This window comes from Rana temporaria, chromosome 13 (genome assembly GCF_905171775.1).
Source record: "Rana temporaria chromosome 13, aRanTem1.1, whole genome shotgun sequence".
NCBI classification, from domain to species: domain Eukaryota; kingdom Metazoa; phylum Chordata; class Amphibia; order Anura; family Ranidae; genus Rana; species Rana temporaria.
Genome location: NC_053501.1, coordinates 68398350 through 68542528, shown reverse-complemented (window position 1 = coordinate 68542528; position 144179 = coordinate 68398350). Strand labels below are relative to the sequence as shown.

General features: G+C 45.6%; 1 protein-coding gene across 1 annotated transcript; it reads left to right on the top strand.

Annotated features, from left to right (window-relative positions):
* The first annotated feature begins 47490 nt into the window (after positions 1 to 47490).
* Positions 47491 to 141586, top strand: LOC120920799 (cytosolic phospholipase A2 zeta-like). Its single transcript, XM_040333111.1, has 20 exons — positions 47491 to 47649; positions 64690 to 64762; positions 74178 to 74314; positions 77875 to 78003; positions 80216 to 80256; positions 85469 to 85511; positions 95643 to 95700; positions 101292 to 101461; positions 106641 to 106754; positions 106841 to 106878; positions 110379 to 110511; positions 113347 to 113483; positions 113609 to 113831; positions 123051 to 123165; positions 124049 to 124186; positions 129157 to 129264; positions 129550 to 129741; positions 136889 to 137055; positions 137943 to 138129; positions 141154 to 141586. Exons 1-20 carry the CDS (start codon positions 47533 to 47535, stop codon positions 141360 to 141362), a joined length of 2529 nt encoding a protein of 842 aa, XP_040189045.1. The 5' UTR covers positions 47491 to 47532; the 3' UTR covers positions 141363 to 141586.
* Positions 141587 to 144179: the final 2593 nt, after the last annotated feature.

The following is a 144179-nucleotide window of genomic DNA, read 5'->3' as shown; positions in this document are numbered from 1 at the left end:
AATTACAATAACTGAGCTAGATAGATAAATGGAGCGAATCCTCCCAGTAGATTTCTGCATCGGTCACCAGGTGACAGCAAACATACCTGTCAGTACTCTGGTCACCAGATCCCCAATTGGTTTGTTCAGGCTCTGTTGGACGACCTGCCTCCAGGTCCCCCTCAAACCGACTCCCCAATCGAACGGCACCCAGCCTGGGATCCTTTCAATAGAATCGTGAACCCAGCCAAAGTTGACTGGGGTCCCCTTGTACCTCCGGATGAGGTTCCAAATAGTCTGCAACTATGGCCAGGTGGGCCACGTTGGCGGGGTCCATGGATGCGCGCACCCTGAAGGTGGATGCCGCACCTGGAACGGGGACCCCGCAAAGATTTTAGAACACATGACACCTGTCACAGATATACTCCTCTCCAGCATGCGAGGGAAAAGCTCCTCTGATTGACTGCTGGAGAAACTTACTTACTTACTTACCATGAACTGGATATAGGAAAACCAAGGATCTTCAATGGAGGACCATAGATGAACGATATCCTGGAATGGTGAACCAGATCTCCCAAAATGTCCACCCCAAATCCAACGGTTGGAGGAGATGGTAATGTGGCCCCTTAAGGGGATAAGGCACAACGGAACTGAAAAGCTCCAAAAAACATGTGGTGGAAAAAGAAAAAACAGAGCCCCAATGGTGCAGGTCAAAAGTATAAAGGTTTTATTGTAATAAAACCACAAAATGAAACATTAAATGTGATCACAAATGATAAAAAAGGCAATATGGGGAGTGGCAAAAACCAATCCCTATGCGTTTCGTTCTAAAGGACTTCAACTGATGCCCCAACGCGTATGGCTGTCCAGCGCCAGAGTTCAGAGGTAAACCTGTGCCATTTTCCCTCACAAAATCACTATAGTGAGTCTTAAATGACCCCAATTTCCTGGGTCCTCCACGGTCTTTCCTTTTCCCCATTTTGATAAACTATTACTCCAGATATTACAGTATCTTTTTGTGCCCTCAATACCTCTTTTAGTTGCTGTGTGCCGCTTCAGGGAAAGTCAGTGCTGCAGAGCTCAGCTAGATAGCAGCCATCTTCCTCCACTGCCAGGCCTCGCCCCCTCGCTGTTTTTTCTTTTCAACCTTTTCTAATTGTTGGCTTTTTTTTTACATTCAGCTGTCAGAGGGGAACAGCTAATAAGTCATCGGTTGTTAAAGACGCAGCGCCGGCTTCCCAGCCCGCTCCTTAGCAACCAGCTATTTGTCAAAAAACTGCGTGGGGGGGGGGGGGGGTCCCCAGCAAAACCCTGATGGTAAATATTGCATGCTTTTTTTATTCTCTGGTCCATTTGTGAAAGGGTTACTAAACCCACAACAGTAAAATCAGTCTGTATGTGCAGTAAAGCATAAATGTTATACTCACCATGGAACCTAAGGTGCTAATCCTCTACATTGTGTAAAAAGGCTGTTAGATCCTGGCTGCTCTGATCCACTGTCCCCTGATAATTCCCTGATAACACAAAGCCTATGGAGTCAGCTGCACATTCTGTTTGGTATGCATTGCTAGAGAGTTTTTTTTTCTTGGGAGGGTGCATGTGATCAGCACAGGGCCAATCAGCACTGTCCAGACAGAAGGTCTGGAGTCTTGCAGTTTAATAGGACATTCAGAAAACTCCTCCTATAAGCTTTAACCAGTGCTTGGCTGGACACTGATAGAAGTAACAAGACTGTTCTAACTGCCGATGAGAAAAGGTTTTTATTTACTAAAATAATTGCATTTCCATGTTCTGTGTACTGTGGGAGACCAGATATAATGAATGCAGGGTCCTGGGTTTAGTAACACTTTAAGAGATCTGTATGCAATATTTTCCATTTTTATTTCCACAGGAAATACTGCATTATTGTTTTTTTTTTTTATTGTTTTTTAAGAATTGGGCTTTATTTACCTCAAGCAATAATGTATGCAAATGAGTCATATGATACCCTTATCGCATGCGGTAAAGCTTAGTGAATTTACCCGATAGGGCCTAAAGTAGCCCATAATAACCTACGTGGGGTAGGCCTTCCATGTGAACCAGTACTTGGTGTCCAAACTAATTCATGGGAAAACATGGAGGATGTGACAAACCACACCAACCACCTACAAGCTTAATAGATTACCCCAGCTACATCAAACTGTAAATGGATAGATTTAACTTATGTCAGATATCCTTCTCTGTATGAAAAGAAGTGTTGAGTGTGTTAAGACTGTCTGTTATTACCCTTATAATGGAGAGGCCCTGCAAAGACAGTGTGTGAGTGTGAGAGAAAGCCTTTAAGCTACGTTTGTATAATCCACACCTGCTTGTTGCTCAATTTCTGGTAATGATTTTTGTGTCGGTCAATTTATATTTGCTTTCATCTTTGTGTTTGTGACTCCAGAGTCCAAACGATCAAGGGCAAAATTAATTTCATTGCCTTGTTGTACATGGTCATTACGAAAATATCTTGTAAAATATTAATGTTCAGTTTGTTTCAGAAATATAAAAATGTGTCTAGTTCATCAACTGATAAAAATGCAAATCAGTATCTATTGTTTTATGAGGCTGCATTGCAGAACTGTTTGATTGTTTGCATATAATCACAGAAAATAATTGCAAGAACTTCCTTGTGGAAAATTGGATTATCATGTGGCTATAAACTGATAGAGCTTCAAAGTTTCCTTTTAAAATGTCAGTTCTACTTCTTTAGCGTGAATGACATGGGTGTTACTAGGGACCTAAAGACCCGAGGCAACCCTTAGCTTTAAGTCTTCTGAGGCCTGTAGCATGCATGATGAACATTGAGGGAGTCTGTTTCTTGCCCCCCCCTCCCCCTATGAAATTATTTCTCTCTTCTATGTTTTCTGTTCGTCTCTCACCACTACTCTCTAAAGCCTCGTACACACGTACAGGTTTCCCGTCGGGAAAACTGCCATGAGAGCTTTTGGCTGGGAATCCCGGGCTGTGTGTAACCACCGGGAAAAAAAGAGAACCAGCTCTCTTTTTTCCCGCCGGGATTCCAGACGGTTTTTAGGCCGGCAGTTTTCCTATGGGAAAAGACTGTGGTGGAGTATACACACGACCGGGTTTCCAGACCAAAGCTCTCATGGCAGTTTTCCTGTCGGGAAACGCGGTCGTGTGTAGGGGGAGAAAGTAACCGAGCAGATTCGCAGTTTTCCCCTTCGGTTTCCCGGCGGTAAAAAGTCTGCCGGGAAACCCGTATGTGTGTACGAGGCTTCAGAATTAATCCATTAAATCTCAACTTTTTGCTAAGAGCAAGTCTGAAAACCCTGGCACTCAGTAGGATAAAAGTACAACTCCACTGTTTCTACTACAACTTATGTTGCATATCCCTAACTAAAGTGTATCTCTAGGCAAAATCTCGTTATCTCTAGTTTTGGATAGATTGTGGAAAGGACCTATTTTATTTTGTACCGATGACCATTGTCCCCGGGAAATAAAATAAGGAAAAAATTAGGTGAGGGGAAATTTGGAAATTTTCCAATGAAGACATTTGTTCCAGACATTTGATTCTTCCTAATTTGGAAGATTTCCTGTAGCTTCCTTTTGCATCACTGGACAGGAAGTGAAGGAACATGTCCCGAGTGGAATACAAACAGCAAAAGAACCTGCCATGGATTTTAAATTGTATTTTGCACTTTTGCAGGCAAAGAGAACCCCTCCACTATATTACACTGCATAACTAAAAAAACAAATATATATTGTAGGGGGTTAGCTCAATGGGGATCACCTTCCCTTGGAAAAAGGTAGCCCAGACAGCAGATTTTCTTAAAAGCTAGCCAGTTACAGTTAAAAGGTTGCAAGAAAATCAAACAAACGAAACATAACATAAATCCTCGCCATCTAGGCAGTAACTAAACATTTCAGGTTCCTAACTCACAGGTAAAAGGCTTCTCCCAGTCACCCACAAAACAAAGATAATGCAAACATTTAAAAAAAAAATTACGTGGGGTTCCCCCCAAATATCCATACCAGGCCCTCCGAGCACGCAACCTGGCTGGCCACAGAAAAGAGGGGGGGACGAGAGAGCGCCCCCCCTCTCCTGAACCGTACCAGGCCACATGCCCTCAAAATGGGGAGGATGCTTTGGGGTCCCCCCCAAAGCACCTTGTCCCCATGTTGATGGGGACAAGGGCCTCATCCCCACAACCCTGGCCGGTGGTTGTGGGGGTCTGCGGGCGGGGGGTTTATCGGAATCTGGAAGACCCCTTTAACAAAGGGGACCCCCAGATCCCGCCCCCCGTGCGAAATGGTAATGGGGTACATTGTACCTCTACCATTTCACAAAAAAAAAGTGTTAAAAAAGTAAAAAAAGACAATAGCAGGTTTTTGACAATTCCTTTATTAATGTCTTCTTTCCGCACTTCTTCTTCTCCCATCTTCTTCTTTTCTGCATTCATTCGGGTTTCTTCCTCCATCTTCTTCCTCTGCTTCTTTCTTGGGTCTTCTCATCCGCATCTTGCACCGACTTCTCCCTCCATCTTCTTCTCCTTCCTTCGGTCTTCTCGTCCGCATCTTGCACCGCCTTCTTCCTCCATCTTCTTCTCCTTCCTTCGGTCTTCTCGTCTGCATCTTGCACAGCTTCTTCTTCCCCGGACAATCCGCTTCCAATTGAAGTTCCCACCGTGTGACGCTCCCATTCTTCTGACAGTTCTTTTATTAATGAGGATGCGGCGTCATCCGGTGACCCCACTCCCCTCTGACGCGGGGGGCGGGGTCACAGGAGTGTCACACAGCGGGAACTTCAATTGGAAGCGGATCGTCAGGGGAAGAAGAAGCCGGTACAAGATGCAGATTAGAAGACCGAAGGAAGGAGAAGAAGATGGAGGAAGAAGTCGGTGCAAGATGTGGACGAGAAGACCCAAGAAAGAAGGAGAGGAAGAAGATGTAGGAAGAAACCTGAATGAATGCACAAAAGAAGAAGATGGGGGGAAGAAGAAGCGTGGAAAGAAGACATTAATAAAGGAATTGTCAAAAACCGGCTATTGTCTTTTTTTACATGGGGCCGCTCTCTCGCCCCCCTCTTTTCTGTGGCCGGCCAGGTTGCGTGCTCGGATAAGGGGTCTGGTGTGGATTTTTGGGGGAACTCCACGCCATTATTTTTTCAAAATTTCAGGTGGAGTTCCCCTAAAATCCATACCAGACCTGAAGGGCCTGGTATAGATATTTTGGGGGAACCCCACGTCAATTTTTTTTTATTTGGCCGCGGGGTTCCCCTTAATATCCATACCAGACCTGAAGGGCCTGGTAATTGAATTGGGGGGACCCCCACGTTTTTGTTTATGAGCAATGACTGTTCTCTGTATTCTTTATAGCCATGAGTTCTGGAAAATTACTCAGGACCCCCAAACATTATATATATATTTTTTAGCAGACACCCTAGGGAATAAAGTGGCGGTCATTAACATTTTTTATTTTCAACGGTATTTGCGCAATCATTTTTCAAACGCCTTTTTTTTTGCCCAAAAAAAACAGTTTCATGGATTAAAACGTAACAAAACAGTAAAGTTAGCCCAATTTTTAGGGATAATGTGAAAGACGATGTTACACCGAGTAAATAGATACCTAACTTGTCACGCTTCAATATTGCACACACTCATGGAATGGCGCCAAACTTCGGGACTTAAAAATCTCCATAGGCGACGCTTGAATTTTTTTTACAGGTCACCAGTTTAGAGTTACAGAGGAGGTCTAGTGCTAAAATTATTGCTCTTGCTCTAATGCAACCTCACATGTGTGGTTTGAACGGCGTTTACATATGTGGGCGGGACTTACATTCGCAAATCGCTTCTGAGTGCGAGCTACTAGGGACAGGGTCGTTTTATTTCATTTATTTATTTTGCACTTTTTTTTCTTTTATTTTTTATCACTTTTATTCCTATTACAAGGAACGTAAACATCCCTTGTAATAGGAATAGTGTGTGACAGGTCCTCTTTATGGAGAGAGGCGGGGTCAATAAGACCCCAAATCTGTCCCCCAGGCTGGAAAGCATGAGATCGGAAAAAAAAAACACTGATCTCACGCTTTCAGCCGCAATCATGTTCGTACAGCACAGTGGTGTAGTGGATAGCACTTTCACCTAGCAGCAAAAAGGGTCGCTGATTCGAATCCCGCCTGTGACATCATCTGCCTGGAGTTTGCATGTTGTCCCTGTGCCTGTGTGGGTTTCTTCCCACAATATAAAAACATGCTGTATATCGGATCCTGTCTAAATAAGCCCTAATATGCAGTAGTATATTTAGGTTTTGTGCTGCCCTAGGCCTGACTAAACTTCTGCACCTCCTAATAGAAAAATGACCCACCCCTTCCTGTCAAAGCCACACCCTGTTTTTTTATGACTCGCACAGAAATGTTCAGGGGGGGGGGCACACACTAGTTCTGGGGGGGGGGGGGGGGCATTGGATTCCCTTAATTTGCATAGTTTTTCTCTCACTTCCTGTTTTGCTATGGGGCAGGAAGTGAAGGAAAATCTCCGCAATTGGACAGGGATGGTATAAACTAAAAGGACAGGGGCTCTAACCCTCCCTTACTCTATCCAAAATGAAAAAAAAAAAAAAAAGTGTTGATTATAGTTCTACTTTAAGCACACATTTCTGATAATTTTATTGAGAGGACTAAGAAAATATAACCATGCGAATAGGCCAGGATACAGCGTTGCTAATATGTATGAATGTGTGTTAGGGACCCCCACAAACACCACCCAATGTTAAATAAACAATTTTCTTGATTTGCAAATAAGTATCATCCCTTCCTCAGTGACCTTAGCAGCAGTACAAGCAACTTCCTGTAGGGGCGTAATGTCCTGTGTGCTGGCCACCTCTTTCCGAGAACCACATATGCGCATATCCAATACACGGTGGTTACGCATCTACGTGCAGGAACCCAATTTTTTGCGAAAGTGATAGTAAAGCAGATGCAGATCTCCAGGATCGGAATAACAAATGTTTCTAGTGAAAGGCAACTGGTGTTTTCTATTAAACAATGGCTAAATGGGCCATTGACATGCATCACAGTTGATCTGAGGAATGTGTCTTAGAAAATTTAAACTAAATTAAATCCTTTCCTATTTTTACTTAGGGCTAGAGTGCAGACGGATTAAAAGTCTGCTCATTTTTTGGGATGTCTGCACCCCTGATAGGGTGAAGACACCTCCCAAATGTTGTCACTTTCTACTTCAAATTCATTCACTTCCTGTCATAGCCAAACAGGAAGTGAGGGTAAAACCTTACCAATATCTTTTCTTGGGGACACAGAGATGAATCTAAATAGTTTCCCATTATGTAAATTGCACTCTAGCATTTTGCTGTGTACACCACAAATTATTAGGGATCTTGGACTTTGGGGTCCATTCACTAAAGGCAAATCCAATTTGCACTACAAGTGAACAAGCAGGGAAGAAAAGAAAAAAAAAATCTTTGCTTCTGAATGATTGGATGTTAAAATCATCAGTGCTTCCCCTCAGATTTTCAGCGACTACACTTGTACCTCAGAGTGGCTTTGCCTTTACTAAACCCAAAACTACCTAATCATTTGAGGTGTACACAGCAGTGCTGGAGTGCAATATGCTTAATGGGGACACTAGTTAGATTGACCTGTGTGTCGCCAAGAAAAGACATTGGTAGGGTTTTAACCTCACTTCCTGTTCAGCTGTGTGAGAGGAAGTGAAGCCAATTTTAAGAAAAGGGACACAAAGCCCAAAAAACACAAGCAGGGGTTCTAACACTCACATGGTTTCCCTCAAACACCCACACTTGGAATAGGATTGCCTTGCACTAGATTTAAGCACAGTGCTGAAAATCAGCCCTTCAAGCCTGTCCGCCAATACCCCCCCCCCCCCCAAACAGGCCATGTTTGCAGGTTTTCCTTCATCTTACACATGTGCTTTAAAAGACAGTCTGGACAGCAATTCTTGATAAGATAAATCCACAAAACATGTCCTGTCGGGGGTACTTGAGGACTGAGGCTGAGAATCACTGCAGTACAAAGGAAAACATTAAATACTTACCGCTCTGTATTTTTCCTTTCCTGGTGACCATCCATGGCAGCATAAGATCCATGCATATGCCATCATGAAGGCACCAGGAAAGGAGCTTTGAAACAATCACACCTGTTTTGTTTTGTTTGGCCAATCAGCCCATTTCAGCTGCAGCTGTCAAAATCTGTAGCATGAAAAAGTAACAAAAAACAAACTTCAAAATTTGAAAGTAATTTTATTGGTCAACAAAACAAACAGCAAAAACAAACAAAAATCAAACAAAAATAAATAAATAATATAAAAAATAAAAATAAACATAGGTTCATTTGAGACAGTAAACAGAATATGGTTTATGTTTGGAAATTAACAGAAGATTAAAAAGGCCCACATACATCTATTGAGGATTGAAACATTAATTAGTCACAACATCTTGAGAAAGATTTAGCAAAATAATGCAGCACAGACAATTACATCAAAGTGAACACCCTAAAAACAACATACATTGACAACCTCACAAATATTTCAGGCGAAGATAGCCCCCATCCAAAATAAATAAATAAACCAGTCAAAAAACCCTTGATCAAAAACATATCTGTTTTGCAAAGACAAAAATAAAATAGGCATTCAATAATGACACACAAATATAATCTTACCAGCCAGCCTCCCCACACACACTCTTGGCTCTTTTCAGGGCAAGGTAACAAATGCTCTCTGCAAGCTTTATATAACATAGGCTTGTGTGCTAATGAGGCAATTGAAAACACATGCACAGCCCATGAAACACACAAAACCCAAGTTCACGCAACTTAGAGACTGAATTTTAAAGTGGGTACACCTGTTAAGGATGTCCTTAAATTACTAACCCAAAAAACACGCTCTATGAGCATGCCCAGAAACATCCAAGTGCTGTTCACACACAAAAAGCAACATCAAAAAATCTAAGTCCCTGGGCATGCTCAGATCAACAGAAATACAGCTAGCACAAAATAAGGCAAAGCCCTGTCCAAAATGAATCACATCATCCAGCATGCTACAAAATTAGAGATGGGACAAACACCCCTTGGTCCGGGTGGGCAAACAAAGAGTCTAACAGGGGCAAAAGTTATACCATTGCAGTGTATGGGAATTGACTTGTTAATTTTGCTAGACCCCACTTGGCTGGCTTATCTTCTATTAATTGGCCTTAAAATGGGTATGGGGGCCCATACAGTACCTGCCCCTGTTATTGTACTTTCAGCGTGATTAATCACTCTGGTTCTCGGCGACAGGGTACTGTAAATCTTGCGCTGGCTGCCACAATAGGAAAAACACAGGCGAGAGAGTGGCCTCCATGATGGAGGGGGGGGGGGGGGGGGCGACGTATAGGCACAGGCAGCACTGGGCAGAAAGGCAGAGGCTCAGAGGCAGAGCTGGCTGGCTGGCTGGAGCGGTGGCGGAGCGGTACATCAGAGGCAGACTGGTGGTGGACGGTAACGATGTGACCGCAGGTACACAGACAGGTCACACTCACTGCCAGTGGCACTGTGATGATCAGGGGCGTGCAGGGGATGTTTTCCTTCCTTCCTCCATTCCTCCACCGCTGCTGTGCCAGCGCCTCTAACACTGTACGGAGGGACTCTATAGTGGAGCGGCTGCCTGTTAAGTTAGTTGCTGGGAGGGAGTAGGATCACCAGTGGCCGGGCGCCCTGGGTGGTAGTGCCACCGCCTCTCTCCAGTGCGCCCTAGGCGGCTGCCTAGTGGTAGCACCGGCCCTGACTCCAAGGCAAATTTTAACCACTTCCGTACCGTAGGATGTCATATGATGTCAGTGGGGGATATCTGAATGATGGGTGCAGCTACAGGCATCATTCAGATACCCTTTTTTACAGGCGGTGATTGTTCGCACCATAAGAACGATCATAGCGGCAGTTCCACCACTTGATCGTTCTTACAGGCGGCAGGAGGGGACATCCCCCCTCCCACCGCCATCCGGTGCTTCTCCGGGCTCTTCCGTGTCATCGGAGGCCTGGGGAACGAAGTTTCCACCGCCGAATGAGGAGCATAGAGATTTAAAAACATAAACAAAGCTGCAATCGCGGCTGAAAGCATGAGATCAGTGTTTTTTTTCTCTCGATCTCATGCTTTCCAGCCTGGAGGACAGATGTGGGGTCTTATTGACCCCGCCTTTCTCCATAAAGAGTACTTGTCACCAGTGCCGATCCTGACCTCCCTGGGGCCCTAAGCAAATTGACCTGGCACATTAAAAATGAGAAGCGGGGGGCGCTGACGACAGTGACATGTCACATTAAAGAAAGTTGAGAAGCGGGGGGAGGGGGTGTTCTGTGGAAATGACTCGCCAGCGAGTTTAGAAGTGGGGTGAGGGTGCGAAAATTACTTCTCACCAGGGGGGCCCTTCGGCTTGCATAGTGAGCCTATAGGGAGGATCGGCCCTGCTTGTCACACACCATTCCTATTACAAGGGATGTTTAAGATTTTTAAGTCCCGAAGTTTGGCGCCATTCCATGAGTGTGTGCAATATTAAAGCGTGACAAGTTGGGTATCTATTTACTCAGTGTAACATCATCTTTCACATTATCCAAACAAATTGTGCCAAATCCCTCCCTCGCACCCTCCTACCAAAAAGGGCCAGGAAGAGCCACAACCTGGATGACTTCCTTACTCGGGCAACATCAGCCATCATAACAGCACCCCGATAGTGCTGAAGGGTTTGGCTGTTTCACAGCTAATAAGCTCCGGGAGGTGGAGGAGGATCTAAGGGAGCTATGTGAGGGCCTAAACGTCGTCATCAGCAAAGCTAGAAAACGTGAGCTAACCCTAAAAACGCATGTGTGTGATTTGGAGCACACACCTCCACCATCTACACAACAAGCCTACGCACCCCTGAAACCCTACCTACCTCAGCAAACCTACCAACCTCAGCAACCCCACCCACCCCAGCAGCATGTTGGTCAGTGGCAAAATCAGCCCCAGGATCCCCACTGGTCTGGGGAGATTTGGGGCTACTAATGTATATATTTTCTTTTTGATTTTAAGAATGATTTTCTTGGTTATACTTTAGCTGCTTTTCTGTGTATCTCTTGCTCTTTTGTTTTCAGTTTGTTAATTTTGATGACAGAGAATATGTCTACTATTTTTTTCTTTTATTTTTGTTCTGAATGCACAAGAAACTAAATGGCCTCAGCTGATGTGGAAAGAAGTGTGGAGAACGATGGGCGTGGTTCGGTCTGGTCTGTCACAAATCACAGCCTGTTGTAGTACCACTGGGGACATATATGTAATCTGCTGCTGCTCCCGATCTCTCAGAGTCCAGAACCTTCTTGTGCTCCCTATTGTATGTACTCCTCAGGTTCCCAATTTTGCACCTCACATTATTGATGTCTGCCCTGGGGTACAGAGGCTTCACCAATTACACCAGTTGATCCATTGCTGCCTTCCTTTTGATTTTGATATGCCCTTCTTGTGCTTACTATTCAAAATAAAAAAGCTTTGAGCTTCAAAAATACTAGGGGATAATGAGGTTGTGCTAACTTGACACACAAAAAAATATATATCTTCTTACTATCACTAGATTTTTTTTTTTTAAATCAAAAGGTGTTTATTGAACATAAACAAAAAGAACAAACAGAAAAACTTTCCAATGCACAGACAGATAATGGATCTATTGAAATGTACAGCATACACGTATAAACAATTGCCGCTTATGTCACACACATCCAGCACCCTTCCCCCTTCACCAAGTACTCATGCCAACCCACCACAGTACATGTCAATGCAACTCACATTCCATCACGGCATCAATTCTACACCCACCTACAAACATCTTAAAAGTCTAGTCATGTCAAGTTCCCTGGGGCTCAAACCCGGCGTATCCAGCCACATCGACCAAATCCGCTCAAACCTGCCCGGACACCCCCTATGTTGGTAAATATATTTTTCCATAACAAGAGTGTTTCCCACATGAGTAATCCAGGAGGAATGGGCGGGCGGAGAGGCGGACTTCCATCCCAGTAAAATTAATTTTCTAGCCTGGAACAGCACTCTAGAGATTGCTACCCTAGTCAGTTCCTCAGGAACCACATCTTCCAGCACCCCCAATAGACAGCACATCAACAGGAATCTTGGTCTGGAATCCAGTTAATTGTCCCCACCACCCCATTCCAATATCTGTGTAGCTTTGGGCATCGCCTCAGAAGATGTATAAGGTTCCCATCGTGCTGTTGACATCGGCAGCACAACGGATCCGCCAGCCTACCCATCCTATGCAGTCTCACCGGAAGTGTAGTGCACTCTCAATAATATATATAATTGTGAAACTTTTTGTGCCACATTCAGGGAGCAAGTAGTTAGGGACTGAAGAGCCTCCTCCCATTGGTCACCTGTACTGCAGGGTAACTTGAATGAGAGAAAGTAGAAGGGAGAATGTTCAAAAATAGTCAATCAGTCTCCACTCTCAACTATTGAGTGGGTATTGCTCATCCGTATAGTCCTCTCTCACATGACCTAGCAGCCGGGATAGAGAGAGAGAGAGACTTGTAAAGAGCAACACATGCGAACTGAATCGCCTCTGGGCGCTGTATCCATTTCATGGGTAAGGAACCCCTTAACCTCAGAAGAGATGGGTTTTAATCTTTCTCCTGAAGGCCAAGTGGTCCGACTCCAGTCGGATGGTGGTTGGTACTGCATTCCACAGGCGAGGTCCCTGGACTGCAAATCTTAGATCTCCTTTGGACTTGTATCTGGCTTTGGGTATCTGGAGGAGGTTTTGATTGGTGGATCGCAGAATGCGATTGGGGTTATGGGCTTTTATTTTTTCCGCAGAGATATTGGGGGGGCGTTGCCTTGAATACACTTATGTATTAGGCAGAGTGCCTTGAAAGTGATTCTGTCTTTTACTGGCAACCAATGAAGGGATCTCAGTGAAGGTGAGATTGATTCCCATGTTTTTTTCCCAGTCACTAGTCGAGCGGCCGTATTTTGAACGACTTGCAGAAGAGTGATTTGGTATTTGGGGAGTCCTAGATAGAGGGCATTTGCGTAGTCGAGTCTGGAATTGATGATTGTTCCCACTGCAATGTCCTCTTTCGGAATAAAGGGCCTGAGTTTGCGTAGTAGGCACAGCAGATGGTGGGATCCGCTGACTACTGACCCTATTTGTGCATCCATTGTCATGTAGGTATCGAAAATGACTCGGAGACTTTCGACTTTGGTGCTAGGAGTGATAGTTTTACCCAAAATGGGTGGGGGAGTCCATGTTGACGCGGGGTGATTTTTCCGGTTAGCGTGAAACAGGAGTTCTGTTTTCGAACCATTGAGTTTAAGATAACTGTTTGTCATCCAGTTGTCTATAAGAGTGAGGCATTTCTCTAGTCCAAGAGAATGATCCTTTTTGTTGCAGATGCGGAAATACAGTTGTGTGTCGTCTGCATAGGAGTGGTAAAGTAACTTCTGGTTACTGATGATTTCAAAGAGAGGGTGAAGATAGATATTAAACAATACGGGCGATAAGGGAGATCTCTGAGGGACTCCGCATGACACCGTACGTTTTTCAGAAGTGAAAGACCCCAGTTTCACTATTTGTGAACGGTTTTCCAAGAAGGAGGAGAACCAGGGTAAAACACCTTCAGCGACTCCGGCTACTTCAGCTAGCCAGTAGTAGTCCGTGGTCTACAGTGTCAAAAGCCGCGCTTAGGTCCAGCAGTATCAGGAGACAAGATTCTCCTTCGTCTGCGGCCTCTAGAGCGTCATCCCATATTTTGAGCAGCGCCGTTTCTGTTCCGTGGCCTGGACGGAAGCCTGATTGAAACGGATCGAGTAATTTATGGGTGTCTAAATGCAGATGCAGCTGTTGTACAACTACTTTCTCCATTACCTTCGAGAAGACATTTAGAGCTGTTATGGGCCTCCGGTTGTTTGGGTCTTTGGGGTCGAGGGTAGTTTTTTTTAGAATTGGTTTTATTGTACCTTGTTTTAGCAAGGTGGGCACCATGCCCTCCTTGAATGATTTGGTTAATGAGCTGCGTGATAGCTGGTGCCAGTATATCGGCACTTTCTTTCAGCAGTTTAGTGGGAATGATATCATTGGGTGCTGTGCTATTACGCAGAGTCCCGATGATGTTTTTAGTGGCATCGATGGAAATGGGTTTTAGAGTGAATTTTGGTGATTGCGGCGAATTTATGTGGGTATTAGGTTTGTGATTTGGGGGGGAGTTGGTGACGGTTCCATTTTCTGAATACTTTCACGGGTTTTTTCAATTTTATTAATGAAATAATCCGATAATTTGTTGCAAAATTCTTGTGAATCAGAATTGGGGGCCTCTAAACAAGCTGGATTCATAGTCTGAGTGACCAGCTTGAAGAGTTCTCGGGGGCGGTTAGGGGCATTTGCGATGATGTTGGAGAAATTATTTTTTTTGGCCGTGAAGATTTCTTTGTGATATTTCTTTGTTATTATCTTGTAAATGGTGTGGTTTTTATCTGAAGAGCACCTTTTCCACGCAGCTTCTGCTCTTCTACGCTCTTGCTTTAGCAACGTCAGCTGGTCATGCAAGTTTTGCCGGATGCAAGTTTTGCGTTTTGGTGCTACTAAGTCAGCTGACTGTAGTAGCGCCTTGTTGATGGCGTCAAGTGTTTCTGTGGCTATTTGTTTTTGTTGGGTTGTTTTTATTTTGTTCCCTAGTGTTGTTTTGAAGAGTTCCGAGTGGAGCTTCTTCTGAGATCTAGTCCAGTGAGTTGTCACCGGTTTTGTCGTTTTTTTTGGGCTGGCATTTTTGGTGATTGTGAATTTGATGGCATGGTTGCGGCTCATTTCCCAGGCCGTCAATTTCCAAATCTTGTTTGAAAATGAGATCGAGCGTATGGCCTGAGGCATGAGTGGGGCCTTGTATTAGTTGCTGCAGACCTAATCCTTCCAGATGGTCGATGCAGGCGTCGGCTACGGGGTCCAGCAAGGAGTTGGCCCAGAGGTTGAAATCCCCAAGCACCAAAAGGTGTTTGATGTTTAGGGTATATGTGGAGATGAATTCCGTCAATGACGTGAGAAGGTGCGTTTTTGGGCCTGGTGGTCTATAGCAAAGTAGCATATGGACCGTATCTTGGGGATTTGTTTGCAGCTGCAGAGTGAGGGTTTCCATGAATGGAAGCGAGTTTTGAAGGACTGGTTTGGTGATCGAGAGGTGAGTCTTGTGGATCACCGCCAGGCCCCCCCCCCCCCTCTTTGCCCCTCTCTGTTTTGCATTTAAATGCGATAATTTGCTGGCACCAATTCTGTTAGAATGGTGTTGCAGTTGGCTGTCAGCCAGCTTTCTGTGATGAAGAGGCAGTCTAGATCGTGTTGAAGGATGAAATCATAGATTTCTTGTCGGTGTTTTACTGCCGATCTTGTGTTGACCAAAGCGCATATTATGCGCTTGGGCTGGGGTACCTGCGCGTAGTTTTTGACTGTTGATCGTCGATTGATTCTCAACAGTCGCTCATTCCTTAGAGCTTTTTTGGTGACAACGGGGGGAGTATAGAGGCAAATGGTTTTAGTTCCCGGATGGTTTCTGCAGAGTATTTTAGGTAACCCATGGTCGCAGAAAAAAACGCAGGGAAGTAATGTTGATTGGGGGGGTCTTATATGGTGATGGGCGGAAGACTGTCCAAGTGAGCCGTCACTCGTTGAGTCTTCTCTCCCCGATTGGTCCAGAGGAAGGCGAAAAACCCCAGGCGTGCTGTGCCAATCTGCAGCGACCGGGGAAAAAAATTCCTTCCTGACCCCTCAACGGCCGATCGGTGCAACCCTGGATCAATTGCCTAGGGGGGATGTGGGGGGGGGGATATGTACCCCTGTGTTAAACTATGGGAGTCCTGTTTTTTTGTGCTGTGTCTGCAGCAGCCGAGAGCTGGGAGAACCCTGCCTGGCTGCACTATACCTGGGGAGAGCCGACTCTTGAGAGCGTCCTGCTCTCACTATCCCTGGGGTGAGCAGACTAAGGTGAGAGCGTCTGCTGCACCGCTGAATCTATATATCAAGAGTTCCAACTTTATTAGCTGCAAGCTTGTTCTGGATCAGTGATTGAAAACAATAATGAAGACTCCTGTCTTACCTCCTGTTTTAAACTCCTGTTTTTTAACTCAGGCACTTTTGTTCAAAGAATGCACTTCTGGTCAGAGAGTCCACATGTGAAGCCACCATCAACTGGGAGCCAGCTCCTATGGGAGTTTGTCCAGCCACTTTATGATGCACGATCTTATGTCCAGACGGTCTCTGCCAGACTGTTTTGGAATAAACTTGGTCTCTGCCACAGACCTTTTGGATGAACTTGGATGCGTCCAGCAATCCTCTGCCAAAGGATTTTAAAGTCCCAAACCTCCAGCTGTGCAGTAGAAGAGCCTTTAAGCCAAACCGGCAAAATGCAGGGCTTTCAATGTAGTGGGGTCTCCTCTGGGACAGGTCCTCCCCTGGTCTCCTTCATTAAGACTTGACAAGACAGCTTGGGATCCTCTTTTAGAATTGTAGGCCCAGCATAGCTGGGCCTACTCGACAGCGAATTGACCCCGGGCCAACGTGGCCCCAAAGTCGGGTTCACACACACGCACCTCGCGCCAGGAGGGCCACGAGGCGAAGGACAGGCCCCGATAAATGGCGTCTGCCCTTAAGTACCCCTCCCCAGCATGCACAGCGGGGTCACCACTCCCACAGCACCGCTCCCGAGAAGGGACACCCAACACACCATGGTACACCTGCGTTACAACATAAGCCCAAGATGGTGACACCGCCTGCAGGCAACAAGGTGATAATGATTGAGGCCCTGATATAACCTCAGGGCTTACCCATTCTGCCGTTTGATTCAAAATAATAAGGTGAAATATGTGGACCAGACAAAAATATTCACATCTCACCTCTCTCAGCTTCTCGGCCCAACAGGAAGTGACTAGAGCCTGCTGGCTTTTTATTAAAACCACAGAATCACAAATACATGCATTTGATTGGTTCACATCATACATCCCAGCCCCGTTACCCTCCTCCCCTGTGTGGCTTGCCCTTGGCATGAAGCTTCTCAGTGGTCAGTCCATATAAGGGTCTTTTCCTGTTCTATGTTCTCTTCGTCCTCGTGACATAAAAGTTCTCTCAGTAAAGCAGACAAGTTTCCTTCCAAGCGTCGCACAAGCTTTCAGGAGATCAGTGAAAAGAAGGGGGAGAGAAGGTTAAAGTCCACTTTAGGAATGTAGTAGGGGGATGGGTCGGAGCACACATTCGAAAGATGAGAAGCAGAAATAGAAAATGGAAGATGAACTTTTCCTTTATCCCTTTTGTATATCCATCCAAGTTGAAATATACTTAAAAAAACATATCTGACAAATCTTATCAAGGAAAACAAGCAGTATTGATCATTCCCATACATACATATGCATAATGCGTATAAAAACAAATAAACAGTATAAGGAATATAGAAAGAGAAACATTTCAGTGATTCTAATAATAAAAATAATTAGCCTAATTTGAAAATAGGGATTTTATAGAATCATCCACCACAAAGGGAAAATTACCAGATAGTACCACAGCCAGAGCAGAGGCAAACTTGTATTAATTAAACAGGTCTGGGTCCAAGTATTGACCCAGACATCCCTTAAATTAAAAATAGTGCCCCATAATTTGGGGTGGGCGCTACATACACCCCCTCTCAAAAAGACACTCTCCTCAGTGTCTGAGGGGAAAAAAACAATCCTCCAAGCCTGGAGGTTTGGTGCCTGAACCAGAAAACCAAAAAACTGGGAGGGGAAGGGAAAAAAGAGAGGAACAAAGTGCAATAAACGGAATGGCATACATCTCCAGATAAAACATTTGTATACATCACACATCAAAAATATTACACTATCACCCATCACTGACTGTCTGATCCCACCCCATTCTCCGGTGGTCTTGATAGCAGATCTGGTACCTAAAAGAAAACACACAAAGATATGCATAGCGAACACATTATTTTAAAGTATCAAAGATATGTACACATAGAAGCAGAACTGCATCCCCGAGAGGATGGAACTTTCCTTCTGTTAAAGCTGTTCAAGTTCACCCGAAAAAAGTTTTAACATTAGATTGAGGCTAATTAGGCGAAGCAGAATCGGGTGTTTTTTTTTAAATCAATGTAGTACTGTCATGAATATGCAACAAGTCTGTCTGCTTACCTGATCTCCATGTGTTCATTAGAGGCTGACCCTGTTCTGGTTCCCCTTTTTATCACTTCCTCTTCCTGTATGGCTCCAGCCTAGTCCATCCCAGGAAGCCTATATTAACCGTTGCTCTACAGGTCTGCAGTGCTGTTCAACAGTGTTCCTATGCTTAGTTCCTGCCTGCAGTGTAGTTTACTAGTTCCTGTTTTCAGAGTGCTACGATCATCTTCCGTGTACCGTTTTGGCTTGTTCCCGACTTCCTTGTCTGCCTGTGCCCCTGACTATTTGCATGTCCCACGGTTATCCTTGTCTGCCTGTTGCCCTGACCTCAGCCTGCCCATCACCGCTGTTTGTCCTGCTGGCTGCTTCCCCTTTCTCCCTGCGGAGTGTGACTTAAGGAATCCCGGGAACGCGACCTGGACCCAGTTGCGGCCAAGACCATCCTTACCATCAAAGGCTCTGGTGAATACAAAACTGGGTCTTAGACTCCGCGCCCTGGGTGATCTTGGGTTACGCTTCCTCCCTGCTAGCAGTAGTCGGCTATAGGGTTCACTTCCCTGTGGTGCATCCCTGACCCCTACGGGGTGCACTTGTCACCTGGCCACGGGTGACCTGACAAGTACTTACCGTTTTAGAGATAGTTTTGTTCAAAATTATTCAACCCCCCAATGCTGTAAAGGGTTTTAGGGAATTTAGTGTACATTTGTAATTGTATTCAGAATGAAATCCTACAAGGACTTCTTAAAGAACCATATGCAACTAAAATGACATCAATTGGTTTTGTAATACAGTAGTAAATGTTTATTTTGTGAATTCTTCATTTACACAATTATTCAACCCCTTAAAGACTACCACTCTGAAGAACAGAGGTTCATTGAAGTGTTTTCAATTAGGTATTGAAAACACCTGTGGATGTCAGGGAGCAGCAATAAAGCCTAATAAGCACCACTTAGGCAGCTTTAAAATGACTGTGATACTCAGCTCCTTCTAGACAATTACTGGTGTGGTTACAAACATGGTGAAGTCAAGAGAATGGTCCAGGAAGACAAGAGAAGAGGTGATTACTCTTCACAGGAAGGGCAATGGCTATAAGAAGATTGCAAAGATGTTAAACATACCAAGAGACACCATAGGAAGCATCATTCGCAAATTCAAGGCAAAGGGCACTGTTAAAACGCTACCTGGTCGTGGCAGAAAGAAGATGCTGACTTCGACTGCTGTGCGCTACCTGAAGCGTAGAGTGGAGAAAAGTCCCGTGTGACTGCTGAGGAACTGAGAAAAGATTTGTCAGATGTGGGTACTGAAGTTTCTGCTCAGACAATACGGCGCACACTGCGTAATGAAGGCCTCCATGTCAGAACTCCCAGGCGCACCCCCTTGCTGTCTCCAAAGAATAAGAAGAGTCGACTGCAGTATACCAAAAGTCATGTGGACAAACCACAGAAGTTTTCGGATTGTGTTCTGTGGACTGATGAAACAAAATTAGAACTTTTTGGGCCCATGGATCAACGCTATGTTTGGAGGAGGAAGAACAAGGCCTATGATGAAAAGAACACCTTGCCAACTGTGAAGCATGGCGGGGGGTCAATCATGCTTTGGGGCTGTTTTGCTTCTGCAGGTACAGGGAAGCTTCAGCGTGTGCAAGGTACCATGAATTCTCTTCAGTACCAGGAGATATTGGATGACAATGTGATGCAGTCCGTCACAAACCTGAGGCTTGGGAGAGGACCTTTCAACAGGACAATGATCCCAAGCATACCTCCAAGTCCACTAGAGCATGGTTGCAGATTAAAGGCTGGAACATTTTGGAGTGGACATCGCAGTCACCAGACTTAAATCCGATTGAGAACCTCTGGTGGGACTTAAAGAAAACAGTTGCAGTGCGCAAGCCTAAGAATGTGACTGAACTGGAGGCTTTTGCCCATGACGAATGGGCGAAGATACCCGTAGATCGCTGCAAGACACTTGTGTCAAGCTATGCTTCACGTTTAAAAGCTGTTATAACTGTAAAAGGATGTTGTACTAAGTACTAAGATTGAATGTCACTTGGGGGTTGAATAAAACTGATAATGATGTGAGCACAGAAAATACATTTGTGGTTATTTCATTATAAATGTTATGTTATATTTGTCTGACCTACACGTGCCTCTTTGATTTAATTGTAAGCAGGATGACTGAATGATCAAAATCAATGTCAAACTGGCCAAAACAATCAATTTCAGTGGGGGTTGAATAATTTTGAATACAACTGTAGATGTTCTCCGTGGCTTCCGGGTATGATCTTCGGGACTGGGCGTTCCTATTTGATTGACAGCCTTCCGACGGTCGCATACAGCGCATCACGAGTTGCCGAACGTCGGTGCGGCTCTATACGGCGCCTGCGCACCGACGTTCGGCTACTTTCGGGAACTCGTGACACGCTGTATGCGACCGTCGGAAGGCTGTCAATCAAATAGGAACGCCCAGTCCCGCAGCCCATACCCGGAAGCGGCAGAGAACATCTATCTCTAAAACGGTAAGTACTGCATTGATTTAAAAAAAAAACATCCGATTCTGCTTCGCCTAATTTTGCTCAATCTAATGTTAAAAATAGATTTTTCGGGTGAACCTCCACTTTAAGTTTAAATCAGTTTGAAATTTAGTGTTTTCCTAAGAGTCTTTCCCTAATTTAGCAAACCACTGCCACCTAGTGTCAGAGGCATCACATAATGTCCTTTAAACAGGGGTTGGAATAAACACAAAAAGAACATGGTTGAACACAGCGTTCTCAATAACCCTACTCTCTCTGACTAACCCCCAGAGTTCAGCAGTAAGAAGAAAACTTTCCATCAGAGATAAAAAAAACGTTCTCTGTCCTGTTTTGTTTTTTTCAAGGCAAACAAATCTTGATGGTAGAAACAAAGTCATTCTGATCCAGAATACTCTCCACTATCGGAAAGAATCAGAGTGCAAAAACAAGCAAAATCAGTTCGACTGATTCAAAAGTTACAGGTAGAACCTAGCATCTGGCAGGGTCAGATGGTTTCCTTCTTTGTCTAATGTGGTGATAAAATATATCACATCATCATTGCCCGGCCTTCGGAGAACAACCCGGTCAGCGTGGATATGCCGGCCGTAACTCCAGTCAAGTTTGCACCCCTGGAATCAATCAGCCATTATAAAAGAGTGATCCAGGTTCCTAAATGGCTTGGGCACTTTCAACTAATCCCAAATAGCCTCCCCGTACCATTGCTCACGTCGAGCTTCAATTTCCATCATGAGTTCCTTAGGTACATAGGGGTACTCCAAGCCTTACTCGGTAGCCACCCTCCTCATCAGTATTCGCTGTAAGCGGGCGAGTTTCGGCAAAGACCGGGAACTTCTCATCCCAGGCATTACACAGGAGTCCAGTGACTTCCGAACCAAAGGCTGAGCAAGTGAGGGTGGGATCCCTTCATTAGGTACAGTTTCCCTAGTTGTATCCAGGGTTTCCACCTGAGGTGTGGTGTCCCCAGTGTTCATGGGAAATATCTCCGGAAGGCTACGTATCGGGGTGACACATTTTCGGTTGCTCGATCTAAGTTCCTAAGGCATTGTCTCAAACATATCGTCATCCCCGACATCGAACGAAGAGTCTATGTTTGAGGAATCCCACTCCTCAGCAGGTAGATAAATGTGGGTAGCTACAGTCAAGTTGTCCACAGCCTCCTTACCGGTTCCTGGCGTGGACTTCCCAGAGACATCACCGCTCATCACCGCTCATGAGGTCCGGTTCCGGCAGGGGCTGAGGTAGGCCTCGACTGCTGATCGATTCACTCACTTGATCTGGCAACTTCCGGTCCTTGGCGCGAAACACACTCACGCGGTTCACGCTGGTGGCAGGAACTCCTCCCAGTTTTGCTCGTTTGGCATGTAGTTCACAAGCTTTCTCCTCTGTGACTCCGCCCATGACCCACGCAGTTGGCAAAGTAGTGATCTGTACCAGGGCTCAAGTCCTGGGGAAAAAAGTGTGGGAACTCCCACCCAAAATCCACTCCCCCACCAAAAAAATAAAAAAATACGCTCATATGCATAATTACTAAACCGCATGTTTTTTTTTCCGATCCACCGTACCTTAGTAATCCTTTATGTTACTAGCCGCTTCCTGTATATGAATTCATCGGGTAGCGGGATTTAGAAAGAACTTACTTCTTTCTAAATAACTCACACGATAACTCATGGCAGACCTCTGCAATGTCTCCTGGGAACAATGACAAAAGCTCCCGGGAGACATTGCGGCATTGAGGAAGTGACGGAATAACCGCACACTACCTGATGAATCCATATACAGGAAGCGGCCAGTAACATATAGGATTACTAAGGTTTGCCTGCCCCTGACAGTGAATCGAGCTGGGCATCGCTGCTTAGTGAAAGATTGGCTCGGGCGGCTCGGCTGCTCTCGACTGCTCTAGTCCTGCAAAGGGGACTGCGTTCCTGCTGTGAAAAAAGTGCAGGAACACCGTTCCCACGCGTTCCCGCAGGACTTGAGCCCTGATCTGTACCCCATAACCCCTTCTTCTCTCGTTCAAAGCACAGTCCAACACTTTCTCAATGGCAGATTTCCCAAAAAGCAAGCTCCAGTTGTAGCACTATCTCCGAAGGAGCTGCTGGTTAAATTTTGCGTTTGCACATTACCTCTTAACCACTTAAGGACCGCCTCCTGCACATATATACGTCGGCAGAATGGCACGGCTGGGCACATGTACGTGGCGGCTGCATCGATCGTGTCATCCCTTTTATAGGGGGACACAATCGATGACGTCAGACCTACAGCCACACCCCCCTACAGTTGTAAACACACTTCAGGGAACACATAAATCCATCAGAGCCCCCTGTGGTTAACTCCCAAACTGCAACTGTCATTTTCACAATAAACAATGCATTTTAAATGCATGTTTTACTGTGAAAATGACAATGGTCCAAAAAATTTGTCAAAATTGTCCGCCATAATGTCGCAGTCACGAAAAAAATCGCTGATCGCTGCCATTAGTAGTAAAAAAAAAATATTAATAAAAATGCAATAAAACTATCCCCTATTTTGTAAACGTTATACATTTTGCGCAAACCAACCGATAAACGCTTATTGCGATTTTTTGGGGGGGATATTTATTATAGCAAAAAGTAAAAGATATTGCATTTTTTTCAAAATTGTCGCTCTATTTTTGTTTATAGCGCAAAAAAATAAAAACCGCAGAGGTGATCAAATACCACCAAAAGAAAGCTGTATTTGTGGGGAAAAAAGGACGCCAATTTTGTTTGGGAGCCATGCTGCACGACCGCGCAATTGTCTGGTAAAGCGACGCAGTTCCGAATCGCAAAACCTGGCCGGGTCCTTTAGCAGCATTTTGGTCCGGATCTTAAGTGGTTAAAGCGGTAGTTCACCCACAATCCCATGATGTTACCATCGAGACAGGCATTGTAGCGCGAGCTACAGTATGCCTGTCCCGATTTTTTTAACCCCGTACTCACCTCGTAGTCGTCCATCGTAGATTCCGGCTCCCGCGGGGAATGGGCGTGCCTATGGAGAGGGAGGATGATTGACGGCCGGCCCTGGCACGTCACTCTCCCCGAAGACAGCCGGAGTAGGTCTCGGCTCTTCACGGCGCGTGCGCACAGGCTATGCGCACGCGTCGTGAAGACCAAGCCTATTTCGGCTATTTCCGGAGAAGCGTGACGCGCCAGAGCCGGCCGTCAATCATCCTCCGTCTCCAGAGGCACGCCCATTCCCCGGTATCTTCGATGGACGACTACAAGGTGAGTATGGGGGGAAAAAATTCGGGACAGGCATACTGTAGCTCGCGCTACAGTGCCTGATTTAAAGGTAAAAGAAAAATTTTTTTTTTTTTTTACTGTCGATAGGGTGAACCCCCGCTTTAAGCTTCGTTGTCAGGGTGGGAATGTCCATAATAAATGTCCAGACAGATATAAAACCTTCAACAGTTGGTTTTATTTTCACTGCAGGGTAACTTGAATGAGAGAAAGTAGAAGGGAGGAGAAGAGTAGGGGAAGGTTCAGGCACACGGTACACAATGTTCAAAAACAGTCAATCAGTCTCCACTTTTTTACCCGGATAGTCCTCTCTCACATGGCATAGCAGCTGGGATGATGCACAAACTTACTGTATGTCCAGACGGTCTCTGCCACAGACTGTCGTGGAATGAACTTGGTCTCTGCCATAGACTTTTTGATGCGTCCAGGAATCCTCTGCCACAGGTTTTTTAAGTCCCGAACCGAAGTAGTGACCCAGACATCCCTTAAATTTGAAATAGTGCCCCATCATTTGGGGTGGGCGCTACACATATACCCCAACACAGGAGGTATGCTACTGGCTGGGTCCCTTGTGAAATAAAAGGAAAAAAAAATAATTCAGTCACCCCATCTAACGATGAAAAAGATGCAATATATTACATTTTGTTTTTGGGTTTTATGCCACTTTAAGTGCAATGAGCTCTGGTTTTTAATCTCTTGCCTTATAGTGAATCCTAATTTTTGAGATTCTCATCCTGACAATAAACAATATTGGGGGGATCAAAGCTACTTCTATGTATAGTGTCATTTGTGTATAAAAGAGTAGCATGTACAAAGTAAAAGATCCACACATCCTAATATAACATATAAAGAGAAATCTGTGGGGGATTTCCGAGAATACTCAATATTGTATGCAGCCAGTGAAACCAGTGCTGCTGATCTGCATATTTCCAGGTGTAAACTGTCAGGTAACTAGATTTTCTTTTAAATAAGGAGAGGCCGACAATGGCAGATACGTATTTCTGTCAGCCCAGATTTCCTTTGGAGTATATAAGTAATGCATCAAAGAAAGAAAAATTACTTTCGCAAACTTAGATTCAACAATAGAAATGCATTAAAGCGGAGTTCCACCCAAAAGTGAAACTTCCGTTCATCGGATTCCCCCCCCCCCCCCCTCCAGTGCCACAATTGGCTTAAAGCGGTTGTAAACCGCATAAACTTTTTTTTTTTTTTAAACCTGCAAGGCAAAAGGCATAATCGGCTAGTATGCACCGCATTCTAGCCGATTATGAAATACTTACCTCTGAACGAGGTGACCACCACTTACCTGGTCCACGCCGAGCAGGATGTCATCTTGCTCTGGCATGTCTTCCGGGTATCGCCGCTCCAGCGCTGTCATTGGCTGGAGCGGCGATGACGTCACTCCAGCGCGGGAGATTTAAAATCGTCAGGGTCCGGCGGATGCCGGTCCTTTCGCCGTGGATTTCCCCCTGCGCATGCGCCGCCCGCATTGCGAGGGGAATATCTCCTAAACCGTGCAGGTTTAGGAGATATTCTCCTTACCTACAGGTAAGCCTTGTTATAGGCTTACCTGTAGGTAAAAGTCAAAATAGTGTAAAAAGTGAAAGGCGCAACAAGATATGAGTAAAGTGCATACAGTGCCAATATTTACATATATACATATATTATATTTTAAACCATTATTTGTGCAGATAAATAAAACATTTATAATAAATATGAAAAACTGGTAGATCCGGGTCTTCTAATATTCCCACACCGTGCCTCCTAAAAGTGCAACGTGCATCAAACAAAGTGACCCGTAGTGCCACACAATTGCGCTCACCAGAATTCCTCGGCCACAAATGGCAACCAGGCATATAAGAAAAATACTATTTCCTCAAGATGCTTCCTTGATCGGACCTCTCTCTCAGGTGCAATCCCAGATGCAATCAATATTTTCCAAGAGAAATAATTTGTTGCAATATACCATCTCAGTCCAACAAACATGAGAAACTATTCTTCATAAGTTTAGGCAGAAACACTTGCACGCCCTCGTAATCCTCTTCAATCTGCCAAACGATTTTGCTCCAACAAAAAGAGCCACAAGGAGGCAGAGATAGTGTAATAGACAGGTATCCTTTCCCACTTCTGGGAGTCCGGGCCGTGGCCCGTGACATCAGCGCAGGGAATCCCTCCTCCTCCCCTGGCCGTCGGGCCAGTAGGAGAGAGGAGTGGACCTCACGCATTTGCGCAGTAGTGTTCCCGGCGTGAAGCCGAAAGGCTACGCTGCTGGGTACCCTTACCCGCAATGGCGGCGGCAGCACCCGACAGATGATGGAAACATCAGCTGCAGGTGCTGACATCGCTGGACTCCAGGACAGGTAAGTGTCCATTTATTAAAAGCCAGTAGCTGCAGTATGTGTAGTTGCTGGATTTAAATTAAATTTATTTTTATTTTTTGCCCGGAACACCGCTTTAACTTGATAAACAGGTACAGGTAATTCATTGTTTCCTTGTGTCAGCTAATGAACTGGGTAGGTACAGGGCTGTAGGCAATGTGTGTACAGGAGTTCCTGCACCTCCCAAACTCCACCTGATTCTGAATATATTCAACTCAACCCAAACAGAAGCCATCCTGTCCCATCTACCAACCACGTTTAGGTTTCATTGAACCCTGAGAGCAGTGCTCTTGTTATGTACAGCTGAGTATTGCGGCTTTGCTTAGCTCAATCAAAAGCATGTATGTAGGCAATTAGTAGGCAATTAAAGAAAGTATACAATTGTTTGAGAATATGTACAAGATAAGCAAAGTTATTTTTGCAGAATTGTTTTATGCATAAGGGCTCCTTTTCCATAATAAAATGAATTACTTTACTAAACTGACACTAGAGGGCAGTGATGGACCTTAATAGAAAAAAAAATGCATCAATACAGGCTTATTCAAAAAGGCTTCATGCACATGGGCATATTAAAATACTTTTATCTACACTGGATCCATCTGTCAGGAGCTGGCAAAAAAATCCAGCATAAAAAAATGCTTGTTTTTGTGGGTAATTATGTGCGTTTATGCCAATGCAGGCCTATGGCATTTAGAAGCATATGCGTGAGAACTCATTCTGTTGGCTAGAATATTCATTGTCATATGTTCTAGCCACTAGAATGAATTTGCACACATTTATTTGCTCATGTTTAAAGTGATATTAAAGTTTTGCTTTTTTTTATTTATTTTTTAAATAACAAACCTGTCATACTTACCTCCACCAGGACCAGATGGCTTGCACCCGAGGGTACTTGGGGAACTCAGTCAAGTAATTGCCAGACCATTGGGCCAGATTCACAAATGAGATACGACGGCGTTTCTCCTGATACGCCGTTGTATCTCTGTTTCTATCTATGCGACTGATTCATAGAATCAGTTACGCATAGATAGCCAGAAGATCCGACAGGTGTAATTGTTTTACACTGTCGGATCTTAGGATGCAGTACCGCGGCCGCCGCTGGGGGGAGTTTGTTTTGCGTCGTAAACCAGCGTCGGGTATGCAAATTAGGAGTTACGGCCGATCCACAACGGTTTTTCGCGTTCGCTACGTCGCCGCTAGTATAGTTTCCCGTCGCTAAGTTACACTTTTTTTTTGGTGCCTTAACTTTAGTCAGCAAGTGTATTGCTGTCTAAAGTATGGCCGTCGTTCCCGCGTCGAAATTTAAAAATTAACGTCGTTTGCGTAAGCCGTCCGGGAATACGGAAGTACGCTATGCACGTCGCCGTTCAAAAAAATGACGTCACGGCACGCAAAGCACGGCGGGAGTTAGGAAACGAAGCATGCTCAGTAGGTCCGGCGCCGGAGCGCGCCTAATTTAAATGGCACATGCCCATTTGAATTGGCCCGCCTTGTGCCGGAGGCCGCGGGCGTAGGTTTTCATCGCAAGTGCTTGGTGAATCAGGCACTTGCGATGTAAAATTGCGGCGGTGTAACTTATCTAGGATAAGTTACGCCGCCGCGATTCTACGTGAATCTGGCCCATTGTTCCTAATTTTTACTGACAGAAAAGGGCTTGATACGAGCAAATCATGAGGTTTATGCACTTCAACGTCAATGAACTCTGTCGTCCTAGGAGTGACCCTTGATATGATCGGCTCCACATAATTCGGACCCTTGTAAATCGCTTGAAATAAAAATTTGCAGCCTTATATACGCCCCAACAAGCTGTCTGCGTAGATGTGTCCCTGATTAAGTTATTCTGCTTTAACCAGTTGGTAACCGCCCTATAGCCAAAATACGGCTACAGAGCGGTTACTGTACTCTAGGAGGGCGTCAATGTACGTCCTCCCAGAGACTGCGTTGTGCGCGCCCGAGCGGGCGCGCACACGCGATCGCCGGTGCTCGCCGGGTCTACGGGACCCGCAGCAACAGCACTCGCGGTAAGGAGCCAATGGACGCGGCTCCTTACCACGTGATCGCGCCGTCCAATGACGGCGCGATCACATTTGTAAACAAACCCTGCGGCTGGGTCAGATGCAGGTCATCTCTCTCCTCTCCTCACACCGTTGCAGCGTGAGAGGAGAGGAGAGAGATTTTTTCAAATCAATAGTAAGTGCCAGCAGTCCCCAGCAGTGCCCAGCAGTGCCCAGCAGTGCCCCATCTTTACCCCAGCAGTGCCATCTGTCCCCTAGGAAGTGCCATCTGTCCCCCAGGAAGTGCCATCTGTGCCCCAGGCAGTGCCATCTGTGCCCCACTAGTGCCATCTGTGCCCCACTAGTGCCATCTGTGCCACCTGTGCCCCACAAGTGCCCCAACAGTGCCACCTGTCCTACACCAGTGAACACCAGTGCCACAAAAGTAAAAAGTAAAAGTAAAAACACTGCCACATCAGTGCCACAACACTGCCACCTGTGCCCATAAGTGCCACCTGTGCCCATAAGTGCCACCTGTGCCCATAAGTGCCCACGAGTGCCGCCTGTGCCCACGAGTGCCGCCTGTGCCCACGAGTGCCGCCTGTGCCCACGAGTGCCGCCTGTGCCACACCAGTGCCGCCTGTGCCACACCAGTGCCGCCTGTGCCACACCAGTGCCGCCTGTGCCACACCAGTGCCGCCTGTACCAAACCAGTGCCGCACCAGTGTCATCTGAGCCACACCAGTGTCATCTGAACCACATCAGTGCCGCCTGTGCCCATCAGTGCCACCTGTGCCCATCAGTGCCGCCTGTGCCCATCAGTGCCACCTGTGCCACACCAGTGCCGCCTGTACCAAACCAGTGCCGCCTGTACCAAACCAGTGCCGCACCAGTGTCATCTGAGCCACACCAGTGCCACACCAGTGTCATCTTTGCCACATCAGTGCCGCCTGTTCCCATCAGTGCCACCTGTGCCCATCAGTGCCGCCTGTGCCACACCAGTGCCGCCTGTACCAAACCAGTGCCGCCTGTACCAAACCAGTGCCGCACCAGTGTCATCTGAGCCACACCAGTGCCACACCAGTGTCATCTGAGCCACATCAGTGCCGCCTGTGCCCATCAGTGCCACCTGTGCCCATCAGTGCCACCTGTGCCCATCAGTGCTCATCTGCACCCCACCAGTGCTCATCTGCACCCCACCAGTGCTCATCGAGTGCCGCCTGTGCCCACGAGTGCCGCCTGTGCCACACCAGTGCCGCCTGTGCCACACCAGTGCCGCCTGTGCCACACCAGTGCCGCCTGTGCCACACCAGTGCCGCCTGTACCAAACCAGTGCCGCACCAGTGTCATCTGAGCCACACCAGTGTCATCTGAACCACATCAGTGCCGCCTGTGCCCATCAGTGCCACCTGTGCCCATCAGTGCCGCCTGTGCCCATCAGTGCCACCTGTGCCACACCAGTGCCGCCTGTACCAAACCAGTGCCGCCTGTACCAAACCAGTGCCGCACCAGTGTCATCTGAGCCACACCAGTGCCACACCAGTGTCATCTTTGCCACATCAGTGCCGCCTGTTCCCATCAGTGCCACCTGTGCCCATCAGTGCCGCCTGTGCCCATCAGTGCCACCTGTGCCACACCAGTGCCGCCTGTACCAAACCAGTGCCGCCTGTACCAAACCAGTGCCGCACCAGTGTCATCTGAGCCACACCAGTGCCACACCAGTGTCATCTGAGCCACATCAGTGCCGCCTGTGCCCATCAGTGCCACCTGTGCCCATCAGTGCCACCTGTGCCCATCAGTGCTCATCTGCACCCCACCAGTGCTCATCTGCACCCCACCAGTGCTCATCTGCACCCCACCAGTGCTCATCTGCGCCCCACCAGTGCTCATCTGCACCCCACCAGTGCTCATCTGCGCCCCACCAGTGCCATCTGTGCCCCACCAGTGCCATCTGTGCCCCACCAGTGCCACACCAGTTCCACCTGCACCACTGCAGTGACGCCTGTGCCCACCAGTGCCGCCTGCTAATCAGTGACCCCAGAGCCACAGCAGTGCAACCAGAGCCACACCAGTGCCACATTTGCCCATCAGTTACACCTGCGCCACTGCAGTGCCACTAGTGCCCACCAGTGTTCTGCAGTCCAGCCTCACTAGCCACCAGTATGGCAAAAAAATTTTTTGCCACCGAGCAGGCCTTCCAGAAACTATGGGCGTCTGATGACAGCTGTGAGGAGTCTCTGTCCGATTCCGATTCGGCCTATGAGCCCGTAACAGGAAGCGGGTCTGATACTGATTCAGAGGAGGAACCTGTGCCCGTTAAAAGAAGGCGTTCTGGCGTGGAGCAGCCTACTACTAGTGCAGTGCCGTCCACCTCGCAAGCAGTGCCGTCCACCTCGCGAGCAGTGCCGTCCACCTCGCAAGCAGTGCCGTCCACCCCGCAAGCAGTGCCGTCCACCCCGCAAGCAGTGCCGTCCACCCCGCAAGCAGTGCCGTCCACCCCGCAAGCAGTGCAACAAAGGTCAGGCACCAGTAGGGTGTCCTCTCTGCCCCAAAGGGATAGGGGCCATGCCAGCCTTCCCTATGGCCTTCAAAACCCCCTGTGGCTGCCTTCGAATTCTGGAGCATCAAGTATCCCCCCTTTCACCGCCCAACCAGGTGTACAGGTGAACACCGATAATTTTGACACGATTGATTTTTTTCATTTAGTTTTTACAGACGAATTATTGTCATCTATTGTGGCCCAGTGCAATCTCTACGCTCAGCAATTTATTCTAAGCAACCCCGATTCCAGCTATGCCCGCCCCTTTCATTGGAGAGACCTGACCGTAGAGGAGTTTAAAATATTCTTAGGCCTGACCTTCAATATGGGTCTCTCAAAAAAAAACAAAGGGTACGCCTATTGGTCTACCAAAGCCATCCACCACATGCCCGTCTTCTCATCCCGTATGCCCAGATCCCGATACTTCATGATTCTACGGTTCCTCCACTATAATGACAACACCCAGTGCCCTCCCCGAAATGACCCTGCTTTTGACAAATTATTTAAAATTCGGCCACTTCTAAAAAAAATTTCTGAAAAATTCCCCCAGTTATATACCCCTCAACAAAATATATCAATAGATGAGTCCCTTGTAAAATTCCACGGCAGGCTGGGCTTTAAACAATTCATCCCAAGCAAAAGGGCCCGATATGGGGTGAAGATGTACAAACTGTGTGACCGAGACACGGGGTACATCTACTCCTTCATTGTTTACGAAGGGAAGGACTCCCAACTACATCCCCCCGAATGCCCCGAATACATCGGAACAAGTGGAAAAGTCGTCTGGGAGCTCATCTATCCACTACTTGGAAAAGGATACCACCTTTACGTGGACAATTTTTATACTAGCTTGCCCCTGTTTAGAAATCTTTACCGGAGAGACACCCCAGCATGTGGCACAGTGAGAATAAACAGAAAGGGCTTCCCCCAAAAATTGGTGAATCAGAAGCTGAGACGAGGAGAGACGACGTCTTTACGGAACCAGGAGCTATTGGCTGTCAAGTGGAGGGACAGACGAGATGTCCACATGCTCACCACCATCCACAATGACACCTACGTGGAAGTCCCCAAAAGAAGCGGCCCAGTGCAGAAACCATCTTGTGTCTACGACTACAATTTATTTATGGGTGGCGTAGACTTCAATGACCAGATGATTGAACCCTATCTTCCCTCCCGAAAATCCCGTCACTGGTATAAAAAAGTGTCCATTTACTTTTTCAGTTTGGCCTTCTATAACTCTTATGTTATCTACAAAAAAGCAACACAGAATCCCGTTCCATATCTACTCTACCAAGAAGACGTTATCACCGCCCTTTTGTTCCCTGAAATGCCACCAGACATTCTTCGCACTGATTGCGTGAGCAGACTTCACGAACGGCACTTTCCTGACAAAATCCCCCCCCCGTCGAACAGGTGCAGCCCGTCAGAAGAAATGTCGGGTGTGCGCCAGAGGAGGAGTCAGAAGAGACACAACAGTTTATTGTCCCGATTGTCCCTCCCAACCAGGCCTCTGTTTAGGTGCATGTTTCCGCCGTTACCACACTATTGAAAATTATTAGGTAAACAAAATTCAAATTCCCTGTCATTTTCCTCCACACCCCTTATGCCACTGCACTGTACCTACCTCTGCCTTCTCCGTTACCGACCCTGGACTGTTTTATACGACCACGATTTTGCCTAATGCTAAAAATACCTCTGCTTTCTCTGGAACTGACCCTGGCTTGTTATACGACCACTCTTTTGCCTAACCCTAAACTGTACCTACATCTGCCTGCTCTGGAATTGACCCTGGACTGTTTGACCACGTTTTTTGCCTGCCCCTTGGATTGATCTTTTACCCTGCTATGCTAGTGGGAACACAGGAGTCTCACACATGTGAGGGGCTCCAGAATTGTTTTTCTGGATGAAAAAACTAATTTTTTAGTTTTCTCATTCCCAGATTAGGGTCTGGTTGCCCGGAGGCTTCAAAGAGATTTGGGTGGGAGAAGCCTCTACCCCTGTCCCCATTCTTTCCTGGCCTTACTACCAGGACCAATATTTTGGCACTGCTGGCTATGTACCGACTATGAACAATATTGCTGCCTGGACAATTCCATTCATTGTCGCTGACCACGTCCCTGCCTGCTGCCTGGATCAGGGCTCTCCTCCTGTGGACAATTGCACTACTAAAAACACAGGTAATCCTTTTTTTTTGTACCCATTACTCAGCAGAATGTATTTTAGGGTGTAATTCTTGGTATGTACATGCTGTGTTAGAAATATGAAGGGCCTTCAAAAATGTGATAGATTGTAAGGAAATTGGATGTGTAATTTGTGTCCCTACAACACCTGATGGTGCTTCTTGGATGTTGGGTCTCTATGTGGCCAGGCTGTGTAAAAGTCTCACACATGTGGTATCGCCATACTCAGGAGGAGCAGCAGAATATATTTTGGGGTGTAATTTTTGCTATGTACATGCTATGTGTTGGAAATATCCTATAAATGGACAACTTTGTGTAAAAAAAATGCGTTTTCATTTTTTTTCCACATTTTCCAAAAACATCTGCAAAAAAATGAACTGTTCAAAAGACTCATTATGCCTCATAGATTATACGTTGGGGTGTTAGCTTTCCAAAATGGGGTCACTTTGTGGGCGTTTCCATTGTCCTGGTGCTCCAGGGCCTTCAAAAGTGTAATAGGTGGTTGAGAGATTAGATGTGTAATTTATGCTCCTAGAATGCTTGAAGTTGCTACTTCGGTGTTGGGCCTCTGTATGTGGCCACGCTGTGTAAAAGTCTCACACATGTGGTATCGCCATACTCAGGAGGAGCAGCAGAATATATTTTGGGGTGTAATTTTTGCTATGTACATGCTATGTGTTGGAAATATCCTATAAATGGACAACTTTGTGTAAAAAAAATGCGTTTTCATTTTTTTTCCACATTTTCCAAAAACATCTGCAAAAAAATGAACTGTTCAAAAGACTCATTATGCCTCATAGATTATACGTTGGGGTGTTAGCTTTCCAAAATGGGGTCACTTTGTGGGCGTTTCCATTGTCCTGGTGCTCCAGGGCCTTCAAAAGTGTAATAGGTGGTTGAGAGATTAGATGTGTAATTTATGCTCCTAGAATGCTTGAAGTTGCTACTTCGGTGTTGGGCCTCTGTATGTGGCCACGCTGTGTAAAAGTCTCACACATGTGGTATCGCCATACTCAGGAGGAGCAGCAGAATATATTTTGGGGTGTCATTTGTGGAATATACATGCCATGTGAGAGAAATAACCTGTTATAATGACAATATTGGTATGAAAAAAAAAAAAAAAAAAAAATCTTAATTTTGCAAAGAATTGTGGGAAAAAATGGCAACTTCAAAAAACTAACTATGACTCTTACTAACTACCTTGGAATGTCTACTTTCCAAAAAGGGGTCATTTGGGGGGTATTTGTACTTTATTGGCTTGTTAGGGTCTCAAGAAATGAGAGAAGCTGTCAGTACTTCAGGTGTGATCAAATTGTTCAATTTTCAGAAATTGGTACCAAAGCTTGTAGACCCTATAACTTTCACCCAGACTAAATAATATCCAAATTTTTTTTTTTTTTTTACCAAAAATATGTAGCAGTATGCATTTTAGGCCAAATGTATGAGGAAAATTACTTTTTTACAAAATGATATGATAGAAATGAAGAAAAATTCATTTTTTTACAAAATTTTCGTTCTTTTTTCATTAATAGCGGGAAAAAAAAAAACGCAGAGGTGATCAAATACCACCAAAAGAAAGCTCTATTTGTGGGAAAAAAAGGACAAAAATTTCATTTGGTTACAGTGTTGTATGACTGAGTTATTGTCATTCAAAACGTGAGAGCACCAAAAGCTGAAAATTGGTCTGGTTATTAAGGGTGTTTAAGTGCCCAGTTGTCAAGTGGTTAAGGCACGTCCATAGACCGTCTCTACGTCCTGATGAAGCATACATAGCAGTATATGAAATGCATTGACATAACCAGCGCAACAGAATGCCAAGCTTCACTATGCATTCAATAGGAGCGGCGTTATTTGACACGCGGTCCTAGCATACCATAACTGCTGCTTGCGGTCACCGGGCGGGACTGTACACATCATACAGTGTCAACTAAGAGGCAGTCAGCATTTGGATAGCCCTCTCTGGAGAAATCCCAGTTGTTGAAACAACACCACCACCAGTCGGCGGGGAATGATAGGAGGACTAGTTGTCTAAAGGACACCAGCATCGCAGAGTGGTGAGAGCCCCCTGGGAAGTTGGTTTGTTTCCTTCCCTATCCATCTTCCACCGGGGCGGCATGTGCAGTACAAACTGACACAGAATAAACTTTGCTTTCAATGTGACGTCAGTGCTGGGTATGAGAAAGTGGTTCACACTTGAATGTGTCAGTCCATCTCCTTAAAGTTAGTATCAATCTAGCTATCCATCGGTTGGTTCCTAATCGGCATGGAGTTATATAGATGTGTTGCTATTATCACTTTGTTACAAGAAATGGCTGTTAGGGACAAGTATTGCTTATCATCCAATGACCCCCTACCTAGACCTCTAAAGGCTTGGATACTAGGAAGTCTATGTAGGTTAATTGTGGTATAATTGCATATGTGAGCGGTGTCCTGTTGTGCTCAGTATGAGTGACAACGTTGTCTTTTTAACATTTTTACCTGGTGTTTGGAGGGGCAGGCCACTGTGCCTGCCAATTTTTGGGTAATTTTTGGGTAATAAAGTTTACACTATCAAATGTAATTCCGTTGTTGGTTTGCTATTTGCAACTCTTGACCTGTGGGTGGCCTTTGTGGTCCCCCCCTTCCCCCTTGTCCTCTCCTTTTGGTTTCATGAATAGCCCATAGTTGTGGAGTAGGGATGAGCCGAACACCCCCCCCCCCAGTTCGGTTCACACCAGAACCTTCGAACGGACCGAACGTTCGCGCGAACATTTAGAACCCTATTGACGTCTATGGGAATCGAACGTTCGAATTCAAAAGTGCTCATTTTAAAGCCTAATATGCAAGTTATTAAACGACCGTTTTTAAAACTTTTTTTCCATTGATACATGTTCCCTCGGGCAAGACCCGGGTTCTCAAAGATGTTTTCACAGGCATACTATAGACACCCAGCAGGTACAATATTTAAAGGAATTTTTATTTTTATTTTATTTTTTATTTAAGCATCATTAAAATCACTGCTCCTGAATCTTTAGGTGCAAACTACAGAGCACACGGCCAGTACACACCAAGTAGCTTTAGGTGCAAACTACAGAGGACACAGGCAATAAACCATGTAAGAATACTGCAGCTAGCACAATCACCTGCATGCCAGTAAATTAGGAAGAACTGATCTAGCTAAACTATACAGTATATAAATATATGTACAACACCTGGGATGTATATATACCCTCTACACACTGTAACATTAACTGACTAGCCTGCCTGCCTGCTCTATCTACCTGCAAAAAATGACACTATCTCTGTCCTCTCTTAACCACCGCAACACACTACACAAGGCCGACCTGCAGGCGGCCTTTTATAGTGTGGGGCGTGTACTAAACCCCCTGAGCAATAATTGGCCAAAGCCACCCTGGCTTTGGCGAATTATGGCTCTCCGTTTTTTGCAAGCTGTGATTGGCCAAGCATGCAGGTCATAGTGCATGCTTGGCCAATCATCCACCAGCGATGCCGCAGTGAATTATGGTCTGTGAAACGTAACTCAAATTTGGCGTGAACGACCCATTTTGTTCGTATTTCGCCGAACGATCGAACATACGATGTTCGAGTCGAACATGAGTTTGACTCGGATACGAAGCTCATCCCTATTGTAGAGGTACCCTGTCCACTGGGACAAATCGGTTAAACTATGATAGTGACTTATACTTTAGTATGAGATCCATCTTTTATGCCTATATTAAGTTTTCTGGGCCACCTTGTGTTCGAACTGTTTCTCCCCAGCAAGCGTGCCATATATGGGGTCAAAATGTATAAGCTCTGTGACAGGGCAACAGGCTATATATGGACTTTCCTAATTTACGAGGGAAAAGATAGCAGCCCGGGGGCCCCCCAACTGCCCAGACCACATAGGGAACAGCGGCAAGATTGTTTGGGAATTGGTGTAACCCATATTCAGAAAGGGGTACCACTTGTACGTGGACCATTATTACACAAGCGTGCCACTTTTTAGGCACCTTTTTGAATTTGGAATTGGTGCATGTGGCACTACGATACCTAATCGCTGGGGCTTCCCCTAACGGATTGTAAATGCCCAACTTAGACAGGGGAGAGAGCCTGCCGGAAATTTTATGAATTGGTTGCAGTAAAATGAAAGGACAAACGGGATGTTTTCGTTCTCCATTCACGCAGTCGTGTTGTTGAGAAGCCCATCTCTGTCCAAGACTACAACCTTAACATGGGAGGGGTGGACTTCAACGACCAGATGATGGGGCCATATTTAATTTTCTGTAAGGCAAGATGCTGGTACAAGAAAATGTCTGTATATTTATTCCATTTGGCTCTGTTCAATGCTTATGTACTATACAAAGGGCCAGATTCACATAGAATTGCCCAGGCGCAGCGTATCAGAGATACGCTACACCGCCGTATCTTACCTGGCTCTAAGTCGAATCCAGGAAGATTTCGCGCCGTAAGTTACGGCGGCGTAGTGTATTTCTCTGCGTGTATTTCAAATTGGGCGGGTAGGGGGCGTGATTCATTTAAATGAAGCGTGTCCCCGCGCCGATTGAACTGCGCATGCTCCGTTTTGAAATTTCCCGCCGTGCTTTGCGCGAAATGACGTCGCACCGACGTAATTTTTTGAACTTAGACGTGAGTTACGTCTTTTCCTATTCACGGACGACTTACGCAAAAAAAAAAAAATTCAAAATTCGACGCGGGAACCACGGCCATACTTTAACATGGCAAGTCTATTTATACGCCGCAAAATAGCAGCTTTAACTATACGCCGGGAAAAGCCGACTAGCGACGACGTAAGAGAATGTGACGGCCGCGAGTACCTTCATGGATCGCCGGAAAAAGCAAATTAGCATACCCGACGCGGAAAAAACGATGCAAACTCCACCCAGCGGGCGCCAAAGTATTGCACCTACGATCCGAAGGCGTACGAAGCCGTACGCCTGTCGGATCGAAGCCAGAAGCTGTCGTATCTTGGTTTGAGTATTCAAACTAAAGATACGACGCAGCAAATTTGAAAGTACGCCGGTGTATCAGTAGATACGCCGGCGTCCTTGCACTGTGAATCTGGCCCAAAGTGTCAGAAAGAAGTGCATCCCTCTTAAAATTTCAGGAAGAGATCATCACAGCCCTTCTATTTCCAGAAAGTGCTGTGGCCCAATTTCCCAATCCAGATGCAGTGAGCCGGCTGCATGAGAGGTATTTTCTGAATGTCCCCCCTGGCAGGGCCGTTCGAAGACATTTGGGGGCCCCAAGCAAAAAAAAAAGAAAAATGACACCCGTGTACCATAACCGCGCGGTACAGGAGATTTAGTTTGCTGTTCCTGGGGCCGGACTGAAAGGAAGTGCAGGAGGACGCAGCGGTGCGGCAAGGGCCCTCGTTGCTGGGGCCCCTGGCCAGCTCGGGGGCCCCAGGCAAATGCTTGCTTTGCCTGTCGGGTTCCGACGGGCCTGCTCCCTGGTACCCCTACCCAAAGAGCACCACAAAGAAGATGTGGTGACTGTAATAAACGTGATACCCACTATTTTTGTCCCTCCTGTCCTGGCCAACCTGGTCTCGGCATCCAGGACTGTTTAGTATAGGATAGCATGGCACCGTTTAGGTCACACATTCACACGGGGTCTCAAACGATTTTAGATGGTTAGGAAACCAACTGACTATCGCATTTTGAGAGATGCTAGCCTGGAACATGTAAAGTTTTATAGTAACTGAAAATTTTATTTTTTATTTTTAAATGAATAACCAAAAAAAAAAAAAAATAGTTGTCGTTTTATTGAGTTAATATTCTGTTCTTACTGTTTTACTGTACTGTATACTATACTGCTATACTGTAATTGTAAAGAAGTGCCATAGGTATAGAAAGGATTATTTATGGTACCTTCGTCCCATCAATGTATAAATAAAATGAGGGAGAGGCTATGTTTGGACTGGTACTGTATATTAATTGATATTCAACAATCAAGATTAAAATAGTTACAAAAATGTATTACAAAAAGTATAAATAATCTTAATCTTGATTGTTGAATATCAATTAATATACGGTACCAATAAAGTCCAAACATAGCCTCTCCCTCCTTTTTATTTGCTATACTGTAATGTTTTATTGTTACTGTGTTTTATTTTTAACCATTGCTTGTGTAGCACACTGGTGTTTAGGCAAGGTTGCTAACAAATTTAGTTTGGCAGGTAGTAATTATCCTGGCTAATTGCTAGAAGATCCATTGATTTTCCTCTAATTCTGGAATTGCTGCACCCTTTCTCTTCTGTCACTAGGTGGCACTGTGACTGGTGACATTAGATCAACAAGGGCAGAGCAAGGTCAGATCATGAATGGATGAGGTGTCTCAGCCAATTGGCAGAGGTTTCTTTAGTCCCTTGGCCTGCTGGGAGAGCCTATCGGGGTTCTGTGCCACCTGGACGGCTGTCTAGGTGGACGTGTGTTATATCACTCTGGGTTTATAGGCTGGAAGTCAGAGGCCTATCTTGGGGACACCTGGCTGCTAGGCTACCTGAGGCCTATCCAGGAGCAGGAGAAGTAGCGTAAGGTTGGGACTGCAGGATTGAAGTCCAACCGAGTTGCAAAGGTTCAGCCGGACGGGGAAACAGTTGTAGTCGGAGGTAAAGGGGAAGCAGTTGCCACTACGGGACCATCCACCTTATTACCGGAGACTACTGTGAGTGATAGCTTGAGCAAGTACGGTGAGGATGATGAAGAAGTGGGAAAGCTCCAGCGAGTGCCAAGGCAGGGACCCATGGGTGACGCTTGAGGAGTATACAGCAGGTTAGCTATGGAAGAGCTTAGGAGATCTGGTGACGACTGGGATCTGGAAATCTAGTGAGAGACTGGGAACTCAGTGATTAAAGACCTACAGTGGAATACTGTGAGATAAGAGAAGAACTATTCTGTGCTACCAAGAGTTATATACAACTACCGTTAGCGACTGTTACAAGTTCAGTTGTCATAGGAGACAGCGGTCCTACCTATACAGATGTGCCATCTGGCTGGAGGCCTTTCCCTGTATAACTGTCTACCTATAGTGTCTCAGAGTCTGCCAATTAACATTGCATCTACCCAAATGTGTCTTGGCCATAACCCCCTCACCCACAGTTCTTGTTTAGAGACAATAAATCTATTGTTCGCATTCAAAAAGTGACTGGCACCCATCAATTTATCTTGCATTACACCCACCATGCCTGTTAACCCACTCTTCAAGGAAGGATGTCAGCTCTCCCCAACTCTTGAGGTCACCCTTAGGCCCCTAGAGGACCGGGAGGTCGCTAAACTTGCTTTGCAGGTACGCCATTCAGCTGCAGCACTGATCTGTTTATTTTGTCAGTGACTACAGCGCTGTAGGGGGTGATTTCACCACCACAGTTGAAAAAAGAGCATATATGCTCAAGCATGGGGGCTGGGGTGGTCAGAGGGCAGGTTTCGCCCCTATGTTTCGGCATCTATTTTTTTTTTTTTGTTCACTGTTCTTGGCAGAGATTTCTTCATCCACATCATTAGAAGTGTGTGGATGCAGGGCGGTATATTCTAATGGTCTTCATTCACATCGATCAATGTGAATGAAGGAATCTGTCGTTCAGCCCACAGGCTGCATGAAAAAAAGAACATTACAATATATGCCCGACAAGGACCAGCGACGTACTGGTATGTTGCTGGACTTTGGACCCGAAATATGCCTGCAGATTTAGCATCATCTTGGTATGTTTTTTTTCAGCCAGCGGTCGGCTTTCATGTAAAAGCAATCCAAGCAGCTGATTAGCCGCCAGACTGTTTTTAGAAGCAGTGGGAGGGGATGTCCCCCCTCTTCCACCACCTTCCCAGGTTTTCACGGACTCTCCTGTCCCACCAGGGAATCCAAGAATGCACCCGTAGTTCCGCTTCTAAAAATGTACATAGTTTGTCTCCGCTGTACAGTCATGTGCAATTGTAAGCATGTCATGTTTGGTATCTGTGTACTAGGCTTAGGATCATCTTTTATTTGTTACCAAACAATTGCGCAATATATTTTGTTTTTGTGCATTTTGTCTGCTACAAAACATATTCCGAAAAAAAATATTTCTTCATAAATTTTGGCCAAAATGTATTCTGCTACAATAAAGTTAAGTGTATATTGAGCCTACCGACTATGGTGTATATGTGAATGTGTATATATATATAAATATATATATATATATATATATATATATATATATATATATATATATATTAGAATTTTTTTACTTTTTTTTATTACTACTAATGGTGTTGATCAGTGACTTATATTGGGACTGTGATAGTGCGGAGAACAATCTGACACTAACTGACGCTGGGGGGAACTAACTAAGGTCTTTTTCACACTTGTGCGATCTGAAAGTCACACGATATTGCTGTGATTTGACTTGAAGCAATGCTTGTGTAATCTTGAAGTCTATGGACCTCAAGTTGCATCAAAGTCAGAATAAAGTGGTGCAGGGACCAGGCCTGGACTGGGACAAAAAATAGGCCCGGGCATTTTAGACTGAGCAGCCAGGGGTGGGGGTGGGGGGGGCCGCGGCGGTGGCGCTTCGCAGCGGCGGTTAATGATGGGATGTGGGGTTCCAGAACCTTGTACCTCTGGACCCCTTTACATTACACAGCATCCTGCACCTCTGGACCACTTTACATTACACAGCACCTTGCACCTCTGGACCCCTTTACATTACACAGCACCCTGGACCCCTTTACATTACACAGCACCCTGGACCCCTTTACATTACATAGCACTGCACCTCTGGACCCTTTTACATTACACAGCACCCTGCACCTCTGAGCCCCTTTACATTACACAGCACCCTGCACCTCTGGGCCCCTTTACATTACACAGCACCCTGCACCTCTGGACCCCTTTACATTACACAGCACCCTGCACCTCTGGAACCCTTTACATTACACAGCACCTTGCACCTCTGGACGACCCTTTTACATTACACAGCACCCTGCACCTCTGGACTCCTTTACATTACACAGCCCCCCGCAGTTTGTTACACAGACACCCCCCCTAACAGTTCTGGACCCCCTGCATGTTACACGGACCTCCCTACAGTACAGACCCCCTCCCTACTGTACAGACCCCCTCCCCACAGTACAGACCCCCCTACATTACAGACCCCCTCTACAATACAGACCCCCCCTACATTACAGACCCCCTCTTCAATACAGACCCCCTCCCTACAGTACAGACCCCCCCCTACATTACAGACCCCTCTCTACATTACAGACCCCCCTACAATACAGAACCCCCCTACATTACAGACCCCCCCTACAATACAGACCCCCTACAATACAGACCCCCCTACAATACAGAACCCCCCTACATTTCAAACCCCCCTACAATACAGAACCCCCCCTACATTACAGACCCCCCCCACATTTCAGACCCCCCTACAATTCAGACCCTCCATACATTTCAGACCACCCCTACAACTGCATGTCGGGTCCCCTCTCCCTGTGTAGACATAAAGGAGGAGGGGGAGGCGGCTTCACTCTGCTCGGCTGTGTGAGACAGCCGAGACTGATCCAATCATCAGAGCCGCGGCCACCGTGCCAGAGAGAAGGGGATCGTTGCGGGTCCCGGCCCCCTGATGTGCCGACGGGTGTCACTGTCACTCGAGTGCGGCTCTGTCTCGCAGCACTGGGGGGAGATGTGACACGCAGCCCGCGGGCATATGCCCGTTATGCCCTATGGCTACTCCGGGCCTGGCAGGGACTACTTTGAGCCTGGGTTCACACTATAGCGATGCAGGAACCAGCACGATTCCAGTACCGGTTCCCACATCACATCTCCCTTGCAGGCAGTTCACACTCCCCTCTGCGAACCGCTGCGGGTGTCAAAACAATGTTAATGACACCCCCAGATCGGTTCACAGATCGCAGTGCGAACTGTGAATTCGGACAGGAATTCGATCGCATTGGTGTGAACACCCATGTGATTCGATTCCAGTGCAGAAAAAAAAAGGTCCCTGCACCTTTTTTGTGCGAATCCAATGCAAGTTCAGTCATACAAACTGTATGGCTGAACTTGCATTGCACAGACATTGCATGTGATTGTCACAGCAATGCGGGTGCGAATCACATGCGATGTCTGTGATCACTATAGTGTGAACCCATGGGCATCCGCTCCATAGGGCAAGGGAGGGCGTTTGCCCCCCCCCCCTAGAAATCAGTGCTGTGATTCTCAGGGAGGAAAACAGCGGGCAGGAAGCAAGGCGGCGGCGCAGCGAATTCAATTAGAGCCGCTCTCTCTCTCCTAGCTTCAGCTGACAGAAAGGGGGATGGGGGCGATCGGGGGAGATATACAGACACAGCCCGCGGCTCTCCTCTCCCTGTCACAGCGCCGCTGCTGATTTCTCTGGTAAATGGAGCGGAGAGCTGCGGGCTATGTCTGTATATCTCCCCCGATCGCCCCCATCCCCTTTTCTGTCAGCTGAAGCTAGGAGAGAGAGAGCGAGTGCGGCTCTAATTGAATTTGCCGCGCCGCCACCTTGCTTCCTGCCCGCTGTTTTCCTCCCCATGATTGGCCACAGCAGAGGGCCAATTAGAAGACTCTGGGGACTGGGGGCATCATGGGAAATGTAGTCCCTTAAGAATGGCGGCCCCAGCGTGTCCACAGACACCATGCTACAGCCCCCAGCATGCAAGCACTCTGCTGGAGGGGTTACAAGAAGAGAAAATAAAATTCTGTGCTCATGCTGGCGGAGGACAGAGAGAGCCACGCTGTACCCACACCAACCAGAGAGCTACGCTGTACCCACACCAACCAGAGAGCCACACCGTACCCGCACCAACCAGAGAGCCACGCTGTACCCGCACCAACCAGAGAGCCACGCTGTACCCGCACCAACCGGAGAGCCACGCTGTACCTGCACCAACCAGAGAGCCACACTGTACCCGCACCACCAGAGAGGGAGTCACGCTGTACCCGCACTACCAGAGAGAGAGCCCTGCTGTACCTGCACGACCAGAGATGGAGCCACGCTGTACCCGCACCACCAGAGAGGGAACCTCCACTGTACCCGCACCACCAGAGAGGGAGCCCCGCTATACCCGCACCACCAGAGAGGGAGCCCCGCTGTACCCGCACCACCAGAGAGGGAGCCCCGCTGTACCCGCACGACCAGAGAGGGAGCCCCGCTGTACCCGCACGACCAGAGAGGGAGCCACGCTGTACCCGCACGACCAGAGAGGGAGCCACGCTGTACCCGCACGACCAGAGAGGGAGCCACGCTGTACCCGCACGACCAGAGAGGGAGCCACGCTGTACCCGCACGACCAGAGAGGGAGCCACGCTGTACCCGCACGACCAGAGAGGGAGAAATACCAAGCCACTGCCAGGGTACAGGCATGCTACACTACTGACTAGAGTCACCCCAGGCAACCCAGAGTGAGTGAACGTCCAGCCAGAAGGATCACTGTTGCGGTTTCACCAGGTCTGGTAAGAGGGCCTGTTGGCCATTATCCATTACTTATCCTAGGGACTGAGCCATTAGGAAGTGTCTAACCTGATTTCCTCCCATCTATGCTGGGGGCAATTATTGCAGAAAATGACACCAAATGCTGAGAGTTTTTAGTACGGAAACTGCTGAGGGTCATTATTATGTACACTGGTACAGATGCTGAAGTTTTTATTCTAGAAATCTGCACCGATGTGGGGGGTTATTATTGTTGCTACTGACACCAATGCTGGCGATTTTTTATTGCGGAAACTGACAGCAAAGCTGGGGATTGTTATTGCAGAAACTGGCACTGATCCTGGGGGTTGTCATTTCCTTGGGGGGGGACTCTGTTTTTTATAATATTGTTATTCAAAGTTGCTAGATAGTTGCATCAGGTTTCTCAAACCTTTGCATGCCTGCGCTTTGTTATGACTAAGCCCCTCCCCTTCATGGCATTGTTAAAAATGGACGGAGCATGGATGACCTTAAAATGATGCCCCCCCCTGAAAAAAGTTCAGCGGACGCCCATGTGTGAACCCAGGCTGAAGTTGCCGCAACTTGAAGTTGCAGATATGAAGGGTACTCATTGGAAATGATGGGGTACGACTTGTCATGTGACTTTGCAGTCCCACAAGTGTGAAAGGGGCCTAACTGCCACTGACACGAATACAATGATCAGTGATACTATACACTGTCACTGTAATAATGACACTGGCTGGGAAGGGGTTAAAATCTAGGGCAATCTAAGGCCATCAAGATGTTTATTGTAAGGGCTTATGTACTCTTTAAGCTGTAGGGAACATTTTTGGATAGTATGTTAAATGTGTGCCTAACTATATGTGTGTAAAGCGTGCTACTGTGCAGGGATTGAGAGACAGAGATTGTTCTCTATGTACCTGTACAGAGCTCTGTGTTGATTGTCAACAAGGAGCTGTGGGCTGTGATTGGACACAGCTAATCAGCAGGTCCAAGCTGCGAATAGTTGGCTGGGATCTGCTGATTGTACACAGCGGGAGCCTATAACAGCAGGTGCTGGTCTGGCGGGGAGGGGCACGCATGCCCAAAACCCAGAAGCAGGCAGCGACATATGGCCTGCCTGTCCGTAGTAAGTGGTTAATACATTTAACCAACCAAAAGGGACTAAATAAAAGGGGGCAGATCCACGTAGCGTGGCGCATTGTTGCGTCCGGCGTAGCGTATCTCTGATACACTACGCCGCCGTAACTTACAACGTATTTTCCTTATCCTGAAAGAATTTGCGCCGTAAGTTACGGCGGCGTAGTGTAACTTTGGCGGCGTAAGGGCGCGCAATTCAAATGGAATGTGATGTTTTATGTTAATACGTCTTGACCCGACGTAAATTAAGTTTTTTTTTAACGGCGCATGCACCGTCCGTGGGGGTATACCAGTGCGCATGCTCGAAATTAACCTGCAACAAGCCAATGCTTATGACGTGAACGTCATTCTACGCAAAGCCCTATTCGCGAACGACTTACGCAAACAACTTTAAAAAATCAAAATTCGACGCGGGAACGACGGCCATACTTAACATTGAGTACGCCTCATATAGCAGGGGTAACTATACGCCAGAAAAAGCCTTACAGAAACAACGTAAAAAAAAGCGCCGGCCGGACGTACGTTTGTGGATTGGCGTATCTAGCTAATTTGCATACTCGACGCGGAATTCGACGGAAGCGCCACCTAGCGGCCAGCGTAAATATGCACCTTAGATCCGACGGCGTACTAAGATGTACGCCAGTCGGATCTAGCCCAGCTTCAGGCGTATCTTGTTTTGTGGATACAAAACAAAGATACGCCGGAGAGAAATAGAAGTTACGCGGCGTATCAATAGATACGCCAGCGTAACTGATTCGTGGATCTGCCCCAAGGTGTTTATTGTAAGGGTTTATGTACGCATTAAAGAGGAGTTCCACCCAAATTTGGAACTTCCTCTTAACCCACTCCTCTCCCCCTTACATGCCACATTTGGCATGTAATTTTTTTGGGGGGGGAGTGGGGGCTTCAGCACGAGTGGGACTTCCTGTCCCACTTCCTCCTTCCTGTAGGCGACTAAGCTTAATCGCCTTCAGGAAGTGGCTGCTGTAGGCGATCGCCTAGGACACGTCACAGGTCCTAGGCGATCTCCTGGCCAATTACACGGCGCGGCGCCGGGCCGCGCCGCTCGCGCATGCGCAGTGCCGCTCGCGCATGCGCAGTGGGTGCCCGGCCGTGAAGCCGAAAGCTGTCACGGCCGGGTGCCCACACTGAAAATTAAGACGCCGGCCGGGGAGGGGGGGAGAGGAGCGGAGCCCCGCCGGCGCGTCGCTGGAGCGCTGGAGCAGGTAAGTGCCTGTTTATTAAAAGCCAGCAGCTACACTTTTTGTTGCTGCTGACTTTTAATAAACATACAAATGGCTGGAACTCCCCTTTAAGCTGAAGGTCACATTTTTGTATAGTATACAGTATGTTAAAATCACTTTAAAATGTATTTGTATTTTAGCTGAAAACACGACTGATGTGGTCCAAATTTATATCGTGTGCGATCCAATAAAGTATGAAAACGTGCGCAAACTGGCGACCCTCCAGCTGTTACAGAACTACAAGTCCCATAAGGCATTGCAAGGCTGACAGTTGCAAACGCGACTCCCACAGGCAGAGGCATGATGGGACTTGTAGTTCCACAACAGCTGGAGGGCTGCCACTGCTCTATTTAAAGAACGTTACAGCTGTTTCTTCATAACTTTGCTGTCTCACCGCTTTAACAACAAGTTTTATGGGTTTAGCATGAGCAAGTGACTATGTAGTTTTTATTGAGAAACAACACAATGATAAAAACAGCCCAACCATAGAGTAATAGAGAGAAGCTGACGTCAAAAGAGTTAAATCGTGTACACTTTGTACAGCAAATGAGCAGGGAAACGCCCCTGTCAGGCATCTGCTCCATTCCTTTACCTGTACATGGAGGTGTCAGTCATGTCCAAGCTCCTCCCATTCCCCGCCCCTCCCGCACAGGAGACATACACTCAGTGCACAGCCCACTAGAAGGAAGCATGTTCCGAGCGGCTGTCGGCTGCTTACCTGGCTGTTCCCTGCCGGCGCTGGCTGCTGTATTCTGGTGGAAGAAAGAGAAAAAGGACAGGCTTGGCCCGAGGCCAAAAAGATGGAGGGTGAGTGCCGAGGAGAGAACACCATTCATACTAATCAGGGAAGGACACTGACTGGAAAGGTTATTCTTGTGTAGTGACAGCATTCTATGGAGATCCATAGATCTATGGAATATTACCATTCCCTGCTCATGGCTCTGCTAGGTTCTCATTAACCTCTTACCCCCCGGACCATATTGCTGGTCAAAGACCAGAGCACTTTTTGCGATTCGGCACTGCGTCGCTTTAACTGACAATTGCGTGGTCGTGCGACGAGGATCCCAAACAAAATTGGCGTCCTTTTTTTCCCACAAATAGAGCTTTATTTTGGTGGTATTTGATCACCTCTGCGGTTTTTATTTTTTTGCGCTATAAACAAAAATAAAGCGACAATTTTGAAAAAAAATGAATATTTTTTACTTTTTGCCATAATAAATATCATAAATATAATAATTATTTTTCCTCAGTTTAGGCCGATACGTATTCTTCTACATATTTTTCGTAAAAAAAACATAGAATGCTGTCACTACACAATAATAACCTTTCCAGTGTCCTTCCCTGAATCGCAATAAACATTTATTGATTGGTTTGCGCAAAAGTTATAGGGCTAGATTCAGATAGCCCGGCGTAATTTTCTGCGGACGTAACGTATCTCAGATACGTTACGCCGCCGTAACTTAGGGCGCAAGTTCCGTATTCATAAAGAACTTGCGCACTAAGTTACGGCGGAGTAGCGTATGTGGTACGGCGTAAGCCCGCCTAGTTTTTTTCCCCCAAATAGAGCTTTATTTTGGTGGTATTTGATCACCTCTGCGGTTTTTATTTTTTTGCGCTATGAACAAAAATAAAGCGACAATTTTGAAAAAAAATGAATATTTTTTACTTTTTGCCATAATAAATATCATAAATATAATAATTATTTTTCCTCAGTTTAGGCCGATACGTATTCTTCTACATATTTTTTGTAAAAAAAAGCATAGAATGCTGTCACTACACAATAATAACCTTTCCAGTGTCCTTCCCTGAATCGCAATAAACGTTTATTGATTGGTTTGCGCAAAAGTTATAGGGCTAGATTCAGATAGCCCGGCGTAATTTTCTGCGGGCGTAACGTATCTCAGATACGTTACGCCGCCGTAACTTAGGGCGCAAGTTCCGTATTCATAAAGAACTTGCGCCCTAAGTTACGGCGGAGTAGCGTATGTGGTACAGCGTAAGCCCGCCTAGTTCAAATGTGGATGATGTGGGCATGCGCCGTCCGTGAAAGAATCCCAGTGCGCATGCTCGAAATTCCGCCGCAAATCGTCAATGCTTTAGACGTGAACGTAACTTACGTACAGCCCTATTCGCGAACGACCTACGCAAATGATGTAATCGACTGAAAATTCGACGCTGGCCCGACGTCCATACTTAACATAGGATACGCCTCATATAGCAGGGGTAACTTTACGCCGGAAAAAGACGTAAACGACGTAAAAAAATGCGCCGGGCGGACTTACGTTTCTGAATCGGCGTATCTACCTAATTGGCATATTCCTCGCATAAATCGACGGAAGCGCCACCTAGCGGCCAGCGTAAATATGCAACTAAGATACGACGACGTAAGAGACTTACGCCAGTCGGATCTTAGCCTAATTTTGGCGTATCTTGCTTTCTGAATACAGAAAGAAGATACGCCGGCGCAGCTTTGAATTTACGCGGCGTATCAATAGATACGCCGACGTAAATTCTTTCTGAATCTAGCCCATAGTGTTTACAAAATAGGGGGTAGTTTTATGGCATTTTTATTAATATTATTTTTTTTTTTTACCAGTAATGGTGGCGGTCAGCGTTTTTTTTTTTTTTTTTTTTTTTTTTATCGGTACTACGACATTATGGCGGACACTTTTTACACATTTTTGGGACCATTGGTATTTTTAGAGCGATCAGTGCTATAAAAATGCATTGATTACTATAAAAATGCCACTGGCAGGGAAGGGATTAACACTAGGGGGCGGGGAAGGGGTTAAGTATGTCCCTGGGTGTTTTCTAACTGTAGGGGGGGTGGACTGACATGGGGAAATCACTGATCTTCTGTTCATACATTGTATGAACAGAAGATCAGGCATTTCTCTCCGTGACAGGACTGGGAGCTGTGTGTTTACATACACAGCTCCCGGTCCTCGCTCTGTAACGAGCGATCGCGTGTGCCCGGCGGCGATCGCGCCCGCCGGGCACGGGAGTCAGAGGCGAGCGGGGGGCGCGCGCCCCTAGTGGCCTGCGCGAGAGCCAACGTATAGCTATGGGCTCTCGCGCAGGGGAGCCGACCTGCTGCCGTATAACTGCGGCGGCTGGTTGGCAAGCAGTTAATCGAAGTATTTTCCTATAGACTGCAATGTACAAATATATTCCATATATAAGAGATGAGATATCTGGCATCCTTGGAATCGGTGGTGGTCAACTTGTTGTTATTCAGGGTCTCAAGTGCAGAGCAGTGTAAAGGGCTGCATATAACATTTATTTTATGATGTACTACAGAAAGCGATACAATTAATGCCCTGTACACACGATCGGAATTTCCGGTAGGATAAAATCCGATGGCTGTCTTGCATACATACTGTCAGACCAAATTCCGACCATCCAAAACGCGGTGACGTAAAACACTACGACGAGCCGAGAAATATTTAATTCAATGCTTCCGAGCATGCGTCGACTTGATTCTGAGCATGCGTGTTTTTTTCTCCAGAGTTCCACACAGACGACCGGAATTTCCGATCGGAAAAAAATGAAAACATGTTCTATTTCTAAACTCAGACGGAAAAAAGTCAGATGAAAAAATTCCGTCTGACTTTTTTCATCAGAAATCCGATCGTGTGTACAAGGCATTAGAGATTGAAACAGGAAATGGTACGAGCCCACAGGCATGCCACAAGAGATGGTCAGAGCAGTGACGGCTGGTGCTCAATATTTTTTTTGGGGGGGGGGGGGAATCACCAGCATGCGTGGCGGGACAAAAATTAGGAGAAAAGTAGATGGACAGCCGCACACCAAAAAATAACCTTGAAAAGGTAGCCTTTATTTGTGCAAAAGGATAAAAGCACTACAAAGCACAGCAAGCAGTGGGATATAAATAGCTGACGCGTTTCGCACAGAGGTCTAGTGCTTAATCATAGCTAAAAAAAAAATGCGTGGCGGGGGCGTGTCCAAGATGGCGACGGGAGCGGACGTGTAACTGTCGAGCTCCCGCTCTGAGATTCCTTCCTACCTTGATCCTGTGTGGAACTCGGGCTATTTCCTCACCCTTTCTTGCCCTGCCTCCTGGGGAATGCGCCGGAACAACAAGGGGAGTCAGACTCGCCGTAAAACCACCGTTGCGGGCACTCCACCGAACACTGGGCCTAAGCCGCCCGCACCAACCAACCGCATGGCGGATCGCGCGGACTCCCCGCGGGACGGCGCGATCCAAGCTGGATCGGAGGCATTTGAGGCCCTCATGGCGGCGATCTCCACATGCCAATCCACCCTCACGGTGAAGATCGATCATGTGCAGGCGGAAACCGCGCTGATACGCCGCGATCTAGATGCATTCCGGGACCGCGTGTCGGAGGCTGAGAGGCGGGTCTCTGACCTGGAGGACATTCAAAGAGACCACCACTCCGACATCCAGGCCCTGAAGTCAAGAGTGAAGATCCTTGAGCACAGGGCGGAGGACGCCGAGAACAGGAACCGCCGCAACAATCTGCGGGTCCTGGGGCTCCCCGAGGGTGCAGAGGGCACGGATTCCGGCGTCATTCATGGAGCAGATCCTTCCAACCATCCTCCCTGGAGCCCGGTTCTCCCCCTACTTCTCCATTGAGAGGGCCCACCGCATTCCCGCGACCAGGGGCCCTGTAGGTTCGCCGCCGCGCACTTTTATATTTAAACTCCTTCACTATCGGGACCGTGACACTGTTCTCCGGGCGGCTCGTCTGCAGGGAGATCTGAAATTCCAGAACGCCAGACTTCTGATCTTCCCGGACTACTCCGTGGAGACACAACGCCAGCGCAAATCCTTTGACCACGTCCGCGCCATGCTAAGAGATCGAGGGGTTAAGTATAGCATGCTTTTCCCCGCCAGGCTTCGGGTTCAAGACGGCGAAAGGGTGCAGTTTTTCACTTCCCCGAGAGACGCCGCGGCCTGGGCTGAATCCCTCCCGAGATGAAGACCTGGACTTTTACCCTTCAATTCTTTTGTCGCCTGACTGTGAGTAAGCTACTGGGGGGGCTCCCCAAGAGGGGTTGGGGGTTTATTGCCTTTGCCTGAAAATGATTGGGGGCCACTATCTCTCATATGGCAGCCGTGGGACTCATCGCCTCATCCTCTGGGGTCAGAGACCGTGCAGATCCGCAGCATTCACAACCTGTGACACACAACCTGCCCTATTGATGATTGGGGGGATTGGAAGGGCTGCCCCCCTGCTTTCCTGATCCGTTCATTGATCGCCCCCCCCTCCGTCTCCCCCACCACTGACTATGCTGCCGAGGGTGAACCCCCACCCCTCCCCCACGTCCCCCCTCTACCCACTCCCCCAGCTGACTTTAACTGTGGGGGTGCCCCCCCCTCACTCCTTCAGGAGTTGATTCACCGCAACAAGGCCTAGTCACCCTGCTGTGACCCTAGGTGTTCTCTCCCCGTTCTTCTTTTTTTTTTCCAGGTTGTTTTTTCTCCCCCATTTTTTGCCTTTTTGTTTTTCTCCCTAAGAACTGCGCCCCCGGGGCTCCGGGTGATCCACACATTCTTATCCTAAGATGGATTCTCAGGTTCCTTGACTGTTTTACATTAACAGGAGCGGGTAGCCGCTTGTTCACTGCCCTCATGTCCGGCCTGAGGGCTGGGGTTTGTTATGGGATACAAGCCCTCCTCCGCGTTTGGGGGGGTGGCGGGGTGGGGGGGGGGTTGGGGAGCCCTGTTGGCCCCCGGTTATGTTTTAATGTGATGTGTTTTATGACAGTACTAATAGCTTTCGTTAATTCATGTGCATTGGTGGTGGGTTGGAGCCCTTCCTCCGGCAGCAATGTGGCCTGGGGGAACGGTCCGGGGTTCATACCTATGCCTTATCCTCATTTGACTTCCCCGCCAGGTCACCATGGCAACCCTTGAAGTCCTCTCCTGGAACACACGGGGCTTAAACTCGCCCATCAAGAGATCCCTGGTATTTCAATTCATTAAGAAACATGCACCTCATGTTTGTGTGTTGCAGGAGACGCATTTGGTGGGTAGCAAGACCCTCAGCCTTAAGAAACCATGGGTGGGTCATCACTACCATTCCACGTACTCCAATTATGCTAGAGGGGTCAGTGTTCTCGTCCTCAAGTCACTCCCTTTCAAGCTTCTTGATCTGGTCCTAGACCCGGAGGGCAGGTTTGTGCTGGTGCATGCGCTGATTCACAACCTCCCGTGGGTTCTGGTGGGGCTGTATCTCCCCCCTCCTGCCTCCTTGGGGGTCCTGGGGGTTCTTGCGGCCAAATTGGCGCAATTCCCCTGTGACAATGTGGTCCTGATGGGTGACTTCAACCTGGTCCCGGACACTGGTATGGACAGGTTCACCCAGTCGGGTACTACTCGCCAGGGACTGGCGGAATGGGCGGAAACATACAACCTCACGGACGTCTGGCGGTGGAGATACCCGTTGACTCGGGCCTTCACCTGTCACTCGGCCACCCATAGATCCTTTTCACGTATTGACTTGGCATACGTGGGAGCGTCGGTTTTACCTAAGGTGAGGGACATTACTATTCTTCCCCGGGGGATCTCGGACCATGCCCCTTTACTCCTTTCACTGACCTTGACGACTGAACCAAACAGCACCCTGTGGAGGCTCTCCAGATTTTGGGTCTCAGACCCGGAGGTGGATCCCAAGTTTAAGGACTCCCTACGGTCTTATTGGGCGGATAATCCGGGTACGGCTGCGGAGACCACGGTTTGGGATGCCTTCAAGGCCTCCTCCCGGGGCCACTACCAGTCCATTATTTCAGGAGTGAGGAGGGAGCGTAGGGCAGAGCTCACAAAAGTTGAAGGGGAGGCAGCTAGACAGGAGGCCCTTTATGTTAGTACCCGTGACTCTAACCACTACTCCCATCTCCAGTCCCTGACGCAACAAGCTGTCCTTCTGCGAACGGCCTTGACGCAGAAGAAGCTTCTTCATCAGTCCCAGCGCATTTTCGAGCAGGGAGAACGGACGGGGAAGCTTCTGGCCTGGCTGTCTAAGGAACACTCGGGCGCGTCTGCTATAGGCCAGATTAGGGACGGGGAGGGGGACCTCCACTCGACTCCACAGGAGATCAATAAATGCTTCACGGATTACTACCAACAATTATATAGCTCCAGAGTGGCTTATGATGTGGCCGACCTGTTGAGATACCTGGAGGAGGTGGACATCCCGGTTCTCACTCCCTCTTCCGTGCGCAAACTAGACGCCCCGATTAAAATAGAGGAGGTTCAGGCAGCTTTGAAAATGATGCAGGGGGGAAAGACCCCGGGACCGGACGGTTTCCCGGTCGAATTCTACAAACTCTACGAGGAAGATTTGGCCCCCAGACTAAGGTCGCTTTTTGCTGGTGCATCGGAGTCGGGAGCTCTCCCGGACTCGATGAGCGAGGCAATAATTGTGGTCATCCCCAAGCCTGGGAAGGATCCAACCCTGTGTTCTTCGTATCGCCCGATATCCCTCCTCAACGTCGATGCAAAAATTTTTGCGAAAATCCTGGCCAACAGGCTTAACACTGTAATTACAGCCCTGGTCCACCCTGACCAGACGGGCTTCATGCCAGGCCGCGGTACTGATATTAACCTTCGTCGATTGCATACTCACCTGGCACTGGCTGGCCCTGGCGACCCCGGGGTGGTGGCCTCGCTCGACGCCGAGAAGGCCTTCGACTCGGTCGAGTGGGGCTACCTCTGGGCAGTTTTGACCCGCTTCGGGTTCGGTCCCCGCTTCATGTCCTGGATACAAATGTTGTATGCTCACCCTAGGGCACGTATTCGTACCAACGGGTCCCTGTCTGCCTCCTTCCCCCTGGAGCGGGGGACCAGACAGGGGTGTCCGTTATCACCGGCGCTGTTTGCCTTGGCCTTGGAGCCTCTGGCCGCGCACATTCGGCGCGACCCGGAGGTTCGGGGGATCAGGGTGGGTAACCTGGAGGAGAAACTGTCCCTCTATGCTGACGACGCCCTGTTGTACCTGGCGGACGCTTCCGCCTCCCTACAGAAAACGTTGTCACATTTTGAGGTGTTCGGCCGGTTTTCGGGCGTGTGTATCAATTGGGACAAATCGGTCCTGCTCCCGCTCCACCAGTCACTGTCCCGGGCGGACTCCCACACTCCTCTCCGGTGGGTGGATGAATTCACCTATCTGGGGGTGAGGGTGGGACTCGAGTCGGGGTCTTACCTAGACAAGAATGTTCTCCCAATACTGGACCAACTGACCAAACGGTGTGCGACATGGCGTAACCTTCCCCTCTCACCGGTGGGTCGAGGGAACCTCATTAAGATGGTAATACTCCCCAAATTGCTTTATTTTTTTCGTCAGACCCCTGTTACTATCCCAAAGTCCTTTTTTCGACGGCTCGACAGTATAGTGATGGCGTTCGTCTGGGCTGGTAGCCCTCCTCGGGTTGCTAGACATACTCTTTATCTTCCCCTCTCGGGGGGTGGACTGGCCCTCCCAAATTTCTTGGCCTACTACTGGGCGGCGGTGCTAGTGACGGTCAGGTGGTGGTTTTCCCAGCCGCGACAAAATCCGGCGGTCAACCTAGAGGCGGCGGTTTTGGGATCCTATGCTGCCCTGTCCAACCTGGTGTTTCGGGGGTGCAGGGCTCATCCCTCTGTCACGAGGCCCATGGCGACGGTGGTTAGGGTGTGGGCGTCGTCCAGGGCTCGAATGCTGAAACCAAATACTGCCTCCCCACATACCCCGCTTTGGGGCAACCCACTCCTTCCCCACCTGAACACGGTCCCGGACCCGGTGGTCTGGGCCCGACGGGGGATCCTCACCCTCCGGCATGTGATGCCGGATGGTGTGGTGATGCCCTTTCAGGACTTGTGTCGGACCTATAAAGTCCCTTCCTCATTTGGCTTTAGATACACTCAGCTGCGGCATGCATTGACGGCCCAATTTCCGGACTCGGTGACGCTCGAGTCAGATTCGATAGAGCGTCTTCTGATCTCGGGGGTCATGGGGAAGCCCCTCTCATCCCTCTATTTGAGATTTACGGTGGCATACGACACGAACACGACGGGGACACTGACCAAATGGACTGCCGACATCCCGGATCTGGACGAAGAGATCTGGGAGGAATGTGTCTCCTCCTTTCTCCCGTCTATGATTGCCTCTAGAGACAGGTTCATTCAACTTAAATTTCTCCACAGGGCATACTACACCCCGCAGAAGTTGGCTAGGATTTACCCCTCAAGGTCCCCGGAGTGCACCAGGTGCCTGGGAGACACGGGCTCCTTCATCCATATGGTCTGGTCCTGCCCTAAGCTGGATCAGTACTGGAGAGAAGTGGCAGGGGTCCTCTCGGATCGTTGTGGGATAGAACTAGTCATGGACCCAAAACTGTTCCTCCTAAGCTACTTGGGTGAGATTGAGGGAGACAGGTATACCAAACTGAGCATCACCTTTGCTCTGTTTTATGCTAGAAGGGAGATCCTACTTCGATGGCGGGGCTCTGATCTTCCCACTGTGTCCTCCTGGCTGGCCACGATCAACAGAGTGCTCCCACTATATAGGCTGACGTACGAGAGCAGAAACTGCCCAGCTAAATTTGAAAAGATCTGGTCGAATTGGATTGAGTCCCCTGGCGACTTGGTTGACTCCCCCCCTGCTGTGTCCTGAATGCTGAGGGGCTGTGGGTGGCCGGGGTTCCCCGTCCCCTGCCCCCCCTCCCCGCCCGCCTCGGCGTGCGGTGCCTCCCCCTCCCCTTCCCCCCCTCGTCCCCCCCCCCTCCGGGGGGGGGCGGGGGGGTGACGGGGCGGGGGCGGCGGCCGGGGGACGCCGGCTGGCGATTCCCCCCGGGTGACGGGTTTTTGTCTGTGTTGTCTGTCCCATTGTAGATGCTGCTGAACTGATTCCCCACCAATGTAGTCCTTTGTTTATGACATCTATGTATGAACTTATGCATTCTGAGTAAGCCTTGTGATCTTTGTACTGTCATTTTCAAGTGTGTGTTATTGTCTGTTACCAAAATAAAAAACTTTGACTGTTAAAAAAAAAAAATGCGTGGCGGGACACAAGAGGGGTGATCACCAGCACTTCCTGAGGCTTCAGGAAGGTGACAATCTATGTTTAGTCTGATGGGAACTTTTATTGGCATCTAGGTGTCAACTCTGGCCTAGAACCTGGCCCTGTCCTTTCCAATGCTAATGAAAGAACATTTGTTTATGACTGATACCGAATACTATATCTTTTATAACCCAGAATTACACTACATCTAAAATTTGGAGCCAGACATGAAGGTGGTGATTGGATTAAGAGGCCGGACGCATTGGATGGGGGGTGGCACCAGTGCGCCCTGCATGAGCGGTCACCACTGGGTCAGAGCCTACCGGCATGCCGCAGGAGATGTTCAGAGCCCACCGGCATGCCGCAAGAGATGTTCAGAGCCTACCGGCATGCCGCAAGAGATGGTCAGAGCCTACCGGCATGCCGCAAGAGATGTTCAGAGCCTACCGGCATGCCGCAAGAGATGTTCAGAGCCTACCGGCATGCCGCAAGAGATGTTCAGAGCCTACCGGCATGCCGCAAGAGATGTTCAGAGCCTACCGGCATGCCGCAAGAGATGTTCAGAGCCTACCGGCATGCCGCAAGAGATGTTCAGAGCCTACCGGCATGCCGCAAGGGATGTTCAGAGCCTATCGGCATGCCGCAAAAGGTGGTCAGAGCCTACTGCCATGCTGCAAAAGATAGTCAGAGCCTACCGGCATGTTACTAGAGATGTTCAGAGCCTACCGGCATGCCGTAAGAGATGTTCAGAGCCTGCCGGCATGCCGCAAGTGATGTTCAGAGCCTACCGGCATGCCGCAAAAGGTGGTCAGAGCCTACCGGCATGTTACTAGAGATGATCAGAGCCTACCGGCATGTTACTAGAGATGATCAGAGCCTACCGGCATGCCGCAAGAGATGGTCAGAGCCTACTGCCATGCTGCAAAAGATAGTCAGAGCCTACCGGCATGCCGCAAGAGATGGTCAGAGCCTACCGGCATGCCGCAAGAGATGGTCAGAGCCTACCGGCATGCCGCAAGAGATGGTCAGAGCCTACCGGCATGCCGCAAGAGATGGTCAGAGCCTACCGGCATGCCGCAAGAGATGGTCAGAGCCTACCGGCATGCCGCAAGAGATGGTCAGAGCCTACCGGCATGCCGCAAGAGATGGTCAGAGCCTACCGGCATGCCGCAAGAGATGGTCAGAGCCTACCGGCATGCCGCAAGAGATGGTCAGAGCCTACCGGCATGCCGCAAGAGATGGTCAGAGCCTACCATCATGCTACTAGAGATGGTCAGAGCCTACCAGCATGCAACAGAAGATGGTCAGAACCTACCAGCATGCAACAGAAGATGGTCAGAACCTACCGGCATGCTATTGGGGATGGTCAGATTAGGGATGGTCAGAGCCCAGCAGCATTCTACAAGAGATGGTCATATTATAGTTTTTGGAGACTGGGGACATGCTTTAGGAGGCAGTCGTAGACTGAAGAATCATCAGATGAGGGTTCCAGAGATCACATCCTAATCTGACTGTATAATATATTAAACTGTGTAATATGAGGGCCTACCTAAACTATCCACATAATTTGTGTCCAATGAGGCAGGCCTTTGTACTTCATACTTGTTGGTAGATTTAAATAAGATTGTACAATCAGATTGTAATATGCTTGGCTAGCTTGTTGGACTCTAATTTTATTTTTTTCTATTGAGTCAATTACATATATGCGGTGCACTTCAGTGTGTATCGGATGCAAATTTCACACTCTTTACCTTCTTTGGGAACGCATCGGAAGCGCACATCTCAGCGGTTTTGAACACAAATTCAATGAGAAAAACAAAACAGCATGCCCCCCCCCCCAATCCAACCAGGCCCTCGGGTCTAGTACGGGTTTTAGGGGAACCCCACGCCAAAATAGTTTTAAAACAAAATGTCATGGAGTCCCCCCTAAGATCCATACCAAATCCTTATCCGAGCATGCAGCCTGGCAAGCCAGAAAAGAGGGGGGAAGAGCGCCCCCCCCCCTTCCTAAACCATACAAGCCACATGCCATCAACATAACCCAACATGTGTACCATCAGAAGGAATTATTTTCATCTTTCTGCTGCGAATATTTTAGTTTTAATGAGAGATAAAATGGGTTCCTTAGATCTGTTGATACTATCAAAGTTTGCAGACCTTCTGGGGCCTTGCGAATGCCCCCTGTGGATCCTTGTAACCAAGATGACTATCAGTTTTCTTTGAGGCTTCAGGAAGAGAAGGTGGCAATCTATGTTCACTCTGATGGGAACTTTTATTGGCATCTAGGTGTTAACTCTGGCCTAGAAGCTGGCCCTGTCCTTTCCAATGCTAATGAAAGAACACATGTGTATGACTGATACCGTAAACTATATCTTTAATAACCTAGAATTACACTACATCTAATGATTTTACAACTTCTACAGATCACAGCACATCTCGCTAAGTCAAAACTATTCTACTCTTACTTTTATGTTACACCTTCCCACCCCAAAGCACCTTGTCTCCATGTTGATGGGACAAGAGCCTCTTCCCTATAACCTTGGCCGGTGGTTGTTGGGGGTCTGCGGGCAGGGGGCTTATTGAAATCTGGAAAACTCCTTTAACAAGGGGGGCCCCCCAGATCTTCGCTCCCCACTATGTGAATGAGTAGATTGTACCCCTACTCATTCACCAAAAAAATCCTTTATTAAAATACAAAAGCAATGTCCCCCTGGTGTAGTTTCATCTTCATTCATTCATGACACCTGCCGCCACCGCTGGCTGACCTGAAAAAACAAAAAAAAGCTCTGCTCGCATTGAAGGCTCCCGCCGTCTGACCGTTCCTACATAGGGGGGCGGGGCCACCCGAACTGCTCCTTAACAACCAGCTAATGTTAAAGATGCAGGTGGCTGCCGGCTCTAAAAATTTGCATCTGAACCACATATAAATTGCAGCTGAACAGCTACTTTGGAGATTCGCAGTGAAAACTGAGGGAAAATTTGCATCAGACATGTGGGACTCTAGCTTTAAAAAAGGGATATTGGGCTGCCTCCACACTGATCCACAGGTGAAGTGCAGTGGTTAGCTGCACTGAGTTATAAACTTCTATTATATCCTGCGGGTTTGGTGCGCTTTTTGAAAGTTTTGGTGTGCTTTCAGAAAAAGCACCACACCCTCAAGATGTAGGAAACGGTACGGGTAAATTGCAGTGCATCAACGTGAAAACGGCCTTATAGGGGGCTCAGAACAGTAAGGACTCATTTTTTTTTTTTTTGCGGTTTGGGGGACGGTAAAACCCCATAGTTCATTGTCACCTGTTTCCAAATCGGTGTCCCTCGCTCTTCAAGAGCTTGAGCACCCCTGGTTTAGATGGTCATTTTATACCCAGCTTTAAGCCTAGTACACACTGCTAGTTTTTTGTTTTTTTTCAACCCAGCAGGCTGAAGGGAAAAAAAGTGGCCACTTAGGTCAAAGCCGCTGTACTTACACTCTGATGTTGGCACAGAAACCTCCCCTGCTGTTCTATTGTGTTCTGACAGGGCGCTGATTGGGAGTCGGTTTGCAGACCTTTTCCAGTCATGCCCCTGCAGTGCACACGGGCCAAATGTTGGCCGGTTTCTATTGAACTGGCTAATGCCACCCAACATTCGTCCCGTGTGTACGGGGCTTAAGACTTATACTTGAGAAGTATTTTCCTTGATGGAAGAATCTTTCCCTTTTCTATGGAGTCTTTGAGAGATCATAGACTCAAGCATACAAAATATACTTAAAGCCGAGCTCCACCCTAATGTGCAACTCCCACTGATCGGAACCCTCCCCCCTTCGGTGTCACATTTGACACATTTCAGGGGGGAGGGGGGTGCAGATACCTGTCTAAAGACAGGTATTTGCACCCACTTCTGGCCACACAGTCTGCGGGTAGACTGCGGGCAGGACGTCACCTCCCGTACTCCCCCGTTGTGTTCTGGGAACACTCGGCTCCCAGAGCACAGCGGGAGCCAGTCAGCAGGCGCAGCGCAACTCGCGCATGTGCCGTAGGGAACCGGGCAGTGAAGCCGGAGCGCTTCACTTCCTGGTTCCCTCACCGAGGATGGCGGACACAGCCTGATCGGATCGGAGGTATGACACAAGTCGGTTTATATCTGCCAGTCCTTAGAGGTGAATGGAGGGTCCAATTGGGTCGGACTGACCGTGTGACAGGCTCCCATGGCTGCTTTCACACTGATGCGCCTTTGTGTACCTTTGGCTTTTTTGCACTTTGCAATAGACTTCTATTCTATTCTGCAGGTTTGGTGCACTTTGAGAAAGCTCACCAAACTCGCAGGTAATAACAGAAGTCTATGGCTCAGTGCAGGTAACCCGCAGGTGCGCTGCCCTGCATCTGTGGATTAGTTTGAAAATAGCCCAGTAACCACTGCAGAACAGATATGCCCATATATAAACTGTGATTTTGGTAATAACAGTATTCTATGAGATTGCAGGCCCTACACACCCCACACTTAACTTACCCAACCACCATAACTATAATGAAGAACAAGAAAATATGTCAAATAATGGCCGTGGCACTTTTATTGGCTTTAAAGCTTTTATCAAATTTTTGACAAAATTCTAACTTTATTATTACAAAACCATATATCAACATAACATCATACAAATGCTCAGTTATTCGAACTCAAGCAAATTAATATAATATATATCAGAATATAAACCCCCCCCCCCCCCCCCCAGCCATCCAGGATGACCCATCCACATAAAAGTGCAAGCAGCGGCCACTTTAATGGGTATAGGGGGCACGCGTGCCGCGTCACTGAGGAGTCAATACGCGGGCCGGCGGCCGCAATGTTGGCCGGGCACCTCCGATCGCTCCTGACAGAGCCAGAACGGGGATGTGTGTGTGTAAATAAAACAAATCAACTGGACGGTCAAAGAGGAAGTCCCAGCCTCTGTATTCCCTTATATGCAAATCCCAGGAAATCCAGAAGTTTCCGGGTGTTCCCATTGGATCCCAATGGAACTGCTCATTAACATTTAAAGCGGCAGTACTCCCTATAACTATGTCTATCTTTATCCTAATAAGCATCATTAATACAATATATATTGCTGGCCATACTTGTGGGATCCCCCTGGAAGCTGGAATTCACTCTAGTAGGCATGACTACTAGTGATCTGGCTAATATGTTGAGTGGCTAGCCTTCTGCTGCTTAGTGAACCCAGGAGGTTGCCCTCTTGGCACGGGCACTAATTCAGAGAACAATTTTTCACCTCATACAAGCAGAGAACCTTTTGTGAGAATGAAAAGTGTTCATCGAATGGAACCTGTGTCAAGCGAGCAACATCCTGTGCTCACAATGCAGCAGAGGAGCAGCTCAGCATGAGACCCAGAAGCTAGTGAAGATCATTGTAGTAGTGATGCCCACTTCAGGTATGTCTATCTACTTACACTGGTCCAAGCTGAGCCAATGTGTAAAAATTACCATACCTGGAATTTATCTTCAACGTTTAAAAAAAATTATATTATATAAAATTATAAGACGGAACATACAATTTATTCAATGTGTCGTATAATCTTACCTTTTGTTGACAATCGCTACTTGCAAAAATGTGACTAACTTTTCAAAGACTTGGGGCTTCTGCCAAAATCAACACATTACTGGTTATTACTTCCTCATTCACACACACCGTATCTTACAAAGTCACAAATGACCCTGTCCCGGTCATGCATATCAAATGGCTTGGTATTTGCACAGAAAGAATTTGTCACAGCTAATACATTTCCAGTGTGTGTGTGTGTGTGTGTGTGTGTGTATGTATATGTATATGTGTATATATATATATATATATATATATATATATATATATATATATATATATATATATATATACACAGAGCTTTTTTTCTCAGAAAATAGGTGCAGGAACTCAACCACGACCCCGTTCATATTTCACAAACAGTAGAAGGGTCTTAAAGGGGCATTAAATACCAGGATTGCATTCCATACAGTGCAGAATTTAGGGGGTTACATACAGAGTGCAGAGCTGTCACTTGTAAACACAGAAACCAGACTTCTGTGTTTACAAGTGATTGTGGTGAGCAGGCGCAAAGGGTCTGAGCCAGAGGTGGTGGAACTGAGTTCCTCCAAGTTCCCCCTGAAAAAAAGCCATATATATATATATATATATATATATATATAATGGAAAAATGGCTCCCTTGTACGAATGGCCGTAGCTGTACGGTGGCCGCTTTAAGGGGTATAGGGGGCACGCGCGCCGCATCACTGAGAAGTCAATACGCGTGGCGGCAGCCGCAATGTCTGCCGGGCACTTCCGATCGCTCCTGACAGAGCCAGAACGGGGATGTGTGTGTGTGTGTGTAAATATAACAAATCCACGATCTGACAGGGGAGAGGAAACATATTGTGTGCTCCTAGTATATAGGAACAACTATTGGTCTCCTGCCCCAGGCAGTCCCATCCCCCCTACAGTTAGAACACACTGAGGGAACACATTTAACCCCTTGATCGCCCCTAGTTTTAACCCCTTCCCTGCCAATGACATTTACACAGTAATCAGTGGCTATTTTTAGCTCTGATCACTGTATAAATGTCAATGGTCCCAAAAGTGTCTGATCTGTCCACAGCAATGTCACAGTCCCAATAAAAAAAAAAATAAGAAGAATGCCATACATCTATCCCCTATTTTGTAGACGCTATAACTTTTGCGCAAATCAATCAATATATGCTTATTGTGTTTTTTTTTTTTTTTTTTTTACCAAAAATATGTAGAAGAATATATATCGGCCTAAACTGAGAAAGAATTTTAAAGAAAAATGTCTAATAAGACGTGGCCATTCACTAAAATTAGAAGAAAAGCAGTTTAACCTTAAACTGCTCAGAAGGTTCTTTATTGTAAGAGCAGTTAGGATGTGGAATTCCCTTCCACAGACAGTGGTTCAGCGGGGAGCATTGATAATTAAAAAAAACTATTAGGCACCTGAACGACCACAACATACAGGGATATACAATGTAATACTGACAAAAAAAATCATACACATAGGTTGGACTTGGTGTCTTTTTTTCAACCTCGCCTACTATGTACCCACTATGTAAATGGAGAAGCATCAGACTGATGATGGCCGCTCTCCTCCTATCGGCATGTTCCTTGTTAGCACTGTAGCACAACTGATTGTCTCCTTGTGCTGCTTCTTTCTCCTCAATCTAAGCTCTACTGTACAGTAGACTGCAAAAATCCAAAGGGAAGTCAGATTGTGGTACTTACACTGCTTGCATTTAAAAACACATTTAAGCAGTGGCGGCTGGTTGTAATGTTTTTTTGGGGGGTCGGCAAACCATCAATATTCATTCACTATTATAACACACCTGGGTGTGGGCTCAGAGCGCAATGCTCTGGCTCTAATCGGGTGCTTAAAAAAAAAAAAAAAAAAAAACCCTGCCGCTGTGATTCATTCGCCCAGCATCCTGAAACGGGCCGGACGCATTACTAGGGGGTGGCGGCGGCGATGGAAAGGGAAGGCTGCGCCCTTAATGAACGGGCTGCCCCTGCATTTAAGGATGTGTAAATGATTACAAACGTGCATTAATTTTGTGTCTTTTATATCTATCACAAATTCAGCTTTAAAAATAAAAGCGTTGTTGGTATACATAGCCTTTTCTAAGATTATAACTGCCATTAAAGGAATACTTCTACTGACTAGCTTGCTTTGTGATTAATTTGCTAAGATGTCTGAATTAAGAACGCCTGCATTGCCACAACCAATTCTTTGAAAACTTTGTGAAGTTGCAAAGTACAGTCTAATTATAAAATACAATTATATTTTCTTTTCAGAAGGAAACTCATCCATACTACAATTTGACTGTAAGAGTGCTAAGAGCCCAAAATATACATGGCGCAGACATGTGTAAGTCATTTTTTCATTGCTTTCAATGTGCACTAACACTACCTAGAATGATAACACTGGACATTCATTTCTATGCAAGTTTGTACTTGGAAGCAACCTTGCCTCTGTAGTATACAAAGTAGATGAAAGCATACTTGTATAAAAATTCTGTATGTATATAAAGTGATTGTAAACGATCACCTTGTAAAAAAATATATTTAGTTTAAAGTAGAAATTACCGTATATACTCGAGTATAAGCCGACCCGAATATAAGCCGAGGCACCTAATTTCACCACAAAAACTGGGAAAACGTATTTGACTCGAGTATAAGCCTAGGGCAGTGGTGGCGAACCTTGGCACCCCAGATGTTTTGGAACTACATTTCCCATGATGCTCTACTACACTGCAGACTGCATGAGCATCATGGGAAATATAGTTTCAAAACATCTGGGGTGCCGAGGTTCGACAAACCACTGGCCTAGGGTGTCCATCTGCATGCCTCATTTTGCCTCACCGTGTCCATGTGCATGCCTCACTGTGCCCATGCCTCACTGTGCCCATGACTAGACTGATGTTTAACATGGGAGTCTATAAAAGGGGTGCCTGGCTTTGAAAAATCGATGCTCCCCGACCGTAGGTCCCCCAGACAACAATCTTTGCACACTTGCAGAAGAGAAATGTGGCTACACGTGTGCCAAGTTCTGGGGCCAGGGGACCTAGGAACGGCCGGTACCAGGTCCCCAAAGTCACCAAAGAAATGACCGTTTAACATGGGAGTCTAAGGAAGGGCTCAAACAAGGAGAGAGGCGCCTCTGGGTGCAATACTTTAAAACAGTTTAATTTTAAAAGCCACAAGTTAAAAAAACACTCACATTTTGGTGGTCAATCAAAAGCATGTAGAAGCAAATTCCTCAGAAGGATAGGTAGGTATCATCTGGTGGAGTCCTTTCCCTTGTCTCCACCAGATGCACCAGATGATACCTACCTATCCTTCTGAGGAATTTGCTTCTACATGCTTTTGATTGACCACCAAAATGTGAGTGTTTTTTTAACTTGTGGCTTTTAAAATTAAACTGTTTTAAAGTATTGCACCCAGAGGCGCCTCTCTCCTTGTTTGTCTCCTAGATTGGAACATGGTCTCTGTTCCCTACTGACGGCAGCCCTGAGTACATACCCCCATCCAAGCATACCCGCACATCCCCCATCACCACCCCTACAGCCGGAACTTTTACTGATTTCAGCTTTTTATATTGACTATGCTGCCTTTAATAACAATACTCTGATAATTCCTTGCGCATAATTTACTCGCTATATTGTCTAAGGAAGGGCTGCCCGGCTTTGAAAAATCGGTGCTCCTCGGCCGTAGGTCCCCCGGTACTGAGTCCGGTAGATCAGGCGCAAAAAGTTGACTCGAGTATAAGCCGAGGGGGGCATTTTCAGCACAAAAAAATCTGCTTAAAAACTCGGCTCATACTCGAGTATATACGGTAAATGCAAAACAATTTTGTATAGATATAAAAAACATTATAAATACCTTTTTTTCCCTTTTTTGTAAGTGATCACTTTGCCTCTGTTCTTAGCTGCATAAGAGTTTGGGGGGGGGGGGGGGGAGAAGCAAAGCACACTGAGCTTCCCAGTGAATGGCTGTGCAGGGGGGGGGGTCAATGTCAGGACAAGTCTGATCATGGAGGTAAGCATAGTGTACTGAGTTCCCAGCATAGCTAGAGAACTGACTAAGGTGTGCTCTCCTGGTTGGTGTGCTCTCCTGGTTGGTGTGCTCTCCTGGTTGGTGTGCTCTCCTGGTTGGTGTGCTCTCCTGGTTGGTGTGCTCTCCTGGTTGGTGTGCTCTCCTGGTTGGTGTGCTCTCCTGGTTGGTGTGGTCAGTTTTTAGGAGGAAAGCAGAGGGACTGGCAGGAACACCAGGGATTTCACACAAAGGAAGCTATACAAAGAGAACAGGATACCTTTCTCATACAAGTACATGGTACAGCAGGCACATGTAAGGAATATGAAGTGTTGGGGTAACAAACGCTTTAAGTTTCCCGCTGGCCACACCATGAAACGCTGCTCCAATCCTCAGAAATGATCGATCTCTGTCCACACAGAAAGGGACACTTCCCAGATTGTCTGTTTCCTGGGTCCCCTGCAGCTCCCAGTGGTTCCTCCTTCTGGCCTCCACATAACTACTGCAACCTGAAAGGGAACATTCGCACTACATGCAGTAACCTGTGTTTTTCCTCACAATCGTTTTCTATGTATCATGTTTACACTAGAATGCAGAGTTTATATGCATTTCAGAGATGTGCATTTTATCACACAGGAATGCACGTAAATGGGCATAAACACCCCACGTCGCAACGCACCTCTCGCCCACAGAAATTGTTAGTTTTTGAGTGGACTACAGTAAAAACATTTCCGAGACTCTTTAGTTCCCTGATATCCCTTTTGAGATATCCTCTCCATCTTGTTGAACTAGAGTACACTTCACATTCAATGAGAAAAATGCAAGTCATTCTCAGATTCGCAGCCACACAGAGCAAGCAGTCCCCTGCAGTTATTATGCAGAAGAAAAGCCACTAAGCACAGCACCCAGGAGATTGTGGCCATCACTGTAGTAGCTCGGGCTACTACATTGATTTTTAGTTTCCACAGAGACCAAGCGGATATCACAAATGCATGTGCCCAAATCTAAGTAAGCAAAACTGGGCCACTTATCAGGGCTGGATCTAGCCTTTTTGATGTGGGGGTGCAGTAAAAAAAAGTCAGGTGAGGTTGTGAGGTCAGCAGGACAGTGTATAAGAGTAAGTAGGGCAGTGTACAGGGGATGAAGAGGTCAGAGTATATGGTCAGCAGCAATGGCGGCTGGTGTTTTTTTTTTTTTTTTTTTTTTTGGGAGGGCAAACAACCACCCATCCCCCCTGAGTGGCACCCACCCCCACCCCCCCCTGCTGTTTGCTGGTTGGTCCAACACTAACTCCATTGTGACGAGTGGCATGCAGCGCGGTGCAGCGGCTCGGCTCCAAGTCTTTTTCTCCATGGCAGCTTCCAGCTCCTCCTAGGCGTACAAAAGGATCGCCTGTCCTTTTAGCCAATCTGGTGACTGGTGCCAAAACCTGCTTCCTGATTGGCCGGGAGGAGGATCAGTGTTACAACAGCGAATATTGATTCACTGTTGTAACACACCTGGGTGGGCTCGGAGCGTACTCTCTGTGACCCGAGCCCACCCTATATTGAAGCCTATTGGAGCCTTTGGCTCTAATTGGTACTTAAAAAAAAACAGCCCCTCTGCATTGGAATCCATACGCTGGTGTCCTGAAAGGGGCTGGACACATGGATAGGGGAGGTGGTGATGGACAGGGGGGATGGTGCCTGTGGGCCCTTAATGAACAGCAAGCCGCTCAGCACAGAGCACTTTCCATTCATTCATTGTTCAGTAAAAGTGAGGCTGCAGAGAAAGGGAATTGGGAATCTCTGTCCTCAGTCCCTTTCTCTGTCTCAAATGTGGGACATCCGGAGCTGGTTTCGACTACTGAGCAGTTATAGAAATGTCCAAAATTAAAAATGTATTCTAAAAATAAAATGTAAAAAAATGTAATTCTAAAAATGAATTTAAAAAAAATGTAAGACTTGTTCCTCCTGCTTTAACCCCCACACCACAACTGTGTGCTTTAAACTTGGTTGAGGGGCACTTACAGAGGAGTGCTATTCATCTGAATGGGTCTTGTACGATGGGGGCATCATTTCTGCCATGGCTGCAAAGCATAGCATAGCATTGTCTCTGTAGCATTTTAGCAAATATATAATTTGATATTTTCAAAGGGTTTGACCCTGTCAGGTAGGTTCTACAGGACCCCGTGATTTCTAACAGCAGCCCTGATGCAAAATATATCATCTGTGGAGTTCAGATTTAAAATCATAGGCCCGGATTCACATACATCGGCGCATATTTATGCCGGCGTAGCGTATCGAATATACGCTACGCCGACGCAGCGCATAGAGGCAAGCACAGTATTCACAAAGCACTTGCCTCCAAATCTATGCTGGGTTTCTTAGTCGTAACTCGTCGTAAGTGGAAGTGGGCGTGTGCCATGCAAATGAGGTGTGACCACATGTAAATGATGGATTGAGCGTCATAAAAATACGAATAACGTACGGCGCATGCGCCATCCCATGGACGCATCCCAGTGCGCATGCTCAAAATCACGTTGAAACCACTGCCTAAGATACGTCAAATCACTGCCTACGACGTGAACATAACCTACGCCTAGTCATATTCACGTACAACGTAAACGACAAAAGATAGGACGGCTTGTCTTCCCTGGTCTATACCTTTTGCATGAGTTGCGCCTCATATATGGGGAATAAATTTACGCTGGACGTACGACTTACACAAACCACGTATATTATGCGCCGGGCACAACTACGGTTGTGAATCGGCGTATCTCCCTCATTTGCATATGTGCATAGAAAATCAATGGGAGCGCCACTTGCGGCCAGCGTAAATATGCGCCCACGATACGCCGGCGTAGGAAAGTTAGGTCAGTCGGATGAAGCCTATTTTCAGGCGTATCTAGTTTGGTGGGCGCGGCGCACAGATACGATGGCGCACATTTACACTTGCGCGGCGTATCTCGAGATACGTCGGCGTAAGTGCTTTGTGAATCCGGGCCATAGTGAATAGACATTGTCATGCTTGGGTAATATAAATTTGTTTACTGCAGTAATTGCCAAGGAAACCAGCAATGACACAGGGCAAAGTTTTTTTTTTTAAATAGCTTTACTTAGTGAAATTGAACATATTTACAGAAGAGTAATACATGCAATACAATCTCAAAGGCTAACCATATAATTGTATTGACTTTTAACCATACTCCACCAATAAAGCAGCTGGCACCCAGTATATACACAGGATACCATTTATTAGTATCTTAGAAGGAACCTGGAGTACATTATCTTTACTCCCTCAGGATACTTCAAGTGACATTCCAATTTCTGGGACTTGGCTGATTACAGGATTCCATTTATAGGAAAGAATGTCCTATTTTTCTGCTCATTGGCGGAGGTGTACTGTGAAGCCATGCGAACCTCTAGAACGGGGCTCAGTAACCTTTCTCCACTTAAGGGCCAGATTCAATGTATATGAATGCATGGAGGGCCGCATTCACCTGCTAATAAATGATGATAATAAAAAACACCATAATAATAACAGTACAGGTTTACCTCACTTTAAGGCTGCATTCACATCTAGACGGACGAAATCGCGGCGTTTTGTCGCCGCAAATCGCGGTAAAAATAGCGGGTTTTGTACCGCGATTTGCGGCGACAAAACGCGGGTATTGTCCGCCTAGATGTGCCCCAAGATGACCCCCTCTATGGAGATGATTGCCATCTCCTAGCCGAACGCTCGAAGACGCCTGAAAAAAAGGTCCGGGACCTTTTTTCACGCCGCAGGCGACAGGCGTCCGGCGTTCGGCGTGGAGATGTGAACCATCTCCATAGAGGGACATGTATTTCCAGCCCTCTGGCGGCAGAGGCGTAGCGCTACAGGCGTAAAAACGCCTAGATGTGAATGGGGTCTAAGGTGCTTCACTTATACAAAGCCAGTTTACCCTAAGGGAATATGTAGCTTGGGATTCAGATTTTACTGCCCCCTCCCCCATCCTGGCACCCAAGGGTGGCTGACACCAGCCCTGCTAGCCAGCATGGTCTGGAGAGGGGGGGGGGTTCCTGCCCTTAGGGTTGATGGGAGTCCCTATCCCCAGGGGTGATGGGGTCTCTAATAGGGTCCCCCCTATTGCAGTGTCTTCTGTACCCCTATAGCAGTGTCCTCTGGGAAAAAAAAATATAGGGCCAGATCCACGTACCTGCGCGCATTTTTCCGTCCGGCGTAGTGTATCTCAGATAACTTTCAGCGTATTTTCCGTATCCTGAAAGAATTTGCGCCGTAAGTTAGGGCGGCGTAGTGTAACTGTGTCGGCGTAAGGGCGCGCAATTCAAATGGCTAAGTTGTGGGCGTGTTTTATGTTAATACGTCTTGACCCGACGTAAATTACGTTTTTTCTGAACATCTCGCAAAGCACTGTTCAATCCAACACCTGAAAATTAAAAGTGTATTGCACTACAAACCTACCAAGACATGGTCCCTGCCCATCTAAACTGACAGGTCGGGCAAGGAGAGCATTCATCAAAGAAGCAGTCAAGAGGCCCATGGTAACTCTGGAGGAGCTGCAGAGATCCACACCTCAGGTGGGGGTAATCTGTCCATAGGACAACTATTAGTTGTGCACTCCACAAATCTGGCCTTAATGGAAGAGTGGCAAGAAGAAAGCCATTGTTATAAGAAAGCCATAAGAAATCCCGTTTGCAGTTTGCAAGAAGCCATGTGGGGGACACAGCAAACATGTGGAAGAAGGTGCTCTGGTCAGATGAGACCAAAAGTGAACTTTTTGGCCTAAAAGCAAAACGCTATGTGTGGCGGAAAAATAACACTGCCCATCACTCTGAACACACCATCCCCACAGTTTTATACATGGTGGTGGCAGCATCATCTTGTGGGGATGCTTTTCTTCATCAGGGACAGGGAAGCTGGTCAGAGTTTATAGGAAGATGGATGGAGCCAAATGCAGGGCAATCTTAGAAGAAAACTTTTTAAAGCAGTGTTGAGCCAAAAAAATAAAATAAAAAATTTAAAGCCAGCAGCTACACATACTTCAGGTGACTTTTAATAAATGGACACTTACCTGTCCTGGAGTCCAGCGATGTCGGCACTTGCAGCTAATGTTTCCATCAGCTGTCAGGTGCTACGCCGCCATTGTGGGTACGGGAACCCAGGCAGTGTAGCCTTTCGGCTTCACGCCGGGAACCCTACTGTGCGAGGCCCCCGCTCCTCTCTCCTATTGGCCCGGTGGCTGGGAGAGGAGGAGGGAGCCCCGCGGTGACGTCACAGCTCCACGTCGGGGACTCCCGGATGTGGGAAAGGAAACCTGTCAAAGACCTGTCCCCCCCCCCCCCCCGAAAGGTGCCCACTGTGGCACCGGAGGGGGGGGGGGTGGAAGATGAGCGGAAGTTCCACTTTCGGGTGGAACTCCGCTTTAAAGTCTGCTAAAGACTTGGGACTGGGGCGGAGGTTCACCTTCCAGCAGGACAACGACCTTAAACATACAGCCAGAGCTACATTGGAATGGTTTAGGTCAAAGCATATTCATGTGTTAAAATGGCCCAGTCAAAGTCCAGACCTTAATCCAATTAAGAATCTGTGGCAAGATTTGAAAGTTGCTGTTCAGACACTCTTCATCCAATGTGACAGAGCTTAAGGTATTTTGCAATGAAGAATTTGCTAAAATGTCACTCTCTAGATCTGCAAAGCTGGTAGAGACATCCCCAAAAAGATTTGCAGCTGTAATTACAGCGAAAGGGGGTTCTACAGAGTATTGACTCAGGGGGGCGGAATACTAATGCACACCACACTTTTCAGATAATTTTTATTTGTAAAATAATTGGAAAACCATTCATCCTTTTCCTTCCTCTTCACAATTATGTGCCACTTTGTGTTGGTCTATCACATAAAATCCCAATAAAATACATTTAAAGCTGAGAATCACCCTAAATATGAAGTTTGTCTGACTAATAGCAGCAGCATAAATATGTGCAATCCATCGATTTTATTTTTTTCGTAAGGCAATGTTTACCTTTATAATCCTTCATTCAATCTGGCTTCCTGGTTTATTCCCCGCGGGAGTGTTGTTATATTTCCCCGGCTGTTCGCAATGTCTCCTGGGAGTGATGTGTTGAGACTCCAGGGGAGACGATCTATACTGTAATCCTGCGTTATCTCGCAGGTCACGTGACTCGGCAAGTGGGTCATGTGACGAGGGCGGATACTAATTTGCCATTTTAAAGCGGATGTGCCACGGGAAAAATATATTAAAAGCCAGCAGCTACAAATACTGCAGCTGCTGACTTTTAATATAAGGACACTTACCTGTCCTGGAGTCCAGCGCCGATCGCAGCAGATGACGAGCCGATCACTCGTCACCCTGCTGCTCCCCCCTCCATCCTCGGTGAGGGAACCAGGAAGTGAAGCGCTCCGGCTTCACTGCCCGATTACCCTACGGCGCATGCGCGAGTCGCGCTGCGCCCGCCGATTGGCTCCCGCTGTGTGCTGGGAGCCGAGTGTTCCCAGCATACAACAGGGGACGGACGGGAAGGAAGGAAAAAACCCGTCCTTTGCCCGTATCGTAGGGCCGGAAGTGGGTGCAGATACCTGTCTGTAGACAGGTATCTGCACCCCCCTCCCCCCTGAAAGGTGTCAAATGTGACACCGGAGGGGGGGAGGGTTCCGATCAGCGGGACTCCACTTTAGAGTGGAGATCCGCTTTAAGTAATGGGACACACTTACCTTTTCTATCAGCAGCTCAGTGCACGTTCTGTGCTCTGGCTGATAGAAAAGATGCAGTGTATGTCGTCACAACGGGCCGTGAACTTCTCAGGACGTTGGCCGTTGTGATGGCAACTGTGCAGTGTTGACGGTGCCGCTCGCGGTCAACACTGCACATGCGCGGGATAGAGCGGTGAATGCTGGGACATCAGCATTTACCGTATGCCGGGAGGATTTGCTTGTGGGCTTCAGAGTGCCCACAAGCAAGATGGAAACGTCCATCTAAGATTTTTATAAAAGATATTTTGCGGCAGAATGACGATGCTGGTGGCTCTAATATTAGGACACATGAGTAGCAGATTAACCAAGGTAAGAGCGCCAGAAGCATGTAAAAAAAAAAAAACGAATACCCGCGGAACTCCCGCTTTAAGTGGTGCTAACCTCATCTTGGTATATGCATGTATTATTTTTGTCTATAGATTGGAATTAACAGTGGAACAAATACCTTTGCTGTATGCTATTTGTACCTATTATAATTGTGCTTATAAGAATACAACTTTATAGCAAAAGTATTATTATTTTTTTTTCTCAAGCGGATGTTTATTGGCACATATAATAGAAAATAGGGTTACATACATTTTCCAAAAAAAAAAAAAAACATTAAAAGAAAACGAACAGTCAAGCAATCAATCCAAGTAGAAAAAACATTGGACTACTACAAAAACATGAAAAGAATATATGTACTCTCTCACATTCCAGCAAAAGTATTCTTGTTATGTGTTGTGCTTACTCTGTATATTTAAAATATATGCAGAACACGTATCCCAGGAGGCATCAGCTTCCATTCAGCAGACAGGCGGGGGGGGGGGGGAGCCTGTTGGTTCATCATCGGGGGGGCAGTTGCCTGAATCCAGAACAGACAGCAATCTCCCAATGACATCATAAAAGAAGATGGGACTCTGGTGGTGTCAATGGAGCAGCTAAATTGCAGCCGGTACAGATATATTGCCAGGGTCTTAAATCTGTTATTAAATATTTGCATTGTTATCTGTCTCCAGTGTCAGCTGCAGATTGCTATGTTCAGCTCCATCTCCCCACTGCATCTTCTGTTACTTCCCGGACAAAGGTTGTTTACAATTCCAGTGACCCTGAGTGGCATGAAACCTTCCACTATCGTATTCATGGAGCAATAAAGGTGAGAGCTATTGAAATGTAATCCTACCTGATATAAAAAAAATCAAAGAAGCTGGGCAGAAAATTGTCAGCTGAACAGCAGCTGCATCTAATGAAATGCATCTGCTGTTCAAGTATTCCGACGGTGGCCCATACTGGCTGTCAAGATACAATAGCCAGGAACTTCTCCTCCTCCTCCAAACTTTTGCTTTTGACAATAGCTTGTTTTTGTCTTTATGCATCTTTCTTACTTTATTATTATTATACAGGATTTATATAGCGCTAACAGTTTGCGCAGTGCTTTACAACATGGGGGCAGACAGTACAGTTATAATACAATTCAATACAAAAGTGATCAGAGGGCCCTGCTTGTTGGAGCTTACAATCTAGGAGGGAGGGTCAAGTGGAACAAAAGGTGATAACTGTGGGGGATGAGCTGATGGAGAAAATGATTATACAGTTGTTAGTTGTGGGTAGGATAGGCTTTTCTAAAGAGAAGGTTTTTTTAGGGATCGTATAAAAGCTAATAGAGTAAAGCCTTGTACACACGATCAGTCCATCCGATGAAAACAGTCTGAAGGACAGTTGTCCTAGGTTAACCCATGAAGCTGACTGATGGTCCGTCGTGCGTACACACCATCGGTTAAATAACCGATCATGTCAGAACGTGGTGACGTAAAACGCAACAACGTGCTGAAGAAACGAAGTTCAATGCTTCCAAGCATGTGTCGACTTGATTCTGAGCATGCGCGGGTTTTTAACCGATGGTTTTGCATACTAACGATCGGCTTTGACCTATCGGTTACCATCCATAGGTTAATTTTTAAAGCAAGTTGCCATTTTTTTAACCCAAGGTTAAATAACCTATGGGGCCTACACACGATCGGTTTGGACTGATGAAAACGGTCCTTCAGACCGTTTTCATCGGTTTAACCTATCGTGTGTACGAGGCTTTAGAGATAATCGGACAGATTGGGGGTAAGGAGTTCCATAGGATTAGAGAGGCTCTGGAAAAGTCCTGGAGGCGAACATGGGAGGAGGGCTAGGGAGCAGGAGGTCTTGAGAGGAACGAATAGGTTGGTATTTAGAGACTAGGCTAGTGATGTAGCTGGGGGCTAAGTTGTGGATGGCTTTGTAAGTAGATGTTAGTATTTTTAATTTAATTTAGTGGGTGAGCGGAAGCCAGTGGAGGGACTGGCAGAGAGGAGTAGCAGACACAGAGCGATTGGTAAGGTGGATGATTCTGACAGCAGCAATCATGATTGATTGAAGTGGGGATAGACTATGTAGAGGTAAGCCAATGAGGAGGGAGTTGTGGTAGTCGAGGCAAGAGATGACCAGGGAGTGAATTAAGAGATTTGTTGTGTCATTGGTTAGAAAGGGGTGTATTTTGGAGATGTTGAGGCGGCAAGATTTGGACAGTGATTGAACTTGGGTCTTGAAGGAGAGTTCCGAGTCCAGTAATACACCTAGGACTTTGGCATGTGGGGATAGGCTTATTAGGGTGCCCACATGTCCCGGATTGCCCGGGACTGTCCCGCAATTGACATGTCTGTCCCTGGTCCTGGGCAGCTTCATTCTGGGACAATACAATGTCCCAGAATGAAATAGAGGACACAGCCACCCCCTACTAACTAATAACTAAATTTCCGTAACTGGTTGCTAGGGCCGGCGCTGCCTGCCGTCTTGCAATCAGTGACAATTTACTCTCAGACAGTGGAACCCCTGGAACCCAGCGGAAAGCAGCAGGGACTGGTGTGATCTTCACTCTCCAGATAGTGACGCCACTCCTTTCCTTCTACGCACGCGGCTCATGTGGGGTTGCCACCTCATCCCTTTAAACCCAAACACGTATTAATTACACAGGTTCTGTGGCTGATTTAAGGTGATAATTAAACTCACTTGGTGCCTTTCCTGCATTAAATTAGCCTCAGAACCTGTGTAATTCATATGTGTTCGGGTTTAAAGGGATGAGGTGGCAACCCTAGGCTCATGAAGAGGGAGTGACAGCAGCACTGCATTTGGTGGCAAGTGGAACATTCACCTGACAAATAACCCGCTGCCAAATTCCCCATCAACCCCCCGAGACTACATTTCCCCCCGCCCCCCCCCCTCATTTTTGGGGGGGGGGGTGAGAGGGGGGGTGTGTCCCTGAATGGCAGTTTGGAAATGTGGTCACCCTAAGGCCCCATACACACGGGAGTATTTATCCGCGGATACGGTCCAGCGGACCGTTTCCGCGGATAAATCCTCTCGAGGATTTCAGCAGATTTTAATGCGATGGAGTGTACTCACCATCGCATTGAAATCCGCGCCGAAATCCTCTGGCGATGACGTGTCGCGCCGTCGCCGCGATTATGACGCGGTGAGGTGCGCGACGCTATCATATAAGGAATTCCACGCATGCGTTGAATCATTGCGACGCATGCGGGGGATCCCTTCGGACGGATGGATCCGGTGAGTCTATACAGACCAGCGGATCCATCCGTTGGGATGGATTCCAGCAGATGGATTTGTTCTGCATGTCAGCGAATATCCATCTGCTGGAATCCATCCCAGGGGAGATATATCCGCGGAAACAGATCCGCTGGCGTGTACACACCATAGGATCTATCCGCTGAAACCCATTTGCTGGGATTTATCTGCGGATGGATTCTATGGTGTGTATGGGGCCTAAGGCTTATAGTTGTGCCATCAATGTTGACAAAGATCAGGGGAGGGGGCACATGGGGGAGGAAAAAATATAAGTTTGGTTTTGGATAGATTGAGTTTGAGGTTATTATAGTATTTCTAATATTGTCTGTATGACATTGCACTCTCTTATCATAATACTCAGTACTCTGCGTATACTGCTAATTTGCTTGTCTGTTTTGTGCATAATAGTTATTTAAAGGAATTTAAAAAAAGTCCAAGGAATTTGATGGCTGTAAAGAAAGGTCCTAGTACTGGCATTGTTTCTGTATAGGAGAGGCGGCACGCAGTGCCCAGAATGTGTTGGGTTTGGCTAGCCCATTTCACAGTCACAGATAAGCTGGGCTTCCCGATTTTATGTGAGGCCTGAGCTACTAACTAGACCAGTGACCTGTGAATGAACTGCGAGTCCAAACCGTGACAAGCATGTGCTATGCAAGCCAAGCTAGACAAGCTGTGACAGGCGACGTTCCTTGAACATGTATTTCCATTAGTTGTAAGCGGAGCTTTTTTTCTCAGAAAATAGGTGCAGGAACTCAACCACGACCCGTTCAGATTTCACAAACAGTAGAAGGGTCTTAAAGGGGCATTAAATACCAGAATTGCATTACATACAGAGTGCAGAGTTCAGGGGGTTACACACAGAGTGCAGAGCTGTCACTTGTAAACACAGAAACCAGACTTCTGTGTTTACAAGTGATTGTGGTGAGTGGGCACCAAAGGGTCTGAGACAGAGGTGGTGGAACTGAGTTCCCCCAAGTTCCCCCTGAAAAAAAGCCCTGGTTGTAAGGATACATGCATTGTCCATCATGGAATATTAACATTTTTATTTTCATTATTGCAAATACATTTTTGCATTATAGATGATTTTTATATTTGTTTGACTTACAGAACATACTGGAACTAAGTCTATATGATCGCGATGTAGTGGTGGACGATAAAATTACTTCCATTGTGTTTGATGTAGGAAACATTAAACCCGGACAAACCAAAAAAGAAGTTTTTAAACTCAATCCTAAGGTGTGTGCGTAGCATCATTACCCACCGAAGCTGTCATTATTAGACCAATAATATTGAAGAACCTGTTAATTATATATAATTAGTGAATTTGTGTTTTTGCCAATGCGGGGCAGCCAGGCTCATCAGCGGCTTTTTCTGACCTTTGCTCCCTGCTGCTTGGCTGTCTATATTTATTATATGCTGGTGCATGAAAGAGAAGGAATATTCCAGCATGCTCCCTTCTCCATTACTAGGATCTTCCCTGTCCCTATATTCCTTTAACCACTTCAATACCGGGCACTTTCACCAACCAAGCCATTTTTCAGCTTTCAGCGCTGTCACACTTTGACAATTGCGCGGTCGTGCGATGCTGTACCCAAATGACATGTTTATCATTTTTCTCCCCACAAATAGAGCTTTCTTTTTATGGTATTTGATCGCCTCTGCGTTTTTTAATTTCTTGCCCTATAAACAAAAGAAGAGGGACAAGTTTAAAAAAACACAATGGCCCAGATTCACGTAGGTGATACGACGGCGTATCTCCAGATACACCGTCGTATCTCTGAGTCTGAGGCGTCGTATCTTGGCGTCTGATTCAAAGAATCAGATACGCCAGAATTTCTCTAAGATACGACCAGCGTAAGTCTCCTACGCTGTCGTATCTTAACTGCATATTTGCGCTGGCCGCTAGGGGCGTGTACGCTGATTTACGCCTAGAATATGTAAATCAGCTAGATACGCCTACTGTCGCAGTACAGATACGCCGTTTACGTTAGGCTTTTTCCGGCGTAAAGTTACCCCTGCTATATGAGGCGCAGCCAATGTTAAGTATGGACGTCGGGTCAGCGTCTAATTTTCCGTCGATTACGTCGTTTGTGTAAGTCGTTCACGAATAGGGATGTGCGTCATTTACGCTCACGTCAAAAGCATTGGCTTTTTGCTGGTTAATTTGGAGCATGCGCACTGGCATACTTTCACCACCATGCTTCACGGTGGGTATGGTGTTCTTTTGGTGATGTGCAGTGTTGTTTTTATGCCAAACATATGTTTTGGAATTATGGCCAAAAAGTTCAACCTTGGTTTCATTAGACTATAACACATTTTCCCACATGCCGTTGGGAGACTTCAGATGTGTTTTTGCTAAATTTAGCCGGCCTTGGATGTTTTTCTACTTAAGAAAAGGCTTCTGTCTTGCCACACTACCCCATAGCCCAGACATGAAGAATATGGGAGATTAGTCTTCTTCTCGTCTCTTGATCAATTTTGGAGGGACGTCCAGTTCTTGGTAATGGCACTATTGTGCCATATTTTCTCCACTTGATGATGACTGTGTTCACGATGTTCCATGGTATATCTAATGCCTTGGAAGTTCTTTTGTATCCTTCTCCTGACTGATGCCTTTTATCTATGAGATCCCTCTGATGCTTTGGAAGCTCTCTGTGGACCATGGCTTTTGCTGTAGGATGCGACTAAGAAAATATCAGGAAAGACCTACTAGAACAGCTGAACTTTATTTGGGATTAATCAGAGGCACTTTAAATGCACTTTTTTTTACCCAAAATATTTTTTATTGTATTTTCAAAAGAAAACAAGAAGAAAGTAATAATAATACAATTTCTTAATCATACAATATTATCACCAGTATGCCTGGGTAGGCATCAAAATGCCAATATACTAAACAATGAAAACAAAGGACTTTGTCCAAATGGACAGTGGTCAACTGCTTGATCAAGTAACTACCAATCCCTGTTTACCCCATCGGGATCATACTGTAAACAAGGGATTATGATTCAAAGTAGTATAATATAGAACCAAAATTAACATAAAGAGGTAGCAAAGGGAGGGAGGGGAAAGGAAAGTGAGATGGTGAGTTTGAATGTGATTGCTTAATTCTTAACACCGCTACATCCCCAGTTATAAGAGGGTGTGCACACTTATGCAACCACATTATTATCATTATTATTTTTATTGCTCCTCATAAAATATTTCAGTTTGTTTTTTCATTGAGTAGGAGTAGTATATTTTATAGGTCGCATTAAAGTGGAGAAAGTTCTGAAATTATTTATTTTTGTCTCATATCTTACCTATTTAATATACTGTGTGTGTATATATACATATATAAGTTTATTTTATATATAGTTTATATATATATATATATATATATATATATATATATATATATATATATATATATATATATATATATATAGTCACATTATTGTTTCTTACATAGGACAAGGGAATGTTGGAGGTTGAGTTCCATCTTGAGGAAAGGTAAGAACCCCAAAAGTTTTCTTTGAAAAATTTGCTGTATACTATATAACTGTTTATTTAGTAAAGAATTTTCATGTTTTACAAAAGAAAATACAGAAAAAACATTCCATAGGTGCTATAAAACACAAATAACAACCTAGGAATATACTTCTAGCATATTGTGACTTATTAAAATAACTTCTTCCCAAGTAATGAAAACATCAATTGTAATGATCCACTCTGAAGTCACTCTAGTAACCTCAGAGTGGGACAGTCCGCACAACAATATGCAGTACAAAAAAGTCAAGTGAGTAATACAAGATATCAATAAAAAATGGCAAGAAAATGGAATGGTGTCGAGGAAGAAGGGCAAAAGAAATGGTACCAGACCTCTGAGAGAGAGAGAAAAGCGATTCAGCGTGCCATAACTCAGGATGTACTCAAAATTAAATAATTGTCCCAGGCGTCCATACCGCATTAAACCTACTAAGTTATAAGGTATTTGTAACGGTCACCACCGTTTACGACCTTCCATCCCAGTCACGACAGCTTATCGACACTCCAATCAACAGGACCCGATCCATATCAATTTCCCAGAATCAAGACAAGACACGTAGCTCTGTACTTGTTCCAAATGTAAAGACAACTTTAATGGTTTCTTCTCAGCTTGTTATACAGTACAAGCATGTGACAGTATTCAAAGGGACAATGAGATCTCCACCCCCCCTAATCACACACTAAGGGTAATTACTTAACATTCCTTAATCAACAACAAAACACCTTCACCCACTCCGTCTCCTAGGCAGACGTTTCGTCTCTGCATACAGCTTGACACCTCTGAGCATCAATAGGTTGTAGACTTAACACCTGTCCGTTACAACACCTTTACACAAGGACAATGGAATGTCTTCCAAGCCCTGATTCAATTAGCATGTCACTAGAAATGAGTCATAGAATATTCTTTGCAGGCATTTAAGGAATATACTGTAAATCACTATCCACGCCAAAACAATCCAACATCTTGCAGTATCTCAAAATCCTGCAATACGAACTATTATTGATGTCCTATCTCATGTAATACATGAACTATGATTCACTTGCCACTCTATGCCCAAAGGGCACAGAGTGGACTCAGACCCAAGAGTTATCAGTGACGCTGACACAGGAGTATCCTCCATCCTCACAAAGTCTTTGGGTGTCACGGGTCATTCCGTTACAGTATTCCATGGATCTCACCTCCTCATCCCACTGTACTAAACCAGAGTGTCAGGGGTGTCTGTTTCCACCAGGTGGTGATGAAACATCTAGCCGCAGTAAGAATATACATCATCAGTTTTTTTAAGATATTTCCCTACGAGGATACATCAAAAATTCACATGCATCAAACAAATAAATATAGCACAGATGTAACAACAAAATAATTTAATCTGTATGCTATACTAACAAATAAAAACACCAAGCTGTGTGATAATGGTTCCCTCGCAGGGAATTTCTAAAACAAGTTGCAACAACTGGGGGCCCCTTCTGCACTATATTTCTATGCAGGCTCTGATATGTGGGGCCCCTGCTCCCCCAAGGTGTCTGCATACACGTGTTGGTCTGTGCAGAGGAGTGAGGCCATGATTGCTGAGCATGCTGGCCCAGAGCCCCTCTTCAGGCTGCCTGTATTGATTGTGCAAAGTGGGGTTCAGGCCCCCGGGCCACTCACTCCTCAGTGCCCATCAATTGCAGCCTGATCAGTGCCCATCAATTGCAGCCTTGCCAGTGCCCATCAAATGCAGCCTTGCCAGTGCCCATCAAATGCAGCCTTGCCAGTGCCCATCAAATGCAGCCTTGCCAGTGCCCATCAAATGCAGCCTTGCCAGTGCCCATCAAATGCAGCCTTGCCAGTGCCCATCAAATGCAGCCTTGCCAGTGCCCATCAAATGCAGCCTTGCCAGTGCCCATCAAATGCAGCCTTGTCAGTGCCCATCAAATACAGCCTTGCCAGTGCCCATCAAATGCAGCCTTGCCAGTGCCCATCAATGGAGCTTGATCAGTGCCCATCAATGCAGCCTTGCAAGTGCCTATCAATGCAGCCCGATCAGTGCACATCAAATGCAGCCTAGCCAGTGCCTATTAATGCAGTCTTCCCAGTGCCTATCAATGCAGTCTTCCCAGTGCCTATCAAATGTAGCCCGATCAGTGCGCAGCAATGCAGCCTGATCTGTGTCTGTCTGGGATTTGAATATCCCAGCGCGACCCCGTCCTCCCCTCCCTCGGTCCGCCTCCTCCTCCTCCAGTGGCCGCTGTAACAAAGTCCCGGCTCCTATAATTCACATCACACTGATTCAATTTGCCATTGGATCAGTGTTCCCCCATCCAGGGCCGATCCTAGGGTCACAGGCGCCTGGGTGCAGAAATATTTCTGGTGCCCCCCACATGGGCGTGGTCATCTTACAAACTCCTCCCCTTTACACATGTTTTTATGGCAACAACTCAAACACAGAGATGCTCCTCTAAGAAGTATTCATTACCCTGGGATCCTCCCATGATCTTTTAACAAGAAAATACAGGAAGAGCATACACTAATGAGAGTCTCTCTAATGCACACAGAGAGGGCTTCTGTTAGAAAGAGCCCCCAGACATAGTACAGGAGACGGTCAGAGACTGCAGACCTGATACAAGAGACGGTCAGAGACTGCAGACCTGATACAAGAGACGGTCAGACTGCAGACATGATACAAGAGACGATCAGAGACTGCAAACATAGTACAGGAGATGGTCAGAGACTGCAGATCTAATACAGGAGATGGTCAGAGAGTGCAGACATATTACAGGAGATGGTCAGAGACTGCAGACATAGTACAGGAGATGGTCAGAGACTGCAGATATAATACAGGAGATGGTCAGAGACTGCAGACATACTACAGGAGATAATGGTCGATCGGCTCTCTCACCTGACCCAGCGATACAGCAACATCGGTTCCTCTGATCAGGAGTCATCTCACTCTGAATTGCCCATGGATACTCCCCTGGGTAGAGTCCAGATCTGTATTTTGACAATGACTCCATTCTCTGTGTGGCTTTTCTCTCTGGTGGTGGTGCAGGGCAGCGGGGTTCTCTCTCTGATGGTGTTCTCTCAGCACTGTCCTCTCCCTCTGGAGTCCTAAGTGGAAAGCTTTCCCGGGCTCCTGGCTTTCTCTCCCGTTCAACGGTGCAGGCTGCCATTCCTGTGTTACAGTGGGGCTGTCAGTCCTCGGGACTATATGTCCCACAATCCTCTTTTTTCTGCTCCTTTTTTTATTCTATTTCTTCCCTGGCCGATATGAAGGTGGGGGAAGAAACATAGTAGGCGGCTGTGCTGGCAAGCGCTGCTCACTAGTACAGCAGCGCAAGGAAAGGGTGAGGGAAAGGAGACCCTGCGGCTGCAGTGGCATCACTAGGGTTGATGTCACCCCCCCTTCACCAACTATAGTCTCCCCTCAGTAAGTGCAGACTCCCCACTAAGTATAAACCCCATCCTCAGTACAGACCCCCCTCCATTAGTACAGACCCCCCCTGGACAAACCACCTCCCCTCCATTGGTACAGACCCCCCTCAGGACAAACCACCCCCCCATTAGTACAGACCCCCCCTCAGGACAAACCACCCCCCTCCATTAGTAGAAACCCCCCCAGAAAACCCCCCCTCCATTAGTACAGACCCCCCCTCAGGACAAACCACCCCCCTCCATTAGTACAGGCTCCCCCAGGACAAATCACCCCCCCTCCATTAGTAGAAACCCCCCAGACAAACCACCCCCCCTCCATTAGTACAGACCCCCCCCTCAGGACAAACTTCCCCCTCTATTAGTACAGACCCCTCCACAAACCACCCCCTCCATTAGTACAGACTCCCCCTCCATTAGTACAGACCCCCCTCAGAACAAACCTCCCCCTCTATTATTACAGACCCCCCCAATAACCACCCTCCTGTTAGTAAAGACCCCACTCATGGACAAAAACACCCCCTCCATTACTACAGACCACCCCTCCATAGTACAGACCCCCTCCATTACTACAGACATCCCACAAACCACCCCTCCATAGTACAGACCCCCTCCATTAGTACAGACCACCCCACAAACCACCCCCTCCATAGTACAGACCCCCTCCATTAGTACAGACCAGCCCACAAACCACCCCTCCATTAGTACAGCCCCCCTCCATTATTGGTACAGACCCCCCCTTCATTATTAGTACAGTCCCCCCCCTCCATTGGTACAGACCGCCCTCAGAACAAACCTCCCCCTCTATTAGTACAGACCCCCCAAAAACCACCCTCCCATTAGTACTACCCCCCTCCATTAGTAGAGACCCCCCGGACAAACCACCCCCCTCCATTACTACAGACCACCCCTCCATAGTACAGACCCCCTCCATTACTACAGACATCCCACAAACCACCCCTCCATAGTACAGACCCCCTCCATTAGTACAGACCCCCTCCATTATTAGTACAGACACCCCCTCCATTATTAGTACAGACACCCCCTCCATTATTAGTACAGACACCCCCTCCATTATTAGTACAGACACCCCCTCCATTATTAGTACAGACACCCCCTCCATTATTAGCACAGACACCCCCTCCATTATTAGTAAAGACCCCCCCCCCTCCATTATTAGTACAGTCCCCCCCCTATTAGTACAAACCCCCCCTCAGGACAACAGCCCCCTCAGGACAACCCCCCTTTAGAACAAACCCCACCCAGGCGGCAGCTGGAGAGGAGAGGTGTGGAGCCACGCTGCCCGGCTGGAGAAGAAGATCGTAACAGAGAGAACAATTGACAAACAGGGCGGCGGAGAAAGCGGCTGCGCTGCAATGTCCAGAGGGATGCTGTTAAGGAAAGGAGGAAGGAGGGGAGCACTCTGGCGCTTGAGCGCCCCCACCTCTGTGGCTCCTGGGTGAACTGCCCTGCCACCTATACTAGAGCCGAGACTTTGGAGGAATAGGCGGACCGAGGGAGGGGGGGATGGGCATGCCTTGATAACAATGGGAACGGCGTTCCTGCTGTGGAAGAAGTACAGCAACGTCGCTCCCATGCATTCCCACAGGACTCGAGCCCTGGACTCTTGACTATACATAACTGTATTTAAACCCAATTAAAAGAATATCATATTGGCCTTAATACATTTCAAGTAAAGCAAGTTCCTTTTGTTTTGTCACAAATGTCATTCATGTCCTATTTTTATTTATTTTTTTCAAACAGCCAGGAACCACCAGCTGAAATCATCACCAATGGCGTTTTAGTAGTGAGTCTGTTTATTTCACATTATTGTGTAGTGGAAGGAAAATGATAAATGGTTTTCAAAATCTGTTACAAAGTAAAGTAAAGTGTTGCAAGCATTTGTTTTTAGCTCCCTTTACTCTGATACCCCTAACTAGAATTAAGTGGAACCTATTGCCTTCAGGAGTCACCTAATTAGTAAATAAAGTCTACCTAAAGTCTGTGAGTCGGTTCACACTGCAGCGGCACGACTTTGGGGGCGACTCTGCAAGTCGTCCTGAGGACGACTTCAGAGGCGATTTGCAAAACGACTTCTGTATAGAAGTCAATGCAGGTCGCCCCGAGCTGCCCCCGAAGTCGTACAGGACCCTTTTTCTAAGTCGGAGCGACTTGCGTCGCTCCTATTAGAACGGTTCCATTGCATTGAATGGGACACGACACGTCAGGCGGCTGAGCCGCCTGTCGTGTCGCCCCAGTGTGAACCGGGTCTTAGAGGTTTGTTTGAGAACCTTAGTGAATAAACAGCATCATGAAGGCCAGGGAACACACCAGACAGGAGAGGGATAAAGTTGTGGAGAAGTTTAAAGCGGGGTTGAATTTTAACCATCTCGTGGAGCACTGTTCATAGTTACATAGTTACATAGTTGCATAGTTAGTCAGGTTGAAAAAAGACACAAGTCCATCCAGTTCAACCACAAAAAAATAAACGAACAAAATAAAAAAACACAATACAATCCCATACACCCAACTCCATACCCACAGTTGATCCAGAGGAAGGCAGAAAACCCCAGCAGAGCATGATTCAATTTGCTACAGCAGGGGAAAAAATTCCCCGAGAGGCAATCGGATTTACCCTGGATCAACTTTACCTACAAATCTTAGTATTCAGTTATTTTATGTACATTTAGGAAAGAATCCAGGCCTTTCTTAAAGCAATCTACTGAGCTGGCCAGAACCACCTCTGGAGGGAGTCTGTTCCACATTTTCACAGCTCTTACTGTGAAAAAACCCTTCCGTATTTGGAGGTGAAATCTCTTTTCCTCTAGACGTAAAGAGTGCCCCCTTGTCCTCAGTGTTGACCGTAAAGTGAATAACTCAACACCAAGTCCACTGTATGGACCTCTTATATATTTGTACATGTTGATCATATCCCCCCTTATTCTCCTCTTCTCAAGAGTGAATAGATTTAGTTCTTCTAATCTTTCCTCATAGCTGAGCTCCTCCATGCCTCTTATCAGTTTGGTTGCTCTTCTCTGCACTTTCTCCAGTTCTCCGATATCCTTTTTGAGAACTGGTGCCCAAAACTGCATATTCCAGATGAAGGTCTTACTAATGATTTGTACAGGGGCAAAATTATATCTCTGTCTCTGGAGTCCATACCTCTCTTAATACAAGAAAGGACTTTGCTCGCTTTGGAAACCGCAGCTTGGCATTGCATGCCATTATTGAGCTTATGATCAACTAAAACCCCCAGATCCTTCTCCACTACAGATCCCCCCAGTTGTACTCCCCCTAGTATGTATGATGCATGCATATTCTTAGTCCCTAAGTGCATAACTTTACATTTATCAACATTAAACCTCATCTGCCACTCAGTCGCCCAATTAGACAGAGCATTGAGGTCGGCTTGTAAATTGGCGACATCCTGCAAGGACGTTATTCCACTGCATAGCTTGGTGTCATCTGCAAAGACAGAAATGTTACTTTTGATCTCAGACCCAATATCATTTATAAATGTATTGAAAAGCAAGGGTCCCAGCACTGAACCTTGGGGTACACCACTGATAACATTGGACCATTCAGAGTAAGAATCATTAACCACGACTCTCTGAATTCTGTCTTTCAGCCAGTTTTCTATCCATTTACAAACTGATATATCCAATCCTGTAGACCTTACCTTACACATGAGCCGTGTGTGCGGAACTGTATCGAACGCTTTTGCAAAATCCAAATATATCACGTCCACAGCCACCCCTCTGTCCAGGGTTTTACTTACCTCTTCATAAAAGGAAATCAGGTTTGTTGACAACTTCTGTCTTGTATTCTTTCATTTCTGTTCAATCTATCATCCAAAAATGGAAAGAGTATGGCACAACTGAAAACCTACCAAGACATGGCTGTCCACCTAAACTGACAGGCTGGGCAAGGAGAGCATTAATCGGAGAAGCAGGCACATGGTAACTCTGAAGGAGCTGCAGAGATCCACAGCTCAGGTGGGAGAATCTGTCCACAGGACAACTATTAGGCCCCGTACACACGACCGGATCTGTCCGCTGGGATTTATCCGCGGATCAGTTCCAGCAGATAAATCCGGTCGTGTGTACGGCCTAGCGGACATTTTTCGGCGGACATTTGTCCAGCCGACCGTTTTCCAGCGGATAAAATTTTCTTAGCATGCTAAGAAATCTATCCGCTGGAAACCTGTCCGTCGGACTTATCCGGTCGTCTGTACAGACTCACCGGATAAGTCCAACCGATCCCCATCCCTCGCATGCGTCGAAGTGATTCGACGCATGGGTGGAAGTATTTACCTTCCTGGGTCGCGCACATCGTCGCGGCGACGGCACGGCCACGTCGCGACACGTCACCGCGGATGTTTTCCGCTGGGATTTTGGTCTGATGGTGTGTACAACCATCAGACCAAAATCCGCCAGCCGACATATCTGATGGAAACGGTCCGGCGGACCGTTTCCATCGGATAATCCGGTCGTGTGTACAGGGCCTCAGTTGTGCACTCCACAAATCTGGCCTTAATTGATGTGGCAAGAAGAAAGCCATTGTTGAAAGAAAGCTAAAAGAAGTCCCGTTTCCAGTTTGCGATGAATAGGCAAAATGTCATCTCTAGATGTGCAAAGCTGGTAAAGACATCCCAAAAAGACTTGCAGCTGTAATTGCAGCGAAAGGTGGTTCTACGAAGAATTGATTTAGGGGGGCTGAATACAAATGCACGCCACACTTTTCAGATCTTTTATTCGTAAAAGATTTGAAAAACCATTTATAATTTTCCTTCCGCAATTTTATGTGCCACTTTGTGTTGGTCTATCACATAAGGCCTGGCTCACACCTATGCATCTTTTAGTGCGTTTTCAGTTTTTCAGAAACACCCTAAAGTCCATTTAACATGATTTCCTATGGATGTTGTTCACATCTGTGCTTTTAATGGAAAGGGCCAGGGCCTTTTTTTTGGTTCCTTAGACTTTAATGGATTAAAAGCCTGTTGTGAAAAATGCAAAATGCACCTGGAATATGCAACCTGCATAGGTGTGAATCCGGCCTAAAATCCCCAAAAAATGCATTTACGTTTTTGGTTGTAATATGACAAAATGGGATATGAATACTTTTTCAAGGCACTGTGTGTGTATGTATGTATGTATGTGTGTATATAAAAAAAAAATCTATATACACACAGTAGGGGTTATTTACGAAAGGCAAATCCACTTTGCACTACAAGAACACTGCAAGTGCACTTGAAAGTGCACTTGCTGTGAACTTGGATGTGCAGTCGCTGTAGATCTGAGGGGAACATGCAAGGAAAATAAAAAACAGCATTTTTGCTTGCACATGATTGGATGATAAAATCAGCAGAGCTTCTCCTAATTTCAGAGCTTCCCCTCAGATTTACAGCGATATACAGCAACTGCACTTACAAGTGCACTTGCAGTGCAGAGTGGATTTCCCTTTAGTAAATCAACCCCAGTATCTCACAAAATGGAGTACACCCCTCAAATTTTTGAAAATATTTTATTATATCTTTTCATGTATATCTTTTCATTCTTTTCATGTGACAACACTGAGGAAATGACACTTTGCTACAATGTAAAGTAGTGAGTGTACAGCTTGTATAACAGTGTAAATTTGCTGTCCCCTCAAAATAACTCAACACGCAGCCATTAATGTCTAAACCGCTTGCAACTAAAGTGAGTACACTCCTAAGTGAAAATGTCCAAATTGGGCCCAAAGTGTCAATATTTATTCTGGCCACCATTATTTTCCAGCACTGACTTAACCCTTTGGGCATGGAGTTCACCAGAGCAGGTTGCCACTGGTGTCCTCTTCCACTCCTCCATGATGACATGACGGAGCTGGCAGATGTTAGAGACCTTGCGCTCCTCCATCTTCCATTTGAGGATGCCCCACAGATGCTCAATAGGGTTTAGGCCTGGAGACATGCTTGGCCAGTCAGACCTTTACCATCAGCTTATTTAACAAGTCAGTGGTTGTCTTGGAGGCATGTTTGGGATCGTTATAATGTTGGAATACGGCTCTGCGGCCCAGTCGCCGAAGGGAGGGGATCATTCTCTGCTTCAGTATGTTACAGTACATTTTATCGTTCATGATTCTTTCAATGAACTGTAGCTCCCCAGTGCAGGCAGCACTCATGCAGCCCCAGACAATGACACTCCCACCACCATACTTGACTGTAGGCAAGACACACTTGTCTTTGTACTCCTCACCTGGTTGCCGCCACACACGATTGGCACCATTTGAACCAAATAAGTTCATCTTGGTCTCATGAGACCACAGCACATGGTTCCAGTAATCCATGTCCTTAGTCTTCCTTCTGGGACGACAACCATGCAGACCAATTTAATGCAGTGTAAAGTCTGAGAACTGACAGGCTGACCCCCCCACCCCTTCAACCTTTGCAGCAATGCTGGCAGCACTCGTATGTCTATTTCCCAAAGACAACCTCTGCATATGATGCTAAGCACATGCACTCAACTTCTTTGGTCGACCATGGAGAGGCCTGTTCTGAGTGGAACCTGTCTTGTTAGACCGCCGTATGGTCTTGACCACCATGCTGCAGCTCAGTTTCAGGGTCTTGGCAATCTTCTTATAGCCTAGGCCATCTTTATGAAGAACAACAATTTTTTTTTTTCAGATCCTCAGAGAGTTCTTTGCCATGAGGTGCCATGTTGAACTTGCAGTGACCAGTATGAGAGAGTGATAGCAATAACACAAAATTTAACACACCTGCTCCCCATTCACACCTGAGATCTTGTAACACTAACAAGTCACATGACACCGTGGAGGGAAAATGGCTAATTGGATCCAATTTGGATATTTTTACTTAGATATATATAATGACTGAATAAATAACGCTGCTTGTTGTAGAGTGCAATATACATATTGTGGCTAAATGAAGTGATCCCTTATGGCTAGTCAAAGCTGTCACAAAACACAATGATCACCACTAAAAATAAAAATTCCCAGACAACTGGATCCACACATTTATAGGCAGTGTAATCGAAAAATGCAAAGATGGCACAGTTCTGTATTCTCCTTTTCATTTTTCATGACAAATTATGCCTCTTCCATGCTTTTCATCTTAGGATTAGGTATCTTATTATATACCATTGATGCACAGTAAGGCTTTATGCACATTGGAGCTTTTTAATCCTTTTCTGCTAGCAGGAGAAAAGTAGCTGCAGATGTGTTTTGTAAGGGTTGGGTGACAGGATGGTTGTCACGTCCTCCACGTTTTTCCCTTTTCATTGATCGCCAAGCAAGAATTACATGAGAGGCATACTCCAAGGTGGGTTCTTTGGACTACCCCAAGCACTGAACGGGGTCAATGGCCCTTGCACGTGGGGTAACGCTTTGTCTGAAGGCCTGCCTACCAATGCCCAAGACCAGGCGGGAGTCACGGTCATGTGAAGAGTCAAACATTAAGGCGGCCTCCCAACTCAGAAAAGAGCCACATGTGTGCAGTACCCAAAATAGTTCCCTCTTAAATTGCTTCATCCTACACACTTGTACTGATGTATGTTTTGCATTCGGAGGGACAGGCTGAGCTTCTGCCCACTCCACCAGCCACCGTACCTCTGTTGCCTCACTCCCAGTAACAGAATGGGGTCCCACCGAGTCCATACTATGTGGATCTTATTCCTATGGATCAGCCCATAGATCTCTGTAATGCTAGTCTTCTCCTGGTGACCAGCAGAGCTGAATAGCCAGGGAGGGAGTCAAAGCAAACTCCCTCGCTACTGACGAGCATGTCACCTAACCAGGTACCACACCTTCTTGTGTTCTTGTGAATGCTCATGACAACTACCTCTTCTTCTTTTTTGTCTTGTTGAATGAACCTCTGTCATAGTGATGTTACACATACCCTCTATTGTGGTTATGGACCCATGTTCTCTGGTAATACACCAAGACCTCACATGCACCCCTTGAATAACTTAACTTACTGCAAGCTACTGTAACTAGTATGTAGTATGACATGCCATAGCCTCTTTCCCTTAACTAAACCTAACTGTGCCTGCCCCAGGTTACCTGCACAGGTGAATCCTCTTTGGGAAAAGTCCACATTTAGCAATGATCGAACAGAGAAGTCCATGTTTCTGGGGTCTTCCAGCAAATTGGTGCTCCAGAGCGAACCACAGGTCCCAGCAAGTCTCTAGCGTGTGTTCCCCATGCGTTTTTCCAAGTTTTCCCCAAAGCCCTCCCCCCTTTGTATCTGGACCTCTTCCCTTTTATGGAACATGGGAGAGAGGCTGGACCCCAGAGAAAGCTCGCCAGGGAAAAGTCAGCAAAGACATTAAACGTTTCCTCCTGACCTGGGCAGCCAGGTGCTAACTATAGAGTGAGCTATCCGCCTACACGTTTAGGCATGTCAAGAGCTTGGGGTGTTGTGGAAAGGTTTCCCCAATGGGGCTTTAAAACAGCAATCTAACAAGATAAAAAAAAATAGAATAAATGATGATGTTTGTGTATTTCATTGGTCAGAATAATAATTTATTCTGGCCATTGAAATAAAAAAGCGCTCAAGCAAGAAAAAAAATCTGTAAAACAGGCATTTGATGGCTGCAGTGTGCACAAGGCCTAAACGGTGTCAAACAACGCATTGTGTGTCATCCTCACAATTTTGGGCGTTTGTTTGCATCCATTCCAGATGAATCATCTGACAATCTAGAAAATCCTGCACAGCAAGCATGTAATGCAATATATACATAATATTTAATATGGTGAATAATAAGGTCAAACCTTTTGATTACCGGTATATTTTCATTTGTAATAGTGTGTGGTTGAAAATTCTGTGAGCTTTTTGAAATTAGTTTTTCACTCTGTCCACAGCCACCCTTTACATTACAGTGCACCTTTACAGTGCAGTCCCCTTTACATTAATGTATCGGGACTTGTGATGTAAATGGGGCTCTGTGATTTAAAGGGGGACTGCACTGTGCAGTTCACCCCTGCACCCTGCTCGCAGCCCACCCCTGTACTCCTCTCCAAAGCTCACCCCTGTACCCTGCCCGCAGCCCACCTCTGTACCTTGCCTGCAGCTCCCCTCTGTAACCCTCTCCATAGCTCCCCTCTGTACTCCGCTCACGCTTGTACCAGTCTGGGGATCGCGGTCTGTGATAGCTCTGCACGGACTGTGGTTCGCCGCTCATCTCCTGCTGTGTGGCCCGGACAGCAACAGGTCACGGCCCGTGGGTTGGGGACCACTGCTGTATATGACAGTATTGTGCATGTAAAAAGTCTGAGGACACAAAGTCTTATTTACACATTTATTTCTACTAAAGATTTATTTTGTGAAGTGTGTAATATATTTTTATAATGTGCATGCATGGAAGTAGATATCCATAACTGAGCAGTCTTTCCACCTAAACTTATAAAAACATAAAAAAGTAACCCATTCCTGACCAGTGTCTTTACTAGATTTGTCAGCTTTTTACTCAAGCTTTTAACCCACTGTTTATATTACATATGCATGTCCATGTGGGATGCCCCAACAGGGGCTGAGGGGCACTGTGGCCCAATAAGGAAGACAGGGGGGCACTGTGGTTTACTAAGGAGAGACAGGGGGGCAGCTGGCTGGAAGCTTGGTAGGAGGGAGGCTATGGCCTGGCAGCAGGCAACAGCCCAGTGGTTAAGAACCACTGGTCTAATCACCCAGTAGCCAGCAGGATACATGTCAAGGGTGGTACTGTGCATGGAAATATGAATTCAAGGTTATCTAAAGAGGATAAATAGAAAGAAATATATAAATACAGTAAGTACACCTAAAGTTAAATGATTTATATTTGCCTTGAATTGTTTTGTTTACACATTTAAATTATAAAGTTGCAGCATAGGTAAAATCGGTACATAAAAGGTATTTACACATGCACAAATGTTTTATTCCTTAAACCTGCACAGAGTTTATCAAATTAAAAACCCTTAAATCCCACCACAACAGCATATGGTTCTGATGGCTGTGCTAGTGGAAAAAAACAAATTGAGATTGAACTAAAATATTGGTGACACTCTGTGATGGAGGAACAGAACACACATGGAGATCAAGAGTGGTTTTAGGGCCCTTGGCCAAGGGGATCTTTATTTGTGGGGCTCAACAGGCAGGGTGTCAGGGCTGGGCTCTTAGGCCCCTTTCAGACGTGCGGACCGTATGTCCGCTTTTTCAACCATCCGTTTGCAGATGAAAAAGGGACATACATTGGTCCCTATGTGATTGTGGGTGTCAGTGGATAAACATCCGCTGACACCCATAATCACCCGCCTCCGCAAAGACCTGATTTTGCGGACGGGAGAAAACCCTATTTTTTTCTTCCGTCTGCGGATCGGATCGGATGAACACGGACACACGGTCCGTGTTCATACGATCCCCCATAGGGGAGAGCGGAGAAAAGACAGGGCGGTCCCTGCACCACTGTGGGGACCGCCCTGTCAGCCGCCGGCTCAGCGAGGATGTACGGAGCGATCCCCGCTGAGCTTATGGACACACGGAGGCGGATCATTACTGATCCGACCCGTGTGAAAGGGCCCTTAGCAGTTCTCTTCTCAGTGCTCAGGTTGCTCAGTTGTCGGGTGTTTGTCTGCACTCATTGTTTGTTTCCACAGTGGCTCACCTGGTTATCATTACCTGCTCATCAGTCTAGCCTACAGCCAGCCCCTTCTGGAAATTTAAACTGCCTTGTTCATTTATTTTGTGCCTTCGCCTTGGTCAGCCTATCCTGAGTTTCTCTGCTGAGTTCCTGTTAAAGACTTAGCCCAGCTGACGTTCCTGATCCTGATCTTTGGCTTCCAACTACGCTGATCCCTGGCTTCCTGATTACCCGTTTTGGCTTCTTAACCCTTGCTCATGTTTTGACTCTGTTTCCGATCTGTGCTATTACTATTACATTAAAGGTGTGATTTTTACTGCATTTTCTGTCTGTCTGATTCATGGTTTCTGACATTAGGCAAAAGCCATGAATTCAGAAGATGCAGATAATCTGTCTGGTTGTAATATTTTTTTGAGATTGAATGAGCACAATTGGACTTTAAGGTTTTAGGTCATGTCCCCATGTTCTCGATTTTGGTTTTATATTGAAAGCCTTCCTGAACCTTATTCACCCCCTTGATGTATTTAAATGTTTCAATCATGTCTCCCCTTTCCCTTATTTCTTCCAGACTATTGGTGCTCATTAGTTTGGCTCCATTGTGACAGCCAGCTCTGTTCTCCTTTGGTTACAAAAACTGTGTCTCCCTGTTAGTGCTGGATTTCCTGAATATTCAATAGGAATTTCCGCAAAAATTGCCTCTAATTTACTCAATGCATCGCTCAAAATGTACCAAGTGTACCACGTTACTAATGGTTATGAATGAAATTGAGATTTTTCTGTAGTTAAAATTCATTGAAGTCTGCTAAAGGTGAAGTTTGCTAAAAAATTCCCTGGTCATCCAAAAGCCCTGGTTTACACTGGTGCGATTTGACAAGTCAAATCAGCTGCATTTTCCAGCAGTAACACTGTCCTAATCGTTGCGATGCCGCATCTGCGGCGCTGCACTGATTTAAAAAAGTAGTTTTTGTACTACTTTTTGCGATTTTGACCTGCGATTTACATTGACATCTGTGCAGAAACCTGCACAGGTGTCTCTGTAATCGCAGCCGAAATCGGGACTGCCAGCGGGAGTCATTCCCGCAACCCAGTGTGAACCTGGGCTAATACTTGTTTTATAACATCAATACATGAACATGTAATAGGCTTCTAGGTGGCAAAACGCATCAGCAAAAAAAATACAAATTCTAGATTGCCAGATGTGTTCAGGACAATTCCTACCTTGTCTTCTGTAAAACTATTTTATCTGAATATACAAGCGGTAAGCTCTATATAGTATAGCATTGTCTTATTTTTAAATGTATGGTGTGCTTTCCTCTATGCAATCTTAGGTTCATCCCTGTGTTTGTGTTGAAGGAAAAATCACTAATGGAAAAAATGGAAAAACAGGTAAGGCAAAGAGCTTGTGTGACTGTTTCTGATGTGGATGAGACATTTTAGTTTGGTACACCTTCCTTTCTCCAAATATGGCAAGACAAATTGTAAACGGTGGGAACCCAATCGTAATGCATCCTCCACTTGTTCCTTTTATTGGTTGTATTATGCATGTGATATCGGCAATAAACAACAGAGTCCTACGGCCCAGGTTTATATAAGGGTTTCAAATCTAATATGATTTTAGGTACTTTTGCTTGCGTTGACTTGGGCTTCAGTTGACTTTTTTAGTTGCTTAAGGAGCCATTTTAAGCAGCTTTTAACCACTTGACAACTGGGCACTTAAACACCCTTAATAACCAGACCAATTTTCAGCTTTCGGTGCTCTCACATTTTGAATGACAATAACTCAGTCATACAACACTGTAACCAAATGAAATTTTTGTCCTTTTTTTCCCACAAATAGAGCTTTCTTTTGGTGGTATTTGATCACCTCTGCGGTTTTTATTTTTTCCGCTAATAATGAAAAAAGAACGAAAATTTTGTAAAAAAATGATTTTTTTTTCATTTCTATTATAAAATTTTGCAAAAAATGAATTTTTCTTCATAAATTTGGCCTAAAATGTATACTGCTACATATCTTTGGTAAAAAAAAAAAAAAAATTGGGTTATTATTTAGTCTGGGTGAAAGTTATAGGGTCTACAAGCTATGGTACCAATTACTGAAAATTGATCAATTTGATCACACCCGATGTACTGACAGCCTCTCTCATTTCTTGAGACCCTAACATGCCAGAAAAGTACAAATACCCCCCAAATGACCCCTTTTTGGAAAGAAGACATTCCAAGGTATTTAGAAAGAGGCATGGTGAGTTTTTAGAAGTTGTAATTTTTTCCCACAATTCTTTGCAAAATCAAGATTTTTTTTTTTTTTTTTTTTTTCCACAAAATGTTCATATTCGCCGGTTATTTCTCACACACAGCATATGCATAACACTAATTACACCCCAAAACACATTCTGCTATTCCTCCCGAGTATGCCGATACCAAATGTGTGAGACTTTTACACAGCGTGGCCACATAGAGAGGCCCGACATGCAGGGAGCACCATCAGGCGTTCTGGAGCACCGAGACCAATTCTGACATTTCTCTCCTACATGGAAAAATCATCATTTATTTGCTAGAAAATTGCATAGAACCCCAAAACATTATATATGCTTTTTTAGCAAAAACCCTAGAGAATACAATGGCGGTCGTTGCAACTTTTTATCGCGCACGTTATTTTCGCAGCAATTGTTCGAATGCGTTTTTTTGGAAATAAAACGGTTTTGTGCTTTTAAAAAAAAAAAAACATTAAAGTTAGCCCAATGTTTTTGCATAATATGAAAGATGAAGTTACGCCGAGTCAATAGATACCCAACATGTCACCCTTCAATATTGCACACGCTTGTGGAATGGCGCCAAACTTCGCTACTTAAAAATCCCCATAGGCGACGCTTTAAATATTTTTACTGGTTACATCTTTTTAGTTGGAGAAGAGCTCTAGGGCCAAAAGTATTGCTCTTGCTCCAACGTTCGCAGCGATACCTCACATGTGTGGTTTGAACACCGTTTTCATATGTGGGCGGGACTTACGTGTGCGGTCGCTTCTGTATACGAGCACGCAGGAACAGGGGCGCTTTAAAAAAATATATATATTTTTATTGTTCATTTCACTTTATTTATTTTAGTTTGATACGTTTTTCCCCAAAAATAAATGTTTTGATCACTTTTATTCCTATTACAAGGAATGTAAACATCCCTTGTAATAGGAATATAGCATGACAGGTCCTCTTTACAGTGAGATGTGGGGTCAATAAGACCCCACATCTCACCTCTAGGCTGGGAAGCCTGAAAAAAAATAAAAAAATAAAACGATCCTGGTTTCGATCGTAGCGGTGAGTCAGAAGAGGCACCAGAGGGAGAAGGGAGGGGAGACATCCCCTTTCGCCTCCCGTAAGAACGATCAAGAGGCGGAACAGCCGACATGATTGTTCTTACGGTGTAGGGAATCGCCGGCTGAAAAAAATGATATCTGAATGATGTCTGTAGCTGCAGGCATCATTCAGATATCCCTGCACAAAGTCAAGGACGTCATGACGGCCGGCGGGCGGGAAGTGGTTAAAACGCATTTTTTTCCCAGAGTATTTTCTGGGTACTGCAGAGTATTAGCCGGGGTATTGCAGAGTATTGGTGTTGGGGTATTGCAGAGTATTGGTGCGGGGGTATTGCCGAGTATTGGTGCGGGGGTATTGCCGAGTATTGGTGCGGGGGTATTGCAGAGTATTGGTGCTGGGGTATTGCAGAGTATTGGTGTTGGGGTATTGCAGAGTATTGGTGTTGGGGTATTGCAGAGTATTGGTGCGGGGGTATTGCAGAGTATTGGTGCGGGGGTATTGCAGAGTATTGGTGCGGGGGTATTGCAGAGTATTGGTGCGGGGGTATTGCAGAGTATTGGTGCGGGGGTATTGCAGAGTAATTGCGCAGAGTAATTGTGCAGGGGTATTGCAGAGTATTGCCGGGGAGTAATGCAGAGTATTGCCGGGGAGTAATGCAGAGTATTGCCGGGGAGTAATGCAGAGTATTGCCGGGGAGTAATGCAGAGTATTGCGCAGGGGGGTATGCAGAGTATTGCGCAGGGGGGTATGCAGAGTATTGCGCAGGGGGTGGTATGCAGAGTATTGCGCAGGGGGGTATGCAGAGTATTGCGCAGGGGGGTATGCAGAGTATTTCGCAGGGGGGTATGCAGAGTATTTCGCAGGGGGGTATGCAGAGTATTGCGCAGGGGGGTATGCAGAGTATTGCGCAGGGGGGTATGCAGAGTATTGCGCAGGGGGGTATGCAGAGTATTGCGAAGGGGGGTATGCAGAGTATTGCGCAGGGGAGGTATGCAGAGTATTGCGCAGGTGGGGGGTATGCAGAGTATTTCGCAGGTGGGGGGTATGCAGAGTATTTCGCAGGTGGGGGGTATGCAGAGTATTTCGTAGGGGGGGGTGTATGCAGAGTATTGCGCAGGGGGGTATGCAGAGTATTGCGCAGGGGGGTATGCAGAGTATTGCGCAGGGGGGTATGCAGAGTATTGCGCAGGGGGGTATGCAGAGTATTGCGCAGGGGGGTATGCAGAGTATTGCGCAGGGGGGTATGCAGAGTATTGCGCAGGGGGGTATGGAGAGTATTGCGCAGGGGAGGTATGCAGAGTATTGCGCAGGGGGGGGGTATGCAGAGTATTTCGCAGGTGGGGGGTATGCAGAGTATTTCGCAGGTGGGGGGTATGCAGAGTATTTCGCAGGTGGGGGGTATGCAGAGTATTGCGCAGGGGGGATATGCAGAGTATTGCGCAGGGGGGGTATGCAGAGTATTGCGCAGGGGGGGTATGCAGAGTATTGCGCAGGGGGGGTATGCAGAGTATTGCGCAGGGGGGGTATGCAGAGTATTGCGCAGGGGGGGTATGCAGAGTATTGCGCAGGGGGGGTATGCAGAGTATTGCGCAGGGGGGGTATGCAGAGTATTGCGCAGGGGGGTATGCAGAGTATTGCGCAGGGGGGTATGCAGAGTATTGCCGGGGGTATGCAGAGTATTGTAGGGGGGGTATTGCAGAGTGTATTGCACAGTATTGCAGAGTATTGTAGGGGGTATGCAGAGTATTGCAGAGTATTGTAGGGGGTATGCAGAGTATTGCAGAGTATTGTAGGGGGTATGCAGAGTATTGCAGAGTATTGTAGGGGGTATGCAGAGTATTGCAGAGTATTGTAGGGGGTATGCAGAGTATTGTAGGGGGGGGGGTATTGCAGGGGGTTTCAGGGATGGCTGAGCAGGGATGGATGGATCTGTGACTGCAATAGTCACAGATCCATCCACAGCGCTGCTGACACCCGCGCTCCCCCCTCTCACACTGTACCGCTCGGTACAGAGAGAGGAGGGAGGAACCGGCGTCATCAAAAGACGCCGGTTTGTTTACATGTGATCGCTCCGTCATTGGACGGAGCGATCACATGGTAAACGGCCGCTATCAGCGGCCGTTTACCGCGATTCGTGATCGGCCGGGTCCTCTGGACCCGGCGGTCACGGATGTTCCCGTGTGCGCGTCCCAGGGGACGCGCGGGAGACGGACTCTGGGAGGACGTACATTGACGCCCTCCTAGAGTTAACCACCCGCCCTGTAGACGTATATTGTCTATAGGGCGGTTACCAAGTGGTTAAGTTGTATCAATGTATGCTCAATTTTATAATGTTTATCCCCAGGGTAAATATGGAAGATACCCTAGTATTGAATAAGCATTCCTGGTGGCTTCAGAATTAAAGGTTCACTGACAACTCTGAATGCTGATCACTAAGCTAAAATGGAGTAAGCAGGTCAATTGTCTGTCTGTTCTCCTTTTATCACTAATTAGTAATTATCCTGGGTCTTCTCTGCAAATGAAATTTAGTTAAATCCTGAATCTGTGCACATAGGGCCAAATCCACAAATATCGGGCGCAACTTAAATCTTCCGATTTAAGTTACACCGCCGCAAAATTTCTCCCTAAGTGCCCGATCCACAAAGCACTTACCTTGAAATTTGCGGCGGTGTAACTTAAATGTGTCCGGCGCAAGGCGTGCCGAATCTAATGGGGCGAGTCCCATTTAAATTAGGCGCGCTCCCACGCCGGACGTACTGCGCATGCTCCGTCGGGTAACTTACCCGACGTGCATTGCGCTAACTGACGTCGCTCCGACGTCATTTGCTTAGATGTTAACGTAAATGGCGTCCAGCGCCATTCACGAACGTCTTACGCAAACGACGTAGAATTTAAATTTTGACGCGGGAACGACGGCCATACTTAACATGGCTTAAGAGAACTAGGGCTCAGCCCTAGTTTTACGCGGCGTAACTCGACGTAAACGATGTAGATTTAGAGCGACGGGCCCGTCGGAACGTTCGTGGATCGCCGTAAGTGTTCATTTGCATATTCTAGGCCGGCCGCAATGGCCTCGCCACCTAGCGGCCGGCCTAGAATTGCACCCTTAAGATCCGACAGTGTAATTCAATTACACATGTCGGATCTTCTGCCTATCTATGGTAAACTGATTCTGTGGTTCAGTTCCATAGATAGAAACAGGGATACGCCGGCGTATCAGTAGATACGTCGGCATATCCCTTTTGTGGATTACCCCCATAGAGGATACGCCACCGACCCTAACTGCAGGTCGAATAAAATCTTGTAGCAGGCCGAATATGACTCATGGGCCGGAGACCCCTGATTTAAAGGAAATTTGTACTGAAAAAGGCTGCCATTGTTGACATATTTATGAAAAAGCTATTTCTTAGAGAGGTCAGCAACATCAGAATCCATGTTTTTGCCTGTACAGATTAACCTTAAAAAAACAGGTCTGCCTGTAAAGAGAATAATAAATACTTATGCCTGTAAAGAGAATAATAAATACTTATGTGTCACACAAAATTTATTTATCTATACGTGGTTGGGGAGGACACATGATTATATGATTTACCTATTTTTTACTCACTATCATCATGTATGAGAATACAGAGGTCTTTCATGTGTTTGTTTATTTTCGTGATTGTCCAGGGAACCAGATGGTAAAGTTGTCGGTGCCTGGATCCTATGAGAAGCAGATATGTGCTCCATTAAAACAAGCGCAAACCCAAGAGGAAGGGATTCCATTTGTATTCCATGCGGACCGTGATATAAGCCCTTCTCTAAATGTTTGCCTACAACAGACTCTACAAGTAGGGCAGGTCAGTGACTAGAAATTGTCCTTAAATTTAGGCTTTTCAAAGTTATCTATACCTCTCATTGTATTACTCAGTAATATGGGGCATCCATCATGACATTTTGGGGGTACCATCCAAAAGTAACTGGAAATTGTGATCTCACATGAAATTAGTCAGTGAAACCCAACTTTACCCCACTGACAAATTTAAAGTATTGTAACCAATGTAATTTTTTTTAAATAGACAAACTTTAATTGCATCCCAGTTTTAGTCCGTAGGGTTCAATATTGAGTTGGCCCATCCTTTGCAGCTATAGCAGCTTCAGATCTTCTGGGAAGTATGTCCACAAGGTTTAGGAGTGTGATTATGGATGGGAATGTTTGACCATTCTTCCAGAAGTGCATTTGTGAGGTCAGGCCCTGATGTGGACAAGAGTGCCTGACCTCACAAATGCGCTTTTGGAAGAATGGTCAAACATTCCCATATACACACACCTAAAGCTTGTGGACAGCCTTCCCAGAAGAGTTGAAACTGTTATAGATGCAACGAGTGGGCTAGCTCAATATTGAACCCTAGGGACTAAAGGCTCATACACACAGTCAGACATCCAACAAAATTTTCCTTGTTTTTTTTTCTAATTGATTTGTCCGGCCACACCCATAGCATACACACAGTCAGACTTTTCTGCAAACTTTTCTAAAACTTTCCTAACATCACATGTTTTTTTTTGCTATTTTCTCCTCTTTACCGCCACCCTTTGGTTAACTTCTGCTATTGTTTGTTGCTTTTAACATTGGTTCTGAGCATGCGTATTTGCACTTTGTCCAAAAGTTGGTTGGATTGCTGTACACACAGTCAGACAAGGCACCACCGGACTTTTGTTGCCGAAAAGTTGGTCCGTTTGCAGACCCAACTTTTTGTTGGTTGAAACCCGAAAAAGTTGGTCTGATGGAGCGTACACACGTTCAGACAAATTAGAAAACTTGCAGATTTTGAAGTTGGTTGGCAAAAAGTGTGACTGTGTGTATGGGGCTTAAGACTGGGATGTCATGAAAGTTCGTGTGCGCATAAAGGCAGGCGTCCCAATACTTTTGGTAATATAGTGTATGTATATTGTAATTACTTTTTGCAACACACCTTTTCCATTACAGTATTGGACATTAATTTGATCTTGTACCATTAAATGCTGATTTGTAAATGTTTACTTTAAATAATTTTAAACTTTATTTCCTAATCATTTATCAAAGGACTAATGCCGCGTACACACAATCATTTTTCGGCATGAAAAAAAACGATGTTTTTCGGCATGTAGAAAAAACAAAGTTTTTCCAACTTCATCATTAAAACGACGTTGCCCACACACCATCGTTTTTAAAAAATGCTCTAGCAAAGCGCGGTGACGTACAACACGTACGACGGCACTATAAAGGGGAAGTTCCATGCGGATGACGCCACCCTTGGGGCTGTTTCAGCGGATTCCGTGTTGGTAAAAGACGATTCGCGCTTTTCTGTCTGTTGCAGCATGATGAATGTGCTTACTCCATTATGAACGGTAGTTTTACCAGAACGAGCGCTCCCGTCTCATAACTTGCTTTAGAGCATGCGCGGGTTTTTAAGGACGTTTTAGCCCACACACGATCATTTTTTACAACCCGAAAAACAACATGGTTTAAAACGTTGTTAAAAAATGCAACAAGTTCGAAAAAAAAATGTTTTTTCGTTTTTCAGAACCTGAAAAATTATGTGAAGCCCACACACGATCATTTTAAATGTCATTTTTTTAAAACAACGTTTTTTTCATGCCGAAAAATGATCACGTGTACGCGGCATCAGTCCATGAGGTTCCGATCGGCGTAATTCTGAGACACTGGAGTTATGCTGCTTTATTGAGGAGAGTGGGCACAGGCAAACAAAAAGCTGTAAGATAGTCTAGTATAACCTTCTCCACTCCCAGCAGGCTCCAGTTTTTAGCTGGTGTACTTTTCCTTTTATCAGAGAGAAGCAGACCTATTTCTTTGACTTCTAATACTTTTATCTAGATCCTTTCAGTGGGGTCACTAGGGTTGGTGTTACCCGGTGCGGTAAAACATGGTGTCACCTCTGTTTAGGCTGCCCAGCACCATGCAGGGAGTGCATGTTCACGAGGCGCACCACAAACCAGCCCCTGTAAATGATAGTATAGGGCAGTATAGTGCCAGGTTAGGGTAGTATAGAGTGGTATAGTGACAGGTTGGGTGGTATAAGGCAGGTTAAGGTGGTATAGGGCAGGTTGGGGTGGTATAGGGCAAGTGAGGGTGGCAAAGGGCAGGTTGGGTGCTATGGGGCAAGTTAGGGTGATACAGGGCAGTTTGGGGTGGCATAGGGCAGGTTGGGGTGGTATAGGGAAAGTTAGGGTGGCACAGGGCAAGTTGGGGTGGTATATGGAAAGTTATGGTGGCATAGGGCAGTTTGGGGTAGTATAGGGCAGGTCGGGGTGGCACAGGGAAGGCTGTGGGGGCATAGGGCAGGCTGGGGAGATTCAGGGCAGGCTGGGGTGGCACAGGGCAGTTTGGGGTGACACAGGGCAGGCTGGGGGACACAGGGCAGGCTGGGGTGGCACAGGGCATCTTGGAACTCTATGTAGTGACATTGCAGAGTAACTTACATAGCATGCCTGAAGATGAAGACCTGGGCTTGTGGGTGGGGCTGCTGTGTTCTCGCCTCCTAGCTTCTTCAGCTGTGGCATTATCCATAGTGAAGAAGTCTGTGGGAGGAGAGGAGGAGGCAGCCACACACCCAGCTCCGCCCACCAACATCAGCTCACTCTGGAATAGCCTGACTGAGGAATGTTACAGGCAGCCTCCCCGCACGGCTGGATGCCCTGTTCGCACTGCTCCAATCACTACAGTACAGTGTTTAGCGGTGCAGCGGCCCCGGTGTCACCCCTCTGGCGGGTGTTGCACCCCCATAGCAACGCCTCTGGGTCCTTTTCTTCCACAGGTCTTCTACAGTTTCTGCAGAGCTAGGAAGGCAGATTTCTAGATTGACCGATCCTCGGCATAGCCATAAAGGTCGTACCCAAAACCATCGTAAGGAAGGAGCAGGGCCAGTCTGTGACCTGCAGGCTTGGGGGACTGCTGAGGCACTCTCCTAGACGCTTCATGTAACTGAGCGTACAGGATCAGGGCATCAGTATACCCATCTGGTGGAATCCTGTCTCCAGAAAATCCTTAGGGAGTATGCACTCTAGAAGGGCAAAAGTTGTCTGGATGGGGCTTGTTTTCCTGGATCCTGCCTGCCATTGTCCAGCTCTGAAGCACTGCTGCCATAAGTCAGGTCTTTACGCTTTTGTTCAAGGAGCCTGGGGTTGGTACTGTGCTCCAGTTCATATACTATGCCCACAGTAGTTGACACAGGAGCTCCAGCCATTACACTTTGGGTCTTAGACCGATGGCGGGAAGGGGCGATATGCCATTTTTTAATTAGATGCTTAGTGTAAGTGCTACTGATTCTGTGCAGGCATCTTTCTAGTCTCCACACTGCACATGCGTGCAGCCCTTCCTAGGGCACATGCAACTGCTCAGCCTTCCCGCCATCTCCTCAGCTGCATCATTGCCATGATCATCATATACCTTCATCCATGGGCTCCCTGCTGCCTTCCTTTCCCAGGTCCGAGAGACCTAGTACCTGCAGACATTAGGGCTGCCTACTTGTATGTCTCCATTTTTCCAGCATATTAACACTATCTGCATTTCATGGTGGGCCCATAACAATACCATTTTATTGCGCTTCTATTTGGTCTTTCCACTGCAGTCTTCACCAAGTGCTAGCCCTTGTACTTGCGTTGCTTCATTCACATGGCATCCCCATTAAATAACCTTCCTCTGAGGAAACAATCGGCACAGACTCAATGTCAATGTCAATGTCCATCAGATGTCCATCAGACTGTTCAAACTCTGTTGAAGTTTGGATGCCTCCAGTAGGCAACCCTAGAACCAACTTACAGCTTGGAGTATCTAGGATTTATCTTGAATACTTCTCTGTTCAAGGTTTGCCCTCTATGTTCCCCCTGCATGTTTCCCAGTGACAATGTGGGATCTTAACCTGTTTCTTTCAGTATATCATAAAGTGCCATTGGAACCTTTCCAGGATAGTTCTCTGTCTACTCTCTTTCATAGGGTTGCCGATACCTCTGTGAGGCAAATTTCTGAGTTGGTTGCCTTAAATGTTAAAGAATAAGGATAAGCAGCAAACTGCCAGCCTAATCAACTGTAACCATTAAACGGCCCACCCCACAGCTGCACATAACTAAGTAGCAGGGAACCGGGTGATATTATTTACCTAATATGACCGGCCACATGTCCTGTCCTTATCCTAGACATCCTAAGAAAATTTCCCTCAACTGGCTAGATGTGGTACATGCTCTTCTTTTTTTCTTTTTTTTTTTCTTCACAAGAAAGTGGTACATGCTCTTTGAGTCTATCCTCCCACTACTGCTACCTTTAGACAAATTGATTTTCTTTGACTTATTCCTGAGGGTCCCTTAGGGGATAGCCTACCTCTTGTTCCACCATCTTTAGGTAGATTTGGCAGCTCATCACTCAAGCCTTAAGGACAAGGTTTTCACCCTTTCCTGTGTAAGTGCTAGTTTGTGCTATATAGGCTTTTCAGGGTCAGACATCTTTTTATTTTTAGATTTGCAAGGCTGTCACCTGGTCTTCTGTTCACATGTTCATTAGATTTTATTAGGTGATGTTCAGACTTCATCTGATCCCAGCTTTGGTTGCAAGGTTTTTCTAGCAGCTCTGTAAGCTCTGTTGAGTCTCATCTATTAACCTGTTACTTGTGGGCCTATTAGTGTTTTGTTTGCTCAATTGCTTACATCTCAGGCTGTTTTTTTTATATGTCCCAGTGTTTCAGAATTACTCCGCTAAGTCTAAAATGAACTACTAGGAAAAAATGTTCATTACGGTACACCAGTCCCACCCCTCTGTTCTTGATCCACCCCTATCACTGGTTTTCCATAATGCTAGAGCATGCTAGGAATGAGAGGAGTTATACTAGGCTGTCTCACAGCCAGTGCCAGTGTCCAATCTCCTCCTTAAGGCAGGAGCATAACCCCAGTGTCTCAGAATGACTTCAACCTGTGTCCTTTAATGAACTCCAATAAAAAGATTTTAATAGTCCAAATTTCAGTGTTTTTTTTTTCTTTCCCTCTTTGTAGAATGATTTGGCACCAGAGCTGGACAAACAAACTGTGTACTTGGGTAAGGGGTCTTTACCATTTTCAAATCTTCCAGATGGAACAGAAATAAACATCAGTCTCCCTCTGTCTAAGGTAAGAATATCTCCATTATGTAGGGGCATATGAATATTCACTCTTTGGGTACAATGCATACACATACTTCTCTTCTGATTTTCCAGGAACACATCATAAATATGAACATGAGAAAAGAGGAAAGGTTTGTTTTGAGAACATTTTATTAATAATTGCTGCACACTGTAGATGGTGGTCATAGATTTTCCAAAATTCTGGCTACAGAACAAATCTAACTTGGATGCTACATAGCAAGATGCAAAACGATCAGCATTCCATATGCGTTCATCAAATAGTACATAGGTGTAAGGTCCTCCATTGATTTTATGTAAATATCTAAAGTGCAGCGCAACCAAATGCATATAAACTACCACCATAAATACATAAAACACATTTCATCTCATTATATACTGTAATATGGGTGATTGTTGGCTCAGTGATGGATGCATTTTTCCTCACCAGGGATGTAGTCTTACACAGGGCAGACAGTTTTCCTGACAGGGGTCTGTCTTTACACAGCAGCAACAAGCTGCTCACACTCCACCTTCCATCTTTTGCTGTTCTCACCAGCCCCTCCTTAAATGAGCTGTGTGCACCTGGGCCGGACACAGGGTTGGAGATCCCATCCCACCCAAGACTCTCAGGAATCTCCAAACTACAGAGCACCATCTGGCAAGGAAAATTCCTGAGAAAGCTGCCAGAGCAGTTTTCTCCTCCTAAAACCTATTCTCTGCAGTCAGCAGACATGCAGACTCTGTGTCCATTTTCAACCATAGGGACCGAGCCTTGCTCTGTCACATATCCCCCACCCCCTTTGTTTAAATCCGAGGGGAGGAAAACCTCCACCCACCATTGTAGTATGGACACATCTGTTCTGGTCGTCAGCCCCGTAGGACCAAGCCCTTTTCCGGGTGTTCTTCCAGGTACGTCCCACCCTGAACCTTAAAGTGGTTGTATACTCTTTACAATCACTTTATGCTGCAGGTAAGCATATATTATAGCTTACCTGTAGCTACCCAGGATATCTCCTAAACCTGCACGGTTTAAGAGATATCCCCTATTCCCTGCATGTGCCTATATCATCGGCACATGCGCACTGGTGAAAACATATGTGTGCCGTTGCTTCAGTCCATGTGGCGTTACCGGCGGCTCTGATGTCATCGCAGCTCTGGTTAATCACAGCACCGGTGCTGCGATACCCAGAAGTAAGCACCGGAAGAAATGTCGGTGGCCCGAGGGGGAGACGTGGACCGCTGCGGGGGCTTCGATCTGAGGTACATAATACATATAGAGCTAGTTTGCTATGCATTATGCCTTTTGTCTTGGAGTAACAGCTCTGGTGATTTCAATGCACTTCTTTATTATTCAGTATTGGACCCCAGGCGTCACTCCACGCAAACAGGAGTTTGGGAGTTCTCTACATCATCTCTCTCTCTCACATAAAGAAAGGCGTTGAGCTACTAAGGTTGGACGCATTACAACATGCGACCAGAGCTTAGCGTTTAAAATTATAGCATAGACTTGAAGATTCCAATGCACTCCCATATGCAAGTGATTATCAGTACGGGACCCCAGGCGTCATTCCACACAAACAGGAGTTTGGGGGTTCTCTACATCATATCACTTTAACGTAAAAATGCATTAGGTCACTAAGGGAGTAGGTATGAAATACCTCATCCCTTAGCATAGAAAAGTTAGGGCGAACATGTTCAGTAACTTATGTCAAGCACATAGTAAATAAGAATAGTGATAGCAACTAGTAATTGCATAAGAGAGGCATATATAGCGCAGCTCATTTGAGAGTATATCTTCCTTTAAGATCTTTGCGCAGCAAACACCCAAAACACAACAGTCAGTCCCAAGTAGGAGATGATAGCTAAGAAGCCAGCGTTAAGTACAGTAATTGTTTAACAGCAATATGTGTAGCAGGTCTTCTTAAAGCACTACAAGTAACACAATTTGTACTTATCCGTTTGCAGGGCTTAAGACTTGGGATTCTGTAGCATAGGGTGTCCTGGTGGAAGATATTCTTAAGGTGTCCCAGCATGGCAGTCTGCATCACGCTTCAATCAGGCAGCCATCCACGGTGGCATGGTTTACAGGGTTTAAAGTTTGCTGGTACCTGTAGTTCATTGTAGCCTAGCCGGCTACGGCTGACAATAATAGAACAGTGTGCTGTCTGCACACTGTTCTCTTTATAGGAGCCGGGCAGGTGCAGGGAGAAAACGCCGGTAATCACAGGGCGCACTTCCGCGTTTCAGGTTGGAACGCACGCGGCGACGGGCGATGACGTCATCGCGCGGGCGCCATATGCGTTCCAGCGTGGAACGCATTACAGCGCTGAAAGCGCCTGTTACATATAGTTCCTTATACTCAGCCTTCTCCCTCTTCTCTTGGGGGTCCCTGGGCTTATTCTTTTTTTCTTGGAGGAACTTGGTTATGAAGACAATTTGCGAGCACTGAACTTATTCTCTCTAGAGAAGAGACGCTTGAGAGGGGATATGATTTTCAATTTACAAATACCATATTGGTGAGCCCACAATAGGGATAAAACATTTTCATGGAATGGAGTTTAACAAGACACGTGGCCACTCATCACAATTAGAAGAAAATAGTTTAACCTTAAACTACGTAGAGGGTTTTTTACTGTAAAAAAAACAAGGATGTCGAATTCCCTTCCACAGGCAGTGGTCTCAGCGGGGGGGGGGGGGGGGGGGGGGGGGGCATGGATGGTTTCAAGAATCTATTAGATAAGCACCTGAACGACCACAACATACAGGGATATACAAGGTAATACTGACATATAATCACACACATAGGTTGGACTTGATGGACTTGTCTTTTTTCATCCGCACCTACTATGTAACTTTGTAACATTTTTAGGTGTGGGAACATATGCTGCAACATATATCTTTCTACATGTTGCGCGCACACACACACACTATATTGTCAAAAGTATTGGGATGCCTGCCTTTACATGCACATGGCATCCCAGTCTTAGTCCGTAGGGTTCAATATTGAGTTGGCCCACCCTTTGCAGCTTCAACTCTTCCGGGAAGGCTGTCCACAAGGTTTAGGAGTGTTTCTTTGGGAATGTTTAACCATTCTTCAAGAAAAGCATTTAGGAGGTCAGGCACTGAAGTTGGACGAGAAGACCTGGCTTGCAGTCTCCACTCTAATTCATCCCAAAGGTGTTCTATCAAGATGAGGTCAGGACTCTATGCAGGCCAGTCAAGTTCCTCCACCCAAAACTCGCTCATCCATGTCTTTATGGCATAGCATGTTCATAAGACACACAGAGCAGGGCTTGGCCCAGTCCCCGCTCCCTCCTTACTGGCTGTGATTGACAGCAGCGGGAGCCAATGACTCCCCCTAAAAGCTTGGTAAATCAGCAGACCCAATATTAACCCTTCCCCACCTCGGCAGCCTAGACTCTCTATGTAGCAAGGACCCAACTGGTAGGCATCTGCCTATAAGTATCTCATAATAGGAACTGGAACAAATTTGTCAGATTATAGAAAGTATTATGCATATGACAGCTGCACATAGTGAAATATACAGGCCAGAGTTATAAACCTCAAAATATAACTGGAAATATTATTCTATGATTTGTAACACCATCATGTCTTATTTTCTATCTATTAGCAGTCCTCAGGAACTTGATATCCGTCTTGGATTTGAACTTTCACAAGGGGAGAGAGACTTTCTAGAGAAGAGGAAAAAGATTGTTGCAAAGTCCCTTGAAGAAGTCTTGCAACTTGACCCTGGCTCCCAAGAGGTAGGGTGTTATTCCTAAGTGACACGTTTTTCTAAGCATGCCACATCCTACTGAGCTTACAAAGTCGATCATTCTATTTAAGTTAGCACTGTATATACTGCAGTATGCCACAAACATTTCCACAGATGTATTAGATTCAAAATAAACATTGAGCAAACTGAGTGCACAGAACAAACTATTGAAAGGTTAGAATCCAGATACATCATAATCAGCTTAAATGTCCATACTGTGAACCAAGCTGGTAAACTGAAAAAGTCTATGCCAGAGACAAGGGATGAAGAGTTTGTACTGATTGAAAAACACCCAGGATAGTGCTCTCCTCCACCCAGAGAAGGGGGTAGGTACTCTTACCGGAGACTGTGGACCCACGTGCCAGCGGCAGCGAGTCAACCACGCTTAAGATAGGAGCTGGAACTCTGGTGTAGATCACCGAAAATCTGGAGACAGTAAACCAACGCGTTTCATCCTACGTGACTTCAACTGGGGTATCTATATGGCACGTGGGTCCCTGGAGTATTTTTAGATCAGTACACACTCTTCATCCCTTGTCTCTAGCATAGACTGTATGGACATTTAAGCTGATTATTATGTATCTGGATTCTTATTTGGGACTACCAACTAATTTCCAGCACGTATGCACTTTTGTGCTGTTATTTGTGCTAATCAATTCTTATTTGTTTTAGCACAGATGCACTTTATTATTGGTACACGCAATTATTGATGATCCATATATCTTAAATTTTTTTTTTTACATTAGTTCATATGTATTTCAAACATTAGTTCAGATAGACGAATGTTCATGCATCAACACTTGGCTGTTATTAGCGCTGCACTTTCTACCTATTCACTTATACAATTTTTGTCACATTGTAGTGTCAGCTGCTATACATTTTATATAATTTTTTGGTAAGCGCAGTAATTCCACACATTCCCATTTACAGCTGCAAGTCTTTTTGGGTATGTCCCTTACTGGCTTTGCACATCTAGAGAGTGACATTTTTTCCCATTCTTCTTTGCAAAGTAGCTCAAGCTCTGTCAGGTTGAATGGAGAACAGCAATTTTCAAGTCTTGCCAGAGATTCTCAATTGGATTTAGGTCTGGACTATTTGGCTCCATTCATCTTCCCATTTACTCTGACCAGCTTCACTGTCCCTGCTGAAGAAAAGCATGGTGTGTTCAGAGTGATGTACAGTTTTAGTTTTCCACCACACATATAGCTAGATTCAGGTAGAGTTAGGTCGGCGTATCAGTAGATACGCCGACCTAACTCAGAATCTGCGCCGACCTAAGTTTAAGTGTATTCTCAAACAGAGATACACTTAAACGTATCTAAGATACGACGGCTTGCGCTGTCCTATCTTAGGGTGCAATACTTAGGCTGGCCGCTAGGTGGCGCTTCCATTGCGGTCGGCGTAGAATATGTAAATCACTAGATACGCCTTTTCACGAACGCCCGGCCAACGCAGTACAGATACGCCATTTACGTAACGCTTTATCAGGCCTAAAGTTATTCCAACAAATAGTTGGAATAGTAATGTTAAAGTATGGCCGCCGTTCCCGCTTCGAAATTCGAAAATTTTACGCCATTTGCGTAAGTCGTCCGTGAATAGGGATTTACGTCATTTACGTCCACGTCGAAATCAATAGGCTCGTGCGGCGTACTTAGCCGTAATGCACACTGGGAAATGTAGGCGGATGACGCCGTTCCAAAAAAAACGTCAATCACGTCAGGTCAAAGCATATTATCATAAAACACGCCCCCTCAGCCTATTTTGAATTAGGCGCGCTTGAGCCCGCCGCATTTACACTACGCCGCCGTAAGTTAGGAGGCAAGTACTTTGAGAATACAGTACTTGCCTCTCTGACTTAAGGCTGCGTAGCGTAAATACGATGCGCTACGTCGCCTTAAAGTTGCGGCAAACTACGTGAATCTAGCTAATAGCGTTTTGCTTTTAGGCCAAAAAGTTCAATTTTGGTCCCATCTGACCAGAGCACCTTCTTCCACATGTTTGCTGTGTCCCCCCACATGGTTTCTTGCAAACTATAAACAGGACTTCTTATGGCTTTCTTTCAACAATGGCTTTCTTCTTGCCACTCTTCCATAAAGGCCAGATTTGTGGAGTGCACAACTAATAGTTGATTCTCCCACCTGAGCGTTACCATGGGCATTTTGACTGCTTCTCTGAATAATGCTCTCCTTGCCCAGCCTCTCGGTTTAGTTGGACTGCCATGTCTTGGTAGGTTTGCAGTTGTGCCATACTCTTTCCATTTTCAGATGATGGATTGAACAGTAAGTACTCTGTGAGATGTTCAAAGCTTTAAACTTCTCCACAACTTTATCCCTGCCTGGTGTGTTCCTTGGCCTTCATGATGCTGTTTGTTCTTTAAGGTTCTCTAACAAACCTACGAGGGCTTCACAGAACAGCTGTATTTATACTCAGATTAAATTACACACAGGTGGACTATATTTACTAATCAGGTGACTTCTGAAGGCAATTGGTTCCAATAGATTTTAGTTAGGGGTATCGGAGTAAAGGGAGCTGAATACAAATGCACACCACACTTTTTAGATATTTATTTGTAAAAAAATGTGGAAAAGTTATTTTCCTTCCACTTCACAATTATGTTCCACTTTGTGTTGGTCTATCACATAAAATCCCAATAAAATACATTTATGTGTTTGGTTGTAACTTGACAAAATTTGGAAAATTTCAAGGGGTTTGAAAACTTTTTCAAGGCACTGTCTCTGAAAATATTTCCTCATATATGGGGACTTGCATACATTATTTTGTTTGTGATTTCCTGCACAGATTTTAAGTGTATATTTATTCTCAGGTTCCCATAGTTGCAGTCTTAGGTTCTGGAGGAGGAACACGAGCAATGACCTCATTCTATGGTAGTCTACTAGGCCTTCAAGAACTGAAGCTACTGGACAGCATCACTTACCTATCTGGTGTGTCTGGATCAACTTGGTATGATCGTAAAACATTTAAACTACATTCTGTAATTCTATGGTAAAGCTTAAAGCACTAAAGATTATAGGTCTCTTATAGTAATATGGCTCCTTAATTTATAATTCTATTATTTGTTTCTCAAGGTGCATGTGCACACTTTATGAAGATTCTGATTGGTCACAGAAGGCTCTCCAGGAACCTATTAGCAGAGCAAAAAATTCTGTTACATCAAACAAAGCTGGAGCATTCTCAGCTGATCGACTCAGACATTGCACAAAAGAACTGGTGGCTATAGAGAAGAAAGGACACAAAGTCAACTTCACCGATTTGTGGGGTCTTGTCTTAGAATATTTTCTTCACCAGAAGGTATGAAGCACAATGTTGACTTTTATAATTGAAGAAACTAGTATGATGACAAGAACTGTTAGGTGGTCATTGTCCAGTGACAGATCAGCATTTGGAAGCTGAGGCTTTGTTACGTACCTGGTGGAGATCGAAAATGGAGAGAGTGCTTCTGTTGCACCTCTTGTCCAACACCCCTGGTACTGATGACAGGAAGTGTGAGGACACAGAAAGGCATGAGGGCCAGTGTAGCAGGTAGTGCTAGTTGGGGGTTTGCAGGAAGCAGATAACTGTAGATCACCTAGTAGGAACCAGGAACTAGAACATGGTTATACTTGATTGGCAGACAGGACACAAGCCAAAAGGTCATCAACAGCTGGGCAGTGAGGTACAGGAAAATCAGTCAGGACACAAGCCGGGATCGGTACACAGCCGGACAGAGAGGTACAGGAATGCAAGACTGGAGCAAAGTCAGAGTACAATCAGGCAGGCAGAAAACCAGGGACAGGTCAGGGGCAAGCCGGGTCATACACAGGTAAGCAGGTATGGCAGGTCAAGGCTCGGGTAAAGCAGGAACTAGCTGAAGACCACTCAATAATCCATCCATGTAGAAGTCCAGCTCAAATAGATTTTTGGCGCCAATGCCGGTACTTGTGCGCGGAAACATGCACATATGTTTTCTCCACTTGCTAATACGTTTTCGTTTCCAACATGTACTGAGCTTTTATTACAGGCGTTCAGTTCCTACAGTCCTCAACTGTAAGGCCGCGTACACACGATCAGTCCATCCGAAGAGAACGGTCCGAAGGACCGTTCTCATCGGTTAACTGATGAAGCTGACTGATGGTCTGATGTGCCTACACACCATCAGTTAAAAAAAAAACGATCGAGTCCAACACGGTGACGTAAAACACAACGACGTGCAGAGAAAAATAAAGTTCAATGCTTCCAAGCATGCGTCGACTTGATTCTGAGCATGCGCGGGTTTTAAACCGATGCTTTTGCGCACTAACCATCGGTTTTGACCTATCGGTTAGGCGTCCATCGGTTGAATTTTAAAGCAAGTTCTAAATTTTTGGACCGAAGGATAACTGACCGATGGGGCCCACACACGGTCGGTTTGGACCGATGAAACGGACCTTCAGTCCGTTTCCATCGGTTTTGATCGACCGTGTGTAGGCGGCCTTACCTGTTCGCAACTGCCCAATTCTACAAATTAGAACTGTTTTTTTAAACTAGAAACCACACTTTTGTAGTTTTTAAGAACATTAAAGTGTACTTCAGGGCAAAAAAATAAATATTCAGCACATTTCTGCAATTTATTTATTTTGCCAATGTTTTAACTCTATAAAGACGCTGCAAATACTGAAAAATAGCTGTTGATCAGCCAAAAGCAAACTTGTCTATTAATTTACAGATATGGGCTAAAATTTACAATAAATTCAGCCATGCAAATTTATTTATTTTTGCTAAACTACTGACCCCTTAATTAGGAATTAGGAGGGACAAATTGGGCTTCCTAAGATAACACGGGAAGAGTGAACAGGACACAGGGCAGCTCTGAATTTCTGACAAAACCAACAGGTTTTTGCAGTTATCAAACGCATATTAAAACCGCTTTCAATGGTATATTTGTAATTTGAAGTGGTTGTAAAGTCAGAAGTTTTTTTTATCTTAATGCATTGTATGCATTAGGATAAAAAGCCTTCTGTGTGTAGCAGCCCCCCTCATCCCCCCTAACACTTACCTGAGGTCCCTCTTTGTCCAGCGATGTCCACGAGTGTCTCAGCCATCTGAGATTTCCCCTCCTCATTGGCTGAGACACAGCAGTGCCACTATTGGCCCCCGTTGCAGTCAATCAAAGTCAGCTAGCCAATCAGTGGAGGGGGGTGGGGCCAGGTTGGTACTCCATGTCTCATTGCTGTGGTGGCACTCAACAGGAGGGAGGGGCAAGGATCACAGAAAAAGGAACCCGAGAAGAAGAGGATCTGGGCTGCTCTGTGCAAAACCACTGTTCAGGGCAGGTAAGTATGACATGTTTTTTTTTGGAAAAAAATTACTTTAACAGAATAAAAGGGAGCAAATAAGAGAACTCAATATTTTGGTTAACATATGCTACTCCAACACCAATCAGATATGTTTTTTTTTAAATCTTTTTATTGAAGTTTAACAGTACGGTACAACAAAAAACACAATATTTGTCCTGTTACCCACGCAGGAGAAGTTGGCATTGAAAAGAGGAGCATTAAAGTGATTGTAAAGACTTGTTTTTTTTTTTTTTTTTAATAACAAACATGTTATACTTACCTCCTCTGTGCAGTTGGTTTTGCACAGAGCAGCCTGGATCCTTCTCTTCTCGGGTCCCTCTTTGCTGCTCTAGCCCCTCCCTTCTTCGAGTGCCCCTCAGCCAGCAGCTAGCTACAGGGGGCACCCAAGCTGAGTCAGAGCTCCGTGTATCCATTCAAAAACAGATCCCCGACCTGGCCCTGCCCCCTCTCTCCACTGATTGCCTGACTGTGTTTGATTGACAGCCACAAAGCCAATGGTGACGCTGCTCTGTCTCAGTCAATCAGGAGGAGTGTCATGAATGGCTGAGGGGATCGTGGACATCACTGGAGAGAGATGGGGCTCAGGTAGGTAATTAGAGGGAGGCTGCTACACACAGAAGGCTTTCTTTATCGTACATCACGGGACACAGAGCGGCATTCATTACTATATGGGTTATATGGAGTACCTTCAGGTGTAGACACTGGCAATCTCAAACAGGAAATGCCCCTCCCTATATAACCCCCTCCCATAGGAGGAGTACCTCAGTTTTTCCGCCAGTGTCTTAGGTGTTAGTCATGGTTTAGCTTGCCTCCACATCCTTGGGATTAGGTGAGCTAACCGGTTCTGTCCAAAAAAGCCTCAGCGCTAAAGTGGTCAGTAACCGGACCCCAAACCCTTGGGGTATAGCCCATAATGCTTTTCTTTTAGAGAGCTGGACCCTGGGCCCAGAACTTAGAAACCTTTGGGTGCCTAATGTTTCTGTTGCCAGAGTGCTATATGGGCCCAGGACAGTGGATCCTTCATAGGAACCCAGGGCCTGAAGGTCTAGACATCCCCACCGAGATGGGGGAAGATTGGGCCTCTTGCTTGGCAAAGTCCTGCGGCATGGAGCAGGTAAGTGAGGGGAAAAACTTGCGGAACTTGGTTCTTAGCAGGTTTTTTCTGGGGGGTCACAGGGGACATGCCTAAAGTTATGCACTGCATCTGGCAAACTAGTCACATATCATAAAGATAGGATGGCTCTATATGTATTATTCCCCATAAGATGTGACCTCCCTTGTAGTGTTGGAAAAGCATTGAGTGGGGCCTGTGATATAAAAGTATATGTGTGTGTCAGAGAGCTGTGCTTACCTGCAAGCCTCCAGGCGATGCTCCATTCAGTCTTCCTCCTCACGGCCTGCAAAGCAGGCAAAACGCCGACCTCCTCATGGTTCCAGGCTGCAGGCTGCAGTTTGCTGGAGCAGAGAGGTCCCTTCCTCCCAACCCCACCCCCCCCCTGTCGGGAGGGGCATTTCCTGTTTGAGATTGCTGGGGGGGAAGGGCGGGTCAGTGGCTTAAGGAAGGGGCGGCCCTTCCTTGTTTGTTCCATATAGCTCATTCAATACTTTGGAACTGAGGAGGAAAGACCAGAACGGCAAGCACGGGGCGCCGAGGACACACAGTGGCCAGAAAGAATATTGCAGTCTTCAGAAAGACTGTTTTCAAGCCTAGGAATAGGCTGTTTCTTTTCCATCTCATAGTTTTTCTTGCAATACTACTCAGGGGGACAGAATGTTTTTTCTTTCCTAGATTTGAAAAAAAAAAAAAAAAAAAATTTTTTTTTTGAAGAAAAAAAAAAAAAAAAAAAAAAAAAGTGTCATCTAGGGGAGAGGAAGCATTTTTTATCCCCCAAACAGGTGTTTGGGCATTTAACTATTTATAAGTCCCAGGTACCAATAAGTAGCAGGTGTACCTCGGTATTGTACCATGGCATCAAAAAACAAGGGTACAAGAGGTGGGGATTCCCCCAGAGAGTCTGAGGTCTCGGACAATGCTATGCCGCTGCTTTCCCCACAGGGAGCCTTGGGGCCATCGGGATCTGGGGCTGGAGCTGACGCGGGTCAGTCCAACCCTAAGATGGTCACGGAGGAGGTATTACTCACCTCTTTAAAAGAGATGCAGAAAAGCATGGGTAAAATGATAGCCGCAGCTATGCGGGGCAGTAAGCGGAATAGATCTCCGTCGCCCGAGCGCGGACCCTCAGAAGAGGAGGTCCTTTCCTCAGGGGAATTGGACGACCTCTTGGACAAGGACCAAGTAGGTTCAGGGATCGAAGATCCGGATACAGAGGAGTCTGGGGCAGTCTCCCTGAGGGAGAGCTGGTGGATTCAAGGATTGTCGGACTTGGTCCATAGGGCATTCAACTTGCCAGTACCAGATCTCCAGGTATCGACGGTTTCAGCTTTGGGCTCACTGAGGGCGCCTCAAAGCAATGCTGTGTTTCCGATCCATCCTCTATTAGAGGGAGTTTTGTTCCAAGATTGGAACAAGCCAGATAAGATCTTCTTACCACCTAAGAAGTTCTCTGTCCTATATCCTATGGAAGAAAATTTTCCAAAAGATGGGCTACTCCTGCAGTGGACGCAGCCATCTCATGTGTTAACAAATCGTTAACATGCCCTGTAGAAAACATACAGGTGTTCAAGGATCCAGTTGATAAGCGCTTGGAAGCACTACTTAAGAACTCCTTCACTACTGCAGGGGCAGTAGTACAGCCAGCTGTGGCTGCGATTGGGGTCGCTCAAGCATTATCGATCAATTTAAGCAGATGCTTAAACTTATTCCTGCCCAGCAGGCAGAAGAATTTTCGGATGTCCCTAAGGCCATATGTTTTACGGTAGACGCAATCAAGGATTCTATCCAGCAAGCGTCACGTTTATCGTTATCCCTTATCCATATGAGAAGACTCTTATGGTTAAAAAGCTGGGAGGCTGAGCCCCCATGCAAGAAGCTCCTGGTAGGGTTCCCCTTCCATGGAGGACGACTCTTCGGAGAAGACCTAGATAAATACATTCAGACCATTTCAAACGGCAAGAGTACTCTCTTGCCAACTAAGAAGAAGGTTCAGGGGCCTGCGTTTAAACGACAGTATTCCCCTGGGCAGGGGCCCTCTAATGCCAAGCAGTATCGACGGCCTCCTGCAAAAGCAAACTTCGGCTTCAACAGCAAATCACAAGGACAGGCTGTTAGAGGCAAAAGGCAGTGGTTTCGCAAACCAGCAAAACCAGCCCCCAAGCCAACCTTATGAAGGGGCGCCCCCACCCACGAAGGTGGGGGAAGGCTGCGACTCTTTTCAGAGATTTGGGAAGCCAGCATTCCCGACGAGTGGGTACGGTCTTCCGTGGCCACAGGCTACAAATTAGATTTCCTAAGGTTTCCTCCTCCTCATTTCCAGGAGTCGAGGATTCCAAACGATCCGCCTCGGATTCCGGCCAGTCCTGGAACAGGGGCTGGGTTTCTACTCCAACCTATTCATCATCCCCAATGGAGATGTCAGGCCAATTTTGGACCTAAAGATGGTAAATGCATATCTAAAGATCCGCTCATTTCGGATGGAATCCGTGCGGTCAGCAGCTGCACACTCCAGAAGGACGACTTCATGGCGTCCATAGACATAAAGGATGCCTACCTTCATGTTCCAATTTATCAGCCACATCAAAGATATCTACGCTTCATGGTGGCTTCGCGTCACTTCCAATTCGTGGCGCTTCCCTTCGGGTTGGCTACGGCCCCCCGGGTGTTCACGAAGGTCCTAGCTCCGATCCTAGCCAAGCTAAGGATCCAAGGGGTCACGATCCTAGCATACCTGGACGACCTCCTAGTCATAGACCACTCGTCTCTCCCGGCTTGGAGCGAGCAGTGGCCCTCACGGTCCAATACCTCGAGAGGTTCGGCTGGGTCCTAAATCGAGAAAAGTCAGCTTTCCAGCCCACAAGGCAGTTGGAATATCTCGGCATGAGATTAGACACAGAACAACAAGGAGTGTTCCTACCTCTGAGGAAGGTAAAAGCCATCAAGGAATTAATCCTACTGGTTCTAAGCAAGAAAGAACCGACTATTCGCCTATGTATGAGGTTACTAGGCAAGATGGTGGCCACGTTCGAGGCGGTACCATACGCCCAGAGCCACACTCGCATCCTACAGGCAGCCATCCTGTCAGCATGGAGCAGAAGGCCACAGGCCTTGGATATCCCGTTGCCGCTCTTATCAAGAGTCCGACAAAGTCTGTGTTGGTGGTTAGACCCTCAGAATCTACTGAAGGGGAAGTCTTTCAGCCCAGTGGCTTGGAAGATAGTGACCACAGACGCCAGCCTGACGGGCTGGGGAGCAATTTTGGATGGTTGCACTCGCCAAGGTACTTGGGCAAAGCCAGAGAAGCAGTTGCCCATCAACATCTTGGAGCTCAGAGCTGCTCGACTAGCCCTCAGGGCTTGGACGTCAAAATTGCAGGGGTTCCCGGTGAGAATTCAATCAGACAATGCCACGGCCGTGGCATACATAAATCACCAAGGGGGAACCAGGAGTCAAGCCGCTCAGAGAGAGGTGAGCTTGATTCTCCTATGGGCAGAGGCGCATGTGCCCTGCATATCGGCAATATTCATTCCAGGAGTGGACAACTTTCAGGCGGACTTCTTAAGCCGCCAGACTCTATGGCCGGGGAATGGTCTCTGCATCCACAAGTCTTTCAAGCACTCTGCCAAAGATGGGGAGTGCCGGACGTGGATATCATGGCATCGAGACTCAACAAGAAACTAGACAGGTTCATATCCCGCTCAAGGGATCCGATGGCCTGCGGAACCGATGCGTTGGTTTGCCCTTGGCATCAGTTCAAACTTCTTTATGCGTTTCCCCCCGCTCCAGTTACTACCCGCCTGCTGCGCAGGATCCGGGTGGAACACATACCAGTCATCCTGGTAGCTCCAGCATGGCCCAGAAGGGCATGGTACTCACTCATCTAAAGATGGTAGTGGGAGACCCTTGGACTCTTCCTCTACGGCCAGACCTGCTATCGCAAGGTCCGATCCTCCACCCTGCCTTACGGCATCTAAATTTGACGGCCTGGAAGCTGAATCCCTGATTCTCAGGGGTAGAGGTCTGTCTCAGAAAGTAGTCTCTACCCTAATCAGAGCCAGGAAACCGGTCTCTAGGGTGATTTATTACAGGGTCTGGAAGGCCTATGTAGGCTGGTGTGAGTCCAAGCGATGGCTTTTCTCGCAAATTTACCATCGATAGAGTATTAAGTTTTCTCCAGCTAGGAGTGGATAAAGGATTGGCATTAAGCACAATCAAAGGACAGATTTCTGCTCTGTCAGTGTGGTTTCAGCGGCCGCTGGCCACCCACTCGCTGGTTAAGACCTTCCTTCAAGGGGTCTTACGTATTAGACCTCCAGTTAAATCCCCGCTTTGTCCGTGGGATTTAAATCTTGTTCTGTCAAGTTTACAGAAACAACCGTTTGAGCCGTTGGCTGAAATTCCTTTGGTTCTACTGACAAGGAAGTTAGTATTTTTGGTTGCCATAGTTTCCGCAAGAAGAGTTTCGGAGCTAGCGGCCTTATCCTGTAAGGAACCATATCTTGTTTTTCATAAGGACAGGGTCGTTCTCCGCCCTCATCCTTCCTTCCTACCGAAGGTCATATCCAGTTTTCATTTGAACCAGGATTGGTATTACCATCCTTCTTCCCTAAAACCTACTTCCAGAAAGGAAGGGTTGCTGCATACCTTGGATATTGTCAGGGCCATGAAGGCCTATCTTAAAGCTACAAAGAAGATCCGGAAAACAGATGTGCTGTTCATTCTACCGGATGGGCCCAAGAAGGGCAGGCAGCTGCAAAGTCCACCATTTCTAGGTGGATTAAGCAATTAATCACTCAGGCCTACGGCTTGAAAGGGTTGCCTCCTCCAGTATCATTAAAGGCTCATCTACTAGAGCCATGGGCGCCTCCTGGGCAGCACACCACCAGATCTCTATGGCTCAAGTTTGCAAGGCGGCAACCCGGTCTTCTGTCCACACGTTTACAAAATTCTACAAGTTGGACGTAAGAAGGAATACTGATACTGCCTTCGGGCAGGCAGTGCTGCAGGCTGCAGTTTGAGACCCTCGGATTCCGGGGGCTCCTCTTTTTGAGTTAAATTTAAAATTTAAAATTATTTTTCTCAACTAAGTTGGATTTATTATGATTTGAGTATATCTCTAAATTAAATCCTTTTGTCTTGGAGATGTTCTCCCTCCCCTCATTGTAAGCATTGCTTTGGGACATCCCATATAGTAATGAATGCCGCTCTGTGTCCCGTGATGTACGATAAAGAAAAAGAGATTTTTAATACAGCTTACCTGTAAAATCTTTTTCTTGGAGTACATCACGGGACACAGAGCTCCCACCCCTCTTTTTTGAGGACCATTTTGGGAGGCATACTGCTTGCTACAAAACTGAGGTACTCCTCCTATGGGAGGGGGTTATATAGGGAGGGGCATTTCCTGTTTGAGATTGCCAGTGTCTACACCTGAAGGTACTCCATATAACCCATATAGTAATGAATGCCGCTCTGTGTCCCGTGATGTACTCCAAGAAAAAGATTTTACAGGTAAGCTGTATTAAAAATCTCTTTTTTTATCGTAATGCATAGAATGCATCAAGCTAAAAAACCTTCTGCCTTTACAACTCCTTTAAGCTCATCTTAGGGTGTTAACCAAAAAAGAGACCAAGATGTAAAACCTGAAAGGATGCTCAAACAACTTTGAACATCTCATGGGCATTGGGCAACAGAACCACAACCATACCATATCAAGAGGAGGCAGTGGAAGGATCTGCCAACCACTTGGACCACACTTTGTCATGTTTGGTCGGGCAGCCACGATTAGTATAAATGTCTTTGTAGAGTGCAAGATTATTATTTATTAGTTGCTTCCAAAAAGAAGTGGACGGGGGGCTCTTCTTCCAGTGCAGGGCAATGGCCTTCCTGGATTAGAAAAGAAGTAGGCTGACAGTCTTTCCCACCCTGGCAGGGATGAGATCATCTACTAGATCCAATATGCAGACTTCTATAGCCAATGGAACCGGGGTTATGACAAATGCATTCATAATGGATAATACATCCTTCCAGAAACAAATCTGCTTTTTACTTAATGAACAATTTGTTTTATTTCAAATATTTTAGGATAATCCAGCCAAACTTTCAGACCAGAAGGAGTGTGTGCAGAAGGGTCAGAATCCTTACCCTATTTATGCAGGAGTCAATGTTCGAGTGAACATCAGTGGAGCAGACTTTGCAGGTAAAGCATGGAATACCGTTGGGTTACATAACAGATCACATGCTGTAGAAGGGGTATTTGCAGACTTTTGCATGTTTACTACTCAGCTCATTAGTTGGGAAGGTTGGGCTCTGCTGCCCTTTTTTCTCACCCAAATGTTTCATCTCAGATCCAGGGGCATGTACTCGCGTAGTTATATTTATGAAATAAAAATGTCCTGATATTCATTAGCACCAGTCAGGTAGCATTATTTTTCTAACTAAGACTAAAAAACAACAGTTGGAATCTGTTTCCATTATGCGGGGCCCCCTGATTCCTCCTGTATTGAATTGTATTGTAACTGTACTGTTTGCCCTCACATTATAAAGCACTACGCAAACTGTTGGCGCTATATAAAACAAAAGAAGAGGAATCTGCTCCAGGTGTGTGCAGTACCTTGATTGGAACCAAGTAGGAGTGCTAGCCCCGGCCCGCCTCCGTAAAAACTTGAGAAAAAGAAGAAATGGCTGCACATCCAAAGTTTCCAAAAGTGCCTTTTATTGCAGACAGTCAAAATACACCAGGGACACCAGGTGTTAGTTACATAGATGCATTTCACACATCTGATCTGTGCTTAATCATAGCTGTTGGCGCTATATAAATATGGGCATCACTTTATCCTAGTTTTCATGTCCTCTCAATGTCCTTGTTAGACTCTTTACTGTTCATTCAATAAATTGCATGAATATTCACTTCTTATCCATTCATGCGCAGATAGATCAAGTAAACAGAAATTTTCCTTTTTTATTCTAGGATATTTTAAGCGAATCTTCACAGATTTGAATGTGTGAACATTCTCAAATCCTTTAGTAAATTGGCTTCAATGTAATAGTTAAATATTATGTTCAAATTTCATTTTTTGCAGAATGGTGTGAATTTACACCACATGAAATTGGATTTCGTAAATATGGAGCCTTCATTCGCACTGAAGACTTTGACAGCGAGTTCTTTATGGGACATCTTATTCAAAGAAGGTCAGAACCCAAACTCTGTTACCTGCAAGGTGAGAAATGTAAATCTGCCTGGATTCACACAATAGTGGTAGAGTACAAATGATAAACCACTTAGAGGCACTGCTTTTCCTCTGCTTTTGGATATATCTATATATCTATCTATCTATCTATCTATCTATCTATATATATATATATATATATATATATATATATATATATATATATATATATATATATATATATATATATATATATATATATAAATTAGCCAGCAGTGCGGGACAAGCTCATTCAGTGTCCAGGGTGAACATGCCAAACTGTGCCCCCCCACCCTGTGTTAGGCATGATCAATCCTCTTACTTACGTCCGATGACCACACCTGATCATTATACCTACATACACAGTGCAGAAGTCAGGATTGGATAAATTGCAAGGTGCAGGAACAGGGACATTTTATGAAAGCAGTTGGCTCATAGGTTGGGCCCGCTTCTAGGGGACAAAAAAGTGTGGTGTGCAGAAAAAATTGGCTGCGGCTTTCACTGTGCTGACTATTGGCCATGGCTTAAAAGGACGAACAGTGCAAGGGTTCAGTAGTAAATGATGCAGAGTTCAGGGGTGGGTTCAGAAGATCCAAAGTTTTTTTTTTATGGTAGGGAGGGTCCACTTCTTTTACTGCTTTACTGCAGAATATCTACAATACTTTAGTGTGCATAAACTGGGGGCTGGTTCACCTAAAGAAATATTAAACCCAAAATCAAAAATGATGATCTGGCCAGTAATACATCCTGTACTAGAGTGCCCACACTCTGGATGTAGAAGCACAGGGGGCAACTTTAAACAGCAGCATTGTTAGGCTGGGTTCACACTACGGTTTTCCCGTCCGTCAGCCGCATACGATTTCAGTATTGAAAACGTACGGGCACGGACGGGAAAACGTATAGATAGACAATGCATTGCAAATCGTATGCACTCAGATGCATCCGGGTGCGTACGATTTGCTGGCAAAACGTTTTTTAAACGTACGCAAAACCGTGTTCAACCACGGTTTTGCGGTCGTTTTTAAAACAGTATGGCAACCGCATACGTTTTCCTTTAACATTAATGTCAATGGAAAACGCACATATGTGCGGTTCCATACGTTCCCGTCCGTTTCAGCCGCATACGGTTTTTCATATAAATCGTATGCGGCTGACGGACGGGAAAACCGTAGTGTGAACCCAGCCTTAGTCTTGAAGGAGGGGAGTGCTAGATGAACTAGCAACAAATTGAAGCCAAACTGTAATCCGTCACAGTGGACAGTTTTTATTCCTTTGGGGACAAAAGTTTTGCCAGTGGTAAATTGTGTCTCCTCTGTGTAACTGACATCTGTAGGACAGTTGGTTGGATCACCAACTGAAAATGAAAGAAAGCCTAAAAAGAAAACAAATGCAGCCGTCGCATCTAAGAATTGGCTGCAATATAATAATTGTTTTCTTTTGGGTTTAATATCGCTTTAATGTCTATTTTACACTTCTGATCCTATTGCTGGTTAGAGCAGAGAAATCATCACCTGAGATTGTTACCATGCTGGCACAAACTGTGGAATGTCCTGTAGGAGCAGGTGAGTAGTTTACCTGTCCTCTCTTGCCAACAACAGGATCATAATTGTGAAATAATGTTTGGTTTGAGTTGAGTAATACTGACAGTTTAAATAGTTAGTACCTTCCTGGTAGTTTCTTGGTTAGTTCAGAACATACTTTACAAGGCTATAGAAAACAGGATCCACCGTTCCACACTTCAGCACACTGGACTCCTGAAATCAAACTGAGAAAGAGAAATCTCTGACTCCCAATAAACTCCATGACATTTGCAGCTTGCTGAAATACAGTGATTCATTCTACAGCTTCTAGAAACTCCCAGCACTGCCCCAGCCTGCACATGTACAGAGCTCTATGCTCACGCCTCAGGACAGCTCCTCTCTGCACATTTCTGTAATGGGCAGGCAGAGGGTGAATGAAGCAGGTCACACAGGAGGGAGATCGTGATAACTGACGCTGCCATGTTCACACATGCAGAACTCAGAGGAAAATAGAACCTTACACATTCATCTGTGTTCCTTCCAGCCGCAAGGGGCGGGGCAAATTGGCACTGTGCTTCATCACCACTATATCATAATTCACTGAAGCGGCAAATAATAAGTTCAGAATGGGAGACAGCTAGGGGTAAGTTGGATAAGCACTGGATCTCCTCCCCATCTCCTCTACAAGTGCTGGATGGATCAGCAAAGACTCACAATGGAACAGTGTTTCTCCACACTCCACAGAATACATTTATGTATCAAATGAAAAGTCCCACTATACTCCTAAAATATAATGAATGTTACCCCTTCTTTCAGTAAACCTGCTCTGTAAAGTACAGGGCAGGTTTATGGCACAGCAAGGTAGTTTGGAAAGCAGAGTAGTCGGGACTCACATGTGAAGAAGACATGTCTGACATCCATCTTCATGCCGGTGGTGAGCGGTGGTGTCTACAAGGCGGGAAGCATTGATCGGGGCTGCTATGTTCTGTTGTCTTCTTGCTCCACCCACCTGTAGAGGAGCTCGGTGACAATGAAATTGATCGTAGCATCATCCTGGAAATTGAATATATAGAAGTCAGGATATTTTGGTCCCCAAAGCAAAATTCTGAGGAGGGGGGGGGGGGGTGGCAATTGGACTATTTCGGGACAGATTTAAAGGGTAAAATCAGATGTAGAAATGCAGAAATAACCCGCTGATTGGCAACACGACGCGAGTCTGTGCCAGACTCATCTCACAGACGCCCTTGTCCTCGAACAACTCACCGCTGTGTCCCATTTTGGGGCACCCCCAGTTCATACCGGGCATACGTGACTTGGCTTTTCGAGATCTAGTCGAGGCGGGATTCCACCAAGCCTCCCTCTTTAGTTCGGGAGGACGATGGAATACTATTGCGGAACTTTCTGACCCCACAGGCCCGTTTCGGTTGGACTTCCTGAGGTCCCACCAACTAAACCATTTCCTTCGCTCCCTGACACCGCCAGCCACCAATGCCCAGCCCCTCACACCACTAGAGGAACTCTGCAAATCCTCAGGTACCACGTCACATACACTCTCCGTAGCCTATAGTCTTATAAATGCTCCATGCGCAGACTTCGTGCCCCCGGGTATGCTTAAGTGGGAAAGGGAGCTAAACCGTCAGTTTACTGCGGCCGAACGACAACGCATTCTGAGATTCACGCACAAATCCTCAATCTGCGCCAAGACGCAGGAAACTAGCTACAAACTCCTGTCACGATGGTACAGGACACCAGTACTGCTCCACAAGTTCTTCCCGGCGACGCCTGACCTTTGCTGGCGCTGTCGGGCAGACAGGGGGACGCTACTGCACATTTTTTGGTCTTGCCCTGGCCTTAGTCGCTTTTGGCGGGTGATCCGTGAGGTGGCCCAGAAATTCACGGCCCGCGCTATACCGGACGACCCAGCGTTCTTCCTCCTGCACATATCTACCGTCCCGGAGAAGACATACAAAAAATCTGTGATCAGGCACCTGTTGGATGCAGCAAAGGCCTGCATCCCTCTACATTGGAAGGCCACGCTCCCGCCGACAGTATCCCAATGGATCACGAAGGTAGAGGAGATAAAGCACATGGAGGATCTCATCCTCACAGCACACAACAGGCAGGAAACATTTACCGAAACCTGGCAGTTATGGAATATTTTCATCTACTCAGCTGAGGGCCAGGCACTCAGAGAGCCCGCGACGGTTGGGTGAACGCTACCATACCAGTGCGATCCCTGCCCCAGTCCATTTACATAACAGGATGCATGCCCACAAGGTACAAGGACTACCCCTATGGTGAGACTATCTGTAAGGTGACTGACCCCCCCCCCCCCTATCCCTGCCCACCCTCTCTCTTTCAGACCTGTTTCCTTTCCCTGGAACTTTCTACTACCCCACACTGGGGCTCTTTCCCCCTTCCCTTTCTCCTTCTTGACATAAAAAGAAAAAGAGGGGGCAGGTCGTGTGGACCCGACACTGGTCTACGACTCAACAAACACGCCTCCCTATTTGAGTAGGAGACACCCTCTGGGAGCCACCACTGGTTTTACCAGGTGACGGAACCCGGGAGCCCTCCTAGGACACACACGCCACTTAACGCTTTTGCCACACAGTAGGCGCCTACCATGATCCATCATGCAATGTGTAACGTTATATTGATCCCGTGTATTGTTGTGACCTACTTATCCTATCACATGTACTGTTTGTACTATTGTAACATGTCGGCCCGCGCGGCCTTGTCCCTGTCTATAAATAAACAAATTAAAAAAAAAAAAAAAATGCAGAAATAGAAAAATAACTGAAATTTTATTAATACAAAATCAATAAAAGAACAACAATATTCATGAACAGTTAAAAACATGTGGTGACAGACCATACAAATCGCCAGTATAAGGGTCCCCAAAAAGGGAAAATCCCAGTGGGATGTAGGTCTTGAAGTGCATCTCTACTAGTTTTGCGGTCTAATACTGCTTCATCAGGAGAATGTCTGCAATCAATTCAAATGTTTAGTCAATTAACTATACGATGAATCAAATCAAAAATACAGTCATAAATAAAAACGGCAAAGCTAATTTTTATACAGGGGGAGAAAATGAAGGCTACTTACCTAAGGCCCCTATTAGACCTGGGACACCTGTAGAGAGGAAGAGGCAATAGGTATGGGCGCATTCCCTGCCCGTTTTTGGACCGGCTGTAGCAACAATAGATTGGATCATAGAGTGTTGTGATAGCCTGAGAATCTGTGCACAGATTATTTTGCATGCTGCTGCTGGCAACTTGGGGCGCCCTCCAAAACTCTGCCCAGGACAGCTGCCCCTTCCACCCCCCCCCCCCCCCCTGTACCGGCCCTGGTAGCCAGTACAATAAACTCGCATTACTTCAAAAGATTACCTTTCTCTTCTTTTCAAGTAATTCTGAAAGTGCTTCTGATAGCCTATTGATAACTGCCGTTTCTTCACAGGGGTCTGGGGCAGTGCCTTTGCTGCAAACCTGGATGAAATATGGGCTCGTGCAGCTGGCACAGGTATCCTCTGGCTTAACTCTTTAACTGATGTCATCCGAGTGATAGGTAAGAACATTCAGGCAAAACCGCTGTCAATGCTTCTGGTTTGTTAAAAGTAGCGAGCAAACTGTCTTGGATTTAAAGATGATGCATAACTATGACCTCAGGTGTGTGACTTATCTCCATGATTAGAATACCTTTGTTTGGATTTTTAGTTAAAATATGGACCTAAGAAAGTGCAAATAAGGTTATATGCATCATGATAAGTGCCACTTCACAAATAAATGCTACTATTTGTATTGCATAAATTAATTTGCTTCACCAGACTAAAAATCAAAAATTCCTTTTAAGATGATTGTCGAAAATTCCACTGGGACCCATCTAGGCTACAGACCCGTTTGGTAATGCCAGGTGGTATAGTGTCCAGTATCTTCCAGGACTTCTTTAAATCCCGATTCACTGCAGGGGAAGGATATAACTTCACCAGGGGCTTATACCTCTACAAAGACTACAAAGGAGTACGAGAATTTCTGGCTTGGAAAGGTATGTAACTGTTTAAGAATCTAAAACCAGCAAATACAAGTGTGGCTCATCCTTGCCTTATAAAACAAATGCCTAAGTACCACAGTTCCTCAAGCCTGTTCTCAAGTTAAAATGGCAGTATACTGTACAGGTGGTTCTCAAAAAATTAGCATATTGTAATAAAGTTCATTATTTTCTGTAATGTACTGATAAACATTCGACGTTCATATATTTTAAAAAAGAAAAGACAGTGCAGCGCTAGTAAGTGATAATGTGCTTCATAAAAATTGATAATTGAACATGAAAATTATTCCGGAGTAAACTGAAAATTTATCAGGAATAGTAGAGAAATAAATTAAGTTACAAAATGATGTGTAAAAGAAAAAAGTCTTTAGAAAGCCGTGAAACAAAGTTCATATGACTTTATCCAGTAATTTTTCCTTGTGGGAGAAAGTGAAGAGTGCAAATAGTGTGGGAAGCTCTTGATTGATGTGAGGTAAGCTGTCACCAATACACCCGTGGAGAAGGATAAGATTGCCTGCTTACCAGATAAAAAGACTGTTTTGCATCAGTCTAATAGGGCCTGTGGGAAGTCTGGTCTCCCAGTACCTTGGCCGTCAGGATAACCACAGTATAGCTCAGCATACAATCCGAAGAGTCATAAACCAAAAAAAGAAGAAGGACCTCTCATAGTGTATAACGTTTAAAAAATGAAGAGGGTTTAATAAAAGTTGCACTTACAATGAGGCAGTGTAAATACAGCATTGATAATGAAGCGTCTCCGATCTTGTGTTCCGATGCTTCTCGCTACTCAGTCAGGAAAAACACAGCCGGCGTTCAGGACGGAACGCGATGACGTCACGGCACCCTACGATCGTTTCGTCGCTAATGGACTTCAACGGGGGAGTAAGCCGGATTACTCCCCCGTTGAAGTCCATTAGCGACGAAACGATCGTAGGGTGCCGTGACGTCATCGCGTTCTGTCCTGAACGCCGGCTGTGTTTTTCCTGACTGAGTAGCGAGAAGCATCGGAACACAAGATCGGAGACGCTTCATTATCAATGCTGTATTTACACTGCCTCATTGTAAGTGCAACTTTTATTAAACCCTCTTCATTTTTTAAACGTTATACACTATGAGAGGTCCATCTTCTTTTTTTGGTTTATGACTCTTCGGATTGTATGCTGAGCTATACTGTGGTTATCCTGACGGCCAAGGTACTGGGAGACCAGACTTCCCACAGGCCCTATTAGACTGATGCAAAACAGTCTTTTTATCTGGTAAGCAGGCAATCTTCTCCTTCTCCACGGGTGTATTGGTGACAGCTTACCTCACATCAATCAAGAGCTTCCCACACTATTTGCACTCTTCACTTTCTCCCACAAGGAAAAATTACTGGATAAAGTCATATGAACTTTGTTTCACGGCTTTCTAAAGACTTTTTTCTTTTACACATCATTTTGTAACTTAATTTATTTCTCTACTATTCCTGATAAATTTTCAGTTTACTCCGGAATGATTTTCATGTTCAATTATCAATTTTTATGAAGCACAATATCACTTACTAGCGCTGCACTGTCTTTTCTTTTTTATGGTTACCAAGTTGTTGTACACAATTTTAGTGCTAGCAGCTGTTTACATTTACATTTTATTTCAATTATTTAATTTAGCGCAGCGTCAACCTTTGGGTTTTTTTCTTGTTCATATATTTTAGATTCATTACACACAACTGAAGTAGTGCAAGCCTTTTTATTGTTTTAATATTGATGATTTTGGCATACAGCTCATGAAAACCCAAAATTCCTATCTCAAAAAATTAGCATATCATGAAAAGGTTCTCTAAACGAGCTCTTAACCTAATCATCTGAATCAACTAATTAACTCTAAACACCTGCAAGAGATTCATGAGGCTTTTAAAAACTCCCAGCCTGGTTCATTACTCCAAACCGCAATCATGGGTAAGACTGCCGACCTGACTGCTGTCCAGAAGGCCATCATTGACACCCTCAAGCAAGAGGGTAAGACACAGAAAGGAATTTCTGAACGAATAGGCTGTTCCCAGAGTGCTGTATCAAGGCACCTCCGTGGGAAGTCTGTGGGAAGGAAAAAGTGTGGCAGAAAACGCTGCACAACGAGAAGAGGTGACCGGACCCTGAGGAAGATTGTGGAGAAGGACCGATTCCAGACCTTGGGGGACCTGCGAAAGCAGTGGACTGAGTCTGGAGTAGAAACATCCAGAGCCACCGTGTACAGGCGTGTGCAGAAAATGGGCTACAGGTGCCGCATTCCCCAGGTCAAGCCACTTTTGAACCAGAAACAGCGGCAGAAGCGCCTGACCTGGGCTACAGAGAAGCAACACTGGACTGTTGCTCAGTGGTCCAAAGTACTTTTTTCGGATGAAAGCTAATTGTGCATGTCATTCGGTAATCAAGGTGCCAGAGTCTGGAGGAAGACTGGGGAGAGGGAAATGCCAAAATGCCTGAAGTCCAGTGTCAAGTACCCACAGTCAGTGATTCTGGGGTGTCTGGGGTGCCATGTCAGCTGCTGGTGTTGGTCCACTGTGTTTTTTATCAAGGGCAGGGTGAATGCAGCTAGCTATCAGGAGATTTTGGAGCACGTAATGCTTCCATCTGCTGAAAAGCTTTATGGATATGAAGATTTCATTTTTTGCACGACCTGGCACCTGCTCACAATGCCAAAACCACTGGTAAATGGTTTACTGACCATGGTATTACTGTGCTCAATTGGCCTGCCAACTCTCCTGACCAGATTCTGTGGGATATTGGGAAGAGAAAGTTGAGAGACGCAAGACCCAACACTCTGGATGAGCTTAAGGCCGCTACTGAAGCATCCTGGGCCTCCATAACACCTCAGCAGTGCCACAGGCTGATTGCCTCCATGCCACGCCGCATTGAAGCAGTCATTTCTGCAAAAGGATTCCTGACCAAGTATTGAGTGCATAACTGAACATAATTATTTGAAGGTTGACTTTTTTTTATTAAAAGCACTTTTATTTTATTGGTCAGATGAAATATGCTAATTTTTTGAGATAGGAATTTTGGGTTTTCATGAGCTGTATGCCAAAATCATCAATATTAAAACAATAAAAAGGCTTGAACTACTTCAGTTGTGTGTAATGAATCTAAAATATATGAAAGTCTAATTTTTTGAGAACCACCTGTGTGTGATATATATATATATATATATATATATATATATATATATATATATATATATATATATATATATATATATATATATATATGGATATCCATTGTTATCTAAACACTGATTACTTCTGTGGACATGTGAGGTTACCTCCTAAATAACATTGCTGTAATTTAATTTGTGATCTGTCACACACAAAATGCTACTGATAAGACCTGGTTCCTCTGCAGGGCCGGATTAACATAGGTGCCCCCTTTTTTTTTTGCATGCTAGTCTCATATCGAAAACCTTTGGATTACTAAAGTTACGAAAATTCTTGTACAACGAAATACAACTTTGGAAGTGATGTAATGTATTGTCATGTTCGGCAATTGAAAGCTGTGTACTAATGATCAGATTTTTCATCCGATTTTCTCATCGTGGGTACTAGACATAAAGGTCTTTAGAAGAAGGCTCAGTAACCTTTCAGGAGTCATGTCATAGGAAAGGTACCTTATCTCAATCCTTGGAATTTAATTCACCTTTAATGATTCTATATCCTTAGTTGGGCCAGTATAAAGTATGAGGAAATAAAAACTTTGCCTTGTTATCTCTAACAGAGCAATAAATAAGTTTGCAGCGCAAAACTCTGTAATATCCACAACTGTGTTAACCATTTGTACCAAATATGTATTAAATTCTAAAAAAAGATAGACTTTATATGATTCAAAAATCTCAGCCCTTCACTGAAACAAACTACTCCTCCTCTTATATGTGGAATAACTTAAATAATATTCAAAATATGTGAAATCAAGTGAAACTAAAAATTCTCTATATAATAATCTAAATAAAGTGCAAGTGCTTAAAATGTCCGTAATAATGCAACATTCAATGTTTTGAAAACAATACTCTCAAATCCGTAGACAATAGTGTGTGTGAATTTTTTTTTTCTAAAAATGCAAAAAAATATTAATTAGCATGTAATAAACCCAAAAATACATAATAAAAATAAAAAAAGGACTGAATTTATATACACTGTGACAGGAAGTCCGGTAAATCTGTGGGTGTTGTCACAGATGGGAGATACATTTCTGCCTTGTTTAGACAATACACCAATTATTATCAGGCGTCGGCTGCAGAAGTAGCCAGAAAGGTTCAAGGGCGTTGGAAAACTTCAGCTGTTCAGAATGAGGCAATTAAGGCCTCTATAAGTAATCCAGAGGATTACTACTGATTGCTGCATCCTGAGGCTTTCTGAGTGAAGGAGAGCAGTGAGCAGAAATACTTCTGAAGAGGTGAGGTGCTGTTGATTTTTCTGTGTGATAAAAATCAAAAAGAGACTATTGTTTTCTGCTGTAGGACCAGCAGTGTCTGCTCAGCAGTAGGCTGTGCCAGACTCCATAGATAGGTTCCTGTGTGGTGAAGGTAGACGCCCCAAGTGGCCAGGGTTTATTTTATGTTTGATTTTGTTTATGCTGTTTGGATGCTTGCACTTGTTTCCAGCAAGATGGAAGAATAAACCAAATTCTTTGTTTTCAACCGTCTTCGGCTGTTTCTCTGTATCGTTCCGTGTGTAGTGAACCCAACCAGGGGGTCACACACTACCCGCTACCGAGCTAACCCCTTACAACACCTAAACTTTAAACCATGCAAAACCATATGTGTGTCATAATTATGTGTTGAAAAAAAATATTATATACAGTTGTGCTCATAAGTTTGATTATCCTGGCAGAATTTATGATTTCTTGGCCATTTTTCAGAGAATATCAATGATAACACAAAAACATTTATTTCGCTCATGGTTGGTGTTTGGCTGAAGCCATTTATTATCAATCAACTGTGTTTACTCTTTTTAAATCATATTGACAACAGAAACTACCCAAATGACCCTGATCAAAAGTTTACATACCCTGGTGATGTTGGCCTGATAACATGCACACAAGTTGACTCAAAGGGCTTTGAATGGCTATTAAAGGTAACCATCCTCACCTGTGATCTGTTTGCTTGTAATTAGTGTGTGTGTATAAAAGGTCAATGAGTTTCTGGACTCCTGACAGACCCTTGCATCTTTCATCCAGTGCGGCACTGAGTGTTTCTGGATTCTGAGTCATGGGGAAAGTAAAAAAATTGCCAAAGGCTCTGCGGGGAAAGGTAGTTGAACTGTTTAAAACAGGAAAGAGATATAAAAAGATATCCAAGGAATTGAGAATGCCAATCAGCAGTGTTCAAACACTAATCGAGAAGTGGAAAAGGAGGGATTCTGTTAAAACCAAACCACGGTCAGGTAGACCAACTAAAATTTCAGCCACAACTGCCAAGAGAATAGTTTGGGATGCAAAGAAAAACCCACAAATAACTTTAGGTGAAATACAGGACTCTGAAAACATGTGGTGCGGCTATTTCAAGATTCACAATAAGGAGGCACTTGAAGATAGATGGGCTGGATGGCCAGAAGAAAGCCATTACTATGCAAATGTAAAAGTATCCTGTTTACTATACGCCAAACAGCACAGAGACAACCCTCAAACCTTCTGTCAGTCATTTTGAGTGATGAGACCACAATTGAGTTATTTGGCCACAACCATAAACGCCTACACTATTGTCTACGAATTTGAGACTATCGTTTTCAACACATTAAATGTTGCGTTATTACGGACATTTTAAGCACTTGCACTTTATTTAGAGTATTATATAGAGAATTTTTAGTTTCACTTAATTTCACATATTTTGAATATTCTTTAAGTTATTCCACATATAAAAGGGGGAGGGGGGATTGTGTCAGTGAAGGGCTGAGATTTTTGAATCATATAAAGTCCATCTTTTTTAGAATTAATACTTATTTGGTACAAATTGTTAACACAATTGTGGATATTCCAGAGTTTTGTGCTGCAAACTTATTTATTGCATTATCTACTAGTATTTTACTAGGATTGAGAAGCAGCATTCTCAATTGGGATCCACAGTTGGCCAGTTAGTTCTGTGGCGCTGATTTCTCTTTTCTGTTGTGTTCTCTCCAACAGTACCTGGTGCACATAGTGGGGTAGATCCACGTACCTCCGCTGCGCCCGGCGCAGATGTGAGATACGCTACGCCGCTGTAACTTACCTGGCTTTGGTTTGAATCCTCAATGAATTTGCGCCGTAAGTTACGGCGGCGTAGTGTATCTCTCGCGGCGGATTTCAAATTGGGCGGGTAGGGGGCCTGTTTCACTTAAATGAAGCGCGTCCCCGCGCCGAACGAACTGCGCATGCGCCGTCCCTAAAATTTCCCGCCGTGCATTGCGCTAAATGACGTCGCAAGGACGTCCTTGTTTTCAACGTGAACGTAAATGGCGTCCAGCCCCATTCACGGACGACTTACGCAAACAACGTAAAATTTTCAAAATTAGACGCGGGAACGACGGCCATACTTAACATTGAGTACGCCACCAGATAGCAGCTTTAACTATACGCCGGAAAAAGCTGAACGGAAACGACGTAAAAAAATGCGACGGCCGCTCGTACGTTAGTGGATCGTCGGAAATAGCTCATTTGCATACTCGACGCGGATTACGACGTGAACGCCACCTAGCGGACGCTGAAAAATTGCATCTAAGATCCGACGGCGTACGAAGACGTACGCCTGTCGGATCTAACACAGATGCCGTTGTATCTTGTTTTGGGGATACCAAAACAAAGATACGACGCGCAAAATTTGAAATTATGCAGCGTATCAAGAGATACGCCGCGTAATTTCTTTGAGGATCTGCCCCAGTGGCTATACTATATATATATATATATATATATATATATATATATATATATATATATATATATATATATATATATATATATATATATATATATATATATATATATATATACTGTGTGTGTGTGTGTATATATATATATATATATATATATATATATATATATATATATATATATATATATATATGGAACTTAATTTAAACTAATTATATTTTTTAATTCAAGTGTAATCCTTTTTTTACATGGCTTATTATGTACTGTCCCTATTTCAGGAAATCATTTGGATGCTTTTCCCAATCAACTTACTCCTATGGAAGAGAATTTATACCTTGTGGATGGAGGATTCTCTATCAACTCTCCTTTTCCGTTAGTTTTACAGCCTGAGAGGAATGTTGATGTCATATTGTCCTTTAACTACTCATGGCAAGCTCCATTTGAGGTGCGATAGAAGTGGTGATCTTTTGGTGCTGCGGCAGTTAATATATGTGCTGGACCTGTCACAGGCTGTCATGGATACTAAATGCTGGTATCCGTGAAACAGGCGTCACAAAAAATGTGTGGACTTACACAGAGAACACCAGGTGCAAGTACAGTATAAAATAATGTGATTTAGTAAAGGTACAATAAACAAACAATAGTATAAATGCACCTGCGATATACCAAAACCCCCATAAACCAAAGCCAGTGAATATAATGAGAGAAAGGATGAACAACCACCTAAACCAAATAACTATGTACAGACAGTAGGATGTGGCTGAAAATTGTAGTCCGGTTCAGAGCTGGGGTCATGCATGGGAGATCGGGCAGAGGGAGCAGGCCAGGACAGAGAGAAGGGTACAAGGGGACAAGAACAAGCAGGCAGGCAAGGATCAGGAAAAAAAAAAAAGAGTACAGGTACAAGATTCACAGATCAGGGGCACATGGACAAAACACCAAGGAAGTGTAGATTATAGATTCCATCAATGAACAGTGATCTGTGAATGAAAGAGATGGATCTTTCATTCGTCTGCCAATCCTCCATTCATAGAGCACTTTTCATTCATGGAAGCTATAGTACAGCTTCTATGAATGGAGGAGGGGAGCCAAAAGGACAGGTATATGTGGAACTTTTGATGAGGGGGGGGTCAAAGGACTTTGCAATGGGGACAGCCGACCACAGCACAAGGGACCCTTTACATTAAATGTAAGTACTATCCCTTGTGCTGTTTTTTTTTTTTTACGTTTACATGTTAAATAAATGTACACTTTAAATGTGAAATATTACTAGGAGTGCACTTGCAGGTTTTAACTATGCTTTTTGGTACAGTTGTATTATTTGCATTCCAGGTGCTGCATCTAACCAAAAAATACTGCAAGGAGAGGGGCATTGCGTTTCCCTCTATTACTGTGAGTGAGCAGGACGAGCAACAGCCAAAAGAATGCTATGTGTTCATGGACAAAGATAATCCGCGCTCTCCCATAGTAGTTCACTTTCCCTTGGTGAATGACACATTTCGCACAAATAAAGAACCAGGTAATTTCTCAGAACTGGGATCATTTGTCCATCAGCTGTTGTGTAAAAATGCAAAATGTATGTAAATATATACCATATTTTTCAATAAATATGGAGAAAATATTACTCAGTACAAAATACATAGCGCGTAAATATATAAGAAAGCATAATTACCCCTTTGCAAAAGCATAGGGTACACATCTCCCCATCTACGCATAATAGGAGTGGTTATCCTGGGAATGAACCAAAGGCATTTTTTGAATAGGATCTGGTGAGTGGCCATTTTTAACGGTGATGGGATAATCACGGAAGTGGTGAAATCACGTTGTTTTTAAACACCCAACAGGAGGAATATTTATTGCCTAGGAGCACTTGGCTATCACATTGGGACTCTTATACTATATTAAAGGGAAGAGGATTCATATAGGAATTCCACATATTTATTATTATTTTTTATTTTTGTTATTATACATACATTGTGAACCCGTGGCAGGGTAGTGCGCGCTTTTTTAAATGTAAAGAGCACTATTTAGACACATTAACATGTGCATGGTATATTTATGTGTTTTTTTCTTTTGAGAAAAATATTTTTTTCATATAGATTTATGGTGGATTGTCATCTGATAGTAAAAACTTGTGGTGGAAAAGCACAGGGTGATATTTATAGGTGCTAATAATTGCACATGATCAGGTAGATGTAGGTCACCCACCAAGGTAGCGCAATGCACATTTTTTAAATGCAGCAAACCATATAACATAGAATACATTTGTTATTTTCCTTTTGCGCCAGTAACATCTGTCCCACATACAAAGGAAGAAGCCTGCCACGGGTCAAAACGGACTGAGGGTGATATTGGTTCTTTGTGGTATTTGATCACCACTGGGTTTTTATTTTTTGCATTCCAAATGACAAAAGGCAGACAATTTTTTGAAAAAAAAAAATGTTTTTCTTTGTTTCTGTTACAAAACTTTTTAAATATGTTTCCCCCTTCACTGATGAGGCTGCACTGACAGGCACTGATGAGGTGGCACTTATATGCACTGATTGGCAGCACTGGTATGTGGCACCGATGGGAACTGATTGGCATCCCTGGTGGTCTCCAGTGGGCATCCTTGATGGGTCTGCGCTGATTATCAGAGCAGAAGCCCCCTTGTCGGGAGAGCAGCCAATCTCTCCTTGCGTTTGTCAGTGCAAGTGGAGGAAAAGCTGATAAACTGCTCTTCTTGTTTGCACTGTGATTGGACACAGCTGATCACATGGTAAAGAGCCTACATCATAGTCTTTTTACCTAGATCGGAGACGCGGTGTGTCAGACTGAGAAACCACACCACCGATCGCCATGCTGCGTGTCCCCACGGCTTACCCTGCTGAACGTCCTATGACGTCCTGTCAGGATAATACAACCACCTTCCGGACGTTATTTTGCTATATGGTGGGCGGGAAGTGGTTAAAATGTTTTCCTCAGTTTAGGCCGATATGTATTCTTCTATTTATTTATTTATTTATTTATTTATAAAAATGCTTATTGGGAGCGCAGTCATTACCCAAAAGGCCTCGATGCGCTCTACATATTTTTGGTAAAAAAAATCCCAATAAGCGTATATTGATTGGTTTGCATCTTCAAACTATGGGAAAGATTTATGGCATTTATAAGGCTTTTTTTTCTTTTACTAGTAATGGCAGTTATTTGCGTTTTTTTTTTTTTTTTTCAGCTTTGCGGCAGACAAGTCGAACACTTTTGACACATTTTTGGAACCACTGATATTTACAGAACGATCAGTGCTATAAATATGCACTGATTACTATGTACATGTCACTGGCAGGGAAGGGGGTTAACACTAGGGGGCGATCAAGGGATTAACGGTGTTCCCTACTATGGGGGGAAGGGGACTCACTATAGGAGATGACCGATCATGTTTTCTACTTTGTAGAAAGACACGGATCTGTCCTTCTCTCCACAGACAGAACAGGGATTTGTGTATTTACACACACAAACCCCTGTGCTCCCGTTTGTGCACGCGATCGCGCCTGCCCGGCATGTGCATTGAGTTCCCCACCGTGCAGGGGGCGCTTGCGCGCCCTCTGGTTGCTCTCCTGGGCGAAGCCGTATATATACATGGGCTTTTGCCTCAGTATATCTGCGTGAGTCGGTTGGGAACCGGTTAATTTATGTCATGCTATGGCCATATAGAATCACATGGTGGTTTTATCCACTACGATTTATATCCTCTTGGCTCAATTACTTTTATCGTTGGTTACTCTCTTCCCCTTTTTTTCTTGTTCTCCTCCTCCCTCCTTAATTTAATTTAAAATGTAATGTTATTTGTAAAAATTGTTACACTATTTTAGCTGTGTTTTATGGAAACTGTGCTACGGTGGTTAAAAATAAGCTTTTAGGATTATGATACCTCCCGCAGCCAACCCCTATTTAAAAATCTATTGCCTGTCTTAGTTACATGACTTGACAAAGAGCCACTCCCCAAAACGCGTTGTAAGGACAACCGCAACCATCTTGGCACTCTCTCTTTCGACTTGTGTTCCATCTGTACCTCCCATGCATCAAGCCTCGTCTTAGACTAGCGTTCCCCCAAGCAGATGACATCACGCTTCCTCCTGCCTGTTGCCGAGTCGCCACTCATAATCTGTGTCCCCCAGCCCAATGGTTGACTCCATCCAGCCAGCCTGACACCCACCCCCTTAAATTGGGTCCTGCTCATTGCAGATAAGGAACTCTGCTTGATCACCGCAGCACCGTCCCACAAGGCTGGACCATAGCCAGACCCTTGTAAAGATACTCATACCGTGGTGTTCAATACCGATTGGCAATTCCATTTGCCTGAGGAGAGCTCTGCATCCATTGACTTCAGAATATGCTTTAAAAAAATATTCTGGTTTACCACATAAATTAGGTTTCTACCTACATTTAATTAAAATTTGTTCAGTGCCATACAGTTTGCAAATCCCAGTTCTAATGAATAAAGGAACCTTTTGTTTAAAATGTTGGTAATTTAAATATAATTTCTGTTGTGTTTCCACTATTACAGGTATACTCCGAGGAACAGATAGCGAGATGGCCTACGGGAACTTCGTACTATCAGGAAAAGATTCTCCATACCGGACAAAAAACTTTACCTATGAGCCTAATGACTTTGACCGGTTGGTAGAGGTGAATAGGTACAACGTAACAAATAACAAAGAACAGATCATGAAGGCACTCAAAACTGCACTGGACCGCAGAAAGCAAAAAATGTGACATGTGGAAATAGTTGGATTATATTTTGGTTTTTGAAAACGGACATATATGGTTAAAGAGAACTGCATGAAAGTCCTTTAATCACAGGAAAAACAGTATTTACAAGAGATTTTCACCAGCAATGCTACGCTTTAAAGGCTTTGTGCACACAAGAATCGTCCTTCTTTTAAACTTTTTAAGCTAAAGAGATAAAATAAACCTTCCTCAGTTGACTATTTTTCAAATTGTTATCCCAACCCTTTTACAACTTTCAATGCTGCTGGCTTGTGCTCTGTCTGCTGCTTCCCTGAATTTCCAGCCTTAATAGGAAAGATTTAACAGTAGAGTGCAGTGAGAGGGGTAGTGACTTGCCGGGCTAGGTTGCAGGGTTGTGCATTTCTAACAGTGTACAGACACAACTCTAGTTCCTGCATGCAAAGGTGGCTCCATAGGATGCTGCAAGTGAAAGGAGCCACCCTGAAACTGAAAACCTGAGGCAGTGATGATGGCATCAGCTTAACCACTTAAGGACCGCCGCCTGTGGATATACGTCTACAGAATGACACGGCTGGGCAGATGGACGTACCGGCACGTCCTGTACATCTATCCAGCCGTGGGTCGTGCGCCCGCGACCCGGTCCGAAGCTCCGGGACCGTGGGACCTGCGGACCCGATCGCCGCTGGGGTCCCGCGATCGGACCCCGGAACTGAAGAACGGGGAGAGCCGCGTGTAAACACGGCTTCCCCGTGCTTCACTGTGGCGGCTGCATCGATCGTGTCATCCCCTTTATAGGGAGACACAATCGATGACGTCGCTCCTACAGCCACACCCCCCTACAGTTGTAAACACACACTAGGTGAAACATAACCCCTTCAGCGCCCCCTTGTGGTTAACTCCCAAACTGCAACTGTCATTTCCACAATAAAGAATGCATTTTAAATGCATTTTTTGCTGTGAAAATGACAATGGTCCCAAAAATGTGTCAAAATTGTGCGAAGTGTCCATAATGTCACAGTCACGAAAAAAATCGCTGATCGCCGCCATTAGTAGTAAAAAAAAAAAAATTAATAAAAATGCAATAAAACTATCCCCTATTTTGTAAACGCTATAAATTTTGCGCAAACCAATCGATAAACGCTTATTGCGATTTTTTTTTTTTTACCAAAAATATGTAGAAGAATACGTATCGGCCTAAACTGAGGAAAAACATTTTTTTTATATATTTTTGGGGGATATTTATTATAGCAAAAAGTCAAAAATATTGATTTTTTTTTCAAAATTGTCGCTCTATTTTTGTTTATAGCACAAAAAATAAAACCTGCAGAGGTGATCAAATACCACCAAAAGAAAGCTCTATTTGTGGGGAAAAAAGGATGCCAATTTTGTTTGGGAGCCACGTCGCACAACCGCGCAATTGTCAGTTAAAGCGACGCAGTCCCGAATCACAAAAAGGGGCCTAGTCCTTTACCTGCATTTTGGTCCGGGGCTTAAGTGGTAAAAGAGGAACATTTGCAATGATTAAAATATGAAGAAGCTGCTGAAAGTGCTCAAAATAATGTGGGGTTTAATGTCACTTTAATAAAGAAGATTTCTAACAGCTGGCAGTGGTTGTAGTCCTCTTTTAAATGTGCCATAAGTAATGTTGGCAGGGAACTGACCAGCAACTAACCATCTGATAGGATGCAGTCACTATTTTGCTGCAAATTTTCACCAAGCTAAGCTGGGTTTTTTCTTAATCCCTTTTTGCTGCCACTGAAATATGTCATATGTAGACAGCAGAAAGGGTATTTTGTGTGTAAAGGTCACAAGCTGACTTTTGGCTTTCAGATGGACTGCTTCCATGGATCCCCCAAAACCTGCACCCAGTCTCCATTTTCCCAGGCTCTGCCATCCCACCTGTGGGTTTAGGACTCTCATGGCATGGCAGGGGTAGCAGAGGGGAGGGAGATCAGCAAATATCAATTTGCTGATCTCTTCTAGCCAGTAGGAACCCAGAAGTGATGATAGTTTTGTCACTTCAGATATTTGTGATCACTTGCCATGGCCGCTGTCACCAGAGAAGAAACTAATCAAGCATGATCTGTGCTCCATTAGCTTTAGTGAAGTGCAGGGAAGATGGCTAATATACACCTCATTAAGGAGAACCTGTCGTTCTAAATATGCTATCAGATGGGAACTATTGATCCCTTATATCAGGGATCTCCAAACTACAACCCTCGAGCTGTTGCGGCGCTACACCTCCCATGAGGCATTCTAAAACTCGACATTCATAGACATGACTACGCATGATGGGAATTGTAGTTCCTAAACAACTGGGGGCCATAGTTTGGAGACCCCTGCCTTATAAGATAGCAATAAAGTTAAGTAAAAAAAAAAAAAAGGCACAACCAAGCTCTGAATTCCCCCCAATATTTAGAGCCCATCTGCTCCTACGTATAAGCACATACATACGTAAAAGTACGTGTTGGGGACAACTATGTGCGCAAATCTTGATTAAGCTACACACATTACATATTGGCATGCACGACAAAAGTAAGAGCAATCGTTCTACAACCCCAATTCCAAAACCGTTGGGATACTGTGTAAAATCTACATACAGAATCTTTTTTGTAATTCCTTTATTGACCAAAGAAAGTTACATGTAACAGTCAAAGAAGCCAAAATTCACAGTATGTCTATTAAGTAACATTTAGGCTCTCAAAAATCATAAAGCAACAGGCCCAATGCTGCACAGAATACATGGACTTAGTAACGACAAATATAGGGATATTGCTCAGTGCATCACGCTGGAACAACTATCGAAAATTCCTATACGTGGTCAAGCTAGTTATGCTTAAA

What these genes read in the sequence shown, in the direction of transcription:
- LOC120920799 (XM_040333111.1), top strand. Translation starts at nt 47,533, where the DNA reads ATGTTCCGAGCGGCTGTCGGCTGCTTACCTGGCTGTTCCCTGCCGGCG. An exon ending in AGACTCTACAAGTAGGGCAG is followed by an intron (nt 101,462 to 106,640) that starts GTCAGTGACTAG and finishes CCCTCTTTGTAG; the next exon opens with AATGATTTGGCACCAGAGCT. An exon ending in CATGGCAAGCTCCATTTGAG is followed by an intron (nt 137,056 to 137,942) that starts GTGCGATAGAAG and finishes TTTGCATTCCAG; the next exon opens with GTGCTGCATCTAACCAAAAA.